Source organism: Phaethon aethereus, assembly GCF_964289735.1.
Source record: "Phaethon aethereus genome assembly, chromosome: 3".
Lineage (NCBI taxonomy): Eukaryota > Metazoa > Chordata > Aves > Phaethontiformes > Phaethontidae > Phaethon > Phaethon aethereus.
The window spans coordinates 1,398,892-1,525,697 of record NC_138576.1 but is presented as its reverse complement, the minus strand read 5'-3'; the positions used below and the strand labels follow the sequence as shown (position 1 = coordinate 1,525,697).

At 57.4% G+C, this 126,806-nt stretch overlaps 6 protein-coding genes across 7 annotated transcripts; 2 read left to right on the top strand and 4 right to left on the bottom strand.

Annotated features, from left to right (window-relative positions):
- Positions 1 to 5,188: 5,188 nt before the first annotated feature.
- On the top strand, positions 5,189 to 33,418 carry EFR3B (EFR3 homolog B; the record flags this gene model as incomplete). The annotated part of the gene is made up of 21 exons (XM_081997403.1): positions 5,189 to 5,310; positions 11,877 to 12,027; positions 17,800 to 17,921; positions 20,041 to 20,190; positions 21,254 to 21,388; positions 21,744 to 21,822; positions 23,196 to 23,331; positions 23,878 to 24,039; positions 24,646 to 24,757; positions 27,282 to 27,333; positions 27,547 to 27,719; positions 28,391 to 28,466; positions 29,319 to 29,480; positions 29,794 to 29,925; positions 30,032 to 30,099; positions 30,828 to 30,955; positions 31,346 to 31,437; positions 31,964 to 32,012; positions 32,374 to 32,480; positions 32,671 to 32,720; positions 33,313 to 33,418. Exons 1-21 carry the CDS (start codon positions 5,204 to 5,206, stop codon positions 33,416 to 33,418), a joined length of 2,349 nt encoding a protein of 782 aa, XP_081853529.1. The 5' UTR covers positions 5,189 to 5,203.
- A 4,101-nt stretch (positions 33,419 to 37,519) lies between these two features.
- Positions 37,520 to 39,370, bottom strand: POMC (proopiomelanocortin). Its single transcript, XM_081997535.1, has 2 exons — positions 39,199 to 39,370; positions 37,520 to 38,603 (listed from the first exon to the last, which is right to left on the bottom strand). Exons 1-2 carry the CDS (start codon positions 39,325 to 39,327, stop codon positions 37,956 to 37,958), a joined length of 777 nt encoding a protein of 258 aa, XP_081853661.1. The 5' UTR covers positions 39,328 to 39,370; the 3' UTR covers positions 37,520 to 37,955.
- Positions 39,371 to 52,975: 13,605 nt separating this feature from the next.
- On the top strand, positions 52,976 to 64,439 carry LOC309403731 (fibrinogen C domain-containing protein 1-B-like; the record flags this gene model as incomplete). The annotated part of the gene is made up of 6 exons (XM_081997978.1): positions 52,976 to 53,410; positions 57,475 to 57,697; positions 60,600 to 60,737; positions 62,180 to 62,396; positions 63,573 to 63,768; positions 64,293 to 64,439. The coding sequence occupies 6 exons, from the start codon at positions 52,976 to 52,978 to the stop codon at positions 64,437 to 64,439; spliced, it is 1,356 nt and encodes a 451-aa protein (XP_081854104.1).
- Positions 64,440 to 71,834: 7,395 nt separating this feature from the next.
- STMN4 (stathmin 4) lies at positions 71,835 to 74,193 on the bottom strand (the record flags this gene model as incomplete). Of its 2 annotated transcripts, none has more annotated exons than XM_081998646.1 (4): positions 74,103 to 74,193; positions 73,230 to 73,438; positions 72,845 to 73,036; positions 71,835 to 71,894 (listed from the first exon to the last, which is right to left on the bottom strand). In XM_081998646.1, the coding sequence occupies exons 1-4, from the start codon at positions 74,182 to 74,184 to the stop codon at positions 71,835 to 71,837; spliced, it is 543 nt and encodes a 180-aa protein (XP_081854772.1). In that variant the 5' UTR covers positions 74,185 to 74,193. The 2 variants fall into 2 exon arrangements, with proteins under 2 accessions (XP_081854772.1, XP_081854773.1); XM_081998647.1 differs by having other exon boundaries at positions 73,230 to 73,435.
- A 7,926-nt stretch (positions 74,194 to 82,119) lies between these two features.
- On the bottom strand, positions 82,120 to 86,216 carry TRIM35 (tripartite motif containing 35). The gene is made up of 6 exons (XM_081997534.1): positions 85,770 to 86,216; positions 84,629 to 84,724; positions 84,000 to 84,230; positions 83,801 to 83,823; positions 83,193 to 83,314; positions 82,120 to 82,849 (listed from the first exon to the last, which is right to left on the bottom strand). The coding sequence occupies exons 1-6, from the start codon at positions 86,211 to 86,213 to the stop codon at positions 82,284 to 82,286; spliced, it is 1,482 nt and encodes a 493-aa protein (XP_081853660.1). The 5' UTR covers positions 86,214 to 86,216; the 3' UTR covers positions 82,120 to 82,283.
- A 3,395-nt stretch (positions 86,217 to 89,611) lies between these two features.
- Positions 89,612 to 103,481, bottom strand: DRC1 (dynein regulatory complex subunit 1; the record flags this gene model as incomplete). The annotated part of the gene is made up of 17 exons (XM_081997235.1): positions 102,858 to 103,481; positions 101,281 to 101,371; positions 100,945 to 101,057; positions 99,099 to 99,282; positions 98,347 to 98,484; positions 97,902 to 97,988; positions 97,039 to 97,161; positions 93,665 to 93,804; positions 93,195 to 93,329; positions 92,840 to 93,069; positions 92,287 to 92,456; positions 91,630 to 91,719; positions 91,103 to 91,189; positions 90,568 to 90,749; positions 90,022 to 90,165; positions 89,807 to 89,909; positions 89,612 to 89,686 (listed from the first exon to the last, which is right to left on the bottom strand). Exons 1-17 carry the CDS (start codon positions 103,241 to 103,243, stop codon positions 89,612 to 89,614), a joined length of 2,478 nt encoding a protein of 825 aa, XP_081853361.1. The 5' UTR covers positions 103,244 to 103,481.
- Between the last annotated feature and the right edge of the window lie 23,325 nt (positions 103,482 to 126,806).

The following is a 126,806-nucleotide window of genomic DNA, read 5'->3' as shown; positions in this document are numbered from 1 at the left end:
AACCCGGTAAATGCACTGGGGTGCCCCAGGCGGGTGCGAGGTGGAGGTGACAGGCGTATCATGGTAGCTGTGGGAGCTGATGCTGCTCCTGGGTTTCCCACCTTATTCCTTCCATAAGGAGAGGGTCAAGTCATGTTTCTCCATGCCTTGATTTACCTGATCTTTAAGAAAATCCATGTCCTCGGTTCCCACAGCGGCGGGCTGCCAGCAGGAGGAGAGCTTGATGCATCGTGCTTGCGTGTCTGTCGCATCCCTGGGTGCTGTTTCGGGGTCAGCTCTGACCTGCTGAGCCTCCCCCCTTGTTAACACTGCCCACAAACAAGTGATGCTTCATGCGCCGAACGGGAGAGCTTTGGGCTCAAGGGACCTTGAAAAACCACCCCCGTCCCTCTCCTCGGGGCCCTCCGAAATGCCCAGCTCCCCGGCCGCCCCCGCATATCGGTGCAGACGCCGGCAAAGCAAAGCCAGCGCCGTTCCCAGCTGCCATCAGAGCCGCCTCGGTGACTCAGCAGCCGTGCTGAAAGCTCCCTTATTTATTTAAACGGCTGCTCCCGCTCGGCTGAGCATCTCCTGCAGCGATGCTGCTGCTGGGCCGGCCCCGGCTGCTGCTCAACGAGGAGGAGAGCAATACCCGGCACCCCAAACCCCCCGGTTTGCTCTGGACGCGATGGCTTTGACTACCTGGGCTCTGGGGCCCGCGCTGCGGCTCTGCGCCGCCGGCCCTGCCTGCTCCTGGGAGATGCTGCACGTGGCTGGAGCAGGTACCTTCCTCCCCCTGCTTTGCTTTTCCCCGGGGTTCTGGGTCAGATCTCCTGGGAGGGGGAAAGCTGCTCTGGCTGCCGGTGACCTTCAGTGTCATTTTTCTATTTTTTTTTAAAAACCTTCTGCCAGCCTGGGCTGGAGGAATGCATTGCGGCTGCGGGGTTCTGTCCTCGCGGGGAGATGCTGCCGATCCGTGCCTTGCTCAGGGCTGGAGCTGTGGCTGCAGTGCTGGGGATCATGTGTGGTGGGTGCTAAAGGAAACCGGTGTCTGGAAGAAGACATGTCTGTCAGAGACCCCTGTTGGGTAGCCTGGCTTGGGGGTTGTTGCTAGCCCCAGCGTTAGGGTTTGGTGCTGTGAGGGTCTGGGGGGTCCCGTATAGAGCAAGCACAGGGTTGGTTTCAGCCCTGACATCAAGACGAGTCTTGAGTTTGTTGTACTCTGGAGAGCCCTTAGGGGAGGGGAAATAAAACAAGGAAAAATAGTCCTCCTTCCTCAAGGTCTATGTCATTTTTACTCTGCTTTTTTAAGGATTTATAGTCTCCCTGTCTGTGCCTGTGTGTGTCCGGGCTGGGCAAAACTGACAGAAGGTGGGAGTTTGGGGCAGGAAAGTTTCTCGTGGTTTCATGCAAGCAGAGTAAGAGAGACCCTTTCAGTGCCCTGCTGCAGGGAGCTCAGCCCTCTTACTAGACATCAGAGAGTCTCACCTGGAGGCACTCCTCTGTTAGGAAGCCCTGTCCTTCTGCTGGGCCGTGGTGGGATCCTCCCCACCAGTGGCCTGACCTGGCTTTGACTTGAGCAACGTTCCTGCCTTTTCTGTCCAGACCACTCTTGTCCCCCCATCTCGTGGGACTGATGGGTCACACGGGTCCCCTCTCCTGGCAGGCGCTTTGGGTCTTTGTCTCTCTCCCGCTGCTGCTTCCTTTAGGTGAGGCCTTAAAAATTTCCTACTTCTGGAAGAAGGTTGTGTTAGGTGGGAGGGAAGGCATTAGATTTAATTACGCGATTATTATTGATGGGATCCATGCTGCGTCTGCTCTTCAGCTTCATTCACCACGGTGAGGGTGGTGGATTGGGAACGTGGCCGGGCTCCTTGCTGCTCTCCCAGGGCAAGGAATGTGCATTAATCCTGAAAATACTCTAAAGTCACATTTCTGGAGGTGAGATTATTACTGAGGAGGCTGCGGGAGGTGGAGGGGACCTGGCTCCTTAGCTGATGGGATCACTTACGGGGAAACTCTCCAGCTGTTTTGCAGGGAGAGCTGGTGGCCCATGCTGAGACGCCGGCAGGGACGTGTGGCCCGGCAAGGTGAGATAAGTCACACTGCCTCAGCCGTCCCGGGCGAAGGGAATTTATTAAGAGGATTCAGGGGATCATCAGACGCTCGTTTGTGTGAATGGCAAATGAGAATTTATTAAGAGGCCAGATTAAAAGTACTTTAGAAAAAGAGCAAAATCGATGGAAGGCAGCTGAGAAGGGAGGAGGGAGAGCAGCAGATACGAGACTTAGCAATAAAATATTGGCCAGCGGGAAGGTACGGAGGGGTTTGCAGAGAGAGCACGAGAGGTGGAAGGAGCATTTTTGCCACCACAGCATTGCTGGGAGTGCTGGCCCTAGGGACCCTGAAGGGGACCCCAAAGCAAGCGGCAGGTTTCGGGTGGGCTGCGGGCTCCCTCCCCATGGCCAGCGCCCGCCATCAGAGGCGACGCGCTCAGGAAGCGAGCGAGCACATTGCAGGAAGCGAGCGGTGCCAGTACCGGGAGCTGGCGCGAGCAGGCGTGAGCTCATGCGTTCCAGCGGGAGCGGTCGCCGGCTCCCGCCGGCGCAGCCTTTGTCCCCCCGGCTTCTGCTTCTTGGCAGCGGTTGCCAAAAAGCAGCCCCGAATTACTCGCGCTTCCCTGGGCTCGCAAAGGCTGGTGCTTTGGGGTGGCTGACGCCAGTCTCCTCTGCGGGGTGCAGCGTCCGAGTAACGCCAGGCCCCGGGGAAAAAATGCATTGTGCTGGAGCCGGGGGCTCCTGGTGTGCAAAGCCCTCGGAGCGGCGCTGGGGAGGGAAGTGTGTCCAGAAGTCTTTTTTTTTTTTCCCCCCTTTTTTTCAATAAATAAACTCTGCAGATATTCAGCAGCAGCCGGGAGGCAGGGCAGTGCTGGTGCAGCTTTATGCAGGGGGATGTATCATGGTGGAGGTGCCCATGGATGCTGAACTGTCTGGTGCTGCATCTGTCCCCATGCTCGGTGTGTGTGGGAGCACGACGGATGCTCGAGAGCCCACCTCGACCACCGGCCATCTCCAAGCCGAAGATGAGGGGATAGCTGGCTGCTGCGGAGGCTGTGCCATGGCCCTAAGATACAGGATATGGCATAGGGAGAAATATCCAGGTTGCAAACGATCCCTTCCTCCCTTGGCAGCTCCCCGAAAGCAGAGCAGGGGATTGCATCCACGTTTGGGATATTTGGCAGCTAGAGCTAATTGCTTTGCTCTGAGTTGGGATGAAGCTGATGCCCGCCATTCGCTGACCTGCGGAATCTCTGCTGAGAGGGGTTTTGGCTCTCGGAGAGGCTGTGTGGGGCACGGCTTGTGCGTCAGGGACAAGCTGCTGTCTTATCTGAGGCCCCTCAAAAAGAGAGGCTGGGTATGGTCGTGTCGGTGTCCTGCAAAATACCAGGTCACTTGATGCCCCCCTCAGGGGACGGGGACTGCAGTCTGGCAGCCCAAAGGGAGGGAGGCAGTTGAAGGTGCTCGGTGTTGCTTAACAGCTCAGCTTCGGGGCTCCAGACAGTAAAATGCATTTTCCTTTCATAGCTTTCCTAAGATGCTCTCTCTTCTTTTTCTGTCTTGCTGTCTCCAGCAGTCTGTGCTCTCTTTATCGCTGCTGGCTTCGTGGGGAGCACCGGGCAGAGTGTGAGTAGTGTGTCCTTGGGTGAGTGGGTAGAGGAAAGAGCTCCTGGTCTGAAGACCTGCAAAAGAGGATCTTGTGAGATACAGAAGCACAGATTTAGGGAAACTTTGGACATCTGAGGGCTGCTTTCTTGGGTGAGAAAAGCAGATAACCCTGCAGTCCTACGTCAAATGATGCTGGTCACCAGCCAATTCCCTGACTCTCAGCTGCGGTTTTCTTCCCTTGTTTTTTTTGGCTGCAAAACTCTGGGATGTTGTCAGCTTGCTGCCCTGTCCTCTTTCCAGGCTTCCCCACTGAATCCAAGGATATGTTTTCCACCAAAGGCACCTCCACATAGGGTTTTGCCCAGGAGCTGAGGATTTTGTCCCCGCTGACCAGCTCTGTCTCCTCTCTTCCAGGTGTGTGCGGCTGCTGTGGTGCCCTGCGTCCTCGCTACAAAAGGCTTGTCGACAACATCTTCCCGGAGGACCCAGAGGTAAACGAGGTGCTGCTTCACACACCAAAGCTCCCGGTGCTCAGGTTGCAGGGACGCAGCATCACCTGCCCAGAAACGGCTCCTGGGAGGCGGGCGATGCTTTGACTCCATACCACCGTGCCTGGAGGGTTGGATTTTCCTTTAAAGCCTGTTTGTGAGTGGACCTACAGAAGCAGCTCCTCCAGCCACCTCGGCCTGGAAGGACAGGCTTCCTTTCCCAAAGGTGCTGGGCAGAATGCTGAGGATGGATGGGGACTGGACCTGAAGGCATATGTCCTTCTCTTTGCAGGATAAGGAAAGCAGCTTTTAAGAGCGGGGGTCTCTTGGGGCCTCAGCCAGGCTTTTGAGCTCAAAAGCTGCTTATGCTTCCAGGATGCGGAGAAGCTGGTGCCCTGCTTGCCTTGCTGAATTGGAGATGAGGAATGCCCTGCTAGCTGTGCCTGGAGCATCCCACATCCAACCTCTTTGTCTCCTTTTCGCAGCTGAGATGCGAAGGCAGTGGAAGAGGGGGTCGCGGTTGTGGGTAGCGGGGCTGGGATTACCTGGGGAAGTGGTGAGCACCTGTTTTGTTTTGGTGCTGGCAGCAAAGCTGAACAAGAGAGGAGGTTGCTGCCGAGCCATGTGGAAAGGAGGAAGCACCGCAGTTTTCCATGCTACGGGGGATTGGGGCTGGCAGTTTGGCATGCCTGTGTTGTTTGGCCTCAGCAGCCTGGAGGTGTTCATGTCCCTGTCTGCCCCTGTCCCCCTTGGTGCTGGGGCATTGCTAGGGGCTGGCAAACGGTTCTCGTTGTATTTACAGTGTGGGGTGCTCAATGGAGGCGTGCACTGGGGTCACCCCTGGCTGTAGTGCATCAGAGAGCACCCTCAGCTGAAGCTAAATGCAATCCTCCTTTGCCTTCGCTGGCGTACAAGGTGTGGGGAAGTGCTGGGATGGGACTGATGTGCTCCAGACCTCTGGCATCGCTGCCAAGTTTTGCTGCAGAGATGCTCCTGATGTTTGCTGGGTCTGGGTGTGAGGCTGTGATGCCCTCTGCTGCTCTTTTTCAGGATGGGCTGGTGAAGACCAACATGGAGAAGCTGACATTCTATGCCCTGTCTGCCCCCGAGAAGCTGGATCGCATCGGTGCCTACCTCTCCGAGCGGCTCATCCGAGACGTGAGCCGGCACCGATATGGGTAAGGGCTGGGAGGCTGTTTCAGCCACCCCAGTGATTGGCATTACAGTGGATCACTAGATAGTAGAGGGGGCTCAGGCAAGGGGCAGGATGTGTGGGGTGCGTGGCTCCTGCATGCTCCAAGGTGTCCTGAAGCTAAGAGTGTGCTGCAGAGAGACCTGAGCATGTTCCGCTTCCAAAAGCGAGACATGGGAGCACACAAGGATGTGCAAACCCCTTGCAAAGTTGCAAGGGACCAGGCAAACTGGGAGCCATGTAGGTTCCCTGGCATCGTGCTGTCCATGCTTGAGAGGTCTGCATGTATCCCCCTGAGGGATGATGGCATGTGTACTGGAGCACACTGTACACATGCCATCATCCCTCAGGGACATCATCAGGAGCCTGTGGCACCCTCCTGGCCTTTAAAAAGCCCATGGCTTGAAGCAGAGAGGGGATAAAACCAGGCTCACTAGAGATGAGCCTAGGGGTAGCGTGCCAGAGTTGAAATCGATAGCCCAGCTCAGGTGCATCTACACCAATGCATGCAGCATGGGCACCAAACAGGTGGAGCTGGAAGCCATTGTGCAGCGGGACAGCTATGATGTAGTTGCCATCACAGAAACATGGTGGGATGCTTCTCATGACTGGAGTGCTGCAATGGATGGCTATAAGCTCTTCCAAAGGGATAGGCAGGGAAGGAGAGGCGATGGGGTGGCTCTGTATGTTAGGGAGTGTTTTGATTGTATAGAAATCAATGATTGTGAAGACCAAGTCGAGTGCTTATGGGCAAGGATGAGGGGGAAGGCCAATGAGGCAGACATCCTGCTGGGAGTCTGTTATAGACCACCCAACCAGGACGAAGAGACAGATGAGACATTCTATAAGCGACTGGCGGAAGTCTCACATTCGCTGGCCCTTGTTCTTGTGGGGGACTTCAACCTACCGGGCATCTGTTGGAAGTATAACGCAGCAGAGAGGAAACAATCTGGGAGGTTCCTGGAGTGTGTGGAGGATAACTTCCTGACAGAGCTGGTGAGTGAGCCCACCAGGGGAGGTGCCTTGCTCTTTACAAACAGAGAAGGACTGGTGAGAGATGTGGTGGTCGGAGGCCGTCTTGGGCTTAGCGACCATGGCGTGATAGAATTCTCAGTTGTGAGGGAAGTAAGGAGAGGGGTCAGCAAAACTGCTACCATGGACTTCCGGAGGGCAGACTTTGGCCTGTTCAGGTCACTGGTTGGGAGAGTCCCTTGGAGGACAATCCCGAAGGACAAAGGGGCCCAGAAAGGCTGGGCAGTCTTCAGGAAGGAAATCTTAAAGGCACAGGAGCAGATGGTCCCCATGTGCCATAAGAAGAGCTGGCGGGGAAAGCGACCGGCCTGGCTGAACAGGGGGATTTTGCTGGGACTCAGGGAAAAGAGGAGAGTTTATCACCTCTGGAAGAAGGGGCAGGCAACTCACGAAGAGTACAAGGATCTCGTTAGGTCAAGCAGGGACAAAATTAGAAAGGCAAAAGCCCAGCTAGAGCTCAGTCTGGCCACAGTTGCAAAGGATAATAAAAAATGCTTCTACAGATATATTAACAACAAAAAGAGAGGCAAGGAGAATCTCCATCCCTTACTGGATATGGCGGGGAACATTGTCTCCAAGGACGAGGACAAGGCTGAGGTACTTAATGCCTTCTTTGCCTCAGTCTTTAATAGCCAATCCAGGTATCCACAGGGTATTCAGCCCCCTGAGCTGGAAGATGGGGATGGAGAGCACAATAACTCTCCCATAATCCAGGAGGAAGCAGTTAAGGACATGTTAAACCACCTGGACACACAGAAGTCTATGGGGCCTGATGGGATCCACCCGAGAGTACTGAGAGAGCTGGTGGAGGAGCTTGCCAAGCCACTCTCCATCATTTATCAGCAGTCCTGGTTAACAGGGGAGGTCCCAGAAGACTGGAGGCTTGCCAATGTGATGCCCATCTACAAGAAAGGCCAGAAGGAGGATCCTGGGAACTACAGGCCTGTCAGCCTGACCTCCGTACTGGGGAAGATCATGGAGCGGTTGGTCTTGAGAGTGCTCACAGGGCATCTGCAGGACAACCAAGCGATCAGGCCCAGCCAGCATGGGTTCATGAAAGGCAGGTCCTGCTTGACCAACCTGATCTCCTTCTATGACCAGGTGACCCACCTAGTGGATGAGGGAGAGGCTGTGGATATTGTCTGCCTAGACTTTAGTAAAGCCTTTGACAACATCTCGCACAGCATTCTCCTGGAGAAACTGGCAGCTCGTGGCTTAGACAGGTTTACTCTTCGCTGGGTGAGGAACTGGCTGGATGGCCGAGCCCAGAGAGTCGTGGTGAACGGCATTAAATCCAGCTGATGGCCAGTCACAAGCGGTGTTCCCCAGGGCTCAGTTCTGGGGCCGGTCTTGTTCAATATCTTTATTGATGATCTGGATGAGGGGGTCGAGTGCTCCCTCAGTAAGTTTGCAGATGACACCAAGTTGGGTGGGCGTGTTGATCTGCTGGAGGGTAGGAGGGCTCTGCAGAGGGATCTGGACAGGCTGGATCGATGGGCAGAGGCCAACTGTATGAGGTTCAAAAAGGCCAAGTGCCGGGTCCTGCACTTGGGTTACAACAACCCCACACAACGCTCCAGGCCTGGGGAGGAGTGGCTGGAGAGCTGCCCAGTGGAAAAGGACCTGGGGGTGCTGGTTGACAGCCGGCTGAACATGAGCCAGCAGTGTGCCCAGGTGGCCAAGAAGGCCAACAGCGTCCTGGCCTGTATCAGCACTAGCGTGGCCAGCAGGAGCAGGGCAGGGATCGTGCCCCTGGACTCGGCACTGGTGAGGCCGCACCTTGAATCCTGTGTTCAGTGTTGGGCCCCTCACTACAAGAAGGACGCTGAGGTCCTGGAGCGTGTCCAGAGAAGGGCAACGGAGCTGGGGAAGGGTCTGGAGCACAAGTCTGATGAGGAGCGGCTGAGGGAACTGGGGGTGTTTAGTCTGGAGAGGAGGAGGCTGAGGGGAGACCTTATTGCTCTCTACAGCTGCCTGAAAGGAGGTTGTGGTGAGGTGGGGGTTGGTCTCTTCTCCCAAGTAACCAGCGATAGGATGAGAGGAAATGGCCTCAAGTTGTGCCAGGGGAGGTTTAGATTGGATATTAGGAAAAATGTCTTCACCGAGGGGGTGGTCAAGCATTGGAACAGGCTGCCCAGGGAGGTGGTGGAGTCACCATCTCTGGAAGTGTTCAAAAAATGTGTGGATGTGGTGCTTCAGGACATGGTTTAGGGATCATGGTGATGCTGGATTAATGGTTGAACTTGATGATCTCGAAGGTCCTTTCCAACCGTAGTGATTCTGTGATTCCAGAGCCAGATGGAAGTCTGGCTAGGTGCGGGTGAGCAGCTAAGCAGGGTGGCCCTGATTCCACCTTGCTGAGAGTTATTCAGGACCAGCTTGGTTGTGTTGCACCCCGTGCACGTCTCTGTTGAGCTACGGTGATGTGGCACAAGCTGGAGCAAGGATGAGGGGCAGTGTGCTGACGCTTTTCCAGAGAGCACGTGGTGGGAGTGCGTTGGGCTGGATGGGGATTGCTGTGTTTACTCTGTTGCTTACCTGTGTGGTCCTGGCCAGGCCCCATTCCCTTTGTCTTCCTTCCCTGCATCGCTTCCAGCAAAGCTTTGCTGTGTTTACTGCATGGAGAGCAGCGTCCTCCTGGAAATAGCTGACTGCCCTGATTAGAAACGCTGGGGGAACACGGGAGGGCTCCTTCCCTTTGAAACAGCTCCTGGATTGATTCTCGTTGTCTCCTGAACAAAGCCACGGCAGACAAACACGGCTCAGCTTTGCGGGGTGAACTTCAGCCTCCCTTTTATCCTGGGGGAAGAGAAGCCAGCAGCCTGCCTAAGAAGTGTTAAAGTTGGAAAACCTTCAAAGCCTCATCCGCATCACCCATCATCGGGAGTGACAGGACATTCAAAGCTCTGCCTGATGTTCTGCGGTTAAGCGGCTGTTAACAGGCCCTACTTGCTATGTTGGGAAAAGAAATGCTTTCAAAGATTTTTGACACCTAATGACAAGCTTCGGTGGGTGTGGGGGGAATATATTCCTTCCTCCGCTGCCTGTGCATATAGGCACGTAATTGGGTTGGAGCACTAGCTAGTTTTCAAAGTCTAACTTTGAAGTGCCTGAAACGGGTTTGGATCAACCTTTCATTTGTAGGTCGGTGTTGGCTGGAGCAGAAGGATTTGCCCTGCTGCAGACACACAGCCGGGCTTTGAAAGAGTGGCCGAGCACGTAGATACCTGTCTCCTGCGTGTAAGATGAAGACAGCCTTGATGTCAGGCCTGCTGAGTGTCCTCTTTTTGTTACCTTTATTGCTAAAAAGAGCAAGTGCTCTTGTTTGAGTTTGCAGCAATGCAACCCACCATCTGTAAGAGGGTGGTTGGGGTAGGTCGGAGGTGACAACTCCACAAGTGTTCCTTTTTCCTTGTGGTGGCCAGTTGTCCCCAAAACAGAAGCCATGCTGTTGCAATAATATTGGCACAGAATGTTGTTTTCAGCCTTGTTTCCTATGAGAAAGGAGCTTGATGCTTCATGCTGGTCACAGGTCACCTCTTTGTACCTTTTTTCCCTCTGGGCCAGTTTTAACCCAGTTTGACAGATGGATAGGAGCCACAGAGATCCAGGAATAGTTGGCTGCTTATTTTCACAGTATCTTGAAGAGCTGTAATAGTGTCTGAAGGACAGGCTGCAGTGTGAGCTCAAGCACGCTACAAGACACTGGAGACTCTACTCAAAACTGGAGCCAGGTTTCAACAGTTCTGGGGCCTCAGGAGATGGGATCAATTTTTCTGCGTTTTACCACCTGGAACTTGGAAATCCAGAGTTTATCAGACACCTCCTTTTCCCCGAGAGGGCAGTTGCCTCTCCAGCTGCCCTTTAATGCGCAGGCAGGGCTGGCGCAAGGAGATCGGCAGCTCCCGCCTGCCTCGCTGCTGGCGAGCTCCGTGTTTTTGAGTTTCCCTCTTGCAGCACAAGCTGGTGGCTGCTGCGTGCCACCCAGGCTGCAAATCCAGTCATACAAGGAGCTGGCTTGAAAAATGGAGGTTAAAGGAGGAATTGTGCTCGATATAAAGAGATCTGTGCTTGCCACCCTCCTGCTTTCGGCCACACCAGGAGATCTGGGCTTGATGTGAGCTGCTGTGGTACAAAGATTCACAGCTGCACAGAGAACAGGAGTCAAAGGGAGGTGGTTAAGGAGCTGTAAAGTTTGTTTTATTCCCAGTGTCCTGGTACTGGGCCCATGTCAGGTGTTTGGGGTACCTCAGAGGTCCTGCAAGAAGAGCTGGAGCTGTGAGACTCGGTGTAATAGCCGTTTGGGTTTTTTGTGTATTTTGGACGTCTTCAGCTGGAACAAATGTCTGCTCAGAGCAGTCAGAGGCTGAGGTTTGCTTCTCCGCTGGGCTTTGTGCACGCAGTGGGGGACCAGCAACTGGAGGTCAGCGCGGTCATTGCACAAATCAGCCCATCCAGGGGCTCCAGCCACGACGTTGTTAATGAAAGTGTCGCAGGACCAGCCTGCAAACAGACTTTGCCAGAGCCACCTGGGCAACTGGTCCAATTTGTCTTGGAAATATGATGCAACACCCAACAAATTCGGCAATTGCAGTGTAAGCATCTGGCCACCTCTGTAACGGGCACCCGATTGAGATGCATTGCTGGGCACAAGGTTTTCCAGCTTCCTCCCAGAGGCAGGAGCATTGCAGGACCGGTTAAATAAATAGCCTGGAAGATGCGCTGTGGCAGCTTGCAGCAAAGCCAGCTGCCAGAGGGTGGTCTGTGGGTGAGCTCAGCCTGGTTGGGAGAGATGGTGAAGGGATGTGCTCTGCTCAGGGAGGTCCCCTGCATGGCCCAGGGACCCATCACTGGTGTATCCTGTCTTGCTGCTGTCTTTGAACCATCTTCTGGGCTTCCCTTGTCCCTGTTCAGCACACAGAGCCAAGACTGAGTGACTGAGCCCTGTGCCTGGAGGAGGGATGGGGACCAAGGTAATCCTGGTGAGGGCAATGCTGCATCCTGGTCTCTGCGCTGCTGGAGGAAACCCTGCTCACCCCGGGAACTTTTAGGGTGATGTGAATATGTTTGTCAGGGTTGCTTTATTGTGTATTTAAGCACATCGTTTCTGGAGCACATCATCCTGTCCCTCCTCCCTGGGCAGGACCAGTTGGGTCTGCAAGAACAGTTGCCTGAGATGCTGAGCCCACCCTGTACGAAGCCCAGTGCTCCCTCACGGGATATAAAGACCAGTTCCGGGCAAGGGAAGCCCACAAGTGGTGCTGGGTGGGAGATGCAAGGTGTTGCTGACAGCCTTGGTCCCAGGGCAGCTGGGTCTTCACTAGGAGAGATGCTGGGAGCAGCCAACGATATCTAAAAATATCCCAAGGGTATTTTGGGTGTAAAATTTTTCTCCTTGGGTTCGCCAGAGCAGGAGGTTGGCGTTTTGCTGATGGGCGCCCATGCGGTTTGGGAGAGGGGAGAAGGAGGGATGGCCCATGCTGCTACTGGGGAGTGACCCTGGCCTCTGCCTGCTCCCAGATACGTGTGCATTGCCATGGAGGCCCTGGACCAGCTCCTCATGGCCTGCCACTGCCAGAGCATCAACCTCTTCGTGGAGAGCTTCCTGAAGATGGTGGCGAAGCTGCTGGAGTCAGAGAAGCCCAACCTGCAGATCCTGGGGACCAACTCAGTGAGTAGTGGTGCAGCGGGAGGTGGCAGCATCCTGCTGACCCTGTCCTCAGCTTTCCGCCCTGCCTGTCACTCCTGCATCTCTGCACAGTGGCAGGGCAGGAAACCTGGTTGGGAAAGGATGGGAGTGGCTGCAGGGGAGGATTTTTTGGTGTCCCCTCTTGTATGTCCAGCCATGCGTGAGGTTTCCGAGACCCTGGCTGTGCTGCCTGTGCACTGTCCCTGCTGTTTGCTGTCTGTGACCAGTTGCTGGTCTCTGACCTCTGCTGCTATGCCTTCCCTCTCTTGAATTCAGCTTTTCCTAAACGAGCCCGAGGACACAGGGGCTGTCAGTGGTTTTGGACAATAGATGAACTTAGGAGGTGATCCCCATGGATTTTGGGAGCTATTTGTGCTCAGAAAAGGGCTGGCTTAAACAGAGCTGCTGCTTGCAATAAATAGCTTAGCTGGACTGGGGGTGTGTCAGTCACAGACATAAATGAGGGGAAAGGAGAAGCATGGATGAACAAAGATGACGTCCTCCCAGCATCCAAACTGCTGATCCTGCCTAGCAGCCACTTGTGCATGGCCTTTCTGCTGTTTTTTACTGAGAACACTGGGTGTACCTAACACCCAGTCTTGCGAGGGCTCTGCCAGTGCCTGGTAGCTTGGCTTGGACAAGCAGCATATGTCCTTGCTGCTTTTTAAGAGGGGGTTTGGATGGAGCTGATCATCCCCTGGGCAGGAGGGTGGACTGGGTAGGTGGTCTCTCGAGTGCCTGGGAAAGGCACAGATAGCTCAGCCCTAAGCTTTAATTCTCTGCTGCGTGTGACAGGGAAAGGGAAGGTATTAAAGTTTCTGCTGATGCCTCCTGGTCGGGATAGCACTGCGTCCCGCAACGCTTCTCTCTTCCAGGAGCCGGCACGGTCCCGGACGCGGGGTTGTAAATGCCTCGGCTGAGGCATGGGCAGCCGAGTGGAGACCATTCGCACCCCGACCTCCCTCGCAGCTAATTGCTCCCAGCTGAAAGCGATGTGAGCTGCCCATCTGCAAACCTATTAATCCACAGCTCTTGGAGGAGTGGGAGGATTGATCCCTCGGCTGAAACTGCTGCTGGCAGCAGTTTACTGTGGCTTTTCGGTGCAGTGATGCTGCTGTAAGCTCTGGGCATGCTGCAGGGGCTGCCTAGGAAAGCCCCTTGCAATGGGAGCAGGGTCTCCGAGTAGCATGCACATCCTTCTGCCCAAGGGTGTCCCAGGCTCCATGGGAGACCAGAGAGGTCCCACTCGCTGTCCAAACCTCTTGAGGGGTGTGCTGGAGCAAGCTGTATAGCCCAGTGGCAAGCAGCTGGGTCTCTTGCTAAAACACCCTGTGTTGCAGCTCAGCCCTGCCTGCAAACGCATGCAATATCCCCTTGCCCAGCCCCTGAGCTGTTTGGGAAATGCAGGGGTTGTCCCAGGGCCCAGAGCATCCTGGGGTGGAGGTAGGGTTTAAAGCTCAACTCAGCCAGTGTCTCGCTATCTGTGGCCGCTCTTTGGACACTCCTCAGGTCCTTGGTGCCCCAGCAGAGCCCTGCATCGGAGGGGCCACCGGCACATGGCATGGGGCTGCACCTCAATGGGAGCTACCGGCATGGAGCCGGGGAGGGGACAGCCCTCACCGCAGGGGCCACGGCAGAGGCTTCAGCGAACCGGCCCCAACACAGACATCCTTGAGTGGGAGGCATTGGGACAAGGCAAGACGGAGCCCAGCCTCATGTTTCCTGCCCGTGCAGAGCAAACCTCCTGTGTTCAGGCACCCGTGGAGAGGAGAGGTGGTCCTGGGCCACGGATAGATGTTCCCTTAGTGCTGCTGTCGCTGCGGTCAGGAATCAGTAGTGCGTGTTTTAATGAGGAGTCCAGATCAGGAATGATGCTTTAGTGATGGGGTTTTTTTTTTCCTTCTCAAGCATAGCAGCATTCAGAGGGCAAATAGAACAGAAAACTTGTGGGCTTTTATAGAAAAGTGAGTAATGATAATGAGACCCTTCTTCCTATATCTGCTAATGAGGAATGTGCCTCAGGCTCGTGCTTAATTAGAGGGTGCTGTCTCAAGCAATCTTCACAATAAAGGAGCTGATGGCAAAGGCAGGAGGAGGTTGTTTATAGAAACCTGCTCCAAGTGAGTCATTCTCCGCGGCGTGAGATCTTGCCTGAAACACGTCTCCCTCCTCACGCAGAGCCAAGGTGTCGCGCTGCTGAGAGGCTGATCCCAGGGACCAGCCCACCGGGCTCCATGGCCGCAGCGCTGGAGGCGGCAGCGAAAATCCAGCGTCCTGTGATCGCTGTAAACCCCATCCTGTAATCCCCGGAGTGAACATATGGAGCTGTAGCTTAAATCCTCTTTGGTTTCTCATCCTTGTTAGGAGGCTGCTGGGCAACCTCCCCGCTTTGGGTAGGAACCTTCTAATTTCCAGCTCGATGTCATTCCCATTTTATTTTTCCTCGAACCAACATTGATCTTTCATTTAAACAGCTCTTCCCCCGCCTTAATCTTCCTCTTCTGATGTATTTATGTCTGATGTATTTATAGGTGGCAGCGTTATCCCTTCCCAGCCGTTGTTTTGCTTCTCTAAGGCATCCACGCTCCTCGCAGTCCCCCTGCGCTTGCTCCCTACTCGTCCTAGCTATGTTTCAGTTGGAGTTTGTTGGCTTCAAGCACGGAAGCCCCAAGCTTCCCCAGCCCGGCACCCCTTCAAACCACGGCAGAAATAGTGTTGCATTTCAATGTTTTAAATTGTTTTCTCAGCGGAAATATAATGTGAAGCTGCAGAGCAGCTTTTCAGCTGGGATGTGGTGCCCGTTAGTGAAAATAAGTCTCTTTCCCTGAAGATTTGATGCTTCTTTCTTGCTGGACCAGCTCTCACTGGGTCATTTCCGTGTGTTCTGGTGCTGCTTTTATCACTGGGCAGTGGGACCAGGGTGGGCATCTCCCGTAATTGCTGCATGGTACAGCACCCTTGTAGGGGCAGTCAAGTCTTGGAAAAATGCAATAGTCTATGAGCAAGTGGCAGAGTCCTAAAACTGCCCCGTTGACAGAGCAAGGAGGCTTCGAGGCTGATTTTATTCTGTTCTTAGCTGCTTTTTACAAGTTCTGGCCCTGCCAGGGGCTGCAGGCTGAAAATGGATGCAGAGGGGGCAGCTGCCTCCAGCTGTTGGCAGATGTGAACACCATGCTGCATCCAGTGGTGTTACCAGGCACAGTGGCACCATGCAGGGACGTCTGTTCCCTGAGGACAGAAGTGGGCAGGACTCGCTGTGCCTGACAGCTGGCCCGGGAAGCTGCCCTTGGGAGCAGGCAGCTGAACCACGGGCACTGCTGGTGTGGGTGGGTGGGCTGGCAACCCCTGGGGCTTTGACAGCTTCAGACTAAGGAGTGCTGATGAGGTGGTCCTGCCTAGTTGCTTGATGGCATGAAACGAGCTGCCATCCTCTGCGTGGCTGTGGGTTTGATACCTGCAGATACTGGCTGCAGACAAGCCGTTTCTTTCCTTTATTTCACGATGCTTCGTAGCCACAGGATGCTTGGGACAGCTCTCCCAGAGCTGCCCTGGGGAGCCCCCATTGCTGTTCTTCGCTCTCCGTCCTGCCCTCACCTCCGGTTGCACGTGGAATTGCCATGAGCTTAAAAAACCCCACTTTGTGTGCTGCCTGATGCAGAGGTTTCTTACATAACAGCCCTGCATTTTTTCTGGTGAGTAAGAGGAGTTTATCAGTTGGAGCTGGTCCCTGCACTCTGGGAACTGTTCCTGGCGGGGCTGAGCCGGCTCCTTCGCTTGCGCAGAGCCAGCTTTTGCAACTGACGTTATTAATAGCCCGGCGCAGCGGGTGCATGCTAATCAGCATAAAATCACATTTCTGTGCGATGCTCTGGGATGACCGGGCTGGCTTTGCCAGCGTGGAGGGGCACTGGTAGGCTATTTGCCTGCTGCTCTGCTGGATGCCAGCAAATGCAGAAAGCAAAAAGTGAGAAAAGCCTGCTGATAGAGTTGGGGTAACGAGGGAGCTCCCATGCAGCATGGCATCTCCAGAGGGTGCTGAGCACCCTAAGAAATGTTGAGTGGACAGGTAACCCCTTGGAAGTAGGTTAGATCTTCCCAGCTGGAAGAGGAACCCAACAGTCCTGGCTCAGGACAGCTTGCCCGAGTGACATGGGATAGCTCGGTGCCACCGCAGAGCTTCATGCCACACTGTCGTAAGCAATGGGGCTGCACCGGCATTGGCACCGCACCGCGGTGCAGCGTCTGTGTCTGGCAGAAGCACAACTTGCACACGGTGTGAGCGGGTGCCCGTAGCAGGAGATCACAGAATCACACAGAATCACTAGGTTGGAAAGGACCTTCAAGATTATCAAGGCCAACCATTAACCCAAAGCCACCGTGCCCCCTGAACACAGAGATGTCTCACTCGGAGGAGCGGTAGGGGTGTGCAGCTGAATCCTCTGCCTCTGCTGTTGGGTCAGGGCTGGGATCTTTCTCAAGGGCTCCTTTGTGTCTCTTGGATGATTTTTCGAGCCTGGAAGAGAATATTTCTAACGAGAGCTTCCAAGGCTGAGTGCATGGGCATCGTTGCTCTCCCAGTGCTGCTGGGTAGCAGTTAATAGCTGAGGTGGTTTGGGGGATTGCTTGGACAGGGAGCATCCTCTCCCTTCATCGCATGCCCTTGCAAATGTCCTCAGCTTTCCCAGCGTGCTGAAGCAGATGCAGCACGGGAGCACAAAAACAGCCAGCAGACTTCTCTACCTAAAATTGTGGCAAGCAGCTGCTTTCACCCTTGCTCCGAGTAGGAGGATAAAGCACGGGGACTTGGTGGCACGATGCTTGTCCCAGGCCAAGGATAAACCTCATCTGTTCACAACGCCAGGTGCTGTAGGATGGGTACAGGCTGGATGCTCTATATGTTCCAGCCAGGACCTGATGTCTTGAATTTTGTGGCAGCTCATGTGCTATTGAGGTTTTATTTACTTTTTCCTTTTTTAAAGCCGTCCCTGTCAGCATGATTGAATGAGTGGAGGTTCCCCCTTCCTGCCTGACCATTTGTTCTCATCTTTTTATGAATAAGTTTCGGAATTCAGAAGAAAGCTTGAAAAGATGTTTATCCTTTCTTCTTTCTTAATTCTCTCCCTGAAAGCTTAAAAGCCAGATCTGCTGGTCAGCTGGCATTTCTGGTAAGCCCCGCGCCTTGTTGGCGTGGCCATGCTGGAAGGGAGCAATGGGACCTTGTGCCACTGGGTGCTGCGGGCGAGATCTGGGATGTGGTTAAGAACCTGCTTGCAGTTGGTTTTTCCACTGGCATTTCCAAGGCTGTTTTCCCCGCCCTGCAGCAGCATTTGGGAAATGTTGGTCAGGTTTTGTGCCACCTGGGAGGATGGAAAGAAGCTGCGGGCAAATTTATCTCCTGTTACTAGCATGTGCTGCATATTAGGGATCCCTAACTCAGAGCGTTGTTGCACCCCCAAATGCCCTTTACAGGGACCATTGGGACTTGTGGTGAGGTTTGCAGCACCCACAGCGGGGCCTGGGTGCTGATGGAGCTCGATGGGACAGTATGATGGTACATTCCCACGTGGGGATCCCATGTCCTGGGTGCAGCTGGGCAGCCTGAGTTGTCATCCCGAGCGCACGCCAAGCTGCTGTAGTGAAAAGCCCTGTGTCACACTGCTGAAGCCCACAAATGCTTGCTGGTTTGGGTAGGAATTTTAAGAATATTTTTGTTGTCGTGCCTTCTGGGCTGACTCCCTCTTTCTTCTCTCCCAGTTCGTGAAGTTTGCCAACATCGAAGAGGACACTCCGTCTTATCACCGCAGCTATGACTTCTTTGTCTCCCGCTTCAGTGAGATGTGCCACTCCAGCCACGACGACCTGGACGTCCGGACAAAGTGAGTGCCATGAGTGGCGTGTCCCTGGCTCTGCCTGCTCTGTGACCGCATCCTGGGTGGGCTTCCCTGTGCCCCCAGCCCCTGCCTTTCCTGGACAAGTGCCTGCTTTTGGGGACAGGTTGGATGCAAGCCACACAGATTGACTGCTGTGTGCTGTGATGGAGATGCACAGTGATTCCCCAGAGCTGGGTGCACTCAGGCTGCTGTTCTTTACCCTCCCTTATTTTCCAAGCATTAAACCCTGTTGACTGCATGGGAGGATGAAAGAGGAGCCCAGAAAACACAGTGCAGCACATATCCCCCACAGCAACGGAGGCTGGATATCATGTGCAGTATTACATGGGTGTGAGAGAAGTTGATTTGCATTTGCTGGGCTGAGAACAGGGCAGCTGTGCTTGCTCTGACCACTGCTAATGCCAACACAAGGGACAAACGTGCCCTTGGGCTTCCAACTTTTTATCTTTGGGCAAAATGTGAGCGGGTAACACCTGCAGTCTGCTCATCGCACGGCTGCCTCAGTGCATCTTTAAACATTTATTGTCCAGGGCCACAGCCTGCAGACAGCTGGAGCTCAGAGCAGGAGGTAAGGAAGTTATCCTGGCCCCAAAAGGAAGGATAATGATGATGATGGGAAGACTCCCGCACTCTTAGCAAAATGAATGTTCACTCAAAAACTGCCTGCTGCAGCCATGTGGTCTGTTGTTTTTCACGTTTAAAGGCGGTGACATTTCTCTAGACAGCATCGAGGACTGACTTGCTTTGCTGTGATGAGAAATGTACCCTGGGGGGATTAATTACAACTAAAGCAGACAGATTAATGTTGTTTACCGCTGCCAAGTCCAGGCCTGTCAGTGGTGTATTTAAAAAGACCCGGCACTTGAAATGGCCCTGCGAGGCACGGATGGCATAGCACTTGTGGCTCTCACCAGGAAGCTCTGGGCAGGAGACAAGTTTTAAGGAAAGCCCAGATGTCAGCCAGCATTTTGGCACATCGTGTTGGTGCCGTTCCCGGAGCTGCTGTACCAGGGACCAGCTCCCTTGCAGAGGGGTGATCCCATGAGGATTGCCACTCCTCACAGAGGCTTGTCTCCGAGGCCCGGGCTTGCCTCCTTTTAATGCTACAGGCTCAGGTTTGGGGTTTTTCTTCCTTAATAAGGAAATAATGCAGAAGGCTCATTATTTCCACTTGACCTTCAGGGCACTGGTGACGCTGGCTAAATTGCATTGGAGACTGGAAGGGAGAGATTCTGCAGCTCCTGTAATTAAAACGGAGCGCATTGCTTTCCTGGGCCCTTGGTCCTGCTCAAAGCTCCTTCCTCAAGAATTGTGTCTCAGTCAGATTATTGCCTTGATTAGATGTGCAAAATGTGTTATGGAGCCCTCAGAGCAGGTTATTTAATGTATTTATTTCTGCAGATAAGCACGTGCTATCTTTCTCAGACATTAGCAGTGGGTGTTCAGGGGCTGGTTTCAGACCTGGGAACCCTGCTGTGTGGTGGGATTTTTATTGATGACTTTATTGACTAGAGCAGAGTAAGGATCTTTGAACCCAGAAAGGACACAGATGTCAAAAACCACCTACGTTTCCCTACCATCCAGCATCCCTGTGGGTGCAGCTCAACTCTACAGTTGCTGGGAGTGGGGGAAATGGGAAAACCCTCCATGCATACCACAGCCAGAGAATGGAGACCTCCCGGGCCCAAAAACAATCCTGCAGAGAGGCCAGGCTCACCAGTGCCGCCTCTCCATATTGGGTAGCATGTGCCATGGAGGTGGGTGGCTGCTGCTTGCCTGGGGGCTGCTTGGGAAAGACAGTGGATGGGAGCCGGCTGCTGCTGCCAGGATGATTTTAGCTGCTTCAGAGCCTTTCCTGCTCACGTCTGTTGGGCTACGGGAAGCCATGTCTCTCGGGAATGCGAGGCAGGAGGATTGCCCTGGGGTGCCCCAGGCCTGGAGCTGGGAAGTGGAGCATCGCCTGCACGAACCCCTCCAGCAGCACAGAAATCAGTGTCTTCTCTCCAATTTCTTGCAGTTTCACCCATGTGTATATGTGTATACACGTGTAAAATAACATAGGCTATACAGATATGTAGGGTTTTGGTGTCAATTTGTTCCCCAGGATCCGGATGTCTGGCATTAAAGGCCTGCAAGGGGTGGTGAGGAAGACGGTGAACGACGAACTCCAAGCCAACATCTGGGACCCACAGCACATGGACAAAATCGTGCCCTCGCTGCTCTTCAACTTACAGCACGTGGAGGAGGCTGAAAGGTGAGTGCTTGCTGCTGCCATGACCCACCTGCTCTGCCAGCCTCTTTGGGGCCCTGGAGCTGCTTTTGCCAAGGTTTTGCAGGGCAGAGGCATTGCAAGCTGTGTCTGCAGCTCGTGAAAAGTGCGGTGAGTGGCCAGAGGGGAAACCCTGCGAGTACCTCACTGAAGGATGCCGCACGTGGCAGGAGCTCTGCTTGTCACCTGGTGCCGTGAAGGTTATTGCTATCTTGGCCACTGCAGGGCATCGTGGCTCCCGTGGAGGAAAGAGCTCTCTGTGCTCTCCCTGCAGTTAAGGCATGCTGTTTGCAAAGACTCTGAGCTGCCCGTTCAGTGTGCTGACCTCTGGGAGGGATTCTTGCTTAAATGCTACCAAAGCAGTTATTTTAAAGCCAGGCAACAGGAATCTCAGGAACTGAAATGTGGCTTTGCTTGCTGTCCCTCCATTCTTCTGGCATAACCTCCCGCTGGCTGCGTGCTTGCCACCAGCTGGGTGTTTGAAAGGGATTTGCTTAGCTGAGAAGTGCAGAGCAGAGAAGCAGGTATGAATTCCTCCTGGGATTTTCCTTTTGAAGGTTAAGAGAGATGTATCAGCCCTGGGAAGTTGGCTTCTGGCCAGATGCCTTTCCCTTTTTTCTTGTAAACTGCAGCATCAAGGTGGAAAAAAGAATCCATGGTGTTTGTGTGATGCCAAACAAGCCTGACTGTGGAAAAAGGGGATGGATCTCCTCTGGGCTGTGCATGTTTAGGGTGATCGTGGCATGTCCCCCTCCTCTGTGACCCGTGCACCCGTGCTGCTTTCTGATGTGGCTCAAATCCAGCAGCACTTTATCATTGGGCCCTTCTGGAATGGAGCTGCCCCGTCTGCCTGGCAGGGTGACATTTGCCTGCTACGGGGTGGCTGGGGTCTGTGCGAGGGGTAGCCCACGGCCCTCTGCAGAACGGGGCATGGGCAGATGCCACCATCATTTTGCTCCAACCCTCCCTGGCCGGGTTTTGTGCCTCTTCTCCCCCACTGCTGCCACATACTCAGCGCCGCTCTCACCGCCCTCCTCTGCTTTTGCAGCCGCTCCCCCTCCCCGCTGCAAGCCACCGAGAAGGAGAAGGAGAGTCCTACGGAGCTGGCGGAGAGGTGTCTGCGGGAGCTGCTGGGCCGAGCGGCGTACGGCAACATCAAGAACGCCATCAAACCTGTCCTCATGTAAGTCGTGCATCCCTCTTTTTTGGCACAAGGGAAACTGAGGCATGGGGAAACAGCCAGTGTGGGCCAGAGATGGGGCAAAGGCATGGGCTCCTACGGCTCCCCTCAGCATTGGTACTGGAAATGGGGACTGGGTTTCAGGCCGAGTTCTCATTTTTGGATGCAATGAGGAAGATGGCATGGCATAGAGAGCTGTCGCTGAGCAAAGTCAGCCTTGGAGAGGAGTTTGTGTCCCTGCCCTCGCCTGCAGTGTTTTCTCCCTGCTGCTTCTGGCTGTCCCTGGTGCTGCTTTGCACCCCTGCAGGGTTTGGGGGACCGACAGTTACTTTCTCCTCCGTTTCCATGTCTTCCCCAGCCACTTGGATAACCACTCACTCTGGGAGCCCAAGATCTTTGCCACCTGCTGCTTCAGGATCATCATGTACTCGATCCAGGTGGGGAGCTGGTGGGACTCCGGCTGGCAGCACCGGCCGGGGACACACATGCATGCCTGGGAGCACCCCCATCCACCCCCACAGCCGGGCTGAATCAGAGCCGCCGCCACATTGTCGCATCCCGGCGGTGCCGAGTCCGAGCGCTCGCAATGAGCTCGGCTTCCAAGCGTGCTCCAAAGCAAGCTGGAAACAGGCACGGTCCGGGTGTACGGCAGCGTGGGCTGGGGGCCCCGCAGGTATGCGGGGAAATGGCTGGTAGGCGTTAGTCAGCCGGGCTGTGTGCCAGCCCTGCGTGTTTTAGGATGCTGCTCATGGAGCTTGTGTCTCAGTCCCGGTGGCGATTCCCTCCCTCTCAGCGGAAAGTGAAGCCCTGCTGAATCAGACGGGTTAACGGCGTGCTGTGAAACGCTCCAAGGGAAGCAGCTGTGCTCCAATGGAAAGCTGCCTCTTTCCAGATCGCTGCCATGTAAATCAACCCAAACTCCTCTTCCCTACAGAAAAGGAGAGGGGCTGTCTGGGGTGAAACGTGCCCTGGGCAAACCAGGCATCGCCACAGTGCCTGCAGCCCAGCATCCATGTCCTTAGACCTGGGGGTGGTCAGAGACAGACCCTGCCAGGCTCTTCCCTTCTCACTGGGGCCATGGAAATGCAGTTTAGATAAACCCCCAAGTGATGGGAAAAGGTCCATCCTTTCTTTTTCCATGTAAATCTCAATGAAACTCTTTGTGTGGTCCCTTGCATGCTGTCGGGCACAGTACTGCCTTCCCTCCCTGTTCCCACTCTGCTGGGGCTGTCTCAGACCTGCGGCCCCACTTCACTCCCCTTGGGAGTTTGCTTTGCTTTTGGATGTGACCAAGCCACGGCTCTGCTTGGAGAACTCTTACAGTGAAAAGCAGATCACCACCGCCTGCTCTCGTTTCTTGTTTTTAATCCTGTAAACTTCCTAAACCCCTTTACAGCACTACTAAATTTTATAAAATCCTGTTAATGCATATTGGAGGAGTAAGGTCACAATAACTCAGCAGGACCCTTTTGAAGTATAGATGTGTTTGGGAAACCCTGGCAAAAATCAAATCCCTTCCCCCTGAAATCCCCAGGATTAATTGTCACAATTTCCTTAGATCTGTACAGCTCTTTAGATTGTTTTTTCCTGTGCGAATTGGTCCAAGCTCTTGCTCAGTCATGTAAAGCAGGCTTCTTCCAGGTGCCTCCTCTCATTTTGCATCCAGAACTGTCTTGGAAAGAGCCAGGCAGAGACTCGGTGCAGCTGGGTGCCTGTGCATGATTCGTCCCTGGTAGCCACGTGGGTTACAGAAACGGGCTGTCACCTCGTGCATGCAGCACCCATGCTGACATTCATGCTCTCTTTCCAGCCGCAGCACTCGCATCTCGTGATCCAGCAGCTCCTGGGGCACCTGGATGCCAATAGCAAGAGTGCGGCCACCGTGCGCGCGGGCATCGTGGAGGTCCTCTCGGAGGCAGCGGTGATTGCAGCCTCTGGATCTGTTGGTAAGTGGATGAATTTATCATCTCCATCCATCTCTTCACCTTTTTGTTGCAGTGGGAGAGGTCCCAGAGGTTTGGGCTGGGCTCTGGTGTGCACCCAGGTGTGAGCTGGTGATGGGGGAATCCAGTCTGGAGCATCCAGGGGTGCTGGGGATCAGTTGGAGGCTGTTTCAGAGCTCCTGAGTGCAACGCTCACGTTCAGTGGCTGCAATGCCCACGTGCAGCCGCCTAAATCTGGAAGGTTGAATGCTGTGTTGGCCCTTGCCTTTCTGGCAGTGGGCAAAGGGATTTTCAGGGCTCCTTTTCTGGACCTTACTGTGAATATGCTGAGCTGATGTTGCTCCTGGAAGGACATTTCTCTCCCGTCTTGACTGGGGAAGCTGGTGTGGGAACTGTGGTTCTGGCCAAACTGATTTTTAATATGTTTATGGGGTAATGGAGTGCGTAAACCACGCTGTCCTGGGGGAAACTACAGCCTCCATCTCCATGGGGAAAATTGCTGCTCTCCTCTGGCGATGCTCCACCGTCTCTCCCCTCTCGCCACCCCAGGCCCCACGGTGCTGGAGGTGTTTAACACCCTGCTGAGGCAGCTGCGGCTCAGCATTGACTACGCGCTGACGGGGAGCTACGACTGTGCCGCTGGTGTCAGCACCAAGATCATCAAGGAGCACGAGGAGAGGATGTTCCAGGAGGCCGTCATTAAAACCATAGGTGGGGTGTCCTGCGGTGCCCGGCGCAGGTGCGGGCGGTGCTGGTGGGTGGCCCCCTGTGCGGTGGGTTTCTCCCTTTTTGCATCTGCAGGATTATCCAGAGTGAAACAAAGTCACCCTCACCCTAAAAGCAGTGGTGGGAAATGAGATTTATAGCGGTGGGTTATCAGCAGGTGGCATTGCAACCCCAGCCATCCCCAGCAGAGCTGCTGTGCACGGGCAGAGTCCTGTTTCTCCCTGGGTAGGAGACCCTGAGGAAGGGGGAGAGAGGGCAGGCACCAGCCTGCTGCAGCTGCTGGGCGTGGGCATGCACTAGCCCCAGAAAATGAAGGGGTAGAGACCGGGATTGGCAACTGTCAGCCTCACCCTGCCTGGGCCTGGGGCTGCCGCATCTGTGGCAAGACCCATCAAGACCTGATGGGTCTTGAACCACCCTGAAGGTAAAGCTGCCTGTGGGTACCGCATCCAGGCGAGCTTGGGGGTCTATGGCTATGGGAGTCCGGCAGCTGGCTTGGAGTGGGGCAGGTGGGGAGACCCCATGGCACAGGGTGCTTTGGGGGTGGTGGGCTGCACCTCGCATGCTGCCAGCTCGCTCTTGTCCCCGCAGGGTCCTTCGCCAGCACGCTGCCCACCTACCAGCAGTCTGAGGTGATGGTCTTCATCATGAACAAGGTGCCGTTACCCTCCTCACAGCCGTCCATTGAGGCTGGCAAAGCTGGGTAAGAATGGATGCCTTCCTCCCTCCTCGTTCTCCCCCCTGCCCTGCTCTCCCTGCCACTGTCCTGTCCGGGCAGGGTATAAGGGCTTTGAACACAGAGATGTAAGTGCTGGGGAGCTCCTGAAACCATTCCCACCTTCAGGTGGTTTTTGAGGACAGAGCTGGACATGGGCACATTATCGGAAAGGCTTAGTGTCGAGAGCTTCTGCCAAAGAGGAAAGGAAGCTGAGCAACATGCAATCCTTGTTTAAAATGCTTTGCTGTCTGCTGCAAATGTGATGACAAGGTCCCATTGAAACACTGGAGCATCAAGGGGGAAAGGTGTTTACAAGCAGTGGTGCTGCAGATGAAGGCTGCATTTCTTCCGGTACCTGCTGAGAGATTCAGCAGTCAGGAGCTCGGTCCTGGGGTGTCATCCAAAACTAGCCAGGAACTAAAAATATTAATGCGAGTGACTTCAGATGTCTCAGGGCAGCGAGGTGGCTGCTGGTGAGTGAGGGCTGCCTGTGGCTTTTGAGAATCATAGAATCATTTAGGTTGGAAAAGACCTTTAAGATCATCAAGGCCAACCGTTAACCCAGCACTGCCAAGCCCACCACTGAACCATGTCCCTGAGCACCACATCTACACGGCTTTTAAATCCCTCCAGGGATGGTGACTCCACCACGTCCCTGAGCAGCCTGTTGCAGTGCTTGACAACCCTTTGGGTGAAGATGTTTTTCCTAATATCCAATCTAAACCTCCCCTGGTGCAACTTGAGACCATTTCCTCTTGTCATACCACTGGTTACTTGGGAGAAGAGACCAACCCCACCTCACCACAACCTCCTTTCAGGCAGCTGTAGAGAGCGATGAGGGCTCCTCTCAGCCTCCTCCTCTCCAGACTAAACACCCCCAGTTCCCTCAGCCGCTCCTCATCAGACTTGTGCTCCAGACCCTTCCCCAGCTCCGTTGTCCTTCTCTGGACACACTCCAGCACCTCAATGTCCTTCTTGTCGTGAGGGGCCCAACACTGAACACAGGATTCAAGGTGCGGCCAAAACAAGAAGCTCATGTATGGCTTCATGAGACTGGCTGCTCATCGCTGCCTCCCACCGCTGGCACGTGGCCCCTCTGAGCTGCCTCCGATTAACACTGAGCAGGAGGTGGTATTTATACTCGGCAGTGGAGGAAGAGAAGGAAAGGAAAACACCCAAACAACATAATTGCTTGAGAAGTGTGGGAAGAGACCATGAGAGCTATTTGGAGCGAGGGTATCAGTGCTGAAAAATGTAGGTAAGGAGCAAACAGATTTTCATGCTATATTTATCTTCAAAGTACGGTCAGGCTCTTCCCACTTGTCTCTGACAGGAGAGAGACTTTGCCGGCTGATAGGAGACAGGCTCTGCTCCTCGCTTACATGGGGGTAATTCCCAATACCCGCATTCAAGCCCTGTTCACGCAGTGAGAGACACACTGGGTGCTGGGTGCCGTTCAGCCAAGGCAGCTTTCCTTGCTGCAGGAGCAGAATCGGGCTCATAGCCTCAGGATGGCGGTTGCTTCTTGGTGCTAGGCTGGCTGTGCCAGGCTGTTTGTCACTGCTCCTTTATCTCCTTCCTTAGATCTGTACAGCTCTTTAGATCATTTTTTCCTGTGCAAATTGGTCCAAGCTCTTGCTCAGTCATGTAAAACAGGCTTCTTCCAGGTGCCTCCTCTCATTTTGCATCCAGAGCTGTCTTGGAAAGAGACGAGCTCACGAGCTTCCTCCGGGAGAGTTTTTTAATCGCATCGGATGCTGTGTGAAGGATGGTGCTTGCTCTGGGTGTGTAGGTGAACCAGGAGTTTGCAGGGGAGCTGCAGCCTGCAGTTTGTCTTCCAGGGATGCTGTCATTTGCGGTGTAGCTCAGTCCCTGGGCAGACGTAGGCAGCACAGGCAGCGTGTCATGGGTGATGGGACAGCCTGGAAATCCTTGTGTCCCCCTTCCAGTACAGGGCTAGGAAAAACTGAGTTCAGACAGTAGAGAATTCAAGATTTCCTCTTTTTTGCGTAAAAAAATGCCTCACGTAGCTGAGGTGGAAGCGTGATTCATGGTGGCTTTGCAAGAAGCAAGATGGAAGTGAGGAGCAGGGGTGCCTTCACGGACAGGAGAGCTTGGACTTCATCTTGCCAGTGTTCAGCTGGTTAAAAGTGAAGAGCCCGTTCAGAGCTGGTGCCTGGTGTCCCTCGAGAGCTGCTGTGGGATGGGCACGTCCAGAGGGTGGTTCATTGTCCGGAGCTCAGCTTGTGCCTGCCTGGAGATGCGAGTGCTGCCCTGTTTCTGGTGCCTATGGCAGGATGTATACTTTGATATTCATCGTTCCTTTAGCAGCTTTTTTGCTGGCTGTTAAATCTGTTAAAAGAGACCTTTACAGCACAACTGTTTGTGGTGGTGATTCTTGGGAAACTGGTCCTGCCCTTTCTGAGACTTTTCCATCCTTTGGATATGGAAGGAGGGTTGTTTTGTTCTCACTTGGATTTTTACCATTTGTTTCTTCTCTCCATGACAGGGAGAACCGGAATCGACTGACACAGATAATGCTTCTGAAGTCCCTCCTGCAGGTATGAACATGTCACCATCCCCCATGAGACACGTGAGGTCCCTGGCTGCTGGCACAGGGGAGCTGAGCTTGGGGACCCTCTCCTTTGGGGTGGGTTAGGAAGAACTCAAGCTGTACTTAGTCTTTGTTGCTTGCATCCCCTCTTTCTTGGTGTGTTTTAACCCCCCTCAAGTGACACTGTCATGTTGCCTCCTTTTTTCTTTGATACTTGCAGGTCTCTATGGGCTTCCAGTGCAGTAACATGCTCACAGCACTTCCCAGTGCCTTCCTGGACAGGCTGCTCTCCGCAGCCCTCATGGAGGATGCAGAGATCCGCCTCTTTGTCCTGGAGATTCTCATCAGCTTCATCGATCGCCACGGGAACCGGCAAAAGTTCTCCACCATCAGGTATGTCCCGGGGGGTTGCAGGGACCTGCAGACCCTGCGGGGCAGGCTTGGGAGGGAGATCTGCTGGACTGAGAGCGCTGGCAGGGTTATTAATAAGCCTGGTACCAGTTCTGGGGTGGTTTGATGCTGCAGATCAGTGATCTGCTAAGAGCCAGATGGGTGGAGGGGGGGTCTCTGAGAGGCTGTACCCAGAGGTATGTGGGATCACGCTGCTGAACGTAACCGTGGTTAGACAGTGGTCCCAGGAGGATGTGCAGGAGCAATAACCTTCTCGAGTGGGTTCATCAATTGCATGGCATCCCCACAGATAGGCCTGCTGGGCACCTGTGTTGTCCGTGCTGCGTTACCTTGGAAGAAGGTGTCTGTAATCCCAGATGGAAACACCTCCATGGCTTTTTGCTGTGGTCCTGCTAATCCACTTTGCTTGCACGCTTCTTTGTCAACTTGCCTTTGTGTTCCTGAGTGCCACTGCTTTGAAAACCTGTAGTGACTTGGCTCAGTACTCTTGAGTATCTGAATTGCTCAGATGGGTTTTTAAAGCCACCTTTAGCTTCCCCGCTCAGTTCCTCCCAGACAGCTCGTTCCCAGCCGGCAGCTCTCCAGGCATGCGGGAATCGCGCCTCCTCCCTCCGGTGTCTGAGTTTTCCCTTCCCCTTGGCCTTTCCTTGCAGCACCATCAGCGACATCTCGGTTCTGAAGCTGAAAGTGGACAAATGCTCGCGCCAAGATACTGTCTTCATGAAGAAGGTAGTGTCAGGATCTGGGTCAAGCTGTCCTTGCACAGACCAGTGTGAGGACTGTGCCTCTGTTTCCCCAAGTACACTGAGTCTTGGAGTACCATGGTGCCTCTGAACTTGGGGGTGTCCCTGGGAAAAGCTGGTGGGATTCAACCTCCATCAGCGCTTCACGCATGGGCCTTTCTAGACTCCTAAATCTGCTATTTGGCCCAGGGAATGAGTACCCCAGGATGTGCTGGTATCCCAAAAGCTATTTATCAAGTGGCTTTTGAAGTTACCTGATCTTACTTATTTTTATCTCGCCCCTCCTCTCCCCTTTGAAACACTTCCAGGGTGGTGCAAAGCCCTCTGGAGCTAACTTGAGGCCAAGAGAGGATCAGTTTGTTACCTTACGCACACCAGGGAGCAGCAATGCAGGCCCTAAACCAAAAGCCTTCTCAGAGCTGAGTTTCCTTGCACCAGCATGTGCCCTGCTCTGTCCCATGCCTTGCTGTCAAGAAGTGTGTCTCAGGGCTTTACTGTTCTGCTGTGGTCTGAGCCGTGATTTCTAGAATGCTTCTGCAACAGAGGCATCCTTTCTCTGGGCTCGGTGCTGCGGGTGCTGTTTGCCTTCCCTGGGCTCTGTGCTTGGACCTGCTGGCACCTCTTCCCCATCAGGGTCCAGCATTGAATGGTGAAACACCACCCGATAGTCACAGCTCCCTCTCCCTTTGTTTGCTTGGTGACTGGAGGAGCTCTGCTCCCTCCCGCATGGATGGAGGCCCCTTTGCTGGGTCCTGCTGCTTTTCTTTCTCTCCATTGATGGCAGTGTCACTCACAGGAGATGATCAGGAGGTGACCACGTCCTTCTGTGTCCCTACAGCATGGCCAGCATCTCTACCGGCACATCTACCTGATATGCAAGGAGGAGAGCAACATGCAGGCTCACTACGAGGCTCTCTACAGCATGCTGATGCTCATCAGCATCGAGCTGGCTAACGAGGAGGTCATGGTGGACCTCATCCGCCTGGTGCTGGCAGTGCAGGTAGGCAGAGGGGGAGCCGGTTACGCTGCTGGTGCCCCGTGCGTGGGGTGGATGGGCTGAGATATGATGGGAAGGAGCCTCTGGAAAAGGGGTTGTTTTGGAGTTGGGGTCTCTGAGGAAGGGGGATGCAAGTGCCTCACCTGCTCTGATCAGACCAATACGCTGGGGAGAGATCCTAGACACCTTTCCAGCCTCTGAAATGCTGCAAACCCAAACTCCAAAAGTTGGGATGTTTGGAGGGCAGGCGAGGTAGATGGAGACCATGCTGGGGCCTTGTCCATCCTCATCTCCTGGGACTGTGTCTCTGTTGCAGGAGATTGCCCAGATCAATGAGGATAACTTGACAGCATACAACCGCTGCGCGCTCTTCGCCCTCGGTGCAGCTTACCTGAACCTCATCAGCCAGCTCACCACCGTGCCCACCTTCTGCCAGCACATCCATGAGGTGTGAGGGAGCCTCTGGGGATGGGGCTGCAGCCTTGTCTGCAGCAGCATCGACTCTCCTGGCCACCCACGGCGCTTGAGCTTGGCTCCTTGCTTGTCTTCTGCAGGTCATCCAGATGCGACAGAAGGAAGCTCCCTATCTGCTCCCTGAAGATGTGTTTGTGGAGAGGCCCAGGTAAGAGCCTGGAAAATACCTTCTTCCCAACTACTTGCTCCTGAGGGATTGGCATCCGTAAGATCGTGGACCGTAATGGGTTTATCAGTCCTTCACTTGCCTGTGCTTGTCTCCTTTCCCACCTGGGGATGGCACAGTGGGAAGGACAGTGGTTTTCAGCCTGTTCAGAATCTGAGGAGGATCCCATGCAGGCAGGGAAGGGGCTGACCACCACAGCTTGCGCTCACAGCCAGCCAAATGCCGGGATCAGCTCTGCAGGCTGATCCCTTCTCCGGCAGCAGGATGGGTGTGGATCTGGTATATGATGGCGCGGCTCTGCCGTGCCACCGACTCAAGGATGCCCGCTGTGTGCTGAGCATCCCCAGGCCAAGGCTGGCTGGGCTGTCCCGTTCCTGCTGGCACAGCCTTAGCACTGGTCACATTTGGTAGTGAGGTCCTTTACAGAGACACTGCCCCCAATGAGTGCCACTGCTCTTTAGAGCCATTCCCTAGGTCAGGGTGGTTCTCCTGAGTGCACCCGAACCCGTCGTGGTGGGTCAAGAGCCCTTCTGGGACTCTGGCTTTGTGCCAGTGCGCACAGAAACAACGTGCTGTATCCGGCTGTGCTGGAGTTAAGTGAAGCTATGAGGGCCTTTCTGACTCAAAGGGGCTGGAAACCCTGCTGGCACAGTTCCCCTAGCAGGAGAGGTGCTGCCATCTCTTGGGTTTTTTTTTCTCCATCTCCATAGGTTGAGCAAGAGCCTTGACCGCCTGGGCCCGGAGGTCTTCTTCTGGCAGAGCAAGATCAGCGAGGTGCTGGGCGGCAGCGGCTACAACTCAGACCGGCTCAGCACACCCTACATCCCCCAGCTGACTGGTACGCAACACCCTGGTACATCCCGGAGAACTGGGAGGGGAGGAAACTGGTCCCTTGCTCTACACAAGTTCTTGTGCTACACGTGGGCCTGTTGTTTTTCTGCTCTGTTAGAGGTGCAACCTTGGGGAAACTGAGGGACAAAGTGGTTAATTAGGAACTTCCTGGGGTTGCCACATGTATGGCTGGCTGGCTGGAAGGAGCCATGAAGCCTGCTGGGCTCGGCTCCTTCCTCAGTTCTGCTGGTTTGGATGAATTTGGGTGAATGGCTTAGATGGACTGTTACCCTGAGGATGTGACGTGAGGCCGTGTTCCCCGGGGGCTGCCTGTGCTCACCCCGCTGCCCCCGGGGTGGCTGTGATTAGCTCTTCTGCCCTTTCTCTTCCTCTCCAGATGAAGATCGCTTGTCCAAGAGGAAGAGCATTGGCGAGACCATTTCCCTACAGGTTGAGGTGGAGTCAAGAAACAGTCCTGAGCGAGAGCAGGTACCATGTTACACCAGAGCTGCAAAGGCTGCCTCATCCCTTCGGCACCGCATGCTTTTAGCAGCTTGACAGCATGCGGTTAAGCCCTTTCTAATTCTTCATTTGGCTGCACGCATAATTGCTCCGCTGGCTGCAAGCGTAGGGGCCCATAACTCAGCCCCAGCGTCTCTGGCAGCGAGCGGGGTCAGAAAAACCCCAACTCCCCCTGACGCTCTCCTCCAGGTGCTGACGGGTCCCAGCCTGCGAGGGGGGCCACGCGGCAGGAAGGGTCTCACACTGCTGTTTGCGTGGCAGATCTTTATTTTCCCAGTATGCATATTTCTTAGCTATGAGAGCCTTTGGGGAGATGTAAGGCCAGGCTAGTCCAGCCTGAAAATCACTTTAAAAGTGCAGGTTGCTAGGAAGGATATTGCTGATCTTTAAGGACAGGCTATGTTTTGGTGCAACAATACAGCCCGGGACACTGATCCCAGAACAGTGTCCTGTGCTGCGTGTTGAGCCTCATCTGCTTTTCCCCTTCCTTTAGCGAGCACCAGCGGAAGAGATCACGTATGAGACACTGAAGAAGGCGATAGGTAAGTGAGGGAGCCGACCGTGGTAGGAGGAGGTGGAGGCTGGCATGGGGTGTGTGTGCAGGTGACGTCTGGGCACTGTCACCCCTGCATCCGTGTGTGCATGCCACGGGTGGACGACTCCCCAGTGCCTCGCCATGGCAGCACTGCACCCGGGTCGCAGGGCGACCGGGCAGCTTTGCAGCTCTGCCTGGCCCTGCGGGTGTCCCTGGGGGTGCTGGTCCCAAAGCCAAACACTGGAGAGCCTCTCCTTGGCTTGCTAGTGATGCCCAGATCCACACAGTCTGCTGGGGAGGCGGGGATGTGGCGCAGGGTGGTCTCTGCGGGTGAGGAGCAGCTGAGAGCCATTTCCCCTCTGCTTCAGTAGACAGTGTCGCCGTGGAGGAGCAGGAGCGGGAACGGAGGCGGCAAGTGGTGGAGAAATTTCAGAAAGCCCCGTTTGAGGAGATCGCCGCCCACTGTGGCGCCCGGGTGAGTCGGGGCTGCGGCACTCTAAATCCCCGCGGTCGCTCTGCTGGGGAGAGGCGGACGGTGACAATGCGGCTCTGAATCTTGCCGGGCCACCCTCCCCCTGCTCTGCTGACTGGGGTGTTCGTCCCATTTGCGCGGCTGTGGTCCCCAGGGTACAGCCGCACTGATACAGCCTCTGTGTCTGTTACAGGCGACACTGCTGCAGAGCAAGCTCAACCAGATCTTTGAGATCACCATACGGTGAGTTGGGGCGACAGCTGAGCGCGCTGTGCCAAGCGCGGTTTGTTCAGCCACCCAAAAACCTGCTGCTGGAGTGTGGGGTGCCTGACCACAAGGCCAGTGCTGGCTGTGGGGCAATGGGAGCCACATGCGTCCCCCCTCAAGGAGGCTCATGTGATGGGATTGAGGCCTTTGCGATGACAGAGGGGACAAGCGTTGCTGGGAGCAACTTTTGCCCCAGTTCTCCTCTGCTATCGTGGTATCTGGCAGACCCGCAACAGTGCAGGAATGCACATTTTCTGCACCAGGCTTTGCTTTATAGAATCACAGCGGGGTTTGGGTGGGAAGGGGCCGTCAGAGGCCATCTAGTCCCACCCCTGCAGTGAGCAGGGACATCTTCACCCAGAGCAGGTTGCCCAGAGCCCCGTCCAGCCTGACCTGGGCTGTTTCCAGGGATGGGGCATCCACCACCTCTCTGGGCAACCTGGGCCAGGGCTTCACCACCCTCGTTGCCAAGAATTTCTTCCCTATATCTAGTCTAAATCTGCCCTCTTTTGTGGCTTCCTCACCAAACCTCTCTGTAAACCACTTCCCTCCATCTCTTGTGTTTCAGGCCACCACCAAGCCCCTCCGGCACCATCACAGCTGCCTATGGCCAGCCCCAAAACCACTCTATCCCAGTGTACGAGATGAAGTTCCCGGACCTGTGCGTGTACTGAGGGCAGCCGTGCTGGTGGGGCAGAGCCACCACTGCACAACTTGCACCAAAGGACCTCCTGGGGAGAGACTGCTGACCCTGCGGGGAGCGCGTCTTCATGCAGGATGGGTGGGGACATGGACACTGAGGCCACCCCAAGATTCCTTGGCACCACAAACCCGTCTCCCGTACTTTTATTTTGTGACCCTCTACCTCCACAGCCACGTTTTGCAGCGGTTGGTGGTGCAGGAGGCTCAGGGCACAGCGGCGCGGGGAGGTGGGTATTTGCCGTGACCTCCCTCTCTGGTTTCATTTTTCGGGGAGAGGAGATGCTCTTGGCTCCAGACAGAGCATGTTGGGCATGTACATCTTCCCAGCATAAAGCAAACCTGTTCCCTGGGGAATCCCTGCCCGCATCGTCGGTCGGCCGTGCTGAGCTCCTGGCAAGGAACAGGGCTGAAGCTGGAGAGTGTGAGACTGTAAAAGGCGGGAGGGGGTCTGAGGCGCGGGCGTGCCTGGGGCAGCCGCAAAACCAAAGCCTGCCCGAGCTGGTGCTTGAGGCGGGTTGCTAGAAGGGGTACGGTCCCCACGTCCAGCTCCTGGCCTGTGAGCCTGCATCTTCCCATAGCCCCATCGTCGCGTGGGCCAGTCCCCCCGGGCGCTTCAGGTGCCCCCATGCCCGGGACGGAGGGCTTGCTCGCTGCAGCACGAGGGTGGCGATCGTCCCATCCCGGTGTGGGGGCACACAGCAGCCTGGCTGGTTCCAGGTCACTTGAAAACACCGTTTGTTTGGGAAAACCCACTTTTTGGGGGATAATTCACAAAAGCCGTGCCTCTCGCCTGGGTCGTGAGCAGGCTGCTCGCGGGGGGCTGGTGCGACTGAGCCCACAGGCAGTGGGATGCCTGTAGCAGTGACACGAGGCATGAGCAACCACCATGCTGGGGAATATTAACACATTAACCTACTCTTCATATTTTTGGGTTGGGTTTTCACAGTTTTGGGGTTTCTGTCTCAAAGAAAGAATATATATATATTTTTTTTTAGCAGAATCGCTTTGACAAAGTCCAATCTTAAATCATCTGAGCTGTAACCCCAAAGAAAGCCCAGTGGTGTAGAAAATAGCTATGCTAAGGTGTTATACAGGGTCCATCCTGCAGCCCCTGCGCCTGGCGGGCCGTGGATTGTGCCTCTTCTTGTGCAATAGGGTAAAACTGGATTTGGGCTGGGGGGAGATGAGGCTATCGAGAGTTTTCCTTTAGACACACGTGGTGGAAAATTCTGGGTCCTGCCAAAGCAAAGCTGCAAGGTGAAGATGGTAGGGCTGGGGAGGAAAGGTCGCTTGGGGTTATTCAGTCGTTCACAGGGTCTCTCTTGCTCCCAAATGCCTTTCAAGTGTCGGCACGCTAAGGCTGGTCGCCAGGCGAGCTTGGGCGCGCTTCGCAGTCGGGTGGGCACTGCCTGCAGCTTCCCCAGCATCACCCTCTGAGTAGCCTGGGGGTCTCTCCTGTGAGCTCGGGCAGCCCCTTCCCCTCCGGCCGGACACGCTGCTTCTGTCGTTGCTGCACGAAGAGACAGAAAGGTCTAAAGCTGGAGACGTGGGAGCTGTTCCGCACATCGTGGGGGGACAACGGGTAAATGCAGCCGGCTCTGCCCGTGCCCCGCTGGGTTGCTTCAGCCACGACCCGATTCTCTGCCACCTGCAGATCTTCGGGCAGTTATTTTAAGCTGTAATTACACATTACACACACACCCCTTTTTTTTTTCCCCTCAGTGACGGATGCAGGTCGCAATTGCCCCGAGGTCACCGTTTGTGTGGTCGTGCTGTAATCCCAGCTTAGGAAATGATCTAGCTTAAGAGGACAGGAAAAACAAGGGTTTATTTCAGTCCCAGGGCTGGATCACAGCACTGCCCTGCTCCCCTGCTTGTGCCAGCCCTGCCCGGTGCCTGGGCTCTCCCCTTGCTGCTGCCTCTCCTCAGGGTCCCCGTGTGGCTCCGTTCCCTGTCCCCAAGCCTTTTTGGCTCCCTGGGTTGTGCCTGGTCCTGCTGGAGCCTGGATTTTGGCTGGGGTAGGTTTCGGGGTCAGCAGCGGGAACGCGAAGCGGGCTGCTCGGGGAAGAAGGGTTTGCTCCTGTGGCTGTTCTAATGAAAAGCACTAAAATTTTAACCAAAATGCTGTAGGAAAAGCAATTAACCCCCAAACTGTGTGTCTATGGGAAAAAAAGCCTCCAAAACTCTTCAAAACCACCAAGAAGGTGGGAAGACGAGCACAAGGGTTTGCTGGTGCTGAAGGAGGGGAGCCACGGGGACAGCACGGGGCACACCTCGGGGTGCCCATCACGCCTTTTGGGGCAGAAAATACTCCTGGGCTCTGCTCCTGGGAGCAGCCCCTGGTCCCTCCGGTCCCAACCTCCCGGCTGGCTGCATCCCCCAGCATGTCTCACCCCTGCCTGTCCTGTTCCCATCATTTCGGGACCCAAACTGCACCTGTAAATGTCCCCCCGCCCCAGACACACACACACATGGTGTAAGTGACCTGTTTGTACATCACCTTTAGTTTAGATACTTGTGTACGTATAGATGACAAAGTATATTTCTATGAAGTCGGCAGTTTAGGTGCATGTCTGCGTTTCCATCTCCGCATTTCGGAGCGCTGTGGCGTTTGCGTCTGTAGCCCAGGGCGGGCAGGGGGGGCTGTTAAAATGGCCAAGAAGCCGTTGATATTTTCAAATGCACCGTCTTAATGCCCTTTTCAAATAAATGTTGATGTTGCCACCTCAGGGGCTCTGCAGTCTTGGCGTGTTCACGGCACCCGGGCACCGACTCTCTGCCCTGGGAGAGGAAAAACGGGTGGTAGCAGCTGGGCTGGAGAAGGAAGGCGTGCAGTGAGGGGGAGGATGGCGTCGGCTGTGGACAGGCTTCTCTTCCCCCAGCTCTGTGCACGGGGACCAACCCAAACTGGGCTTCATCATCCTTTATAATTCAGCATTTCCTCCGTTTTTCCCCCATCCCGCAGAAGCTCCGCGCAGGGCCGTGGGGAAAGGCGCCGGGCTCCTGTTCACGGCGTGCTTCAGCGTGCACAAACCCACCTGCCAAGGGCGAAAGGGGAAATAAAACACCCCGACAGCCGAAACACAGGCGCTGCGCACCGCGCCGTGCGTGCTCCGGCCCCGCGCCAGCAGCCCCTCTGCTCCTCGCTGCTGGGGACTGATCTAGCTCATCTCACAGAATCATTACGGTTGGAAAAGACCTTTAAGATCATCAAGTCCAACCACCAACCCAACACCCCCACGCCCACTAAACCATGTCCCGAAGTGCCACATCCACACGTGTTTTGAACACTTCCAGGGACGGTGACCCCACCACCTCCCTGGGCAGCCTGTGCCGGTGCTTGGCCACTCTCTCCGTAAAGAAATTTTTCCCAATATCCAATCTAACCCTCCCCTGGCACAACTTGAGGCCATTTCCTCTCGTCCTGTCTCTTAGCTAAGGAGAGGGGGAAGCACTAATAGGACCCCTCTTTCGCTTTAACGATATTCCCACCGTGTTATCCCAAATAAACGGGCACGCACAACCCCGTGCTTCGCACTCCCAGTCCCCGAAGCCTCTCCTGTTTAGGGCCTGGATGGGGGTGGGCTCCGCACCTCTCCTGCGCGTGCTTTCCGCCCTTGGGTGGAGCGGGAGGCGGTGGGAAGCGCAGAGACCGGCATTACGATATTAACGCTGGTGTTTTGCTGCCTGGGAAGGACGTAAAAGGAATTTTTTCCCACACGAAACTGGTTTTAAACCTGGCCTCCTCCCCGGTGCACCCACCCAAGGCGCCGTCCCCAGCCTGCCCTCCTGCTGCTTTATGCTTCATCATGACGGAGCTTTCCCCGGTACACAGGCTCGTCAGCATTCGATGGGCAATTAATGAGTTTTTCTGGGAGGTGGGTGCTGGGGGAGCCTGGCTCAGCCCCTCTGCTCCTCGGAGCAGCACCCAGTGGGTGCTGCATTTCCCTGGAGCCGTTCCACGGCCAGCTCCGGTGAAGCTCCCGAGCCGGGAGTGCAAAATTGCCCTTTCTCCCCCCACCCCAAAACACGCTCCCCAGCACTTTCCCAGCCATGTTTGTTTACCACCCGGCTGCAGGATTTTACTTGCATCATTTTTCCTGCCCCTTTACAAACACCAGGCTCCCCCAGAGACATTGCAGACACCCGGTTAACTTGCAAAAGAATGTGTTTTTTGGGGTTTTGGTGGGTTTTTTTTTTTTAGAATTCTTTTAATCTATCATTTACAGTATTGTACAGCTCAGTGAAAATATGAAAATCACCCGGCATGCTCCGAACTGGGCATCATCCCCGCTCCCCGGGCGTGCCCGGTGGGTGCGGCGAAGCGGTTGACGTCTTTATCCCTAACCTGTTCCCACCCAGTGAAACCCGGGAAGCGGACCCCTTTGGAGTACTAATTAAGAACGACATAACGAGTGATCTCTACGTGAAACACATGCCAGCGGGACACTAAAGCTACGGGGTGGGCGGTGACGACGGGGGCGGGATGCCCCTCGGGCTCTCCCCCCGTCACTGCCCCTTCTTGTAGGCGCTTTTGACGATGGCGTTTTTGAAGAGAGTCACTAGAGGGGTCTGGCTGTGCTCCAAGGTCATGAAGCCCCCGTAGCGCTTGTCCTTCAAGGGCGTGTGCCAGCGGAAATGGCGCATGCGGTAGGAACCGCCGGCCGCCTTCTCTTCCTCCTGGCCTTCCTCCTCCTCCTCCTCTTCCTCCTCGGGCAGTGCCCCGGTGCCACCGAGCGCCAGCTCCCGCCTGAACTCCAGCGGGTAGCTCTCGGCTGACTCCTCCTCCACCCCGTTGGGGTAGACCTTGATGGGTCTCCTCTTGCGTCCCACCGGCTTCCCCCAGCGAAAATGCTCCATGGAGTAGGAGCGTTTGCCTTCCTCCCGCTCCAGCCCGGTTCCCTGCTCTTCCTCACGGCGGGATGGCGGGTCGGCGGGCAGCGATGCCGGCGGTGGGTTGCCCCCCGCCGCCTCCTCCCGTTTGTGCCCCCCGCCGCCGCCGCTGCCGCTGCTGCTGTTCCTCCGGCCAAACTTGTTCCAGCGAAAGTGGCTCATGACGTACTTGCGGATGCTCTCGGAGAGGGGCTGGAGGTGCCCGTTCCCCGGGTAGACGGGCGCCTCGGCCGACAGCTCGGCTCTGCACGCCGCAGCGCACGCCTGCACGGGGGGACGAGACGCGCGGGCGGGGTGAGCGGACGGCCGGGGGTCCCCGGGTGGGATGTTCCACAGGAGGGTTTCATGCCCGTGCCGCGCCGAGGTCCCCGGGCGGGTGCCACCCCCCCGGGCAAGGGCTGAGACTGGAGCATCGTGCCCAGGCACCAAACCAGCCCTGGGTGGCTGGAAACGGTGCTGGGGGGGGGGCACAGCCCCCACCGTGGGTCCCTGGAGCAAAGCCAGCCCCCGCACAAGGTGAGCTGTGCACCACCCTGTCCCCACCACCCTCTGCCAGCACCCCTGGGTGCGGGGCGAAGCCGATACCCAAATTGCTGGTTCATCCCGTGCAGGAGGGACGCTGCAGGCTGAAATGCTTCTTTTGGCATCATCCCCCAGCGTGAAGCCGGGAGGCAGGAGCCCACCGAAACCTGCGGGTCACCGGGTCCAAAGCATCACCCCACGTTGCCGCGGGTCACCCCACGGCGTCGGCATCCCCGTCACCTCCTCCCCCAGCCCACCGCGCCGGTCCCTGGGCCGGGGGGGGGTGTGCGGGCAGAAACCAAAGGAACTGGAGGGCAGTCCCCATCCCCAGGCTTACCAAAACGCCGGCCTCGCTGCTGAGGTCCTGGCACTTGCCGCTCTCCCAGCACAGCCCGCTGGCGCCGGCGGGGTGCCAGAGCAGCAGCCCCAGCACCACGGGCAGGCTGCTCCACAGCGCGCTCGGCATCCTGGCCGGGGGCACGGGGCCGGGGGCACGCGAGGGATGCGAGAGGCTGCGGGCCCAGAAACTGTGCGGGAACTGGGGGGAAAAGAGAGAAAACACCCTTCTTTTTTTCCTTCCGGAGATTCTTTCATGCTTTCTTTGATCTGCCTGCCTTAGCCTTTCCCTTTCGAAGTCGCCTCTTGCTGGGGTTTGCAGAAGCGGGGTCCCCTCCTGCGGCACCGACCTGCCTCCCCCAGCCCTGCCCCTTCCCACAGCTTTGCCTGTCCCCAGGGAGATGCGATAGCTCCTGCAAACCCCTCGTTCTGCAAAGCTTTCCTCCCGCGTCCAGCTGGCTGCAAAGGGATGCTCCGCGCTACGCCCCAGGAGCGTGGGAGAAACTGAGGCACAGAAGAGGGAAGGCAACACCCGGAGCTGCCTCCCTGCCTGCACCCGCATCGCTCTGCTCCTGCTCAGCCGCTCAAAAAAATGGGCAACACTTCCCCCCCCGCCTCTTCCTTTTGCCTTCTGAACCGAAAGGCATCTCTCCGGAGCTCAGCTCTTTTGTCACCGCTACCGCAGGTGACAACCGCTGTCGGCAGGGATTGCTGCTGCCTCCTAAGAACCCCGTAAAGATGAGTGATGCTGCGAGGGGAAAGTGTTAGGGAGCTGTCTTCAGGTTTCATCCTTTGCCAGCCACCCGCGGCTTGCACGCCGATTCCTCGAAAAAAATACGTGCTGCCTCCCAACCTGTCCTGCGATGCCCCTCGAGCGGCTGCAAAACTGCTGCGCGGTGGGAGACACAGCTGTAAATAACATTAAATTAGGATTAGATGAGCCAGATATGAATATTTTGCATTAAATAATATTGAAGTCGGTTGCTCGGCTTTTGGGAAGGGCTATGGCAAGCGCTGGTGCTGTCTGGGAGGCAACGTGCCCTGGGGGCTGCCAGAATTAATCCAGGATCTGGCCGAAACCTGGGGGCTGAAGCGGCTGTTGCTGCTGTACGGTCAAGGATGAGATTTGGGGTCGGTTCCTGGACGCCCACGGGACCCGGCTCCACGGTCCCCGAGGATGCCGGGGTTGCTTTTCCTCTGCGAACCCCAACTTTCGCCCAGGCAGCTGTATTTAACTCGGCGGGAACTCACATGTCTCACCTTCCCCTGTGCTGCGGGAGCTCTACGGGAGGAAACCCCCATCCCACATTGAAAGAAAACAGAAGAAAAATCTCATTTTGGCCCAAAATGTGTAGCTGGAGTGGCGAGCTGACCCTTCCCTCGGTGCCAGGGCCACCAGGTCGAGCCTGGTTGGAGAGGAATTTCTTTGGCAGAGAGGAAAAAACCCCTGGATTTATGACAGCAAATAGCAGTTTGGAAAGGGAAATAAAACAGTGAGACAGACCAAATTTGAACATAAAGGTTGTCTTTCTGTCTTCTGCCCCAATTTGTGGCTGTCGCTGCTGGGGACCCCCCGGCGCAGCGGCACCGAGGGTCCGGCGCGGCGGCGGGCAGCCCCGCCGTAACACATTAACACCCGATAATGCGAAACCCCCCGATGGACGGAGGCGGGAGGGGAAGCCGCATTTTATTGCCCACCTCCCGCCGGGAAACCCCTGCCCGGCAGGAGCCGTCGCGGCGTGTCCCCCCCCGCAGCGCCCGGTCCCCACCATCCACCGAGCCGATATATTTTTGCAAAGTTTCTTCCTCCCCGCCGTCCCCGCACCCCAAAACACATCAGGGAGACCCACAGAACTGGGTCATTTGGGGGGGAGGGATTACCTGTGGTCGGGGTGGGAGCCCGACCGCCGCCGTGTGCCCTCCGGCCCCCTCTCCCGCGCCTTCCCGGAGAGCGTCTGCCACTTGGCCGCTGGTCCCTGTGGCTTTTTATATCCCCCCCCCGACGATTGCATCCGCTGCCTCTGCCGGAGGGAAGGGGGGGAGAGGGGGGGGCGAGAGGGATCGTTCCAGGTACCGAACAAAAGACGAGCAAGCGACGGGCGTTCGCCGGATCCGGCCCCGCGGCGGATGGAGGGATTAGCATCTCTCGGCGAACCGCAGCCGGCAAAGTTTTCCGGGCGATGTTGCTAATTGCGTTTGCAGCTTTGGAGCTCGGAGGGCGGGGGGGGGGGCGGGGGGTGCTGGATGGAAAGTCCTTCGCCGGGTACCAGCCGACGCCGGCGGCGGTGGCTTTGGCGCGACAGGAGCCTCCGTCACTCTTTGGGCTCAGGCGTGGGAGGGCTTCGTGCTCCGATGGGTGCTGAGGAATTGGGCTTGTCTTTCCGCGGGATAAAAGGGGATTTGGTGAAAAACAAACCTGTCGGGACAGCAGAGGCTTCTCAGCCCAGGCAGGGCGGGCGCAGGCGTCGGCATCTCTGCCTGATGTGCTGGGGAGTCCTGCGGCCGCCGGCTTTGGGTGCAAGAGCAGCAGGAGAGCGTTTTCCAGCCTGGGGGCGGCTTTTCTAGAGCGTGGACAGGTTTTCGGGGTACGGGGAGAGGCGAGGTGAGGCTTGGCCAGGTTCACTGCTCCCTTTCTGCACCCGTCAAAGCCCAGCCTCTCCGCTCCCCTCGAGCCGGACCAGCTTTGGGCTGCGGACGCTTTCCCTATTGCACCGCGGCGCGAAGGTCAGCGGGACTCACGTTTTCTATAGGGTTGGCCTTGGCTAATCTATATGTCAGAACCATGGTGGCTCCCAGAAGGCTCCTTCGTGCACCTTGGCCAAGCCTCGCGCGGGCGAGCGAGGGGGATGCTCCATCCTCCACGACGCGTGCGGCGCAGGGTAGCACCTTGGGGCAAGCCTGGAAGGGGGCTGGGGGTGATGGGGGATCCGAGGGGGTTGGAGCAATGGGGAAGCTCATCTGGTGCCAAGTTTCCAGCACCCCCAAACGTCTGGCTCGTGCCTGAAGTCCTCAACTCTCTTTTTCCACCCTTGTGCAAGCTGCCCCTGCGGATGGCTCCGGCTTTGCTAGCTGCTGACTCTGCTCTGGGGTGGTTTGGGGTAAAACTACGTCCCAAAACGCCGCCAGGCCCCGTGCTGGAGGTTTAACAGCAGCAGGATGGTGCTCAGAGCTGCTTTACCAGAGTTTAAAGGCCTTTTACGCCCCATGTCTCAAGTGCTTGAGGCAGATATGCCTCTAACCTTGCTCATCACCTCCGCTGGCTGCTCTCCACAAGCATCCCAGGGGTGATGGCACCAGTCCTCAGCTGTACACGAGCATCGGGGGATGATTTTCAGATTTTAAAGTCTTTTTTCCCAGCTCTGGGCTTACCCAAGTGGAGAAACGCATCTGCATCGGGTTTTCCCATCCCCGGGATGGAAAGGTGGCCCCTGAAGGTTGGACCATCCTCCCGGAGCACCTAACAGTGATTTTTGTCAGGCCTGGGCTCAAGCAAGAGCTAGACATGGGCTGTCAGCGTCCCTCCCGCCAGCCCGTGTGAAGCACAGTTGCTGTTTTACATGCTTATGAGACCAACTGCAGGGCACGGCGAAGCCACACACGGAGGTTTGGCCGTGGTCTTACCAGTGGGGAGGAGATGTGGTCTTGCCTTGGGTGGGCGAAAGGATTTGCTCCGATTTCACTCAACACGGTGTTCTGTAGGGAAAGGAGCCACCCCAAAGGCAACCTCCCAGGGAGAGCAGCCCATAGACAGGACACTGGGGCTGGAGGGACCCGCAGCGTGGTTGAGCCACTTCATCCAGACATCTGCCTCAGGGTGGAGATGTTCCATCCTGGAGACGTCTCCTCTGGAGATCCTCCTCTCACCCCAACAGCCAGAGAAGAGGCTGAAAAGCAAAAAAAAGGAGGTGGATTGTCCTTCAGCGGGCTGCAGACACATACACCTCCTTGCCAAAGGATATTGGGGTGCAACAGATTCACCCAAGTACCCCGGGACCCGATGAAGTCCTTCATAGCAGGTTACTAGAGAGGCAAAACACCATAGGTTCAAGGCATATCCTCTGTAGCATTTCAGGCTGGTTCATACCTCCTCCGGACCCCCATCCTCCCTAAATCTATCCCCGAACCATCCACATCTTGCTGCAGCGCCCGCAACTGCGTCAGCTGCCCCCGTCCTCCCTGACAGATCTCCCGATCTGCAACGTTTTTCCGTGACGGAGAGCTATTCTGAGATATTTTATGGCCCAAACTGGGGCTATGATTCCCACTTTAAAGGCTCTTTCGTCTTCATTAGGCCAATCTGAGCAGTTTATGTTTATAAGGAAGATGCGAAATCTGTTTAGGAAACCTCGTTGAGCGGAGCGGCTGCAGGTGAGGGGCTGAGATGAAGCATCCTCTGCCACGGCTTCGGCAGCCCATGCCGGATGCCTCCGCGCTCGCTGGCCTCGCAGCCGTCAGACCTCTCTCCTGGAGACAACTGCAGCCGGAGCTCAGCTTCCCCACTCCTGCTGCCGGGGAGCACGGCACCTCCCAAGGACATCAGTGCCCCAGCATCTCTGGAGGATGCAGGAGTGCCACCTCCGCCCTTGGGGTGCTGGAGTGACCAGCTCCCGCTCACAGCACTTGGCTGCTCTGGGTGTAACAGCAGGATGCTCATTTTTTATTACAGAGCTTATTTATCTTTTTTTTCCCAAAGAGAACCCAGTGTGTGATTAGTGGATGCAGCCGGCTCCCAGGCAGATGAACAGGAGCGGTGGGAAGCCGAGACAACAAGAAAAGAACCCTCCAGCGGGGCAAAAATCCCATTAGGAGGAACCTCCTCTTTCTGATCCCTGAGCAGGGGATTGCTGAAGACCATCCAGGACCGTATAATTACACCGCAAGAGCAGCATCCTCCAGCCCCTGCTCCAGCAAACTGCCCAGCTCTGGAGACCTCACCTTAGGGATGCTCTGAGTGAGATCCGGTGGTTTCGTCACGATCTTGTCCCCGTACGAGCCACACACTCAGGACGTGCAGCTCTTTCCCGGCAGGGGTGGGTGCGGGGGTGAGACGTCCATGGGTGAACGGGCTCGTTAGCCGCGTGATTTCTGGCCTTTCCGTTTTAATTTGGAGAACAGGTCGCACCTGGGTGTGAATGAGCTCCAGGGCCAGGTGCGAATGTCACGGCCGTGCTCAAATCCCGTGGGATGCGGGGCAGCCACCCCACCGGGCTGTCAACACCAACGTCACGGGGGCAAGAGGTGCTCCGGGGCTTGGAAAAACCTTGTGACACCCACGTTGGTCTGTCCGAGGACCTACGCGTCCCTCCGGCGCAGCCACGTGCCGTTGGGAGCTGAAGCAGTCCCCTTCCCCAGCGCTTCGCAGGCGGTTGACCTGTCCTCTGTCCGAGCAGGTCTCTTGGGCTCAGCACCCACCCCTGCTCCTACCCGGGTGCCACCGGTGGGGTGGGGAGTGGTGCTGAGGACCCTGCTCCAGCCGGATCATCTTCATGAACGATGTCGCTCCGATGTTTTTGTTTGTAGTTTTTTTTCTGGCATTATTTTTTCTTCCTGATACTTGCAAAGAGCTTGAGTCCCCTCACCCCACTGGGTAGATCACACACTGACTATAATTGCAGGATCCGGGCAAGGCTGCAGCAAACCCTTTCCCCGAGCAAGCTCCTACAGGGGCGAGAGCCTTCACAGCTTGAACAGCTGTTTCTGCTGCTCTCCCAGTTCGTGGTGAAGGACTCACCTTCCCTGCTGCAGCTTCTGCTTGTTAGGAGGAGAGGCTGCATGCCCAGAGCAACCTGTGGGTCACGGTGTTTAATAGCTCTTCATGGATTCCTTTTTCACAATCTTTGCCAGTGTCCACTTCAAGCCAAGCGACTTTCAGCACCTACAGCATCCCCCGGCTGGGAGCTGCACAGCCCGTCTCCCTGCTCTGTGAAGAAATGTTCCACCTTTGGTGATAGGAGCCACTTTTCCAATGGCACAAGTCTTTGAAGCGATGCTTGCCTTGATTAGCAGCTCCTGGTCATCCTTCATGACCCTCATCTCCCTGAGAAGTGATGCTCTGGTGGGTACCAGCTGCCCATCTTGTGCCAGGACAGGCTGTGTGGCACCGGTTTTGCACCGAGCAGAGCGTGATGAGGAGACCTGGAGCCTCGGGGAGCTTGGCTGGAGTGAAAGGGCTTTGAGTGGCCCTGGGGATGCTCCCAGGCAGCATCTGGTCTTGGGGCAGATGTAGCTTGGTAAGCAGAGCCGACGCCAGGGAGAGGAAGGCTGTCTGCACCTGGGAAGCGGTGTGCATGACCCCAAAAGATGCTGCAGCAAGGCAGGTGAGGGAAGAAGAGCACTTGGTCTTTCAAAGTCTCCTTCAAAAACCAGCTTGTGTCATTTGGGATTTGCAGCTGGGGCCGCAGTTTTCTCTCTCGGGAAGGTGTTGGCTTGCACATCACTCTTTGAGCACCTTTTGGCGTATTTATCCCCAGTTGTGGCCGAATGTCTTCAAATATTGATAGGCTGGAAAATGTCAACATGTTCTGGCACCTCCAGAATTTCCTTGTCTTTCTCACCTTGATTTTTCCAGCCAGCAAATTCATCCCAACTGGCCAAATCCTTTCAGGGAAGCCCTGTCCTGAAGTTCTTTCTTGATCCCTTTAGAAGTTATGACAGGGGTCTGCAGCTTGATTTTCCATGGCTTTGGAAAGCTGGACTCAGGCTCATCTTGGCCGTCACAACTGAGCTGGCTCGAGCTCCTCTGAAGGGCTGAGGCTTTATTCCTGTTACTTCGGTCTTTCCCCTGGAGCCCTCCAAGGTGGTGGCATTCCCTCATGAGGACCAAGCTGGCCCAGAAGAGGCTCTCGGCTGCCAGAATAGTTGCTGATCTTCTGGCAGATGAGCCCAGCACATCACAGTTTTTGTTTGTCCTGGTTTTGCCCCCCAACACCAATCTCCTTGGACAGCAGTGAATGGACAAATACCACCGCGACTTTTCTGCGGTGCACCTGGTTTTCTCACATGTGCCAAATGTGAGAAGTAAGCACCACCAGGCATCACCAGGGTATCACCAAGCATGACCAAGCATCAGCAGGGCATCACCAGGCTATCACCAGGGCATAATCTGGGCATCACCAAGGATCACCAGGCATCATCAGGGCATCACCAAACATCACCAGGTGTCACCAGGGCATCACCAAGCATCATCAGGGCATCACCAAACATCATCAGGGCATCACCAAACATCACCAGGCATCACCAGGGCATCACGAGAGCTCTCAACCCCATCCATGCCCCCATTGAGCATTCCTGCAAGCACAGAGCTGCAAAGCAGAAACTAATGGTCCGGACCCCCATCCACTGCACTTTATATCCCCTTCATTAAGAGTTTTTGAGGGAAATACAGTTGACTCTTTTTCTTGGAAATGCAGGGGATCAAAAATATCCCTGGGCATCCCCAGTACAGGAAAGACATGGATGTCCCAGTGCGAGTGTGCAGCAGCAAGGTGGTCACAGGGCTTTGGGGCTGCAACCCCCAGCGGGGAATTATGGCTCAGGTAGGAATAAGTCCATTTTCTCTGCGAAGGCTCAGCTCTCCTGGTCGCTGACTGCTTTGAAACCGCTCAGAGCAGCCAGGGAGGGCAGGAGGAGGGCAGCTACCCCTCCGGCTGGGGATGCAAGCAGCTCTCAGGAGCGAGACAGTGTGCTGCATGGGAAACCCTCCCCGAGGTGCACCTCTTTCTCCATTCCAGCTGCTGGTGATAAAAAAAAAACCCCAAACAAAACAATAGGTAAATATTCCACCTTGCTTTTAAACTGAAATAATCTCATTTCAACTCCTGGGTTTGGAAATTGTCCTGTTTTCTGGGCTGGAAGGACAGGGTCAGCAAATCCCTGGCTGGGGTAGGGGCAGAGCTCTGACCCTCTCCAGGGGGGTCCTGTCCCCACAGAGGGACACCCCTTCTGCCCAGAGCAGCTCCTCGGGTCCCTGCCACCCATGCGAGGGTGCGGCGGTGCCCCTGGGATGTGGCTCCTTCTCCGGTGACAGTAGAGCCAGCCCGGACCATGGGCTGGGAGGAGCTGCCTGACTTTCAGCTGGCTAAAAGTGGGGATAAATCCTGCCCTCCCTCCGGGACCGGGTCACCCCCTCCCGCCTGGCATGGCTGCGCACCAGCCCTGGGAGTTGCTCCAGGGCAGGGGCATCCCCACGGGAATAGGAGAGGTGGGGTCGGGAACTTGAAATTGTCCGAATCAGCATTTTTTTCCCCATTCACGCTGCCTTTCTTTTCTTGTTGAGCCAGTCGTGTACACGCAGAAACACGCACACGCGTTTGCACACCCAGAGCCAAATCCCCGATTACTGCCCGTGCCCCTAAGAGGGATTAAGGCTTCTTAGAGGGGGGAGCTGGCTTTCGGCAGGGTTTAGGAGCCCAGCAGGGACTTCACTCCCGCAACCCAGAGCTCAGGCTGCGTTTCGGAGTCCGCATCGGAGGAGAACTGCAGCCAGCCCCTTCTCCAGCCCCAGTGACACGCAGCCGTGTCCCGTTTTCCTCCTTTCTGCAACTTCAACCCTCGTTAAATCACACACTGGGGTTGCAGGAGAGAAGAGAGGATGGGAGAGGGATCTGGGAGGCTGCAGGGAGCCCAGAGAGGAGCAGCCCCAAGGGGCATGAGCGGCCTCGTTTGTCCCTTCCAGACGCTGCCCCTGCCCAGAGCTGGTGCTCTCGGGGAGGATTAAGGGCGAAGACGTTAGCAAAGCCTCCGGGCTTTGCTGCAGGATCCCAAAGCATTTCCAAGACCTGCGGTGCCTTCCTGAGCACAAGCAGCTCCCCAGTTCCAGCTGGACCCTAAATCTCTATCCGATGCGCCCAGCCACCCCGGCTGGGCTTACTCAGGGCAGTTTTGGAGCCAGGGCTTGGGGCTGGTGGAGGGCATGAGCCCTGGAAGCCCATGGCCCCTCTACATCAGGGTTCAGCTTTTGCTGATATTCGTGGAGTGTGACCGTGGGCGATGGAGCAGGACTAAAGTTTACTCTGATTTTGGATCTCCCTGGTCTTCAGGAGCCTCTGAACTGCCGCTTACCGCTGATAATTTTCCAGCAAATTACTCATAATTGGTGTTAGTGGTGGGAGTTAATTTGGGTCCTTGCAATCCTTAGAGGTTGGGGTAGTTAGTGCTGGGTTAGTTTGTCCTTTCCTCCAGGAGAACAAGGCGGGGTCAATGTTGGAGAGTCATCCAGGGATACCTGGGGGTGTCTTCACTCCATTGGGCAGGAACAAGAAATGTAGAAGTATTGCAGTTTTTGACATTTCTCCCTCAAAGAGAGACCACAGAATCACAGAATCATTAAGGTTGGAAAGGGCTTTTAAGATCAAGTCCAACCATCAACCCAACACCACCACGCCCACTAAACCATGTTCTGAAATGTAGATGTAGCACATGAGAGCCCGTGGGTTGTTTGCACACCGAGGGCGCGTGAGCTGCTGAAGGTTGGCCACAGGTTCATCGAGCAGAGGAGAAGCTGCGGCACCTGGGCGATGGTGGTGAGGATCTCATCTCCTCCAGAAACTACAGTGGGGAGCAGGTGGAGTGGGATTTGGGATGGAGTGGGAAGAGCATGGCCGTGGAAATGTTGTGCATTCCTGCATTTGGGAGGAAGCAGAAGACGACGTGCTGGTGGCAGGGGAGCATGTTGGTGACACAGGCTTCGTGGTGCTGCTCTTCGCAGCACGTTGGGGAGATGGATGCTCAACAACAGCAACTCCCCAGCAGGGTGGTGTAATCCGCACCTATGACTTTTGGAAGGAGTTGGCCAAGGGGTACCTGGGGCTCTTGGTGTTGGCTTCAATTAATCCCGGGCTGCTGGAAGGGTCGTAGCTGATGTCCCTCCAAACAGCGGGGAAGGATGCCGAAGACCGGCAGACCAAACGCCGAGCACTCAACCTTGAGCCTTTCAGAGCCGTTATCTCTATTAGCGTCGTCCAGGCTCTCTCATTGAATTCCCCCCCCACCCCCCTTGCTAAATGCTCCCCAAACAACTCAGACATCAATCGAAGGCGAAGAAATGGCCGCGCTTTGTCTCCCTGAAGCAGCAGCTTTGCATCGAGCCCTGTCGGGGCGGCTGGTGATGAGCCGCCAGCCAGGACCATTTTCACGTCTCCCTTTGTGAAGGAGCAGCCTTGAGCGAAACGCCACTCGAGGGGCATTGAACGAAATGTACGTTCACCTCTTCCATGTGGCACTCGGCGCCCGTCTCTGCCTCTGACGCTAATGATCCGGATGAGGGTTGTTGTTTTTTTCCAAGAATAATGAGGAAAAGAAAATGAAAGGGAAAGGGGCTGGAGGAGGGGAGGTCAGATCCATTTAGGAGCCCAAACATTTATGGGGAGAGTGCCTCCTGAGTGGCCGCACAAAGGGCCTGGCTGTACCTGGCTCCATCCCTCCTCCACCTCCTCTCCCCCGCCAGCTCCAGCCATGAAAAGGGGGAACCAGAACTGTAGGGCCTCCGTGAAAGATGAGGATAATGGATTTCATTATAGAGAAGCACGTTAAATGTCTATCCACTCGTGTGCAATAAAGGAAAGCTGATCTTTAGCTAATCGCACTGGAGGAGCTCTTGGACGGGATTCAAAAGCGAGATGTTCCCCTTGGTCCCCTGCCCTGATTCCCCCCATACCACCCCATGAAGAGCTGGCTATGGGGTACAATTAATCTTACAGCCATGGCGGTGTCTACCGCCGCACCCTTTTTCTCTCCACTGGCCATGGAGTGGTTCAGAACAAGCCTGGAAGGTAAAAGTCTACATCTGGCCAGAGGAACAACTCTTGTGGTGGTGCAGTAGGGTTTGCCGCTGCAGTGGTGGTATCCAGCCCAAAGGGAAGTGTCAGCACTGGAAGGTCTTAACGTCCATCACGTCCAGATGGACCAACACTCCTTCCTTCCCTGTAATGACCTTTTTCTGGCTCCCTCTGCCCCCAGCCCCATTTTCCCATCCTCTGCCCATGCCATCCCTTCACACAGCACTTTTCTTGGTGTCCCTCAGAGCTTTGCCAGATGATCTCAGGGTCCCTCGCCCCACTGTGCCTCTGCTTTACCCAGCACTGCTGCCCATGCTGGCTGCCCGCTGGGCTGGCACAGCTCCTGCCAGCTCCAGGGAGGATGCTTCAGCCTTACTTTTCTCTCCCACAAGTGTCTGTTGAAGCAAAGCACAGCCACGCTTGAAAAAGAGCAGGGGGTGGCTTGGCAGGAGGCAGCACGTGGGAAGAGGTGTGATTTTCGGAGCAAGCCGGGTCCCTGCCCCAGCAAGACGAGGTGTCCTCGGGAGGTCCTCCTGGCTGGGGGGAGCTGGGGTGACCTGCTCCCTGCCTGGGCTGGTTGCTCTCCATTCATTAGTGTGCGTGAGCTTGGCACCGTCTCTGCTCGCACGGAGGGACTTGTTGCTGGGATCTCTTCTTCTCCAAGCCACCCTGGGTGGTGGATACGGACACAGAGATGCCTGCTGTGCCAGAGATGCAGAAACCAGCCCAGAGGCACAGCACCGTGTCCTGAGCTGGCAGGACTCAGAGGCAGCACATCCCCCTGCTGTGCCCTGACCAACTCCCCGCAAAGACAAAGAAAACTAATAAAAACGCTTCGCTTGACGTTTTTACAAGCTGAAAGCAAAGCCGGGAGCCGGCTGTGGGCTGGCGATCAGCTGGGCTTTTAGTTTTTCTGCCTAACCCTAGAGCCAGACTCAGATTTCATCCTTCCCAGGGGAAGAGAGACTGGATCTCAGCGGGCCGGATCCAGCTGTGGGGACATCAGGGCAAGACATGGCCCCGCCATGGCATGTAGGGTCGGGATGCTCGGGTGTCATCCAAGCTGTGTCCTCCCCTTCTCTCACGCGGACACACAGCCTTGCTGGGGGCTAGCTGTGGTGCAGGAGGGTCCTGTCCGTGGAGGTGGCAGGTCCTCCAAAGGACACTCATGTGGCCATCTGGGAGAGCTGCCGGGGGACCGGTGAGGTTCAGCCCCTCTCCAAACGACCCAAGCAGAAGTCTGCTAACGAAGCTCCCCTTCTCCAGGCAGTTCATCTGTTTTTGGAGGCCATCTGATCTGGTTTCAGTATCATCTGCTTTGTGGGAATCAGTCTGGGAACATCATCTGGAAACTCTTTATATTGAGGGAAGAAAACCCAACAGCCAACACTTGTGTCCAATACGAACTCTGGTTTCAGCTTGCATTCCAACGGATGAATGATTAGCATTTTTAATTAAGCAAGCCTGTTGACAGTACTCCCCTGCAAGAGCAAAGAGGAAGCCCTGGACTAGCGAATAAAATAAATGATGGTCATTCCCTGCCCCGAGCCCCCATCCATGGCCAGGTTGGGAAGCTCTCCCTCCAAAACTGCTGGGATGGTGCAGGTCACCGCACGCTGGATGAACCTGCCCTCTCCCCAAAACTCAGCCCCGGGGTGGGACAGGGGGTTCCCAGGCGAGGGGGAGCCATGGCCTCCTGCCAAGGCACCGGCTTAATCCGCTGCACACTGATAAGGTCACACCAGGACCCGCGCTCTCCTCTCCCATGCGTCGTCTGAGACCAGCAGCTCTCTTGGCCCTATTTATAGAGCGGTGATAGGATCAGGGGGAATAAGCATTTAGCGTCCCCTAAATCACACCCTGCTCCCCATGGCCAGCCGGTGCTCGCTGCGCTCTGCTCTTGCCACCGGAGAGCCTGGCCAGGACGTTTAAAGGTATGTTGGGAGCTGGGGTGCTGCTTGCTGGGAGCTGGGGTGCTGCTGGGGAGCCGTGGCATCCCTCCCAGTTCCCTGTCCTCACCGGAGTGGGACAGGGATGGGTTTTGGTTGGGATAAACCTTGGGAGAAGACCCAGAGTGTGATGCCGTGGCTGGGAGCCCCGGCGTCAGGCAGGGATCGGGGGGCAGCTCTGGCTGAAGAGGACCCCGATTTCTCTGGATAAAGGGGACCAAGTTCTGTATTCGTCTCACTTGGGTGGTGTGCAGGCCACCATCCCTCCACCCCCATTGGACCTGAGCCCACGTAGGGCAACCAGCCCATGGCCGGGGTCCATCCAGACTGCCCCTGGGATAGGGTGGAGGTCTAACGCCGCCCAAGGGTGGGCTTCTGCTCTGGCCTGCCCACGTAGGTGGACACCGTTCACTTGATAACTCCATTTATAGTTACATATGCCAAGAAAAACTCACACACAGGGACATGGAGGGAGCCCCAAATCCATGCCCTGCATCCCTGGGCCATGGGGATGGCTGGAGAGGGCTGGGGAAGGTGGGGGGACCTGTCGGTTTGCTGGGGGTGGGCAGCATGGTGGGGAAGGTTGGTTGCTCACCTTTCCTCTCCATCACCTGTTTCCTTGCTCTGGTTCCCATTTCAGGGAGCGACGGCGTAGCGGGATGCCCTGTCTGGGGGAGCCAGCTCCTTCCCACTCATGGTCCTGCGTGGGCAGAAAGCTCTGCCCGAGGGGCTGACCACCCACCTCGGCGCCCTCCAAGCCAACCGGTGGCTCTGCAGGAGGGGAAACGCAGCCCGCGAAGCCGGTGGAGCCTGGCCAGGAGAAGGGAGGAGCTCCCGCCAGAGCTGGTCCCAGCTTGGTGGCCGCGGGGTGACACCGGGGAGGATGCTCTATAGGGACAGGCGGGTCCCTTGCCTGCAGTGACCCCCCGGGCGGGAGCGCCGGCATCCCTACTGATGCTCTCTTCCCATATAGCTGCAACCTCACCCGCTCGCTCTCGGGAGAAGACCTGGTCTGATGCCCAGGGACTGCCACCTTTCTCCTTGACGGTGCGTGATGGTGAGACACGTGGTGCCATCCCTGGGGACCGTCCTCACCTGCCTGATGGAGGTCCGCCCCGGCGCCGGCTCTGCCGGGGCGGGTTTGCTGTCCCTCATCCTCGTGGCCGCACTGAGCAGCCCCTCGCTGCAGAAATCCCTGCCAGCGGCGTACAGAGACCACGAGGGTCCCCAGGAGGGCACGGGCCTGATCCAGTGCGGGGAGTACAGCAACCAGGTGCTGCCCAACGGCCGCTGTAAGATCGTGGCCACGCTGCCGCAGGGGGACGAGCAGCGGTGCCCGGACATGTTTCGTTGCACCGACGAAGTGTCCTACTGGCTTCACGAGAATGAGGAGCGCAAGCAGCAGGTCCTGGAGCTACGGGAGCTGATTTCAGAGCTACAGGAGGAGCTGAGGAACCACCGGCACCGCATCAAAGTCCTCGAGCTCCAGGTAAAGGGCTGCCCTTTGCAGACCCCCTCCGTGTGGGTGCCCATGACCCCCGCCCACGGTCCCTTCCAGCTCCCAGCAGTTGCAGTGGGAGGACAGCCGGTGAAGCATACGGGGTGTTGTCCTGACCACAGGCTGGGGTATCCATTAAACCCCGGCTGCTCCTACTGTGATGGTTCCGCAGCCTTCCAGTGCTGATCTTCCTTAACATTAGCCACAAACCCTTCGGTGTTTTGTCTCTGCCATCTCCTCCACCTTCAAGCCTGCCCAGGAGAGGTTGGGGTTGCTGATCCATCCCATTGCCCGTAACAAGGTCCCAGACTAGACCTGGAGGTTTTGGGTGGCGGGTGAAGGACCACATCTCTGATGTCCATGGCTGAGCAGGAAAAGCCCTGTCCATGGAGGACCTGACCTCCTGACCTCCAGCCCACGGCACCCTTCCTGCGGTCTCCTTTCTGGTGCTCATCCCATCCCGGCTCCATTCACCAGCCCTGCAGCCTGAAGCTTCATGTCAATACATTTTTTCCAACCCTGTTTGGCACCTCTGAAGCTCTCCGGTGTTTGGCACTGCCCCATGGTTTTTCTCTGCCAACACTCGGCATGGCTGCCGGCAGCAGCAAGCAGCAGCTTGCTCGGGGCTGTAACCAGGAACGGGGACAGATCAGGGTGTGTTTTTGCTGGCCATAGGAGTTGTTTCCCAGCTAAGATGTCTCACTGGGCTCCCGTGTTGGCCCCTGTCCCCCATCCTGCCTTCTCATCTGCTTTCCACTGCTCCTCTCCCATTTTTTCCTTGCACTTGGCACTCCAAGCTGGTGCAATACGTATCCGGTCTCCCGACTTCGCACATTCATCCCCTGGTGACATTTTGTCCCTTAGGACAGTTTAATCTGTCCAACCTCAATCCCAGTTGCCGGCACTGGCCCCATAACACGACTGTGCTACCTGGAGCTGCAGCTCTTTCACTGACCTCTCCAGCTCAGAGCCAAGGAGGGAGGTGGATAGTAATGCACTAAATATTTTCCCTGCAGTGTTCACGCTCTTAATCCATTCTTCATTTCCAGGCTCTGAAATGGCCCATCTAAAGGCAAGGGTCTCTTCAGAGTCAGAGAGAAGAGGGAGGAGAACCGATCTCCCTCCGGAGGTGCTGGTTGCTTGGTGGTGGCTGTCAAGGGAGCTGAGCTGATGGCCTTGAGCAGGGTGCTCTGTGTTCAGGCAAGGGAAATGGGTCGGGGCAACCCCAAGCACAGATACAGGCTGGGTGGAGAATGGATGGAGAGCAGCCCCATGGAGAAGGACTTGGGGGTCCTGGTGGGTGCAAAGCTGGACAGGAGCCGGCAACGTGCGCTCGCAGCCCAGAAGCCACCCGTGTCCTGGGCTGCCCCCAAAGCCGCGTGGCCAGCAGGGCGAGGGAGGGGGTTCTGCCCCTCTGCCCCGCTCCGGGGAGACCCCCCTGCAGGGCTGCGTCCAGCTCTGGAGCCCTCGGCACAGGAGAGACATGGACCTGTTGGAGCGGGGCCAGAGGAGGCCCCAGCGACGCTCCGAGGGCTGGAACAGCTCTGCTGGGAGGACAGGCTGGGAGAGCTGGGGGGGCTCAGCCTGGAGCAGAGAAGGCTCCGGGGAGACCTTAGTGCAGCTGCCAGGGCTTGGAGGGGCTGAGGAGAAAGATGGGGACAGACTGTTCAGCAGGGCCTGGAGCCACAGGACAAGGGGTGACGGTTTTAAACTAAAAGAGGGGAGATTCAGACTAGATGTAAGGAAGACATTTTTGGCAAGGAGGCTGGTGAAGCCCTGGCCCAGGTTGCCCAGAGAGGTGGTGGATGCCCCATCCCTGGAAACAGCCCAGGTCAGGCTGGACGGGGCTCTGAGCAACCTGCTCTGGGTGAAGATGTCCCTGCTCACTGCAGGGGTGGGACTAGATGGCCTCTGACGGCTCCTTCCCACCCCAACTGTGGGAATGCTGTGACGCTGTGACGCTATGAAAAGCAAGAAGCAAAGCTGATCGCTGCATGGGCAGTTACAGCTGAACGGAGGAAACCTGAGGCAGCGGCTGCTGAGCTGCTCCCCTCCGCTCCCCAGCAGCTTCGGGACTCTCCCGTAAGGAGTTTTCCCGCTGCGCTGGTCTGGCCACATCCCAGCGCCTGTGCCCAGCCTGGGAAGCTGCTTTCCTCCAGCATCCCCTGGCTGAATTCCCCACTGTGTCAGCCTGGGTAGGTCTCCTCCGCCTCCGTTCCTCCCACCAAGGAGCTGTTGCTCCCTTAATCCGTCTTCATAAATCAGCCTCTGGCTGCTGCTGGTTGGTCTCCCCGGGTTTTGCTGTCAGTTATTTCTCTGGGAGCTCAGCGTGGGCTTGTCTGTCCGAGCAGAGGCATCTTTCTGAGCTCAGCATCCCTTCCCGAGCCGGGTGAGAGCAACAGGCTCTTCCTGGTCACAGCTCCTCTCGAGCTAATGGGGACACCCAAACTGGGTCAGACGAGTTTGCCCCATCTATGTCCTCTCTTCCCTCCCCACCTCCCTCTTTCCAGAACGATTTAGGGGGCAGAATGAGCCCCCTTGCCCAGCCCTCCCTGTGCATTTCCAGTCCTATTGCATTTAATACGGCCCCGCTCCCACGGCAGCAGGGGGATGCGGTGAAGGGAGCAGCACCAGGGCAGCGTCGCGGTGGTCCGGCTGCGCTGTTTTTAATCGGCAGCAGGAAAAAAAGGTATCAACTGTGGAGGAGGGGACTGTCTGGGAGAAAGCATCATGGGGTTTACTCGGAGAGCTGACGCGTGGGTGCAGGTAGCTGGAAGAAGCCTGTATCAGTCACAGCTCACAGAGCCGGGGGGGAGCGGCTGATTTACGGTAGAGCCAGAGACGCTGCGGGCCTGGGAAGGAAAGCACCGTGTCGTTGCACGCCATAATTCCCGTTTTGTTGCCCCAGCCCATCTAGCTGCTCTGGATTTGGGGATAGAGGCTTGGTGGGCATTTAGCAGGGGCGTGCCGGCAATGCTAAAGCAGCATTGGGAAGGGTATTGTAGAGCTGCCGTTAGTTATTGGTACAATGACCCAGCAGTGGTGATGCCACCTCTGGGAACAGCAAGCCGAGACGTGTCCCGGCAGGAATGGGGACCGAGGTGTGATCCGGGTCCTGGGAGCAGCTGGGAGGGAACAAAACATACTCTGGGCTTGCAGACCCCTTCCAGCCAGAGGAAATCCCTGGCCCTCAGCAGCACCACTGACGTTTTGCAGGTAGTGACGACTCAAGTGCCCGATCTCTGTGTCCCCAGGGATATTTAATAAACCGCACGCTTGCACGGACACCTAAAAACCCAGATTTGCCCCTGGTGCTAGGGGCAGGGAGGTGGGAAAATAAACTCATTTGTTTTCAGGGTCTTGGCGTGGCTTGCGAGCCCAAGGCAGTGACGCTGAGTGGGTGATGGAGGGAGAGATGTCCCCATCAGGGGACATCTAAGGGCAGTGCTGGTGGAGAACCAGCATCCCTCCGCCGCAGGTGGGGGTATGGGCTTGCCGGACGCAGGGAGGGTGCTGGGGAGCACGGTGTAGGGTTGCTGCATCGCCCAGGGGCGGGAGAGGGGGTTCCCAGGCTGCTGTGGGGTTTTGGAGGTGCTGGTTAAGGCTTGCTCTGCCATCTAATGGACGGGGAGCACCGAACAAGAGAGGCGGGCGCGTCTGCAGCGACTGCGTCTGGGGCACGTTCAGCCCGTGCCGGTGGGGCTCGGGGTGCCCGTGTCCCGCTCAGGAGCCGCGGGCGCCTCCAGCCAGCTTGCACCTACATTTCACATAGGATCAGAGACCGGTTGTCCTGAAAACAAGCAGTAAAAGGGTCGTGAGAGGGTGTCACACCCGCTCCTTGCCCAGCACGGACGCGGTCATTGCCGTTTGCGGGACGCCAGCCGCCGCCCCGGGTGAGGGTGAGGGCGCAGGAACCGTCCTCGGGGTCCTCGGTCTCTGTCGCTGCGCGCAGCGAGCGCTCCTCTGCCCGCTCGCTCCCCCGCCTGCCCCCCCCGGGGGTCCCGGGGCCGCGCCCCCGGCACCCCCCTCCATGCCAGCTGTCTCCCTGCCCGCAGCACGAGGAGGCGGCCGGCCGGAACCACAGCCTGGCCCAGCGGGTGCAGGACCTGGAGCATCGGTACAGCGAGGCCAGCACCCTGCAGCACATCCAGGCCACGCTGCTCTACGACATGCAGGCGCAGATAAACAACATCTCCGTCCTGACCGACTGGGCCTGGCGCAACCCCACCTGCCTCAGCCCCGCCGAGATGAGGCTGCAGGAGGAGATGCACCATCCAGGTGACGGGGGGCTGCTGGAGCAGGGTGGGAGGGGATGCTTCACCCTCAGGACCTCTCTCAAGGCGGGGTGTGGGGAAAGGGCGTGGGAAAAGTGCTTTACATCGCCTTTGCGTTGGCCAGGAGCCTGACCTCACCCAACCTGCCCTTCCAAGGCAGCCAGGAGGGCTCCTCAGAGCAATGAGCACCTCTGGGGATGGTTTCCGTGCCGTCTAGGAAAGGGGTCCTGGCCCTCGACGGCTCGTTTTTCTCTCTATAGATGGTGTGAGATGCTCTCAGGGACCAGCTCAGGCTCTGACAACCCGGTTGGCACTGCTCTCACCATCACCCCACCTGCAGTCAGCTGCACGAACCTTCCTCCCAGCTCCAGGGGCTGTTTTTTCCATCCAAAAAAAAATCCACCGAAAAATATCAAGATTTTTTTTTTTCTTCAAAAATTCACAGCATGAAATTAGGGCTTTGGTGAAACTCTTCAACTTTGAAAAACAACTATTTTCTGCTATTTCTCACATGGTCTTTTTTAATTAATGCATTTAAATTTTTGCCAGGTGTTTGGTTTTTTTCCTTCTTAATCCTTGAAATGTTTTCTTTGTTTTTTAGCAAATACGGGAACTTTCAATTAAAAAATTCAAGGTTCAGTTTGACTAAAACCCCATTTTCTTCCAAAGAAACCACCACCATGAAAACCTTTTGACCAGGGCCTACCATAGCCAGGATTTGCAAAGCTCAGCCCTGAGGTGCTGGAAGGGAAACCTTTTGAGCCCCTTTTGAGTCTCTGGGTCCGTGGCAAGAGGGTGGTGGTGTTTGAGAAGACAGGATGAAATGTGCCAGTCTTGTCCCCGTGCCCCAGATCCCATCTGCCACAGCAGATATCCAGAAGGAGCACTGGAGAAGGATGAAGTGATACTTCTCCTGAATAGTCTTCCAGCCTTCCATTGAACTGTGGTTGAGGTTCTTGTAGAGACAGCGTCCGTCTTCTCCGTTGAGGAGCGGGCTGGATGGCATGACTCAGCTGGCATGCAGAGCTGAACTGCTAATGGCTTTCACCTACCAAGCTTGATCTGATCTGGTGATATCTGAGATGGGGGAAGTCATGTTACTTCTCCCTGAGCCAACTAGTCTAAGTCTTTTCCATTGCTCTCGTTTAAAACTCTTTCGGTCATCCATGTCGTGGTGGAGGTAGCATAAACAGCTCCACTCTTACCTGCTTCCAGATACCTCTGAACCTTGAGCAAGAAGTGCTCTCTGCAAAACCAGGACATCAGAGTTGATGTCTAGCTCCATGACCACCACCTGCAAGCCAGAACTGGGTATCGTCTCAATAACTTGATGTGACAGGAGTGGTGACTTCTCTGGCCTGGAGAACGCCAGCCCAAGTGCAGCCAGTTAATGCAGCACTTGTAGCTGATTAACTTTAGGTGGGATCGGTCTCTGCCTGCTGTCCTAGATGCTTGCTGGGTCTAGATTGCCTCTCCCTGTCCTCTGCTTGCTGCACACAACTGATTTCTCCCACACTCTCCCCTGCAGCATCACTGGCGGTTGGTGCCCACCTCAAAGGATGTCCCCAATCTGTCACCAGCCTGCAGCCTGCAGAGGACCTCCCAGCCACCATGCTCTCCAGTTGGTGGGCTGGGGTGTTGCAACTATTCACCCATCATCCCCCCACCCCGGACTTACTTTCCCACCCACAAGGAGCTTTCATCATCTGCCAGTCCCATGGTCTCATCCTTTCTGTGTGCCTCATGGAAGGGCAATCTCCCATGCATGCTTTCTGCCCTCCCTCAGGCTCCTGGTTCTCCCAGTGATCCCAGTCTGGTATTCAGGCCATGCCATGCTTCAGGCTGGTCTAGCTGAGTGCGTAAAAGTAAGGGGAGCTGCCTGTGTGAGCTGCCTTTGTGCCTTTTTTTCTGGAGATGGGATTCATCCCACCAAGGAGGCTCAGCTCACAGATGAGGATGCTTCATGTTGGGTGTCTACATACACATCTTCCCTTGTGAACTGGATATTTAAGATAACAAGGCAAACTGTGTGGACCGAGAGCAGTTCAGTGTGCTCTTCCCACTGCTATGGCTAACGTCTCAGCCGAGCTGACACCTAGTGCCACCCGAAAGACCCTGGAGCATCCGAGAGGTCCGCATAAGCCGGCCAGATAGAAGACAGGACCTACACGGGAGAGCTGAAAGCCAGCCCCAGGGCGTCTCGGAGGTCACTGTGCACCTCTGTGCAGACAACTCAGCTGAGCTCCTTCGGTGGGTGATGGAGGGAGACGGGGAGAGCGGCTCTTCTCCTCTCCCACCTAAATCCAGGGTGAATTCACGCCCTCTGCACAAGCCTGTCTCTAAGGACCAGCGAAGACCTCCTGCTTGAAGTGTAGATGGTTGGTGCAAGGCAAAATAAATCCCGGCTGACGTATCCCAGTTAAAAACACCTTTAGGTTCTCCAGAATGATTTTGATCCCCTTCCATTGTAAGACAAAACCCACAGCAGCAGTTTGAGAGAAGAAAAAGCTTCCGCTATTATCCACACCGACCATCGCTGGAAAGCCAGCTTATTCTATACCAATGTATAGGATGATTTTAGTGTGAGATAGGATCTAATTTGAGCCTGGCGAAATGCACATAATTTCTGTGTCGCCATTAAAAAAACAGTTGAACTGAAGACCATTCCTCAGCCGCATCGTCCTTCAGTGCAGATCTTTGCTAACGAACCTTATCGCTAATAAGCCGCTGCACTCAGGTGTGAAGCCAGCATGCTGCAGAGGTTTGCAGCTTCAGAAGCAGCTCAGGATCCGGGTTTATTTGTCCGGTTCTGGATTGCAGTTGCACGAAATCTTGGGGGTGTTGGTTGCGTGGCCCTTTCTCCACGCTGTGCACTAAACGCCGCGTTTCTCTGCTTTCTCGCTCAGAGGTGAAGCATGCCAGGAGCTGCCCCATCGACTGTGCTTCTGTTTACTACAACGGGCTCCGACGGTCTGGTGTCTACAGCATCATGCCCTCGGTCGGAGGGATGCCTATCGAAGTGCTGTGTGAGATGGACACCGAAGGTACTGCAGGAGGCACCTACAACATCTTCCAGCAGAGCTTTGGGTGGGATTTGTCTAACCTGAGAGTTGTGTCTCATCTGAGCTATTTCGAAGTTACTTTATAGTCAGGGAGAGCAGCATCTCCAGAAGGACGCTTCTCCGGGGACAGAGGACGAGTCCTCTCTGCTGGCTGTAGAAGGGGTTTGGGTGGGTAGTTTAAACCAGAGATTACGTCTGGGATTCAGTGGCCTAAATACAGGTGTTTAGTGCTCTTTGAGATGTTCTCGTGCATCCAAGGTATTTGCACATGCTGGTGGGTATGACACAGGACTTAAGGAAGGAGAAGCCCTTCTGGAGTAGCCGCTGATCACTGGGGGGTACCTGGAGCATCTCCAGGTAGTAGAGGGCTATATGTGGGCAACTACTAATTGTAGCTGTGCTGAAGTGAGGAGCGGGGAGGTAAATCCTCTCCCACAGATATTTCGGAGTGTAAATGAGGGAGCAGGTGACCTCCCACACCCTTGTCGTCTAAATACCTGTACGGAGCACACTACTGTCATCCCAAGGCACAAACTTGCTAACAAAATCAGTTTGCGACACTTGAGTGTTGGAAGAATAATGACAATCGTCTGGGAAATGGGGTGGTGGATTGTCAGTCCCTTGCCCCATGGATCTGCTCCAGCCCCAGACGGATGTGTCACCTCAACCTGTCCCATGCTGGAGGTAGGCATTCAGCTCCCTACACGTAGTCATCTCCCCTGTTGTAGTATCTACAGGTGATTGCGGCTTTGGGATGCACGTGCTCATTAAGAAACAGGCTGTTCAGACAATGTGGTCTCTGTTATGTCATTACTATTATTTGCACGACCATCAACATAATCTTGGACACTGTAGAGTGACCGGCTGTACAAACAGCAAATAAAAAGATGGCCCCAGTCCCGTCCCCTGCCCCGCCTCCCCCCTGCCCCAGCTTACAATATTGGAATAAAATGAGAGAGAAGAGAGGGATTTGGACAGATGGGAGAGCAGATGGAGACAATGAGACAATACTAGGAGAGCTCGTGTGCCTCTGTGGTGCTGCAGGAACAGTACATAATAATCTCCAAACTCCAGGAGCTGTAGTTAGTTCCAGCCCCAAAACATTTGCCGCCTGAAAACTAGCATCTCTCATTTAAAACCACCCTAAGGTGTGGAATGACCCTCTGACAACCGAAGGGGGAACAACATCATGAACCGACACGGGAGAGGTTGGAGCCTCTTTCCATGAGCTATGGTGGGCTGTGGGTTTTATCCCTGTGCAGCAACCAACACTGTGTTTTGCCAGTTGGTGGAAGGACACATGACAAGAAGACACCTTGCTGGGCTGCAGATGGATCCTCAGAGCTGACACCAGTAAGGGGTCTGTCTGGGACCCTTGGATGCTCCCTGGAGACTCCTGTTTTACGTTAGTTCTCTCCTGGCAGGTGGGGGATGGACAGTCATCCAGAGGCGTCAGGATGGCTCAGTTGACTTCAACCGGACCTGGAACGAGTACAAGGAGGGCTTTGGGGAACTCAATGGTGAGTTCTGGCTGGGCAATGAGAACATCCACAAGATGACCAGCCAAGGAGACTACTCTCTGCGCATTGACCTGGAGGACTGGAACAACAAGCACAAGCATGCCTTCTACCAGGTCTTCAGGTAGAAAGTGGGATGGCCTTCCCTGGTTCGCATAGACATAACTGGTTCAATGCCAGGAGACCTTCAGGTGTGGGAACTGCATTGAGCTCAGAGTGACTCTGTCTAGAGAGCTTTTCAGACTGGGTCCAGGCTGTCTATCTGTCTATCCTTTCTTCCCCACCTGGATTTCACCACCAATTTTTGCTCTGGGTTGAAGCCTGGATGTGAGCTAGCGAATGTGCGGTGCTGTTTGACCACGGCCAACATCCACAGCCACAGGTGAAGGGAGCTGTAGGACCCAGTGGACTGTCCCCAGCTGCTTAGGGGTATTTTTTCTGCCAAAAATATTAATCTCTGTGTCAAAAATAGGGTTTTGAATCCCATGGTCTTGCTGGGTAGATCCTCCAGCATCTCCCTGGTTTAGAGTCGTGTTTTGATTTTTACCCTCTTTACTCATGGCTTTTACTTGCTGGGCCTGATGTAATGTCCTTCAGTGTCTATAGCTCATACCGTCCTCAGGTGCTTTATTTATCCATGCCACATCAGCCACATCCTTTCTTAATCAGGAGTGACCAAGTCTGTCCAGACTGTCCCAGATGAACTCCTTCCCTGTCTCTTCTGGAAATGCTTGTGGGTGACTGTGGAGTAATCCACCACGGGAGGATGCCCAAGGGAGTACTGCACCTTATGGACGCTTGAAGCTTCAGGGCTTTGAGTAGACCCCAAAACTGCTGGGAAAAAAAACCCCACTGCCTGAATGTGCCGTGGAGCATCCTCCACTAGCAAATGTGTGCCATCAGTCGTCATGTGTAATGGCGGTGATGTTCAGCCTTTGCTAGCCCCGATGCTGGCTCAGTCTAGGTGAAGAGTGGGATGCTTGTTATGTGGAGGAGGCGGTGCTGTGTAATTAGAGGGACTGTCTTGCCAAAGCCGCCGCAGCCCTTTATTGTGGTTTTAGAGTCACGGTCTGCCCAGTTCAGCCCTATAACAAGTGCCCTGAGTCATGATAAAGTCATGCACATCCCAGAGAAGGGAGACATACAACATCTTTGGCTTCTAGAGGTGATGAATCATAGCAGGGAGACTTGCCAGAGCATCTTGATGATTGCTGGGTGTCCACACCAGGAATGCAGTATCCAGGTTGGAAAGGAGACTCACACACTCCCCATTAAATAGTCCCACCTTTGTTGCTTGCAGCATTGAGGATGAGGCAAACTATTACCGCCTGCACGTGGATGGGTTCAGTGGGACGGTGGAGGATTCCTTTGCTTGGTACCACAACAAGAGGAGCTTCAGCACACCCGACTCGGGGAACATCTGTGCCGAGATTTCCCACGGAGGCTGGTGGTACCACCAGTGCTTTTTCTCCAACCTCAATGGGGTGTACTACAAGGTAAGATGGAGGGATGAGGACACAAGGTGCTTTTTCTCCAACCGGTGCTTTTTCTCCAGCCTCCACGGGGTGTATTACAAGCTATAACGGAGGGATGAGGATGCAGACGTTAGCACATGAGGTCCAGGGCTGGGAGGAAGCTGCTGGTCCTCACGTCATAGCAGTCCTTCCTGGCTTGACCAGCCTCTGCTCTCCAGGGAGGGAACAGAATGGGTGCTGGGCACCAAGGCAGTCCAGCCTTTTCAGTGCCATGGGCTAGACATGAGTGTTGAGACACCTCTGCACGCTGGGGTTTGCGATGCCGGCAATGTGTGGTATGGGTGACTCACGCAGCCTGAGACGGATAGATGGCAGCTCCATAGGGACCGTTTGGAACACGTTGGGGTTTACATGCTCTTTTCACTACATTGTCATCAAGCTCTTGGCTCCAGTGTTTCGGAGCAATTGATTTTCTGATGTTCCCATCCAGATGACACTTCCGTGCGTTCCCCATGCCTGACCATCCTTCTTTCTCTGCATCACAGGGCGGCCGATACTCCATTAAAAACCGCAAGATCCTGGGACCGGACGGTATTGTGTGGTACTCATGGAAGGACACAGACTACTACTCCCTGAGGAAGGTGGTCATGATGATTCGACCACGCACTTTCCGGCCCCATGTCTCCCCATGAAGGAGCCTGGGACATTCTTCATTTTGCCTCATGGTGAACGTTGAGAACAGCGGCCTGGAAATAGTTTTCTGTGAGCAAAACCTCATGCTGGAGATCCCTGAGGAACCGAGCACCATGCCTGTTGCTGCCTGTTTGCTTTCAAGAGAATCGAACTGACAGCAGAGGTGTTAAGACCTTCAACAAGTATTTGGGTGGTGAAAGCTCTCCTAAAAATGTGGAGGTGATTGCTGAGAAGGGCTTTGGAAAGAGAAGCATGTGGCTTGCCTTTTCACTGGGTAGCAGCAGTCCTTGGTGGGCTTGGGCATCCCCAAGGCTTGAGACTAAAACCAGGCTTTGACTGGGTGATGCGAGTCAGCCACACGCTGAGGTTGGAGCTTACATCGAATGGAGATGTTGAGTGCTCTGGCTACCAACCCAATGGTATTGTAGAAGGAAGCAAACAAAATCAATCCTGTATATGTTTTCCATATGGGATGTGATGGACCAATTCTTGTGCCGAAAGATGAGCATCTCTCCGCTCTCGGCAGAGTTTCTCTGTTCACATCACTGCATATGTATTTGATACTGAAGGTCCACCAGCCCAGGGATGTGCTAGGGTGGCTCCAAGGTGCCGAGATGGCCCTGAGGGAAGCCAGGAGAGCCAGCGTGCATCGCCCACGGACGGCGCCATGGGCAAAAATGGAGGAAGGTCTGCAGTGGCCCTCACCTCCTTTGGCAGGGACCATGTTAAACATGTGGACATTAGCAAGCTGTGATAATAATACTCCAAAAGAAAATATTTTAAAATAAAAAATGCAGAAAGTTTTCCATTTTTCCATTCTATTTTCACCTCTCTGTCCTTTCTCCAGCAAAGAACTTCTGATGAATTTTCTATCTACCCTAAAAGTGGTCTGCAGGAATGATCAGACATGATTTTAATTCTTTTCTTACTGCCTTACTCCAGATAAAGAAGATTCGCTGTTGCTGTCTTTTAATTTTCCATTCGTAGCTGCAGCAAGAGAGTGAGAGACCCTCCTTTTTTCCGGACTTTGCCTCCTCACAGAATCAAGAGATGGAGGCTGGGACTTGGCCTCAGCCCTTATTGTGTTTGGTGATGAATAGCTAATTAGATTACCCTTTTCCTGTTTCATGCGCGCAGATGAGTTCAAAGAGGGTTCAGCGAAGGGGAAAGGCAGGTGCGTTAGAGACAAAGCACTCTTCCTCCCAACTACTTGTCTCCTGCTTGATGCTCTGCTGGCTCCCTGATGGTTTCCGTAGCTTTTACACTGTTCTGGACTATATTTTGCGTGGAACCTCATTTTTCATGGGCAAATCAAGCAGAAAAGTTACCTTCCAAGCATCCTCCAAACTAATATCCCCAAGATTACAAAACAGTGTTGTTTGTCTTTCTCTCTGCTGGGTTTGCCTTGGTAGTCTTCCTTGAGTAGCGTTCCCAAGACATATGGGATAGTGTTTGGGCGTTGCAATGGGCCGGTCTACGCTGCTGATGTACCATCACTTGCCGTGAACATCTGGGCACTGCCAGTGGTGGCAGGAGAGCTTTCTTGGCACATGCGTCTCAGATATAACAGTGTTCCTTCAGGGTCCGACCTTCCCTCTTTGGACTGCAGATGCTCAAAAGGTCATGATGTCCCCTGGTTAAGCAACACCCTTCTAAAAGACTAATAAATCACTTGAATAAGCAACAACATAATTAACTAATGTTCACATTATCATTATTAATCTATGATCTGATTTTGCACATTCTTAAACACAGCGATAAAGGTATGACTCTTAAATCTTATGAATCACATACTACTACTGCTGAGTTAGTTTTACCATCCTTCCCTCCTCACAGCTCTTCATACCAGGGTACAAGTGTCTCCCTTTTTACCCTCTTGCAGTAAGACTTTTGGACATCGACCTGATGGAGAGTCCAGCAAGTTGTCCAAGGACATCCCATGTGGTTGGGTCCCCAGGTCAGCATCACCACTGTCCGTAGGCATTCATCCTCTGATCATGGAAAGATACCATCCTCCTGTGTTCCTTACCTGCTTTCATACCTTATTCCCCCCCTGTTTTTTTTTATTTCTGCCTTAGCAGCCTCTTTTTCTCAACCCAAACAATCTTCCTCTCATTACTTTTTTTTTTCCTTACTGGTCCCAACTCTGCTACATCCATACTTAAATTTGTTATATCTGATGTCATTATCGAGGCAGTCTTGGCCTTCCATGGCATTACTGATGTGGTTTCTTGTGTACAGATGACTTTGCAAGACTATACCCCAAAACTCCCCTACAGTCACAGGGTTCATGCTGGAGACACGCTGGGTGCCTTGTCCACTCTCTGAGATGAATCGTTCTGCTTCAGACGTGACTCCTCCACCTTGGCCAAACAGCTTCTCACGCACAGATAATCTGCACACTGGAGGAGCTGACAAAATAACGTGGTTTTCATACCATTTTGGAGTTCACACAGCTTCCTTGCCCTTGAACAGTTTTAATCACTCCCCCAGTTCCCCGCAGAAGCCCTGTGCAGTGTCGATGACACATGAGCCAGGAAAACCTCCTGGAGCCCAGCAGCGGGTTGGTGGCAGGAAGATTCACCTCTTTGCTTGGCGTCCTGGAGGCACTTCCAGGATGCTGTTTCTGTACCTGCTTTGATCTGTTATGTGTCTCTTTGCAGTGATGGGCACATGTTTCCCCGCATGCGGGTCAGCAACTGAGTGGCACCAGTCATAGCTGCTCTGAAGGACACCCAAGCATCCTCTGATGTTCAAGAGGTGCAACTCATAGCACAGGTCTTGCTTGGGCTGGTGTTTAGAATCAATCATAGAATCATAGGATCATAGAATCATAGAATCACAGAATAGTTTGGGTTGGAAGGGACCTCTAGAGGTCATCTAGTCCAACCCCTCTGCAATGAGCAGGAACATCTTTTACTTTGCTCAGAGCCTGAGCCTGAGCAACTTAGGGATGGGGTTGCCTCTGGCTTTTCAAACAGGAAAGGTGGGATCAGGTGCAGAAGGTCTGTCCAAATCTCAGCCATGGAATGTCTCCTTGGAAGGTTTCTTGAAGGCACCAAACCTTTGTTTTGCGCATTCCCCTTGTATGTGCTGGCTATGCCTGCGGTATGGTGCTTCAGGAGAGGACTCCATCATGTAGCCAAGGACCTGGTCTCCATCACCTCTGCTCTGGTGCTTGGAGCAGGATACCCAGGTGTGACCATCTGAGCTCCAACCCCTCACCTAAATGTCTTCTGCCATTTGAGACTCGTTGGCTACCAGAAGCTGGCACATGGGGTGGGCAGAGGTGGCACGGGGTCCACAGGACACAGGGCCCTTTGGACCCAGCTGGGAAACTCTGGGAGCATCTCGAACAGCTCTGCACGGTGAGATGAAGGCATTTGGTACCCCAGCAAGGCTCAGAGTGGCCCGAGTCTCATCACTACAAGCCCCAAATCCAGCCTGAGCTCCTCCCAGGGAGGGGCAAGGAGAGGTGCGGGCAGCGCCTGCCCAAGCAGCTCTGCTGCAGAAAGGGAAGGCTAAGCCTGGGCTCCGGGCTGCCCGCGTCCCGCAGCGTACAGCAGGTGGGACAGGGGGGTACCTCCCCCGTCGTCCCCGCGTGGGGCTGGCAGCCCTGCTGGCTTCCCCTGCAGGAAGGTGACGGCCCTGGTCTAGGCTCCTGTTGGGTGCCAGGCTTTGGGCAAGGCGCGGCGGTCTGGCGAAGCCAGGATCTAAACAGACCCCAGCGAACGACTCCGCACGCCCGGCCCCGCGCTGGGGGAGGAAAGCGCGTCTGCCTGCCCCCGGGAGCGGGCTCCCGCCTGCGAGCCTGGCTCCGTCTTCCGCTCTTCCCCTTCGCACGCAAGCTAAGCTCTGCCGCGCTAATTTGGCTGACCCCATTATAGCCTCATGGAGTGCAGCCACGAGGCAGACACCCTGCCGCGTCCCGTGCGTTGCTGCGCTAAGCAGGCAGCCCGGCAGACCCCCGTGCACGCGGCCGTGCGGCGTTCCTGCTGCTGGCTCTGTGTGCGTCTTGCTGGGGGAACAGCTACGTGACCTGGCGATGTTTTGGCTCACAGCCACCCAAGACAGTGGCAGGTCCGAGGGCTGTTTCCATCCGACATGTTAGGTCAATGCAAGTTTTTCTATATCTGTGTGATAATCAAGACTCAGTGTATCTACTGGAGACGGAGAAGGTTTATGAGGGTCACCAGCCCATGCTCCACAGGTCTCTAGTCCCATGTCTTGGAAAGGCATCTGAACTGACACTGGAGGAAATGCAGGAAAGGGCCACTGGGGTGATGGTCATCAAAAAATCCTTGGTGAGGGGTCCACGGACAGAGGGCTGGACCTTCAAACACTTTAGGGATGGAGAGGAAGAGCCAGGAAGGGAGAAGAACATGAAAATGCTGGAAAGGAGATCAAAACTTGATCAGTTTAGGGAGGGGATTATCTGAGGTGGACCTCTGTGATGGACAAAAAGCTGGATGCAGGAAGAAGATCCAGCTCACCTCTCTCTTTAGTCTAAGCCATCATCATCTCTTCCCCTTGGCAGCAAGGGGAGAGAAATGAGTCCCCAAAGCCTTGCTGGAGCATTGACCATCAGGACTCAGGCCATGGAGCAGGATCATCTGAGATGCAGGTGGTTATGGATGGGGTGGGTTTCTGCTCCAGGTGCCTGGAGAAAGTCAAGAGTTTTTAGGGTGCGCATCCTGATACTGTCAGCATCGCGCTTTGCCTGGCTTTGACTCACCTGATACTCTTTGGATGGCCTCCTCCAAACAGCCTCCTCCTGATGGTCTTGGTGCCATCTTCTTACCCCGGTGCCCCATTTTTCCCACTGACACCCCTTGGCTTGTCCCCAGGGAGAGCTGTGCTCTCCTGGCTCTGCTCCGCATTTCTCTTCAACTCTACTCAAAGCTTTTGGGTGCTTTTTAAGGCTCTTTGGGAGGAAAGTCTTTTTAGTCCCTCCATATTTTCTTCATCCTCAGCCCAGCTTGGGTGCCCCTTTCCATTTTGTGCATGGTTTCTGCATCTTTTCATGCCCGTCAACACACATGCTGTTGTGGGCTATGGCACAGAGTCCTAGGGCAGAACAATACACTTCATTATTCTTGGTTTCTTCAAATACAATATTCCTAACAGACCAGTATTTAATTTTCTGCAGGTTTACCCAGCTCCTACAAGTCTGCTGATGGCCAGATTCAAGAATCCTGTTGCCGTCATCTGTACTAGATGTGTGCATCTTGCCTTCTTCTTGAGCCTGTGGCTTCTTCTCCCTTCTTGGGTGTAGCAAGTTCTTCTGCTCTGCCCAGGTCCTCTCCCACAGGGCTTTTGGGGGTTCCTAACTCACGCTCCACCAGATCGTATGACCGTGGTGGACTCTGCCACCTCAACACTGACTCCATGCCCCTTTTTGCATGGTCCCTTTTGATATGGCCCCCTCACTGGTGCACCTGAGCATCATGGGAACCCCTGAGCTTGGATGCTGTGTTCACAGGGAGGTCTGAATCCCCTCCTGGGATTGGCACCAAATTCCACAACCGGGACCACTAGCTCCTCGGTTGGACACCCATCTCCCAAGGCTTCTCAGGTTCAGGGAGGACCTCCTTCACGCAGATTGGAGAGGACCAAGTCAGGGAGGGCCTCCTTGGCCCAGGAGGAACGTATGGAGGAATGGACACTTGGCCCCTCTGGGAGGCTGGTCCTAAAGTTTGGTGCCGTCACCTCTCTCAGGCTGAGCAAAGACAGGAGAGGAATCGGTACCATTTTCTTGTTAGGGCTGGAGGAGAATAAACACCCCAGCTCCTCTCCTGGCACTGAGGACATGACGTTTTGCTTTTTTCTACCCCGTGCATAGATCAACGCCAGACATCGCACAGGTCGTGAGAAAGCAGAAGAAATGCCAAGGCAGTTTATTTACAACAGTTGTATACAAAAAAAGGACAGCTCGTGCCACAGCTAGGACAGCCCCCCGCCCCGTCTCCTTCACCCACCGCCCTCTCCCACCTCCCCCGCCCCGGGGGGCCGGGGTCCGTGCGAGCATCTCGCGGCGCGGGTGAGGAGACGCGGTTCCCTCCAGACCCCCATCAGCGCCTGGGAAGCCGTGCCTGGCCACGGCGGCCATCAACCCCTGGGCTAGCGTCAGGGCTGGAGGTGCCAGGGCATCGCGGCACTGGGACCACTGCCTGCTGGTAACTGGGAGAGGAGGGGCCATCCCCACATCCCTGGAGAAAGACTCTCCACCTTCTCCCACCGGGAAGGATCTCACGACAAGCCCTCTGCTGCCCTGGCCCTCCCTGGGGGCAAAATGTCACCCGGGGGTTGCACACAGCTCCCACAAAGCAGCTCCCGGGCTGGTCACGAGCTGTCGGTGGGGTCCCAAACTGGCCTTCCTCCTGCCTTGGTGTCACCAGGAGGTGCCTCCAGGGGCTCCCTGTGGCCATCGTCTTCTCCTGTTCTGCAGAGAGGCATCTCCGTCCCACCTCTGGCTCTCCAGCTCCTCTTTCCCTCTTGTTTTTCCCCACCCCTTCTGTCACACTTTCCACAGCCCTTCCCTGTTTTCCTCCCCTGCTTTTGCTCTCCATGGGCGTGATCTCCCTTTTCAGACAACCACCTCTAAAAGGCGACGGCTTTCCAGCTGCTCTACAGCAAAAAAGGGGATTTCATCCAAGAGTTCCCACAAAGACCATTCTCAGGAGGTTCTTACAAAAAAAGCAGCTCCTTGGGAAGTCCCGGGCTTTTCAGTTTCGACCTTGAAAAAGATCGTCAAGGTCTCCTACAGCTGGATAAAGCCTTTGGAGCAAGCAAGCCTCACTTCCTGGCCACCTCCAACGGGGGAATCTCTTCTCCCCCTTCCCCAAAATGGTTCCGTAAGGTCTACGGCAAATAACGCCTTCTCCGGGCAAGAGGCCCTGGATCCAGACGGGAAAAAGGGAGGGAGGGACACCAAGAGATGCCACTGGCCATTGGTGAGGTGGGGTGGAGAAGAAAGAAGTCGGAGGGACGCCCGCCTGCCCGCCCTGCCTGCCCAGCACTAAATTAAAGTCACACACGACGCACATTTCCCCCCCTTCCCTCCCCACCTGCTCCGTGTCCCCCCCTGCTTTTCCCCAGGGGGGTCACCTCCTCCACTTCGCCAGCCCTCGGCTGTCTCCTCCGGACCTGGTTGACGGGCGGCGCGTGAGACCCACCAAGGAGGTGGGCATCCCGAAGCCGGCACCCTCCCGCCCGCCCTCCCTCCTTTCTCCTCCCTCCCCACCCTCCCCGAAACGAATAGGATGGCTTCACTGGTCAACTCTTTACATTCACGAACAAAGAAAGCAGAGGAACGTCCACCCTTCCGCCATCCGACCGTGCGCTGCGGCAGCCTCCGCCACCTCCCCGGAGCTGTCAGTCCAACCATCGCCTCTTTACCTGGAGGCTTCTTCCTTGAGCTCCTTGTTTTTCCTCACTTCTTCCGCGTGTTTGTCCTGTGGGGGGGGGGTAGGAGGGAAGGAGGAGGGGGGACACGCGTTAGCTCGACGGGCTTCGGGGTCCCCACGGGCAGGCCAGCGGTTTCGGAGGGGTTCGAAGGCATGAGGGCGTTTGCGAGGTCCTTCCCCGTAGGGACACCACCGATGGGTCAACAGCGTCCTCTCCTCCCTGGGGTGTTTTTAAGGACTGTGGAGGCACTCGGGGACAGACTGTCCTCACCCTCTAGCTAGGAGGTAGACGTCAACCAGACGGGATGGACCGGGAGCCCCAAGGAGATGGGGTTAGCTCGGGCTGTCCTTCATTATCTCGTGCTCTCTGCCTCTGACCCAAGGCTAGCTGAGGCGTTTGGAGAAGGGCACTGGGCGAGCTCCTTGCAGAAGGGATGTTTTGGAGGGAGCTGGAGGTGGTGAGGGTGGGACCTTCCGTGCTGAGGTTGGGAACAGACCTGCTTCGGGGAGAGAGAAGAGGTCTGCACAGGCTGGCAGGGTGGAAGCATCTCCTAGCATGGCAGCACGGACCCCTCCAGCTCCGCCGGGGAGCTGACAGCTCCACGGCCTCTGGGGAAGGGACCGGGGGAAGATCTGCCACCCGGGAGGTGGAAAAATCGCAAGCAGTGGGTCAAGGCCATCACGGTGGGACATGGAGAAAGCAATGGCTTTGCATGCCTGCGGACAAGATACAGGTCCCAGCTCTCCACCCGCCGACCGCTCGTGAGCCCGTGGGCACCTCAGGCCCGGTGGGTCCCCGGGCAGGACCCCCCACCCAGGCGGGATGTGGCATTTGGGTATTGCTGCACGGTGGGAAGGGGAGAGGGAGCCCCCACTTCGGTGGTGTCCCCAGGGGGTAGTGCCACCCCAGGAGCCATGCAGAGTGCCCGGGCGTCCTGTGACACCCTCCTGGACCTGTGTCCCAGCGCATACCCCCTCCCTCCTCGCCGGGCTCTCACCTTCTCCTGCAGGCGCTCCAGCATGGCCGCTAAATGGGCCTCGCGGTTCTCCTTGTTGGACTCCATCTTCTGCGCCAGCTTCTCTTTGGCCATTTTGATGAAGTTGTTGTTCTCCTCGATGGCCTTCTGGATGACCTCCCGCTCGTGCTCCCGCTTCTCCGCCAGATGCTTCAGCAGCTCAGCCTCCTGGTACTGCGTGGGCAAAGCGGACACGATGGCCATGTGGACCACGGGTTCCCTACCCTCCCAGCCAGAACCATGCCCTCCAAACTCAGCCACGTCCCCAAAGGTGGGTGCGCTTTGCTGAGCGCCCCAAGTACGAGGTTGCGCGTCCCCGTGGCACGTCCCCATGCTGCAGTGCCCCGCACGGAGCCGCCGGACCTACCTTCCTCCTCTCCTCCGCCGCCTCCAGCTTCTTCTGGATCTCCTCCAGGGACGGGTCGCGCCGCCGGGGCAGGGAGGCATTGAACTCGGGGATGCCGTCGAACGACGGGGGCTTCAGGATGACCTCAAAGGACTGCCCCGAAGTGCGCTTGTTGAGCTCGATGACTTCCATGTCGGAGATGACGCACCAAGTGAGGTCTACCGTGTCTGCTGGGAGAGGGGCGCGGGCTGATTGCCGGCGCAGGCGCAGCCCACCCCTTTGGGCAAACCGTCCTGGGGTCCCACACCTGCGGCCCACCCGATGTGCCACCACCTGCCCCGATCTCCGTGGGTTTCACCCAAATCCCTGCACCCCGAATGCACCCCGGTGCCGTGGGTTGGGGTAGGGACCCTGAGACAGCCATCAAGGGGGCCGAGCTGGGAATATTTGGGCGAGCTGAGGGGCTGGGCGTGCCCCGCCGGGGAGAGGCGAGCAAGCAGGGCAGCATTCCGCCCTGCTTCAGGGCACGGGAGTGGTACCACGAGACCCCTTTCCGGCTGCAGATCCCCCCGCAGCGAGCCAGGAGAAGCCCCCCAAGGGCATCCCCCGCCTCTGGACCCGCTGACACGAATCGGTCTGAATCACCCGGCGCCGTCTGCCTAAAAATACCGAGCCCACGCCCGGCGCGTCCTGCAGCGGAGCCGTGGCGGAGGGGGGCTGTGGGGCTGCCCCAGCTCCCCCCCCAAACCCCAACCCCCTCCCCTGCTTCCAGCCGGTGCCAGCAAAACCGTGGAGCTGCCCCGCTTGGTTTGAGGGTGACCCCGCTCACACCGGGGGTCTGCAGCCCCCGCCGCTCCCGCACCCTGCGGCCGTGGGTGGGCAGCAGGCTCCTACCTTCATACGTGTACGCCGGCTTGTTCAGGGGGTCCGAGAGGAAGCAGGAGCAAAAGAGGGAGACGAGAGGCAGCTCCTTCATCTTCTCTTTGTAAGCTGGGGAGAGATGGGGGGATTGGGGTCAGAGCGGCGGGGGGGTCTTGGGGGTCCCAAGGGCTGGGACGGGGACGGCGGCTGGCACCAAAATTTGCCCAGATATTGCAAAGAGGGTGATCCGGGCGGGGGAAGCGGGGTGTGCAAAGGAGAAACCGAGTCCGGGTCACGCTTACTCGTGGCCGCGCGGGCTACGTCTGCCCCGGCGTGTTAAGCCCGTGCGCGACCCCTCGCCTGTCACCCCTGGGATGCCACGAGCGCCCAGGGCAGGGCCATCCCCGGGGCGGTTTGGATGGGTCCCCACTCAAACCAGGGGTGCCCCAGCGTGGGGTAGGTGCCAGGGCTGGGCGAGCTGCGCTGTCCCCCGTCCCCACGCGCGGCCCCGTGACGGTGCCGTACCAGCCAGAGTCATGGCGCGGAGATCCTCGGGCGTCTGCGGCAAGAGCGTTCCTGGGGCCTGGGGGCGGGAAGAGCCGACATCAGTGCGGGGTGTCCCGGGGGCCGGGGGCATCGCCCAGCCCTGCCTGGCCCCCGCGGGCAGCGGGGCAGCTGCCCACACGCGGCCTTGTGCGCACGCCGGGGGTGCCGTGGTGGGCGCGCGCTGGGGGGGTGGGCGCCCACCGGCGCGACGCGGCGGGCACCCGCAGGTGTGACGACAGCAGCCCTGCCCCGCTCCGGGCTGCACAACCCCCACGTGTGCACACACGTGCCGGGAGCAGCATGCACACGCACACACACACGCATGTACACACGCACACACCCCCCACACGGACAAGTCTGACCCCTTTGCACAGCCTCTGCTGTGACCCAAGGCCACCCCTGCTGCCGCCCTCACTCGTGTCTCGAGAGCCCCAGTCCTCAGCTCGCCCCTCACCAGACCACATGAAGGGCTGACGTGCTGGGATCTTCTCCCGCATCCAACTGGGACCCTCTCCGGGGGTCTCAGTGGCTGCGGGTCAGGCGCGGGGGCATCTCTGGGACCCCCACTCGCATCCCCGGCGTGGGGAGCCCCTGGGTGAGCGCAGGCCCTGGCATGGGGCAGCAACACCCAGAGACTCTTCGGAATAGGGACCCGTCAATCCTTGCAGCCACCCAGGGAAGGGGCGAGCCCCCGCCGTGGGCATCCCAGAGCCGTCAGGGCGCTGCCAGCTCCCACAGCCGCACCATGCCCCCACCCACCTCAGCCTGAGGGGTCCCTGAGAAATCCCGACCCCTCATCCCCCGTCCTGCTGGGATCTGACACAGGGATCACACAAATAACCTGCCCGCAGCTGGCAGGGGGGGAACAGGGACAAAATGTGGGGACACCCTGCAGGGGACACCTTCCCCGGTGATGCTCCCCAATTTTAGGTGACCCCCAGTGCCAGAGCTGGTGGGGTTTGGGGGTTACCCAGGGGTGTACCCCACCCCAGGGATGTGGGTACAACCCTCATGCCTGGTGGAAGCCCTTCGCTCTAGGCACAAAGTGCCAAGCACAGTGCCGAGGCAGGGTGGGGATTCTCTGATGGCTTGTGTGCCAACAGGAGGCTGTGCCTGGAGCTCTGATAGCTGGGCTGGAAGCTGCCTACATGCAAGCATTGCCTTGCTTGTGCCTACAAGCCTCTCCCCCGCTCCTTGCGTTACCACCCCAAATCCTTATTTTCCCTGGGCTTGCCGGGGGGGTCTGGATGAATTTCACTCTACAGGAACCCTCCTTCCAGCCCTCGCGTGGTGTTCATGCCCTGGCTGGAGGAGAGAACGCAGAGATTGCCCACTAAAACGAGGAGGAGGATGGGGTCCACTCCCAGGGGTGGGTGGGCTGCCCCCCCCACTCCTCCTCGCCGGATGAAGATGCTGTTCAAGGTGTTTGGAGGCTCCTTCAGAGAGGAAAACCCCTCCCTGCTGAGCCCCCTTCCCTCTCTGCTTCCCAGCCCCGCTGCCCCCCAACCAGCACACCCAGCCCAAAGGGAGCGAGCAGGGTGTGGCTGGGGCCCTGCCGCTGCTGTCACCCCCGGGATGAAAATTGTCACCCCCGGGATGAAAATCGTTACCCCCGGGCTGAAATCTGTCACCCCCGGGCTGAAATCTGTCACCCCCGGGCTGAAACCTCGCTCAAACCCCCGGCGCAGAGGGGCTGCGGGAGCGATCCCACTCCCAGCCAGGCGCACGTGGCGGCGGGGAGGTGGGGGGGGGCGATCCGACCCCAAAGGGCTGCAACGTGGTTTTACACCCTGATCTCCAGCCAGTGCGCACCCCCCCCCCGCCCCCATCTCCCATCCCCTTCCCTGGAAGAAGCTGCCGGCGATGGAGGGAGGGGATGGAGGAGCGGAGGGGGCTCCCCACTGCCTCCCTTGAAGCTTGCGAAGCGATGGATGCTCCCCCCCTCTCTCCGGGGGGGAGGCAGGATGGCAGCCGCCTCCTCCCTTCCCCCCCCCCTTTTCCCCCTCCCTGGAATAAATATTCCAGCGCCTGCTGAGCGCAGGTCACCTCCGCCAGCATCCTGCCACCATCACTAATTCAGGCGGGTCCTGCCCTCCGGGGGGGCTCCGCACCCCTGCGCCCATATTTTTGGGGGAGGGCTCCGGGTGAGGCGACGGACCCCCCTGGGGGTGCCGAGGATGCTGGGGGTGCGGCCCCCCCGGCGATGCTGGGGCGAGGCGGAGGATGCTGAGCCCCATTCCTGCATCCTCTCCCCGTGGGCGTGGGGCCGCACCACGCGTGGCGGGGCAGGGTGAGGTCCGCCGCGATACGGAGCGAGGGAGGTAGAAGGGGGCGTGGGGGGGGTCTCCGGCAGCCCGAGCTCGGCTGTCGTGGCGGGGGGACACACCAGACCCCCGGCTAATTCCTGCTCTCCAGGAGGGTGGAAAACACCCCCGGGGGGGGTTCCATGCGTGCTCGGGGAGGGGGGGGTACAACCCCAAAAGGGGCGGGGGTGGGCTGGGGGCTGCCCCGGCACGGCGAGGAGGTTGCTGGAGGGATGGGGAGGGGGACAAAGAGGGGCCAGAGAGCGACATCCAGGGACCCCCTGGAAAAATCCGCACACACCCCCAAAGCCCTCCCCAAAAACTTTTCAGCCCTTCACCTTCCCAAAAACACCCCCCTCCCCCCAAGTAACCGACTCCCCGCCCCCCCCCAGGTACTCACCCCACCGCCGGCGCTTGGGCTGCTCCTCCGCGCTCTCCGGGCTCATTTAACGCGGGCGTGGGGGTCTGCGTGGAGCATCCCACCCGTGGGGCCCCCCGCGCCCCCCCATGACATCACCTCCCCGGCCGGCCATTGGCGCAGCCGCTCCGCCACCGCTGATTGGCCCGGGGACTCTACGAACCGGGTACCAGCCCGGTGACATCACGCCGAGCTGCTATTTTTGGGCTGGGCCTGGGAAAAAGAAAAAAAAGAAGGGGGGGGGGTAAAAAAAAAAAATTTAAAAAGAGAAAAAAAATATAAAAGGGGTGGGGGGTGGAGGCGAACGTGAGTGGGGGCGAGCGGCCGGATTCGGCCCGAAAAGGGTTTTTTTTGAGGGGGGTCGGGGGGTGATGGAATGAAAGCGCATGGTGGAACGCAAGCTTCGGCTCTCTGCCGGAGCAGGACAAAGCTGGAGAGTGACAAAGTGACAAAGAAGGGGACTTTGTGGAGTCCTGGCGGCACCTCCGACGGGGCCAAAGTGCCCCGCTCCGCTCCCCTAAACCCCACGGCGATGTGGGCTATGGGGTGTCCCCCCCACGCTGGGGAGCAACGGGGTTACTCTCTCTGTCCTCCCGGGGCCGGGAGGTGGCACGGGCCCGGCGTGACCCATTCCCGGCCCCAAAGGCACGTGAGGACTCGTTAGCCTCCTTCCAGAAACTGGGCAACGGGAGCTCGGAGAGGCCGAGTCCCAGATCCCGAAACTATTTTGGTGCGATGCCGCCGGGGATGCCGGGGCGAGCGGAACTCCCCGGGGAGCGCCGGCAGAGCTGGGACATCTCTTAGGGCTGTGCCCTGCCCACAAACCGCCTCTCCTTCCCCCAAATCTGCTTCACCCTGGCCCATTTACCACCGGCGGCTCCGGCTGACGGTGATCACAAGCCGGCGCCTCCGGGGAACCGTGCGGGGGGTATATTTAGGCACCGCTCTCCATCATTACGCAATGAGCATCAGGGCGGCTGTGGGGAGGTGGTTCCCCCCTTAGAAAACGAATTTAGGGTGACTTTGCAAAGTCCACAGCCTCAGGACGTGGGGAAGGACAGGGTGACCCAGCTGGAAATGGGGTGACCTCACGTGCGTGACATCGCAGCTCGGCCATTTAGCTCACGGAGGGGCATTTTTAACGTGTCCCGCTGAAACTCAACGGCGCATCGCTTCCCTCCAAAAGGATCCTCTAACGCTCGGGTGACGAGCGAGCTCCTCACCGGAGACCCCACCCCGGCTCGGCAGGGTCGGGGTGCCCACGCAGGCGTGGCTGCTGTGGGTAGGACGCCCATGGGACGTGCGAGGAGCTGCAGGGGAACGGAGCACAGCCCTGGGATGGAGGAGCCAAGGGGAGGAAAGAGTCGAGACGCGGCGGCCAGCGGCGGGACAAACAGCCATTGTGGGGACCCACGTGGCTGCGGGACGGTCCCGGCCACGGCTGGCACCGGGGTACGTGGCACCCCGCGGCAGGGGTGCAGGGGCCTCTGCTCAAATGCTCCTTTGAGCTCCCCGCGGGTCCAGGCTCAGGGCACGAACCCCTCCCTGCCGCCCCGCGTTGGTGGCCACAGCTCAGCTGCAGGGCTGGCTGTGGTTACCAGAGCCGGGGGAGATGCTGGGAGCTCTTGGGGATGGGGGTCACATTTTGAGGTGCCTCCTTGTCCCCCAGCTCCACAGGACCAGTGTTGGTGGGGGGACGGAGCTTGGTTTCAGCTCCTGGGAGGCTCCGGGATGCTCAGTGGCCACCATCCCTCCACGCCACAAACCCTCCTGGCTGTTCCAACGCCGGGAACTGCGTCGTTCCAGCAGCACGTGCTGGTCTAAATTAAACGAGGCACAGAAAAAAGGAGGCCAAGGAGATTTGGGTGTACCCAGAGCGATGGAGACCGCGGGCTGCCATGGGCCACCCCTTTCCCACCCACACTGTCCCCACCAAACCCTCCCCGGGGTGTCAGCTCCGGGGGAGGACACAGCAGGGGAGGTTGGCTGTGGAGCCAGGCTGATACCGGGGAGGGAAAGAGCCCCAGGAGCGAGAGGCGGCCGTGGGAGGCGAAGGATTTGCCTCTTCCCATGGCTGCAGGCTGCTGGCTTAGGGAAGCTCGCTCAGCAGCCCAGTGCCAGCATCCAAACCCTTCCCAGGTGCCTCTCGCCGTGGGCACGGGGCGCATGGGACCCACTGCAGCCTGCGGTCCGTCTGGGCTGGGCCGTGCGGGAAGGTCCGCGTGTCCCGGGATGCCCTCAACTGAGAGCAGGGATCCAGGGGAGACCCTCGGGATGAGGCGAGCGTATCCAGTGTTTCTCCCGAGCTCTTTCCCAGCCTCCAGCCGTGCTCGGGAAGGTTGCAGGCTTGGAGGTGGGCTCTGTTTCCCTCCCTCCCTCAATTCCTCTCCCAGACGTCTCCATCCTCCCCCCCAAAAAAAGGTTCAGTATCCACAGATCCTTCAGCAAGAAGACCCACAGGTTTGGATCCTCCTTGTCCCGGAGGATTCCCGGCTCTGGGAAGAGCCTCCAGCAGACCTTGGGCCCAGGCTTAGCCCCCGCCCGCCTGCCCCAGCGCTGAGCACCCGTGTGCAGGATATGTCCTCGGGACCCTGCATCCTCCTGTGCACCCCCCGGAGGACCCCCTTTTTTGGGGGGCTCCCCACTTGCCCCCACCCCTCCGGGATGCACCGGCCCCAGCGCTGGCTGGTACCCGGGGCGAGGGAGGGCTGGGAGGGGCAGGGAAAAGGCGCTGTCCTCCCCCGGATTGGGCAGAAATGACATCATCGCCCGGCTGGGAGCCAATGGGAGAGCCGCCTGCTTCTCCGAAATATCGCCCGTCCCTATAAATTGGGGGGGGGGATGCTGCGCGGGGAGGGCGTCAGTACAGCTGGTGGGGTGGGGTGGGGTGGGGTGGGGGACTTCACTGCGGCAATCCCAGCCCTCTCCCGGCTGGATTCGCAGCCCCTTTCCCCACCCAGATAGCGGGGAGCCCCACTCGTTCCCCACGCCCACCCGTGGATCAGAGGGGCCCACCCACCCCTCGCAGGGGAGCAGCACCGGCATGGATGGGGATGGGGATCCCGGGAACCCCGCAGGCTGGAGGGGGGCCCAGGGCTCCCCCTCCTCGGCATGAGCAACCGAAAGTGGTGATATTATAATAATAATAGTAATAGTAATAGTAATAGTAATAATAAATTACACCCTTCTAATTGCTGCGAGGAGGAAGGCTGGACCCCAGAAAGGGTCCTGCAAGTAACCCACGTGTCGCAGGCGGGATCTCAAGCGTGGGAGAAGGATGCGATGGCTGCAGAGGACGATCCCACGGAAAACCCACCTGCCCCTTACCAGAGCTTTACCCGCATTTGTCCTCCAACGGCGGATGTGCGAGCGAACGCTCAGTCCCCGGGAGACATCACCCACGGCTGCAGGCTGGGTGCCGTCTCCCGGGCCAGCTCCAGAGAGGTCCCTGTCTTGGTTTCCACTTAAAGCCATTTCTCTGCCTCTGTGAGAATGAAATTAAGCTCAGGGGAAGATGCAGGTACTTATTACACCAAAAAACTCAGAGTCTTAGGGAGCCAACCAGTTCATTAATTCATACTGTTTCCTGCAAACTAATTTTTCACCAGATGATTTGGAAAAAAAAAGTCAAAACGGTTCAGTTTCGCCAGCTGAAACGATGCCTCATTTCACCCTTTATTGCCTTTTTTACGCCAGGCACCTGCTCTGGCAGTGGCAGCCGCGGGAGGGAAATGTTCCCTTCGGACTTGACAAAGAGAAATGCCTTGTCCTGCTCCAGCCCCGACAACTCATAGAGCTTCCCCGGCTTTTTATTGCTGCCAAATAACACCTTGCTTGGGCCTAAATTGGCCGCGCGATGCCCAAATTTCCAGGCAGTGCCAATTTTTCGGGAGGTGATGGGCGGCATCGGGATACAGCGCGGGGAGGGAGACGCGATGCTGGCACCTATTTTCTTCCTTTCCCCGTATCCAGGGACGCTCGGTTGGAAGTAGAGAACGTCAGCCGACGTAAGGAAGGCGGAGGACCCCCGGGGTTGCCCCCGCACCGCACGCCTCCGACGGCTCCCTTTTGTTTTTCCGCCACCAGCTCTTGTTCCGAAGGAGCATCCTGTGCAAATGGTGAGAAACCATGGAAACCACCCGTTAAGATCAGCATCCTGCCAGCGAGGTCCTGGCCGGCCGGGCTGCGCCAGGCAGCGAGGGCAGCGCAGGCAGCACGGCCCACCGGGCACCCTCCCTTCCCCCAGGGCTTCACCTTTAAACCCCACGTGCTCAGCAGGATGGAGGAAAAAGCCTTTTTGGCAGGATTAATATCGACCCGACCCAGCACGGGGTTGGGGAGGGTGTTTTTTTGTCTGCCCCCATCCCACTTCTGAGCCTCCTCCACCTCCAAATACCAACCGCACATCATCACCTGACTCCCAGAGCTGGGGATTTATGGAAAAGCCCCTCAGAGGGGTAAAAGTCATGGGGAGAGGGGGCAGAGGAGATGGGTTCTTACTCTGAGGAATGTCCCCCTTCATGGTTTTTCTTGTAGAGGGGAAACACACGCTTCTGCCTGCATCTCTCGGGCCACACGGGACTTTCCCCTCCCCGCGGTGGGTGGGCAAATGCCACCGTCCCCTGCTTGGTAAGCCCCCAGAGGATTTATTTTACTATTTCCAGCCCCTGGCAGGGAGACACCTTCTCCCCAAAACTTCCCCAGCTTTGATCCACATCGGAAAGGGGTAGGAAAGGACCTGGGGTGACTTAGGCAGAGGGGTGCAGAGCCACGCTAGAAGTGCAAAGCCTTTATTAAGGTTTTTAAAAAAAAAAAAAAAAAAAAAAAGAGGCAGTACATATATAAATTCTTTTTCTTTTTCCTTTTTTTTTCTCCTCTGAGGAGTGCTGAACAAGCAGCTGGAGAGCCCCAAATGCAGGCAAAGGTGGTGGCTGGAGATGGTGGCCGTTAGACAGGGACATCCTCGTGGATACGGACACGGAGGGGACAGATGCGGAGGGCCTCGGGCAGCGTGCCCACCGATGTGCCTCCCATGTAGAAGTAGGGGAAGACGGTGCTGCCAAACTTCTCGTGGAAGGTGTAGATGTGGGTCTTATGGTCGGCGTCGTAGAAGGAGAGCTCCCCTTCGTCGCAGTCCAGCTCCACCCGGATCCGTTTCAGGTCGCCCAGCGTCGCCTCCGAACGCGCCGTGTTGGATGCTCGGCACATCTCGCCATCCTTCCCGGGCAGGCGGTAGATGTACCAGAAGCCGGAGCGAGCATCGTGGTGGAAGGTCCAGTGGGTGCCACCGCATGGCCGAGCCACCCCCACCCGCCAGTTCATGATGCCGCCGAGGTCTACCTCCCAGGTGTGGAAGCCGGTGGAGAAGCCGCGGGAACCCAGGATGCAGGGGGCTGAGGTGAAGCGCTCGGGGGTCTCCACCAGCAGCTTGTACGCCCCGCTGGTGACGCTGGTGAGGTCCTCGGACACCGCGAGCCAGCCCGCCGCAGAGTTGGGGTCAAAGCTAAAGGGGACTGTGGTGGGGACATACGTGTGAGGAGCCCGGTTTGCTGCAGGGATGAGCTTATGGGGGGACCACAGCCCTGCAGGTACCCATCCACCCACCCATCCCTAACCCGGCTCACCATGGAGAAATGCACCCTCCAGGGCTTCCCTTTTGGGGTGCAAGTGCCCCAGAGCACCCTTTGTGCTCCCTAACCCCCTTCCCCAGGGCCATCAGCCGTGGGCATGGGTGCTCCACGCTCCTGTCCAGCGCCCACCACCCCGGGGCTGCCCCACGCAAAGGCTGCTTTAGCCCTGGGACAACCGCCCCTTGGCGGGGGACACCCACACGTCCCCCCAGGCCCGGCACCTCACCTACGGTGATGATGTTCAGCATCTTCTTCCACACGTTGTACTGCAGCGAGCCCAGGTACTTGGCAACGTCGAGGAGCATCCCTGAGGGCACGGCCTCCGGCTCCTCAGCCGTGCAGGCAATCCTGGGGCAGGGGCAAAGGATGGAGAGGGGTCGAGGATGGAGGAAGGGGCCGGGCTGGGTCTCCTGGCACCCTGTGTTTTGGCAGGGGCTTTCCCACCAGCACCCCACATCTCCCAAACCTTGCTCTCACCCTGGGAGGGTGGAGTAATCGTGCCGGGAGGGTCCCAGCACCAAATCCCTCCACCATCAGGGCTCTTAAAGCTTCTCCCAAGACCTGCAATGCTGCTTTGTGTCTGCGTGTGTGCCCCCACACTGCCTGCAGGCACCCAGGGGTGCTGCCTGTCCTCGGGGACCCTCAGCACCTCCTTCTGCTGGAGCACCCAGACCCGGAGGGGACATGTGTGTACAGGAACTCGCTTGGGGCAGAGACCTCACACTGCAGCCAGGCAGGTGACCCCGTTCAGCCCCAGGGAGGGGGTGCGGAGGCTCAGCCACCCCGAGCACCCTGTGTCACCGGGCAGGGGACGTGGCGGGGGCCGGGACTTACCTGCGCTTGCGGTTCTTGTGGGTCTGCAAGAAAAGGAGACACCGGGCATCAAACCTCAGCTTGTAAGGGGTGACAGGGGCTTGCAAACACCCAGAGGGTCGCCCAGCACCCTGCTCGCACCCCTGGCAGAGGCAGGAGGGTGCCACGGCGAGGGTGACTCCCCGCAGGGCAACGGGGCAGCACCCCGGCAGAGCTTTACCATGAGGAAGGTGTAGTCATCCTCCTTGAGGTCCACCTGGAGCTGGCGGACTTCGTTGAGCAGCGCCCGGCTCTCCTCCGCCAGCCCCTTCATCTTGCCCTCGATGAGGCTGTGCTTGCGCCGCATCTCCTCCTGCAGCTGGGCCAGCAGCGCCTTCTCCTCGCCCCGCAGGAACTCGTGCAGCTTCTCAAACTCCCTCCTGATCTGCTCCTCCAGCCGCGCCGCTTCCACCTGCCCCGTGTGGGGACGTCACCACCTCCCTTCGGAACCCCCAACTCCCCTGGGATCCCCCCATCCTCCCCCTAAACGCTCCTCCGGAGCCCTCCGACCAGCTCCAGCACTGAGCGACTCGCTGAGCTCCTGCCAGGACCCCGCCGCCCTCCCAAAAACCGCTGTCCCCACACCACGGCAGGCACAGCCCCACCACCCCGGTCCCCAATTCCCCATCCAAGTCCTTCCTCCCCGCAGCATCGCTCTCCTCACCCAAGGATGCAGCAGCCCAGGCTGGGTGCAGCTCCACCCCAGAGCCAGTTGCATTCCTGCCCGGGGCGTGTGCACGCGTGTGCACGCGTGTGCACACGTGTTTGAGGATCAGGCCCCTCGCCTCCCTGCCAGGAGGGACCGCGCACCTGGTTGTGTTTGAAGATGGACTCGTAGGAGCGATGCACGGCTCCGAAATCCTTCGCCTTATCCCGCAGGGAAGTCTCCATGTTCTTCAGCTTGGCCTGCGGGGAGGAGATGCCTTCAGGACCCCCGCAAGCCTACGCCCAGGGCTTCCAGCGCGGAAAGACAAGAGCCCCAAACCCAGCAGGAGGCGGTTAAGCAGGACCCTCGCTCAAGCCACCCTCTCCCCTCCTGCGGCCGAGGTCTGCCAGCGCTGCGCGGGGTCAGCTCCGCACGGGGCCGCGCAGAAACGCCGCTCCTAAGCGGTGAGGCGGAGGAGCTTCGCTGCGTGGTGAATCCTCCCCCTTGTTTTTAAGCCCTTCTACTGACGCACCCTCAAGTCCCTGCCTGTCCCGGTGCGGCAGGCAGCCGCGGCCCGGCTCCCAGGGAGGTTCGGTGCCACGGGCGGCCCGCCAAGCCTTGCGAAACAGCCACCCCACGGCCGTCCCGCGACATTTGAAATCTGGCTCGTCCCCCGTGCGCAGAGTCAGGGCGGCAGCGGCTGCTTTCCCAGCCGGGAAACACGGCAGGTCCTGGCCCAATTCCCAGCTGCCGGACGGAGCCTGTCTCCTCCTCTTCCTCCTCCCGGTGCAGCCATGGCCCGTCCTGCCCCACAGGGCTCAGGGCTGCCTCCCCATCCCACATCCCTCCCCAGCTGGGGGAATTGTGCAACCCCCATCCCAAATAGGCTCCCAACCCCGAGGAGCTGCGGCAATAACCAGCGTGGCCGGATCCAGCCCAGGCCAGCAGAGGTTAAACGAGCCGAGGAAACATGGGGACTGGGCCAAAGCCCTCGGAGTATCACCCTGCTCCCCCTTCCCGGAGGGCAAATGGCCGTGTCCCAGGGGACGGGGTGGCACTGGGTCATTATTAGGCAGGGAGGGCGTCAGGCAGCGATGGGGCAGGGGCACTCCTGGCAGGGACCCACCCTCGCAGCGTTGGCTGCTTCATCTCGTCCCGGCACGCCGGCGGGTGCAACCACGCCGTGCACGAGCCAAAGCCGTGCGCTGGCAGGTCTGTGCCGGAGCGTGCACGGGTTGCACGCCTCCAGACACCGGGGTGCCTCTCCGTGCCGTCAGTCCCCCCTTGCTCGGAACATCCCCTCACCCTGAAATCTGCCGCCGTCTCCTGCACTGGCCGCATCTTGTGCCCTTCGTGTTGCTTGGAGCTCTGGCAGACAAAGCACGCCAACTCCTTATCATCCAGGCAGAAGAGTTTGGCTTCTTCATGATGCAGGGGGCAAAGGGTGGACACCTGGCCCTGCCGCTGCCCTTCCTCCTTGAGGATCATCTCCACCAGGTTGTTGAGCGTGTGGTTGACATGAAGGTCTTCAAATGAGGAGGGCTCCTTGCAGACGGGGCACACGTGAGGCCGGTGCTCCCAGGAGCGGTTCACGCAAACCTTGCAGAAGTTGTGGCCGCAGTACAGTGTCACGGCTTCCTGGAAAGGCTCGTAGCAGATGGGGCACAGCAACTCCTCCTTGAAGGTGGCTGTGGAGGACGAGGCCAAGGCCACTGAGCTACTGGTCGAAGGGCTGTCTTCCTTCTCCATGGCACTGGGGAGAAAGGGGATGGCGAGAGGGGGAGAGGGGATGGAGAGAGGGAGAGAGGGAGGCGGGAGCGGGGAGAACAGCCCGCTCCCTGATGCAATCTGCTTCCTGCCCGTGACTCAGCCCGCAGCTCCCTCCCGGAGTGACACGGCCCCGGGCCACGGGCAGCCGCCAAGGGCAGGCAGGCCCCGGGGGTCCGCGGGGAGGGGTCGGCCAGAGCGTGCGCCGAGCTTCTCCTGGTCCTGGACCCCAGCCCCGGGACTGCCCCCGGACCCAGACACCGGATCCCAGGGCTGCTCCGGTGCCAGGATCCCCAGATCCAGGACAGCCCCCGTCCTCAGACATGGGCCCCAAACCCCAGGGCTCCTCCGCTGCTGGGACCGGGATCCGCAGCCCCGGGCTGCTCCGCTTGCCCGACACCGACCCCCAGCCTCCGGGGCAGCATGCTTGCCCCAGCCTCAGTGCTTCTCTGCTGCCCGGGACCACAGCCCCCAGGGCTGCTGCAGTGACTGGAGCCCGACCCCAGACCCGGGGGCTGCTCCGCTGCCCGGACCAGGACCACCAGCCCCGGGCTGCTCCGGTGCTGTGACCGGGACCCCCAGAGCCCCCGGGGGGCTCCTCTGCCCGAACCGAGACCCCCAACTCCGGGAGAGCCCACTTGCCCGGACCGGGACCCCCAGCCCTGGGGCTGCTCCGGTGCCGGGACCCGGACCCCCAAGCCCGGGACTGCTCCGCTGCCCAGACCCGGGATCCACGGACCCGGGACTGCTCCGCTGCCCGGACCCGTGAGCCCCAGCCCCGGAACAGCCCTGCTTCCCGGACCCCTAGCCCCAGCCTCCGGGGCAGCCCCGGTGCCCCAACCTTGGTGACTCTCCACTGCCCGGACCCCCAACTCCGGGGCAGCACCCGTGCCCAGACCCGGACCCCCAACTCCGGGGCTGCCTCTGTGCCCAGACCCGGACCCCCAACTCCGGGGCTGCCTCTGTGCCCAGACCCGGACCATCAGCCCCGCAGGAGCCCCGCGTGCTCGGACACCAGCCCCGCGGCAGCCCCGGTGCCCGGACGCCGGCCCCGCGGCAGCCCCGGTGCCCGGACGCCGGCGCTCCCCGGTGTCCGTGCGTGGGGTGCCCAGCGCCGTGCACCCGGTCCCCAGGGGAGGCCGTACCTTGCCGAGGACGGGTGGGAGCTCTCGCAGCGGCCCCTCCGCCGAGAAGAATGGCGAGGAGCCCGGGCTGGCGCCGGCACCATCCTGGGACCGGGGCTCGTCCGGAGGGGCGGAGCGGGGGCCGGGCCGCCGCCGCCGGGGCGGGCCCTCGGCCGGGCACGGCTCCGCGGCCCCACCGCCCCCGCTCCGGAGTCTCTCCCGGCCCGGCCTCTCCGGCCTTCAACCCTCCTGCTGCTGCTGGGGGGCATCTTCACCGGTTCATGACCACCCGTGCTTGTCCCGTATGGGGTGGGGTGTTTAAGGCTCTCCTGATCACACCCCCCCCCCCCCGCCCGGGGCTGGGACCGCTGACATCCACTTGATCAGAGCCTGAGGCTGCTCAGTCCCTTCTGTTGGGAATGGGGTTCCCGAACATCCCCTGACTCCAGGACCTGGCACCTCGGTGGTCCAGGGAGCCCGGTGGAGTGAGCCGAGGAGTAACACGGTCTCTCACAACATCCTTCTCTCTAAATTTGAAACAGATGGACTTGATGGGTGGACAAGGAATTGGTTGGATGGTCTCATTGAGAGGGTCAATGACTCAATGTCCAGATGGAGACTGGTGATGAGCGGTGTCCCTCAGGGGTCCATACTAGTACCAGTACTCTTTAATATGTCATCAATGACACAGACAGTGGGATCAAGGGCACCCTCAGCCAGTTTGCAGATGACACCAAGCTGAGTGGTGCGGCTGACACGCCTGAGGGACGCAATGCCATCCAGAGGGACCTGGACAAGCTCGAGGAATGGGCCTGTGTGAACCTCATGAGGTTCGACAAGGCCAAGTGCAGGGTCCCCCACCTGGGTCAGGGCAACCCCTGGTATCAGCACAGGCTGGGGGTGAAGGGATGGAGAGCAGCCCCATGGAGAAGCACTTGGGGGTCCTGGTGGGTGGAAAGCTGGACAGGAGCCGGCAACGTGCGCTCGCAGCCCAGAAGCCACCCGTGTCCTGGGCTGCCCCCAAAGCCGCGTGGCCAGCAGGGCGAGGGAGGGGATTCTGCCCCTCTGCCCTGCTCTGGGGAGACCCCCCTGCAGTGCTGCGTCCAGCTCTGGAGCCCTCGGCACAGGAGAGACACGGACCTGCTGGAGCGGGGCCAGAGGAGGCCCCAGCAATGCTCCGAGGGCTGGAACAGCTCTGCTGGGAGGACAGGCTGGGAGAGCTGGGGGGGCTCAGCCTGGAGCAGAGAAGGCTCCGGGGAGACCTTAGTGCAGCTGCCAGGGCTTGGAGGGGCTGAGGAGAAAGATGGGGACAGACTGTTCAGCAGGGCCTGTAGCCACAGGACAAGGGGTGACGGTTTTAAACTAAAAGAGGGGAGATTCAGGGGCTTTCTGTTTGCATTTCTGCCCTGTGGATCCCACTGTACCCGGGGGGTGCAGCAAGCAAGCTGTCCCACAGGATCCCCAGCGCTCAGAGCTGGCCGGATTCCCTGACGGGGACCAGAAGAACATGTGAAAACTATTCAAGGGCACAGATAGCCAGTGAGCAAAAAAATAAAAGGTGTTATTCTGCTCTGGTATGAGAAACTGCTCATGCTATGTTGGTGTTAGGCAGGGGAGTCAAGGCTAAAGACAAAGCTGGCCAGGAAGCCTGTACGGGGAATGAGATATAACTTGTGTGAATCAGAGGGGTGGAAGGGAGTCGTGGATGCAATGTGACCCTCATGGAGATAACTCTGCTGGTAGCACCACTTTAGCTATCGCCCTGGGAATGCAGAATTTTGGTACAGATGTAGCAGCACTGGAACCAATGAGGGAAAAGTAATTGGGGGTGGGTTGTCTGGGAGGATTCCAGGGGGAGAAAAGGTCTTGGGGCAGCAAAAGGAAAAGTAGGGAAGAAGGTGTAAAATCAGGTAAAGAAAGGTGGGCTCTGCCGAAGCCAGGACGTGTAGGGATGGCAGGAGGTGGAGGGTCCTGCCTGGCTTTGGCTCTGTGGAGGGAAGGGAGGACACAGAGCGCACAGCTTTGTGGTGGGAGTGGGGAAATGCTCCCCCCCAGCGCTGTGAGGCCCCTGGGTCGGGGGGATGCTTGGCTGCGGCTGCCCAGCATCTTCAGAGGCGAGAGGGGTGCTCCTCACAGGCCGCAAGCACACTCATGGCCCAGGTTTAGGAAGGGTTTATTAGCCCCTGCCAGGAAGCCCTGGCTCCAGACACAGTTTCAGCTCGGGGCAGAGAAAAGTTGTGCCCTGACCCTGGGCACTCACTGCGCTTCCCCGGGACAGGACAGGTTCAGGTCCATCCACTGCGTGGGAGGGGAGAGCAGCTTGCTGTTCACCTGCGGGGAGAAGCACCCTGAGCCTGACAGCGATGGCCTCCAGGCAGTGGCCCCCTGTGTCCGGGACCTCTGCGTGGTGGGATGTCCCCAGGCTGCCGGGGAGGCGGATGCCGCGCTCACCCCGGAGCTGACGTACTCCTCCAGCAACCGGCACAGCTCCGAGTTCTGCTGCTGCAGGACGGCTGCTTCGGCGAGCAGGCTGGCCCTGCGCGTCAGGACCTCGCTGGGCAAGGAGGGCAGAGGGTTGATGTGGCCAGCGGGTGCCAGCTCCGCTGCAGTTCCCCCAGCCACCCCGCCAGCCTACCCTGTCCCCAGCAGCACTGCCAGGCACTCACTAATATTCCTCCAGGGCCACAGCCAGTGCATCCCACAGCTTCAACGTCGGCTCGGGGATAACGTGTGCCAGGGCTTCCCAGTACTCTCCGTCCTTTGAGCTGTCCCGTACCTGTAGCACCTCCTTTGCTGATCTGTCCGTCTCCCTGGGGGACAGAGAACAAAACCCTGGGTCTCAGCTCTTCATGGGTGAGGAACAGCACCGTACCCCTCAGCTGCACTGAGCACCATCACCATTGTCACACGAATGAGCACGATCTCATTGCTGGCACCTGCCTGCCCCATGGTTTGCTTCCCTCCCCGGGCTGCTGGTCATCTCCTGCCTTGTTGTTCCCAGCCATCCCTCACTCAGGCACTGTCTGTACCCCCTTGCCCTGGCGGGACCCTGCCCACCACTCTGTAAACTTGCAGGGCAGGCAGGGCAAGTGCTGGCTCCAGCCAGGGCGATAAAGTCAGCGCCAGTCCTGCCTGCATACCTCCATAGCCCCTCTGCACCCCAGTCTGGCTCCCTTCCCGTGATGACAGCCCCGTTCTGCCCCTAGTCCTACCTCAGTTTGTCAAAATCCCGCACAAATGCTTTCAGGATCTTTAGGACATCATCAGTGTGGATGTACACAGGTGGAAGGGAGCCCAGCGAGATCCGAGGGGGTTTGAGCTGGTCCCTCTGGGCACCGGAGCCACTGTCCTCAGCTGGATCCATGACACCTTCTCCACCTGGGCTCTCCTGGCTCTGGAGGGAAGGCCAGCAAGCTGGTCACTGTGCCTTCCACCATCTCCTCCTCCTCAAGAGCCACCTCCCCGCTGGGAGCTTCCAGCTGCCCGCAGCCTCGTCCCTTGGAAAATTTAGGGAGCTGAGGCAAAAATTCACGTGCAAGAGGCTCTATTCAGCCACAGCAGAAGAAGATTACAACCCCTCAGCCCTGGCATGTTCACCTCCCTTGTCTGGTCACAGGGAAACATTTCAGGTTCAAAACACTAGTACCCCTCTATGCCTTCCCAGATGTTCAGGAGATGTTCTGCTCCCCCTTTCCTGGACCCCTGGCTCTGCTGGGCTCTCCCCACTGCTGTTCCTGGTGGTCCCACCTGGCTGACAACCACCTCCTGGGCTTTGTACTTGACGAAAAAATCCACCAGCTGGTACAGGTCATCCTCGCTGTCGATCCTGAGGGCCTGAGGGGCAGAGGAATCGGGTTAGCATCCCTCAGAGATGTGACGGGAGAGGGAGTGAAACAAAAGAGCATTTCCCAGAGCAGAGGGTGCCCCTCTGGCAATGCCATGCAAGGCAGGAGCAGGTGGTAAGAAGTGGTTAGTGTGGGCCAGCCAGGGGTATCTGTGGATGGGAGAGTCTGAGAACAGGCTGGAGGGGCCCTGGAGATGTTGTTTAATTTATCATCAGGACGGCTTTGAGCTGAGAAGTGTCTGGCCACAGTGCTTCACACCTTCTCGCAGTGCTCCTCTCCCCTTGCTGCCCCGGAGTCCCCCCGGTAGCCCAGCCGGACCTGCCTGGGGCGGCTCAGTCCTGCACCACGTGGACACGGGGCAGAGAGCTTTCCCTGGTGACCACCAGCCCTGATGACCTGCAGCCCCTGATGGGCCAAGCCACGACTCACCGCAAAGATGGAGTCAAGCTTCATGAGGGTGCGCTCAGGTCTCCTCAGCGCTTGTAGGGGCCTCAGCAGCTTGCTCTCGATGAGGAAACCCTTGGGAGACACACAGAGAAGAAGGTGCAGAGAAATTGTGAGCATCTCCGTCCCTGCCCAGAAGCCAGCCCGTGCCGTGCTACGGGCCGTGCCATCCTGTGATGGCAGGCTGAGCGGGGAGGGTGGGCAGTGGTCAGGTAGCGTGGGGCTGGCAGGGCCAGGAGGTTCTGGAATAGTCACCCAGCAGACAGGGAAGAAAGAGAGTCATCAGCACAGTGATGCCAGAAGGACCTCATGATCTGAAGCTCTTGCTGACTGTCCCCAGCAACGGGGAACAGCCTTGGAGCATCAGATGCAGCAGGTTTGCCTGTGCTTATTCATGGGGCTGTGCCTGCCAATACCTTCTAGTAGCATCATATATGTGCCACACACAGTGAAAAGTCCTGGAGATCCTCTCCTGGGTCCTGGGGAAGCTCTGACAACAGGCTGCTTGGCATAGCAAGGCAGAGCCATGCAGAATCTTTCACCCCAAGATGTGGAGCTCAGAAGAGATCTACTACAAGCTGGAGAAACCAGGGGACAGCATGCCTGCTCCCTGATCGAGGCGTGTGCTACATCATCACGCACCGACTCATCGCTCACGAGCTCCAAGATCCTCTTGGCAGTCTTCTTGGAGATATTTCGCAGAGGTGTGACTCTATCCTCAACCTTCACTGTGTTTTCTTTTCTTCCTTCTCCACTACCCACTTCTTCCTTCTTCTCTCTCCCTTCTTCCTCCTGTCCCCCAGAACTGGTCTCTGAAACATGGAAAGAGAAGGGTGAGCGAAAACCTTTGTGCTTTGACTATGCTTCCCAATCACATCACTGCAGGAGTCATCAGGGAAATCACAATAGTTCCCTGCAACCTGGAAAGCACCCCAAACATCTTGGGACACAAGCCGGCTCTTGGTCAGCTTGTAAGGAACTGGGAGTACTGGTCAAAGTACAGGGCAAAGATCCCTGAGCTGACCTGGCATGAGCCAGCTCAGGGCTGGGGAGAGCCCCTGCCTGGGCTCGCAGTGTCACCCCTGTAAGATCCCACCTTGCAATGGCAAGGACAGGAGTGACAGAAGAGGCCATCATGGAGGAAGCTGAGGGTCTCCCAGTGCCACAGTTGTGACAAGGGCACTGTGCATCCCACCTGTCAGGACCTCTGCAGCCAGCTCGGTTGCCATCCTCTTCGCCTTGTAATGCCCGAGGGGGCCGACGTTGTTCAGGAACCAGTAACGAGGTTCTTCCCAGGGCAGCCCCAGTTGCTGGGTGTGAATGATACGATCTGCATCGAGGGCTTTCCGCATCAGCCCTTTGGCTTCTTCCTCGTTCATGAGCCAGACCTCCGTGAACTTCTCAGCGTCGCTGACAGCAAAGTGCCTGTGCAGAAGGGAGATGGCCCATGGAAGGAGGCTCCGTGCCCCGAAATGACTAGTCAGTTCCCCCTGCACCTCATTTAGGTGCTCTGAGGCCCCATCATGGGTGGATGCCCACGCACATCCCACCTCATCCTCCTCTGCACCTCCTTGCACTGCCCTGTGATGCGCTCGCAGTCGGCTGCCAGGGTCTGGTTCTCTTCTCTGAACTGCTTCTCTTGTTTGGCCAGTTTTGTTCTCAGGTTATTGAGCAAGCTGTGGAGCCTGGGGAGGGACAGCAAAGCTGGACATCCCTGGAGAGGCACCTTTGGGCACCCCCAGATTGTATGAAGGTCTTGGGACTTGGTGCTGCCTACCTGCTAGTGACTGCTCAGTGCCAAGGCCTGACTGACCCTGATGTAGCTGGCACAGGTTGGCCATGGCCAGCCTATTCAAAGCGCTCTGGGGATGGCCCTGCCCTGGGCTAACCCCTGCCCCTGCCCAGGGGTGGGTTGGGACAGAGCTCGTTGGCCTGCGCTAGGTGACGGGCTCCACAAGAAATGGTGTATGGGAGGTGATGGCAGGTAAGGCAGAACCCATCTTCCAGGATGGGTTTTTACCGGTTGAGCTTCCTCTTCTGCTGGGATCTGATGATGGTGTTCTCCTCATCCCGCTTCTTAAGCACCTGAAGGTTGTACTCCAGCTTCTCCTGGTTCAGTAGATAGACAGCTTTCATATGCTGGAGCTGCCTCTCCAGGTTCTGGCATTTCAAAAAACACAAAAACAAGCCGTGCCATGAGCAAAGGTCACACTGAAGCCTGGATCCTCATGATCCTGCATCTCCAAACGCCATCTTCCCATGCACATTTCCCCAGCTAACCCTTGGCCACATGACATCACTCATGGCTGAGTGATGGAGATGCTGGTTGTCCATAAGCACATGCCACAGGGCCATGTTTGGGGAAGGGAGAACGGACTGAAGTTGTATCACACTTTCACTCAGTGGGGCACTAATCTGGACCTCTCTCCTCAACCTAGCTGCTGGTGTTCATGTCTGTTTTAGGAATTCCATGTCTCTGAATTAACCAAGAGGCTCAGAAGTTACTTGGTGAGCTGGAGGAAGGACACACAGGACGAGCGACCACACAAACTCCAGATCTTAAGGAAACCAGAACAAAAATAACTGATGCATTTGTGACGGCAGCATCTCGCTGCATAGCCTGGGGGACAGGACAGAGGCAGCAAATTGTCCCCTTTGCTCCACAGCTGCAATGGAGGAGACATCTGCAATGGAGACATCTCTGAGCTTCCCAGCACCCTGTTTGCTCGACAGCTGATGGAAAGGAAGAGCCACTACCCAGTCTCCTGGGGCTGCTGCTCTGGGCTGGGAGGCATCACACCCTACAGATGATCGCTGCTCTCTGCCAGCCCTATGGCTCATTTGGAAGCGAGCTCAGGGGGACACAGTGGCATGGAAACTCCAGGAGCAGACAGCATGACTGCAGGGATGGATGAGAGGCAGTGTCTGGGCCTGGCATGGTTTAATTCATTGGTAATTAAGTGTCTTCCATGTGCAAAAGGAGGCAGAAATCCAATACTGAAAAAATCTCAAAATACGGTGCTTTACTGGGGAGGCCTATAAAGTCTTCTTCCATGATAGGAAGTGATTGGAATTAAGCTGCTACATGGCCCCAAGTTACAGCATCATCTCCAGGCTCGCTTGTGCACAGCAATCTGCACAGCAGAGAGACCCAGCGGGGTCTCCATCAGGGCTCATGCTTGCTCTTGGCCCATGGGGATCTCTTGGGGCACGTAGGGAATCCTGAGCTGTAGGCTAGAAGCAGGGAAGACACTCGAGTTAGCTGGCCCAGAGTTCTCCTGGGTAGCCCTAAATAAAACAGAGAGTGTACAAACAACCTGGGAAGGCACCAGAAGCAGTCCCACCTGGCTAGGATCAAAGCTTGACTGAAGAAAAGGTGGAGATAAATCCCAGCAGGGCCAAGGGACCTCCACCTTGCAGCAGATGGAGGAAGACCGTGGCCCAAACCCTATATTTAAAATGCTGATTTCCATCTAGTGAAATTGGGAGTACTCAATAACACCCAAACCATAGACTTCGTCTTTAGGTCTCGGCTAAGCTCCTGTTTCAGAGATACCTCAGGACAACAATATCACAGGTTAATCAGGAAAATAGGTGTTTCCAATTTCTCTTTTCTTATTCTCCCCAAACTGGAAAGGTGAAGTCTGTGCTATACAGAGTTACACAACTGCAGTGCTAAAGGGAACCAGGAGGACATCTACTTCATCCCTCTGCCCCACAACAGGAAAACTTCACCAAATCAGTCCCAGCAGAAGTTGATTTAAGCCGTTCCTAAAACCCTGTGTCAAAGAGCAGCAAATTAATGGCACAGTCACTCTAGCTAACCATCAGACAAGTCCTTGCCAATTCTAGGCTTTCCTAGCTTGAAATCTCAACCCTAAATCTGAATACCAATTTAAATCTTCCCTACCAAAACTCAACCGCATGATTTTTTCTTGCATCTACACTGGACACAGAGAAGTCATTCTCCTCCTCCATCGTACAGAACTGTGCGTATTTGTAGACTTATCACCTCTCTACAGAAATCTCTTCCCTGGTCTGAGCAGCCCGGCCTTTCAACCTTTTCTTAGGGGTCATTTGTCTGCTTGGTCTGTTCTAGACTCTCTCCCCTGTTCCCAAGTGTGTTGCCAAACCAGGACAAGGACATGTAGGCATAAAGTAGAGAGGAACAATTACCTCTCTTGCCTTATGTATAAACGCTCCCACAACTACAGCTAAAGGCAGCGGGTGCATTTTTACAACAGCCCCACATCACCGTCCATGAACCTTGATCTCCAGCATGTCGCTGCGTCCCTCCCCAAATGGCTCAGAGCCATCTGCCAACGTTGCACGCTCTGTGTCACCTTCCAGGTTATCAATATGAAGGTATGCAAAGAAACCACAAAGTCAGGACTGCCCTCCCTGGACATGCCCTTTCAGGCTGACAGGGACCTTGCAAACAGTAATATTTCACCTGAAGTTGTGCAAAACCTTCTAGACATCGGCCTTAGCCTATATTTCCCTGGGCTTCCTAGGAGGACGTCCCATGGGACAAACAACAAGCCTTTCTAAAGTCCAAATGCAAAGTGTCCCATTTCTACTGTGCAGCCCAGGAAACAACACACGACAACTAGCAGGGATGGTGTCAGCGGTGGCAAAGGCTCTCTGCTGAGGAGGCTGAATAGTGCTGGGCAAAGCCAAAGCCATCCAGCAGACCAGCAGGATCGCAGAGAGCCACAGATGCACTGCTTTGTTGACACCGCTGCTTGCAGAAAATGCAGTGGATTAAAAGGTACCTGTATCTCGGGGAAGCCATGGCTGCAAGGTTTCGATCTGCAGTGAGAGCCCCTGGTGCTTGTTCAGCCAGTGGTGTGCCAGGGCTGTGCTCTTCCACTGCGTGCCCTCCTGCCTAAGTAAGGGCAAAGTCATGATAGTCCACACCAACTGGACTTCATGGGTATTTGACAAATCATTAGTCTATGGCTAGATGTCAGAGGAAAAAGCTCACACCTCCTAGGACAAGGACCCAGTCAAAGGAAGAAATTAGGTTGATCTGCAATGATCTGGTGTCAGGACACTCACACTATTTGATCCTCCTAATAATCATGATGTCAGAACTAGCAAACCCCTCAACCTTCCCAGGTGCTTCGTATGCCCTAGAGCTACACTTCATGTGCTACAGACCGCTGAGAGCCAAGGGCACTGTGGTGTAGGACCATGGAGAGGAGAAAACAACGGCTCCATCACCATGTTGACACAGGGATGGACTGTACATGCTGAAGAGCTGAGGTGATCAGATACCAGCTGCAGCTTTCACACCATCTCGCTGCCCCACAGACCCAGTTGCACACAGAAAAGCCCAGGGAGATCTGCTCCACTGCCTCCCCACATAGCACATGCCAGCCTTTTCTGTACCTGCACATCGCTCTCCAGCTGGATCTTCATGCTGTTATACTCCTCCTCATCCTGCACCCGCAGCTGATTCAGCTCTTTTTCAAACTCTTCCACCTTCCTCAGACGGACATGCAGGTATTCCAGCTACAGACAAAAGGAGAACGTCATCCATCAATGGTGATATCTTCCCCCCGTGATCAGAGCTCCTTTGGCCAGCCCAAAGCATGACCATGCATGGATAATTCCCCTGCAGAGCAGGCTGAAAAACTGCCCCTTTGCTCCCCACACTCCTGAAGAACCAGCTGTCTGCGTGCACATGGGTCTTTCAAGGCAGCCCAGTGCTGGAGAGCTGCACAGGTCCTGGCAGCCTTTGTCCCCTCCCTACAAGAAGACACTGAAGTGCTGGAGTGTGTCCAGAGAAGGGCAACGGAGCTGGGGAGGGGGCTGGAGCACAAGTCTGATGAGGAGCGGCTGAGGGAACTGGGGGTGTTCAGTCTGGAGAAGAGGAGGCTGAGGGGAGCCCTCATCGCTCTCTACAACTGCCTGAAAGGGGGTTGTGGTGAGGTGGGGTTGGTCTCTTCTCCCAAGTAACCAGCGATAGGACAAGAGGAAATGGCCTCAAGTTGTGCCAGGGGAGGTTTAGATTGGATATCAGGAAAAATTTCTTCTTCACCCAAAGGGTTGTCAAGCATTGGCACAGGCTGCCCAGGGACGTGGTGGAGTCACCATCCCTGGAGGGATTTAAAAGCCGTGTAGATGTGGTGCTCAGGGACAAGGTTTAGTGGTGGGCTTGGCAGCATTGGGTTAATGGTTGTGCTTGATGAACTTAAAAGTCTTTTCCAACCTGAATGATTCTATGACTCTAAATCCCACATGGAACTTACCTCCTGTGCATTGTGGGCCTGGATGGCTTCCTCCCACTTCTTCCTGTTGTTGTCCAGCAGCTCTCGCCGTTCGAGCTCAAAAGTTTTCTGTGAAGGAGACAGAGGCCTTCACCATCATGTTGGCACCACTCTTTGCTAACCTTACAAAGCCCTTCTGCCTTTCAGAGACATGAGTAATCGGCCATCAAGCAGCAACAGCTTTCACATGTCACTGAGTTGCTCTGCACTGTACCACAGCCATTCACAGCACAGTATAAGCCAGCCCCTCAGCACTCAGCACCATTCAGTGCTCTTGCTTGGCTGGATTTCAGCCTCGTTCACCAAGACATCAGCTCAGGACAGTAGTCAACCCAGCCAGTACAATGAGCCTGATGCCTTGATAGGGAGAAGCAAGCAGCTGCAGGTTTTCTCACTGGACTCTTCCTCCACCATATGAACTGGCTACCTCAATCTGTAGCAGTTTGTGACGGTAAGTTTTCAGCATGATCCTGATCTGTTCCTCCATTCTCTCCAAAAGCAGGTGGATATCATCTGACTGCTTCTTAATGGCCTGCACGTATTGCTCGTCCTTGTTTTTCAGCTCCTGGAGGAGGAGAGCAGATGCTGAAATAGCAAAGAAGTATTTGACCAGGAACCTTCAGGGGCTAACTGAAAGGGTGAGACCCAGATGCTGCTTTTTCCAAAGGAGAAGGGGTGATGAGAGCAAAGAGCAAGAAAGTCAAGAGGTAGTTAGGAGGGAAGATAGGAGGAGAGACAGATCATCACTGCCAAAAGGTCCGGGTGAGATGGAGCGGGAGGTGACATGCCTGCAGACACACCGCTCCCTCTCCGGGGGCCAGGGAACCTGCTGTGGGGAAGGCTTTCTTCCCTCTACAAAAACACTCCCCCTCTCTGCTCATTGCCTTTTCTTTTACCGTGCAATCTGGGACCTGCCAGTTTGTCTTACTGCTACCGGCGTCATGTGTGTCTTGTACACCGAACAGTGACGGGGCCCCTGATCTCACCTTCCACACTGGGACGCTGGCACTGCAGCTCATGTGACAGTTCTGACCCGGACCGACTGACACTACACAGATCCCTGCCATGTACTGGAGCACTGAAGAGCCAGACAGGCATGGCTGTTGCTTTAGAACAGCATCCTCAAGAGCTTGAACCACCCCGGCCTTCCCGGTTGTCCCTGCCTGGTCCCCATGCTACCTGCTGCAGTTCACCGATGAGCCTGTTCTTCTCCTCCAGAAGCAGCGCGCACTGCTGCTGCTGTTGGTTCAGCAGCTGCCACAGTTCCTGCGGGATCGTCATCTCCTTGGCCAAGGCCCACTTGGAGGTGATCTCCTCGAACTTGTATGTGCTAGACTCAGCTTCGTTCTCCAGCTTCTCCACCCTGCAGGCAGTAAGGAGCACACGGCAAACGGGGAGCTGGGGCAAGGGCCGTAAGTGCTTCAGACGTGGTTCTGTGGCCCACGCTGAAACCAGGACACCTGCATAACCCAGCTTGGATTCAAAGTGGCATCAAGATATCAGTGGAGCAGCAGCTTTCTTGCAAGTGCTTTTTAGAGCATCACACAAGGGCAGAGCTGGCACCCTGCAGGCCCTTCTCTTCAGACAGGCATTTCCCCAGCTCTGCCCTTGCCCAGTGCTCCAACAACCGCTTACCTGGAGCAAAAAAGACTAAAGGACTCAGCTCAAGCCACAGTCACCTTTGCAAGGAGCACTAGTCCTTCTGCTGAGCAGGCTGTCTCTGGGCAAGAGGTGATGGATAAGCAGTGCCAAACAGCCTCCTGGGTACATCTAGATTTGGGAATCAAACTGGTCAGAGACCATACTCCAGCTAAAGCCAAAGGGCACTGAACAGCCTACGTCCATATTACAAAACCCTTTCCTCTTCCAGAGGCACCATCCACCGTGCTCTGGGGGTGGCCCTTGGCTCAGGCTGAACAGCAACCACCACCTTTGCCACACCAAACCTGCTCTACAGGCAGTTCCTGGACAAAGCACCTGGTTCTTTAATGAGATTCCCACTGGGAAACCATCTGAGCAAGGGACACAGGTCTTGCTACAGCCAGCCTCCCATAAAATGTTCCTATAGTGCCTTCCAAAGGCAGTAGGAACAAGGACGCAGTGTTTCCTAGCTGATCTCCAAGTCCTGGGGACAGGACTGAAAGAGCCAGTCCCTTGGAGACTGCCCAGCTCCACTGGTGAAGCAGGACAGGTTCGGTTTGCCCACAAGGGCACACAGAGAAGATCAGAGAATAACCGAGGCTAGAAGGGCTTTGGGGGATCATCAGCTCCAGGTCACAGCAGGATTAACTTCAATGTCAGAGCAGCTTGTGCAGGGCCTCGTCCAGGCATGTGCTGAGTATCTCCAAGGAGGAAGACCTCTACAACGCCAAGGGCCCCTGACCCAGCATCTGACCACTCGCACTGCAAAGACCTCAATATCCAGTTTTCAAATTAGGATAGCCTCATGTTCTTCCCACTCCTCAAAGAGAGCCTGATGTGGCTGTCCCAGCGTATTTCCATGGTATGGCTAATAACTACCCCTACCTCCATGACTGGAGGGCAACCTCTGGAAACAGGCCATTTATTGAGCGACCTCTTAGCACAAGGTGGCACCTCCAGCCTCAGGAGAGCTGCCTTGGTAAGCCAGACGTGAGAGCAGCTGTGCCTTATGCTTCTGGAGGCAAGCAGACCACAAATATATGTGGTACAGGCTCCTGGTGAAGAGCTGAGAACCAGCTGCGTTTCTCACACTCTGGAGCTGAAGATGTGATGGGTCTGGAGCAGATCGGTAACGAGACATCCATAGTACTGCAGTGCCACCTCAGGAAGCCACCAGCCTTGTCCCGCAGCACTCTGTAAAGATCCAGCTGCAGCAGGTGGGACCTGGAGACTGTGTGCCTAAATTTTCCTTTTGAACATAAATTCGGTGTTGCTCTAACTGCTAAGCGTTCCTGGATGACCAGGATTAGGATGTCCTCTGAAAGCTGCACCAACATCTGCGCTGCCCCTCCCAGCAGCGCAGACCCCCCGCACAGCCTCTTACCTCTGCAGCTTCAGCTCTGCCGCCTCTGCCCTCCTCTGCATTTCCCTCAAGTCAGCAGCTACCTGGATGTTTGTCACCATCTGTGTGCCATCAAAGAGCAGCTTGGCCAGCCTCTGTGAAGTAAGTGGTACGCATCTTACACCCGGAGACCTGAGCTCTGGAGAGAGGGATACTGGAAGAGCTCTTGTTGCCCAGGGTCTGGCGAGGTTTTATCCCCGCTTCTTCTCACATAAATGCTGCTGTGTGACACTAAGCACTGCACAAAGCTAAAAGGAGGGTAAAGCCAAATGTCTAGAGGTCGGGACCCAAGAGGACCTTCCTCTCCTACTGCCACACCTGCCTGCTCTCCTCAATCTGCTTATGGCTCCTTCTCTGCTCTTCCTCCTCCTCAGCCACCTCTGGCTCTGCATCTTCTCCAAGGGCCTCCCTGGGCAGGAAAGAGGAAAAGACAGAATGTTTTGCACCACACCATCTTCCCAATGCTCAGAGATGGCATTGGATCTGGGATCCCAGCCCAGACTGCGCAGTTCCGCACTTCGCTCTCTCTTCCCCTCGGCAGGTTTAGTCCCAGGCCAGGAGGTCCCCGCAGATGCAGAAAAGAGGCAGGAAAGGGTGGGACAGCCTCCCTGCGAGAAAATGGGGTTCAGGGTTCCCTTTCTGGAGCTGGGAGTGCAGCCCAGGGCTGGTTACTCCTGCAGCACAGGGCTGGGGGGCTCAGCCACTTTTTGCTTCCCAAAGGGAGGAGGGCAGGGGGGCAGAGGCTGCCTGGGGGCAGCCCTTAGGTGGCTGTGGGGAGACCCTTGCTCGGCCATGAAGACAGCCAACTTCTGTCTGGAACCATTTCAGGGTTGGCACCGATCCCATGCTAGATCCTTGGGACCTAAAGGGAAGGCTTTGGCATTGGGAAGGAGAAAACAAGCCTGGTTTTGGGTGGGAGTGGGTGTTACTGACCTAGGTACGGTTTGGCCCCATGGCTTGGTTACAGGGTCTACAGGCACCTTGTTGTGGTTTATTGTCGGTGTGGGGAGGGGATGCTGGTTATTGCCACAGGTTTCCTCACGCTGAGAGAAGATGGGGATCCTGACCCAGCCCAGCTCAGGAGAGGGTGGCAGGGTACTGCCACTTCATGGTGTGATCCCACCCAGCCCAGAGGGGCCTCTAAGGCTTGGGGGAAGAACCCAGTTCAGTCCTGGTTTGGGGAAAGGTGTCCCTCATTGCTGGTGAGTCCCAGTTTTGGGAACAACATCACCCTGATCCAGGAGGCCACTGGCCTGGTGCTGATTTGTCCAGGGGGGCAGAGGGTCCATGGCAGGACAATCTCTTGGGGAAGGAGGTGTCGCTGCCACAGTGCTGGACTGGGGACAGGGCAGGAATGTCCTTGACTTTGGGCTGAGCTGGGATTGGGAGGGGTGATCCCTGACCTCCCATGATTTGGCAGGGGGCGGGGACATCTTTGACTGGTTCAGGATACAGGGTAGTCCCTGACCCAAAGCCGGTTTCGGGAGAGGTCTGGGGTCCCATGAAGGCTGACAAGGCCATGTCGGGCCCCTGCCCCCTGCCAGTTCATGGTAGGGGCTCTGGCCCCAGTGCCGGTGTGGGGCAGAGGTTGTTCTGAGCTCCGGGGACAGTCTCTGAGCCTCTGCTGCTCCTGGGTGGGGGGTTCGGGACTGGGTTCCAGTTTGGAGTGAGGGATCTGGAACTGGCACTGGTTTGGTAGTGGGGACATCAATCCCAGGGTCAGTTTGGGGAAGAGGAGATCATCTGTGACTAGACATCAGGTCTGGGGAGAAGGTGCGGGACTCGATGCCGGTTTGGGACAGGGAGGGGCCTGGACCCGGCTCTGCTTTAGGGGGAGCCGTCTGGAGCTACAGGCCGCTGCAACTGGGGCGGTGGGGACGAGCCCCGTTTCTCACCGGCGCCTGGCATCGAGGCGTGCGGCGATACGGCGGCGGCGACCGGCGATGCGCTCCTCGGGGCCGGGGCCGAGGTCGCCGAGGGCCGGGGCCGAGGTCCGCCGGGCCGGGGCCCGCCAGCCCGCCGCCTCCGCGCCCGCTCCCCGGCTCATGGAGCCCCGTCCGGCCCGGCGAGAGGCAGTTACCGCGCATGCGCGCCGCGGCTGGAGCGTCCGGTGTCGCCTAGCAACGCCGACACAGCGCATGCGCCCCGCAGGCATCGTCCCCGTGCCCCCCGCCTGCGCGGCCTTGCGGCTCCGGCACCGGCACGACCGCGCATGCGCGCTGCACTTTCCCGCTTCCGAGCGGCGCGCGGCGCGCCCCTCACAGCGGCCGTTGCTGCGCATGCGCCGCGCCGCGGCTGCTGTGAGGCGAGGGCGGCCGCGGGCCAGACCCCAAGGGGGAGGCGCGAGAAAGGGGCCGTTAACGACACGTTACTGGCGCTGCAAAATGGTGCTGGAGGCACTGTGAGATCTTGCCGGGGTCCTGTGTCCTCTGCACTGCACTGCTGGTCTTGGCGGGGCCTTCCCTTTTGCATTCCTTCTCTGTGGGGCCCGTTCATGCCTTTAGTCCCAGAGAAATGGGGCTGGAGGTTGGTGTCGATCCCGAGGCTGCGCATCCCTCACCGGGGCTGGTAGAAGTGCCCGGGTGGCTACTGCAGGGCACCCGGGCTGGGGTTCTCAGAGCGCTTTGCCCTCTGGGGCCATGGTGGGTGCCCTCCTGGGGACCTCAGCCCCCGGCCCCAGGGGAAGGGGAGCGAGGACTGAGGTGGCATCGCTGGAGTGGCAGGAGCGCTCCCGAAAGGCTCGTTGGAGAGAGACATTGGGAAACCAGGATGAAGCAGGGACCTGGGATGGAGCAGCTGGGGACACACCAGCCCCTCCAGGCTAGTGGCCTCCTTGTCCCCCCTGCCAGCATTGTCCTGACACCCTGGTAGCCCTGGAGGTCACAGTCCTCCCATTCATTCAAAAAACGAAGAGCTCTCGGGGATGCTTTAAGGATGCTGCTGTTTTATTCTGATGAAGGCTTAGTTTCGCTGCCGAGTTCTCCACTAAGGCCTTGCGATCCAGGGGAGAGCGCTCACAGCTGCTTCTCTGTGGCTTCTCTGCTGCTGGCAGCCTCCTGAGATGACATGGATCTTTGCCCCATCCCAGCAGAGCACGAGGCACTTGAGGGCTCCTCTTGTCCTTGGTCCCGCAGCTGCACAGGGAGCAAGCCAGTTGGGGCTCTGCCTTCCCCTCCGGGCAGGATGGAGGCAGGCAGACATCGACGTCCTGGGGACGCCAGTGACCGAGCAGGACTGCTGCTGGGCGGGGAAGCCACAGTCCCTTCTCGTTCTCATCTGCCGGCTGCGCTGGGGGGGCTGCCCCGCGGGTGGTCTCATCTTGCCTGTCCTAGGAGGGAGAGAGGGGGTGAGGAGGGACCCCAGGGCTCCATTTGTCCCCGAGCAGGAACCTCCTGAACAGCACAGCTTGGAAGGCTGCGCAAGGCAGGCCAGTCCCGTCCCCGTCCTCCCGTGCTGCGCTCGCCCTGCCCACGCTCCTCCCGGTCCCACCTTTTCTTGCCGGTGCTCCTTATGCCTCTGTCACCATGGTGTGGAAGAAGGCGTCGACCTTATGCCGCAGATCGAATGGCAGCTCCTGGTCCCCTTCCATGGTGCCGTTGGGTGCCGAGCTCCCGACTAGCCGCAACCAGCCCCACACGGCCGCCACGCTGCTCCGCACGCTGCTCTTCAGCTTGAACCAGGACTGACGGATGCGCTGCAGGCTGATGCCCTGCCCCAGGCCCTTGTACCCCACCCAGGGCAGGGACTCCGTCCCCGCTCCGCGCAGCTGGTCCGGGGCCTCAGGGGAGGGCGGCTGTTCCCACGGGGCCAGGGTCCCTGTGGGGGCCAGGCTGGGGAGAGACTCGTCCTGTCCAGCCGGCTGCAGCTCTGCGCTGCTGCTGGAGCTGCGTTTTGTCCATGACCGCCTCACGTCCTGTCTGGCCAGCCTCACTTGTCCCTTTGGTGTTCCCCGGGCCCTGGGGACAGTGAACGATGCCTGCGAGCACTCGCTGTCCCTGCAGCCCCTGGGCAGAGGTGCGCTGCACTCCTCGCAGCATCTCTCAGCTGGTATTTCGGGGAGCCGCTGGCTTATCTCCCACACGTAGACAGGCTCCCCACCGATGGCCAGCTCAAAGCCCAGCCCCAGTTCCAGCTGGATGTCCTCCTCGTGCACCAGGATGTCCATGGTGTAGAGGACGGTGGCCAGCGTGGGCAGGACCTGTTCTGCTGTGGACTCGCTGCAGTGCGGGCAGCTGCTGGTGAGGCATTGATGGCACTGCAGGCAGATGAGATACTCTTCCCTCAAGGCTCCACGACGGGTTGGAGCGCCGCAGTGCTGCATTTCCTTCAGCTTTCCCAGCAGGCCAAGGCAGATTTGGGTTATGTCCAGGGACTCCATCAGGGATGTGGCGAGCTCCTCCATGTCAGCAATGGAGGGCTGGTTCCTGAGGAGCTCTGAGGTGGTGTCAGCACTGACATGGCCGCCTTGTCCCATGTCTCCTGTGTCCTGGGAGAGCTTCCGTGCAGAGGCTCCTTCCCCACCGCAGTCACTTCCCCAGCCTTCTGCTGCATGGTGCTTCCCTTGCCTGTGAGGGGAAATACCAGCTGGACTGTGGGGGCTGCTGTGGGACAGGAGGGTCCCAGCACCCTCTCTCTGCCTTCTCCTGAGCGACTGCGTGTCCCCCAAGCCACCCCCAGCCTCCCCTCGCCCCCCAGCCCCAGCCCTTCCTTGGGGGATCCGGGCTGACCCCGGGGCCTGGCTGTGTGCTGGACCCTGCTTTCACCCACCTGCAGCCTCCCCGGAGCAAGGGGGCAGCTGCACAGGGCAGAGATACCCACGAGTGGGGCTCCCGGAGGGGGCTGCCCCCCTGCAGGGCTGGGCTCTGCTTACCTTGCCTTCAGGCTCTCTGTAGACCCCTCCATGCCTTCCCAGGGGACGCAGGCTCCTGGCGGAGGAAGCAGAGGGAGAGTGAACAAGGGCCACTGTCACGGGCGCTCCAGCTGCAGTGGCGTCCCTCGGCCGGGAGCCGCTGCGGAGCCCGGCGCAGCTCTGGGACGGGGCTGCTCACCGATCGGGTCCTTCCTCCTGCTCCTCCAACGGCTCTCCCCCACCGGGGTGCCCTGCGCCCAGAAAGCGAGCCCCGGGTTAGCGCGGGGTGTCTGCCCTCGGCCAGGAGGGCCCCTTGCCGGGGAGACGAGGGCCCAGGGAAGGGCACTGGGAGTTGCGGGGACAGGAGCGTCCCCGGCCCCCAGCCCGGTGCCCGCGCGCAGGCGGCTCGGTGGCTGCGGGGCAGGGGCCTGGCTGGCTGGGCAGCGGCTGCTGTTCGCCGCTCCCTTCCATGGCAGGGGCCCTCCCCAGCGCCCCGGGGGTGGGGTCTGCCCCGGGTAACCCCTGCCCAGGGAGCGTGAGGGGCGATGCTGAACCCCACACCTACCTTGTCCTTGCTCTTGGGACACCAGATCAGGAAGATGCCCAGGGTCAGGATGGCCAACAAGCTGGGGGCACAGGGCAGCACGAGCATGCAGAGCCCCCAGAGGCTCAGGCTGGAGATGAAGAGCAGCACCGTCAGCTTCCACTCCTCCATCCGGCGCAGGAAGCGCCGGCATCTGCTCCAGAAGTTCTGCATGAAGAGGGGATGCGCAGAGGGGTCAGCTGGGCCAGCCCAGGGCCCCGGCGAGGTGCCACGACGGGAGGGGAGCGCAGGGTGACACCCAAGCACCCCGCTCCTACCCGCTTGTTCGCGCGTCCTTCCATCTCCGACGGTTTTCTCGGGGCCATCTGCTCGCTGGCTCGCGCACAGTCAAGTGACGCCCGAAGCCCGCCCGAAGCCCGCCCGAAGCCCGCTAAAATAAGGGCCACGCCTGTGATGCAATGGTGACATCGCGCCGACACACAATGGTTGCCATGGCGGCCCAGGGCTGAGCTGGCACGGCGATTGCGAGGGCATCGGGGAGCAGCCGCCCCAGAGAGCCCCGCATCGGGGTTTGAGGGGCAGCACGCCCCAGGACGTAGCCCAGGGCCTGCGGGAGAGCAGGCAGGGAAGATCCCCCTGGGAAACAGCCCTCAGGGATAAAGGAGCAGAAGAGACCTGGCAGCTCTTTAAATCCATCTTGAGCGTATCCAGAGAACGGCAGCGGAGCTGGGGAGGGGTCTGGAGCACAAGTGTGATGAGGAGCAGCTGAGGGAACTGGGGGTGTTCAGTCTGGAGAAGAGGAGGCTGAGGGGAGCCCTCATCGCTCTCTACAACTGCCTGAAAGGGGGTTGTGGTGAGGTGGGTGTTGGTCTCTTCTCCCAAGGAACTAGCAATAGAATGAGAATTTTATCAACGGCTCTGTTGATGTTCAAGTCCCCAGAAGATATAGCCCCTGACACCCATAATCTTCTTTGAACATTTTCTATATCCTGTCCCCGCTTCTTCTGAACATGTCCCCTCTTGTTACAGTAGTAACAGACGGGAATTGTAAATCTTTCTCCATCTTTTGCTTTTTGTTTCTCTTCGTCCCTCCTAAACATAGACTTTCTGGGCTTCTCCAAGTAACTCCTCTAATCCTCTTTCTGGCCAGTCTTCCAATTTTTCTAATTTCCTTCTTATATCCCCCCCAGGATTTAGCTACAAATTGTGTTCTAAGGAGTGCAGTCCCAGCCACTGTATTCGGCCTCAACCTCTCCAACCATTCTGTTGGGAGATTCATCTTTAGTTAAATGTTTTGCCCTCGGGGAACCGCTTCCCTTATTCCCTGTATGATTAACGTTCTCAAATCCCTCATATTTTGTCTTCCTTGGGGTTGTTGATGATCCCAGTGGGGATCCGCATTTGGCCATTTCTGATCTGCTGGGGGTCCTGCCCGATTCTGTCTTTCCCAAATTCTCATTCCAGCTTGTCTAATCCTTCCCCTTTCCTCAACAGTGAATAGGATCCCTAAAATGGACTGTATTTCTTCCCAGGTGTAAGTATTGGGGCCTAGGAATTGGGCCAGTTTTTCAGCTACTCCGAGGGGATCATCTAATAGGGTCCCCATTTCTTTCTTGAAATTTCTTACATCTGTGGTATTTAATGGGACTGCCACAAACCCGATGCCTCCCTGATTGCCTCCGAGGGGTACTTCTCGTAAGGGATATAGAGAAGCTCCCTCAGATACAGCAGTCCTACTTCTCGTACATGCAGCCGGAGGTCGATCTAATTCCGGTGCTATTGGTGGTGGAGATAGGGGCAACGGTGGTACAGGTAGAGGTACTACGGCCACCGGAGGGGGAGCCGCCGCCGGAGATGGATTATTAGAATATGGAGGCGGTAGGTTATCCAGTGGCTCCCATTTACCATCTTTTTCCTTTTCACTTTTCTCCTCTTCTTCTTCCTCAAACTTTTCATCTGTTTTTAATGTAAGTATTGAGGCTGGAAAAGGACGTAAAGTTCTGTCCCATAATTCTGCATAATCACTTTCCTCCCGACTAAAACGTTCCTTTGAATTAACATACATATTTAAGGCCTGGCAGACCCAGTCTGCAAAAGATCCAAAAACGGGCCAGAAGACATGTGGTCTCAAAGGTTCTTTTGGCCATTCTACCATACAATACTGAACTAATTTTCATTTATTTTTTCCTTTTCTGGGGCCCCTATCATTCCAATTTTTAATTATTATTCCTAATGGACTCTCCGGAGGTATTTTTAGTAATTTGCTCCCTTTCTTCTGGTCCTGGGTTCTCAATTTCGTCTGACCCATCTAGGAATTTTTACTGTGGCAATTCCTACAGCCCTTGGCTACCAGTAACAGTGTCTTGCAGGGGGTTTAGCACCTATCACCCACCCACGAATCCCATAGGAATCGCTTCGGTCCTTCACCAGCCAAGTCCCTCGCGGGAGATTGGAACCGTGGTTAGAAGACCTCCACAATCGCTTCGGAACTAGCTTCCGTCTCAGTCACACTCTTACGCACACAGGCAACCGAATCCCACCCAACCGAACGGTATACACCTTAAATACTTACGAGTCCATCGTCTTCATTCGGATCTTCGCGCGCAGAATTACGGGCAAAATAAACTGCTGCAGCCGGCAAGGGAGCTCATAAAAAATCAAACTCTTTGCTTGCCCCTATTCAGGTTCAGGATGGCGTTAGTCCCGACCCGACCCGAGCAGGAGCCACCAAAAGGTGGGGCACCCCTCCTAGATCAAGTCAGAATTCAGGAACCAAGACCATCCCGGACGAGCCCCCAGTTGTGATAAATGATTTAGTCCCAAACAGGACTCCAATTCAAATTTACAATTTATTAAGCGAATAGAGGCAAGCAAACAGCGCTGGGTGCGCCGGGAGCCTCCGCTCCACCAAGACGCACGCGGTACTGCGCCTCTTCCTGGTTTATATCCTGTCTGCTAATACATATTCATGAACAAGCGTGTCTTCCTCGGCGCATGCCCTCTTCTCCTTCTACAGTCTTCTCGAATCTTCCTCGGCATGATTGTTCACTAATGCATATTCATGAAGGGGCGTGTCTTCTAATACATATTAATGAATAGGCGTGTCTTCTTCGGCACATGCCCTCTTCGCCTTCTACAGTCTTCTCGAATCTTCCTCGGCATGCCCCCAGGATGACCCCAAACCTTATGCATGCACTTTACAAGTTTCTCTTTACACAATACTATGCGGTCAGTGGTCAAACTGGTTTGAGCTGATATACCAGCAAAGTGGTTTACTCGAATCTCCTGTAAAATACCCCTTTTTATGGTGCAGGAGAAATCCATAAAAGTACAGAAGGTTACACTTCATCACACGAATCAGATGAACATATTTCACACAGTGGAAGCAGGGACACACAGCGTAGTAAGTGTGCAGGGATACTGCCCGGCAGTGTAGGGATGGGATCAGGAAGCCTCTGGCACAGCTGGAGCTAAATTTGGCAAGCGATGTGAAGAATAATAAGAAAGGCTTCTGTGGGTATGTTAGGCAGAAAATGAAAACAAAAGAAATGGTACCCCCCCAATAAATGAGACAGGAGATCTGGTGACAACTGACCTGGAGCCAGCTGAGGTCCTCAACAACTTTTTTGCCTCAGTTTTCAATGGCAATTGCTCTTCCCACATCTCTCAATTCCCTGAATCCCAAGGCAAGGACTGAAGGAATGAAGACCCACCCATCAGAGGAGTTTGAGACCATCTGAGGAACCTGAACATACACGAGTCCATGGGACCTGAAGGCATGTACCCCAAGGATGCTGAGGCAACTGGCAGATGTAGTCGCAAAGCCATTCTTCATCATCTTTGAAAAGTCCTGGCAGTCAGGCAAAGCCCCCAGTGACTAGAAAAGAGGAAACATTGCACCCATTTTTAAAAAGGGTTGAAAGGAGGACCCTGGGAACTACTGGCCCATCAGCCTCACCTCTGTGCCTGGGAAGATCATAGAACAGATCCTCGTGGAAAATATGTTAAGGCATATGGAAGACAGGGAGTGATCAGAGACAACCAACATGGCTTCACCAAAGGCAAATTGTGCCCAACTAATCTGTTGGCCTTTTACAATGGAGTGACTGGATCAATAAAGGAAGAGCAACTGATATAATTTCTTTTGACTTCTGCACTCTGGATCGAGCGCACCCTCAGAGGGCACGTTTGCAGGTGACACCAAGCTGAGTGGTGCGGCTGACACGCCTGAGGGACGCGATGCCATCCGGAGAGACCTGGACAAGCTCGAGGAATGGGCCCATGTGAAACTCGTGAGGTTCCACAAGGCCAAGTGCAGGGTCCCCCACCTGGGTCAGGACAACCCCTGGTACCAGCACAGGCTGGGGGTGAAGGGATGGAGAGCAGCCCCATGGAGAAGCACTTGGGGGTCCTGGTGGGTGCAAAGCTGTGGACAGGAGCCGGCAACGTGCGCTCGCAGCCCAGAAGCCACCCGTGTCCTGGGCTGCCCCCAAAGCCGCGTGGCCAGCAGGGCGAGGGAGGGGATTCTGCCCCTCTGCCCTGCTCTGGGGAGACCCCCCTGCAGTGCTGCGTCCAGCTCTGGAGCCCTCGGCACAGGAGAAACACGGACCTGCTGGAGCGGGGCCAGAGGAGGCCCCAGCGATGCTCCGAGGGCTGGAACAGCTCTGCTGGGAGGACAGGCTGGGAGAGCTGGGGGGGCTCAGCCTGGAGCAGAGAAGGCTCCGGGGAGACCTTAGTGCAGCTGCCAGGGCTTGGAGGGGCTGAGGAGAAAGATGGGGACAGACTGTTCAGCAGGGCCTGGAGCCACAGGACAAGGGGTGACGGTTTTAAACTAAAAGAGGGGAGATGCAGACTGGATCTAAGGAAGACATTTTTGGCAAGGAGGCTGGTGAAGCCCTGGCCCAAGTTGCCCAGAGAGGTGGTGGATGCCCCATCCCTGGAAACAGCCCAGGTCAGGCTGGACGGGGCTCTGGGCAACCTGCTCTGGGTGAAGATGTCCCTGCTCACTGCAGGGGTGGGACTAGATGGTCTTTAATGGTCCCTTCCCACCCAAACCCTTCTGTGATTCTGTGAGTCTATCTGTTAACAGTTGCGGGTCATGATATTAGGGTTTTTTATTTGCATCATGGTCTTGTCTTTGCTGTACAAGACTTTGTGCTGTCTTTGTTAAAGATTGGTGTTGGATTTTGCAGGCTGCTGTACTTTGCAATGATTAGTAGTGTTTTGTCTGGGAGATTTGTTTTTAGGACACTGACCTTGAGCTTAATGTGGTATCTGAGCTTTGTACTAAAGCCATTACTGTATTTCAGATACCATCTCATGGAGACAGTTAGCAATTATACTTCTTCCTCTGAGAGGGTTTTTATGGAGGAAATAGAGAATGGAACCTTCGCTGTCTTCTACCATGACGTTTCCTCCTTCATTACAATCACTTTTCCGTATCTTGAACATCCTTGGGTAGTTAAAATACTTCTGTTGGTACTTCTTGGGGATATTGTTTTGGTTTTGTCTAAGGTTAGCAAGCGATTTAAGAATATCATCCAGAGATCTGCCCCAAGGCTGGATAGTTATGAGTGGCAGGGTGAGTGGAACAGCATGGGCAAATGCCTAGGATGGTGGGCACCTCAGTGTTTTGGAACTTTACCCTTGAACAAGTGCAGAATCCTGAAAAACAAGTAGAATATTTGGAAGTATGCTGTCACCCTGGCAGCTCCAAGGAGACACAAGTCCTTGCAATGTGCTGGGGCCTGGCCCATGCCTACCGAGCCCTGTTCAACGCTATTCGGCACCTTCAAAGGGAGGAGAGGGTCCCTGGGACTGACGACAACGTGACAGGCACCAGAGCTACTCCAACCTCTGCGACAGGCTGAACCAGAGGACCAACCCATGCCGCTATCAGTCGCCCTTGTACAGAAGAAGAAATCTGTGAAGCCGGAGTCAGCTCTTTTAGTAAGGGATGAAGAAGCTTCTTCTAAGAGAGAGCAGGAGGAAGAGATGGAGGAGGCAGACTACGAAGCAGGACCATCACGAGAACAGAAGAGGGAAGAGAGGCGGCCGCTGTTTGGGGAAGAGGAAGAGGAAGGACTCATAAACGAGGCAGTAAACACTCGATCCCCATCCCTGAGTGAGCTGTGAGATATGCGAAAGGATTTCAGCCCTCATCCAGGTGAGCACGTTGTCACCTGGCCGCTCCAATGCTGGGATAATGGGGCCAGCAGTCTGGAATTAGAGCATAAGGAAGCCAAGCAGCTGGGATCCCTGTCTAGGGAAGGGGGCATTGACAACGTTATTGGAAAAAGGGCACAAGTCCTCAGCCTCTGGGGACGACTGCTGTCAGGTGTGAAGGAAAGGTATCCCTTCCAGGAAGATGTTCTATGGCACCCAGGCAAGTGGACCACCATGGAGAAAGGTATCCAGTACCTGAGGGAATTAGCCGTGCTAGAGGTGATTTATGATGACCCGAACAACGAGCAGTTATCCAAAGATCCAGATGAAGTCAAGTGCACCCAACCCATGTGGTGGAGGTTTGTATGGAGCGCACCATCGTATGGTATGCCAACTCATTGGCAATAATGACCTGGAAAGACTGGGAGGGACAAATGGTGGATGAATTGGCTGATCAGCTTCAGCAGTAAGAATAGAGTCTCTCCTCCTCCCTATGGGCCTGTGTCTTGGCTGTAGAGTAACTGCCGGTGATGCCATCCGAGAAACTATCTGAGAAACCGTCCGAGAAACTATCCTGGAAGTTCCAGTGATTCAAAGAGGATATGTTCTGTTCCCCACCCATACCAACCAGTATCTCAGCTATGAGGAGTAAATGTTCCTCTGCTCAAGAGAGAGGATATAGAGGGTACAGACCACGGGCCACCCTGTGGTTTTACCTGTGTGACCACAGAGAGGACATGAGGAGATGGGATGGAAAACGTACCTCGACCCTAGAGGCACGAGTTGCAAGGAAAAGCAATCACAAAGTTTTTGAATCGGGGAAGGCAGGGGCCGCGCGAAGGGCAGCACTGTGGCCTTCCGATTTCTACGGGGGTTGGGATCGGTGTTCGAGCCGAAGGACCACACAGGGCCATTTGGCAGGTTCCAGGCTCCTCTGTTTAAAACATTGAAATCTAAAATATTTTCATGATAATCTTCAATTGTAAAGCGAGCGGTCAACAGGCGCTTCTTACCTGGGAACCATAAATTGACCTTGGCAGTTTGACACTCGACACTTGCTCTGTTCACACTGGTAATCTTAATGTTTTGCTATCGTCTGGAACTCAAGCCCAGCTTCAAGGCATCTTGTTGTGTTAGTAGTGAAATTTTTGCTCCTGTATCTATTAAAAAATTCACCAATTGTCCTTGAGGACCAACTGGAATGAAAATGTCTGGGGCATCATCACTTATCCACTGATAAGCCTCCACTTTCTGGACAGGCAAGCCCAATTGCTTTCTGGACATCACTCATTTTTTTACTTCATGTCCCGTGATTCCTCCCTATAAGGGGGAGGGATTATCTCCCTTTGTGGGAACTGTTGGAGTCAAAATATGCTCCTTCCTTTGACCGTTATCTCCTCTCTGGAATGCTTCAACCAGACTCAACATAATGCCAGTAGGCTGGCCTTGAAGCGGGGCTCTGGGAATGCCCAGGGCTAACACATTCCTCCAGTGCTCTTTAAGGGCTTCCCAATTATGCCAGCTGTCAGGAGTCCATTCTTCTGAGAAGTTGGGCTTCTGAGATTCACTCCATGCCTCTGTAAAAGATCAGTGACACTACTTGCCATCCTGCTGACTACACCAATTTGTCACGGATGGAGCGATGTACTTCACTCGTAAGAGAGAAGCAGTAATATGTCTATTGATATAAAACAGCGGTTTAACAAAGTTTGATAGCAAATGTGACAGTGGTTTAAGAAGATTCGACAGCAAGGTACACTTATTTACTGCATAGAGGACAGGGTAACTCAGACAAAACTGTCAGGGAGACCCTCCCATTGAGTCATGAGGTTCCGAGAGGAGCTCCTTGCTTTCTGATCTCCTACTCAGAGGAGTCTAGGTGCGGCTGGATCCACTCCTAGTCCCAGACTCGGTCAACGGTTTATATCTAAAGGATTATATGTGCATAATCAATCCAAGATACAATCTTAGCGAAGCTTACAAAGTTTAGCAAGCTGTCTCAGTCACTTAATGAGGATCTGTCGTGGCAATGAATCTCTCAATATGGAGAAGTAAGGGATCTCTGCAACAGGCATAATCTTCAAGCATCCCTACTCAAGGGGAGACCCCGTCACACAGCCCACTGTCGTGCAGGAGAGCTCAAAGGGCTCTTGAGCTGCTCACTTTTTATGGGGCCAAGATGATTGACTCATACTCATATTTGCATACCAACCACAGGTTTTCGTTTCATTGACCAGAACTGTGGTTAGGTGGGCGCATTGCTCAAATTAGCCCTTGGCTATTGTGTTTTTTATCTCCCAAATCCACTTTGAGCTGGATGCAGCCATCACGACCAGACCCATTAAAACCCATTACAACCACCCCAGGTGGTTATCACTTGAGCAGGGTTATGGGAAATAAAGGTCATGTTGCGAGGAGGGAAGCACACTGCCACAACTGTGTGGATTCGATGGCCTGGCACATCAAACTCACAGGAGTATAAGGCACTGGTGCACAGTATACCCTAATGCCATCAAGCCATGAAGGGGCAGAACCCATCTGTATTTCTGGAGTGACCGGGGGATCCCAACCACTGACTGTATGGGAGGCTGAGGTGGTATTGCAAGGACCCAAAAGGGTACTGCTGGGCTTTTGGTAGAGCTGCCTTGAGGACGGAGGAGATCAAGTAGCTGTCTACCTTGTCCGGTCTCTTGGAGGACCCTTCTGAGGCTGCTGAGGGTTGGAGAGCAACCGGTGCCGATCGCTACCACAACGGTGCATCGGTGGCAATACTGCGCCAACCGAGACTCCCTGATCCCCATCCATAGGCTGATTCGTCGGCTGGAGAGCCAAGGAGTCACCAGCAAGACTCGCTCACCCTTAAACAGCCCCATATGGCCAGTCTGAAAGTCTAATGGGGAGTGGAGACTGACAGTAGACTATCGTGGCCTGAAAGAATCACGCTGCCGCTGAGTGCTGCTGTGCCGGACATGCTAGAACTTCGATACGAACTGGAGTCAAAGGCAGCCACGACTGATGTCACTAATGTGTTTTTCTCGATCCCTTTGGCGGCAGAGTGCAGGCCACGGGTTGCTTTCACCTGGAGGGGCTGCCAGTACGCCTGGAACCGACTGCCCCAGGGGTGGAAACACAGCCATAGCATTTGCCATGGGCTGATCCGGACTGCACTGGAACAGGGTGAAGCTCTGGAGCACCTGCAATACATTGATGACATCATGGTATGGGAAAACACAGCAGAAGAAGTTTTTGAGAAAGGGAAGAAAATAATCCAAATCCTTCTTAAAGCTGGTTTTGCCATAAAACAAAGATCAAGGGGCCCACACAGGACATGCAGTTTTTAGGAATAAGATGGCGAGATGGACGTTGTCAGATCCCAATGGATGTGATATATGTGATAACAAAATAACAGCTATGTCTCCACCAACCAGCAAAAAAGAAACGCAGGCTTTCCTAGGTGTTGTGGGCTTTTGGAGAAAGCATATTCCAAATTACAGTCTGATTGTATGCCCTCTGAAAGGGGCTCCCTGGGGTCCAGGTTGGCCGTGAAGCAGCTGATGCAGACCTGGAGAGGCAGGACTTGCTCCCCCAGCCCTGGGATGATGGTGATGGATGAGTCTGACCACGTCTGGCCACCTCGGGGCAGCAGGACAACCCCTTCTCCTCCAGCCGGAGCTGCTGGCGGTCACCACTGCAGGGTTGGAAGGGCGGTGGCCATGAACTGCAGAGGAAGAGATCTCCAGCTTCAGGACGCCGGGGCACTCGCCCGCCTCCGGGCTGTGGGAACTGGTGGCATTGCCTGTGCTGTTGCCATGGGGTTGCCATGGTATTTGTATCTGCGGTTGCCATGGAGACAGGAGGAGGCTGCGAGGAGGGGGGACTGCTGCCAGGGCTGCTAGGATGTCCCCCGGGCCCCAGATGGAGGGGTTACAGGCCTGACCGACCTGTGGTTCCTCAGGTCTTCCTTCTTGCCCTTCTGGAAGAGAAGAGTGGCGTTACCTTTCGAGGGAAGTGAATGGACCTCCCTGCCGGAGTCTGCTCCACGCGGCTCTGCTGGCTGCGTGTCCTCTGGGGGGGTACAGGAGCCAGGCAGAACCGAAAGGCATCCCCCAAAGGGGGTGTCGGGGAAGGGCTTTGGGGTCGCTCCAAGCCCCTGGCAGGATCTCAGCTCTGCTGGGCTGAGTGAAGCTGTCGTGGACCAAGGCTGGACCAAGGCATCAGGAGGGTGATGGCGGGGCTGGGCAAGGGAGGACAGTGCAGAGGCTGTGGACACGGGAGGCGGGGGTCAGTGAGCAGGGATATGTCAGTAGATAATTTGTGGAGGACCCTTTTGGCTTCTAGGATAGCCCAGCCGGCCCTGCCTGCTGCTGGCTTGGTCCCTTTGGAGGTGTCATGGGTGGAAGAGCTCCAGGACCCATCAAGCCAAGCAGCCAGGACAGTGACAGCAGCAGTGAGGACACCAGGGACTGTCAGATGGCCAAAGAAGAGCAGATCCAGCCCCATACTGGGTGGTTTTCTGCTAATCCTCAGGGCCTGACCCCACCCCCACCCCCTTCCAACCCTCAGGGCCTGACCCTACGGATCCCGAGGTCTGAGGGGAGATGGGGTGCTGGTGGGGAGCACCCACGCTGGGGACCCCCCAGTGCTCACACGGGCGGTGATGTTCCTATCGGGGTGCACCGCATCGCTAGCACTTGTCCCGGCTCCTGCTGAGAGCTCCCGAAAACATCAGAGCATCACGAATCTTGCTGTGGCATCCCACCCCCACCTTGGCACCCGTCGCTGCCCGCGGCAGACACCCACCCACCCGCCCTTAGCCCTGCTGTTTGCAGGGGTTTGGAGCCTGAGCCACTTGGGAAAAGGGATTTTTATCCCCTAAAAGTGAAAACTAGATTGATTGACAAAGTAAATAATAAAAATAACCTGCTTTGCTGCAACTTGCTATAGGTTGTGGGGGCCAGGGGCAGCCCCAGACTCCTCGGGGTGCTGTGGGGGGCCGGAGGGTATTTCTCCAGCTCAGGTTGGCCGGCCTCAAGATGGCAGCAATAACATGCAGCATCCCTCTACCTGCTTCGAGTGAGTGGGGACCGCTCCATCCAACCCTCCTGGCTCGAAGGACACCCCCAGCCGCCTCTCCTGCCATCGTCTCCCCGCTTCTTCTGCGCGACTCCGGCGCCACGCAACTTCTTCTGCTCCTTCTTGGTGACCCCAAACATCTGCTGGTGGCTCTGGAGCTGCAACCGCTGTCCTCCTCCATCACCCCAACCCTCCGGCCCCGGCCCTGCTCCCTGGCAAAAGTAAGTCGGTGCCTTTCTCCCTCGAGCAAGCCCCGCGTTGGGGTGCTCGAAGCCGTTTCCGAAGCACCGCTCCCTAGTGATGGGAGAGGTGCTATTAATAAATCCCGTCAGATTTTATCGCTTCTCTCTGTGCCAATGAAGAGGGTGGTTTGGGGAAGGGGGAAGGCGGGGGGGAAACCTGTTTCTCTGGAGCGTTTCGTAGCTACGAGCTCACCCTCGGTGCAGGAGCATGGGATGGCTCAGCAGGCTGTTCAGCCAGCTTTCCTGTAAGTCATGGGGCTGAATCCGCTGGGGGCTCGGGGAGGGGGGTGTTAATTTTTGGCAGGGATTAGCAGGGGGAAAGGGTTGTCCAGCTCCCCGGGGGCTGCGCTGGCCAGGGCATGGGAGCAGCATGCCGGGGTTTCTCCCAAACTTGTGTGGAGCCCAGGCACCTCCTTGGGAGAGTGTGGGTGAGATGGGACTGGGGTGAGGGGATGGAGAGGGGTGCGGAGGAAAGGGGCGCGCAAGACTGGTGCCCCTCCCCAGCTCCATGGAGCCGCGGCAGCGAGCAGAGGGGTCCCCGGAGCCGGTGGTCCCTGTCCCCGCTGCCCGCCATGCTTCCCCGTGCCCCTTGCCGGGAGCTGCCGGCCCAGCCGGGGCATGCGGAGGTCGCTCCATCCCTTTGACGGTGTTCAGGCGTTTCAATAGCTTGACTGGCTTCGGGCAGGAGGGTGGGCGCAGGCTGCCGGCGCGGCTCTCCGCGCATGGGAGTGCTGCTGCCGGAGCTCTGGGCACTGCCGGCGGCTGGGCTGGGCTGGGAGGAAGGTGACGGTGGTTGACCTGTGTCCATCTGAAGCTCTCCTGGCCCCTGAGAGGGTCTTGCTCATCTTGCCCAGGAGGTTTTTGGTCTCTGTGCCTCTTCCCCCCCCCATCTCTTGGGGTTCAGGAAGGTCCTGCTGCCCCTCCGTGCCCGGCTGTCAGAGCGTGCTGCCGGGATGCTCTGGCTGTTTTCCAGCAGCTGTAGCGGGAAGGGGCCGTGTCCAGGTTGTGCCTGGTGTGGCACCAGTCGCTCCCAGGCGTCACACCTTGGGGGGGCAGGTTGTTAATTTGGGGGCAACAGGGGAGGAGAAGGAGCTGAGCAGAGGAGGAAGGGATGGGAAGGAGAGGGGGTGAGACCTGCCCCCAAACGCCTCTCCCAGGCGGGGGATGCCACGCAGGGACGGAGCCTGCTGTGCCGGTGCTGGGGCTGTGTGACAGGGTGCAGCCACTGATGGGGTGACCCGGCAGGGACCTGCTGAGCAATGGTGGGGGGGATCCCGGGGGGCTGCAGCTCCCTGGGACCCTGCAAGCTCCTGCCCATGTTTTGGGGAACTGCCCGACCAGCTTCGCCCCACTACTTCCCCATTCCTGCTTGGCACGGGGGGGTGTGTGTGTGTCCCCAACGGATTTGTGACCACCATGGGGCGGGGGGCACCCCATTGCTCCCCTCCTCCTCCAGCTCTTCCTCAGCCCCTCGGCATCCTCAGCGCTGCCCAAACCATTTTGGCAGAGCCCTGGGGTCAGGTCTTCTGGGGGCCTGGGTGGGCGGCCTCGATGTCCAGCCACGGAGGGGGTCCTCAGAGGAGAGTTAAAGCAAGCGTTAAAGGGGGGCCTGGTGCACCCCAGAAGTCGGGAGGTGTTGCTGTGGCCCGGGGGTGTGGCGCTGCCGGACGGCCGCCCCGTGACTGCGAACGTCGGCCCCGGTGGCTCTTGCACCATACTCCTCCTTCCTGCTTTGGGTTCTTCCGCGGTGCTGGGCCGTCCCCCGGACCCGTGGTTTCGGGGGGGGACCCCTGCGGCGGGGGCTCGCCCTGGGCAGCCTGCCAGCTTCTCCCAGGTACGAGCAGGACCAGCCCGAACGCCGGCTGCCTCGGGCTCCCTGCCCAAATTCCCCACTGATCCCAAGACCTGCCCCAACCCGCCTGCGGGACCGAGGTGGGGAGGGCTGGGTGGGCAGGTGAGGGGTCCCGGGCCTTCCTCGCCTCCTGCCTCCTCTTCCTCCCCGGCGTTGGCAGCACCCGTCAGCCCGGGCGAGCCCTTGCCGGAAGCGGGCGGCGGGGAGGAGTGGTTTCTCCACCAGTACCAGCCCGCGGGACACGCACCCACCGGGCCAACCCTCCTCGCCGGCGACGCCACCGCCTGCCCCCGCCGCCGCCGGGGCGAGGAGCGGGCCCGGCCGGGGGGCGAAGGCAGCTCCCGCCGAGGTGAGAGTCTCTGCCCGCTCTCGGGGGGACCCTTGGGTGCCAGGGGGGACAGGGCAGAGCCGAGGGAGGGCAGGCAGCGGGAGACGGGGTGGGTGCAGGAGAGGGGCACCCCTGCCCGTGGCGGGGGTCCCCTCCCCAACGCGCCCTGCCGGCCGCCCGCCTGCGGGTGGGTGGACGGGCAGGGCTTCCTTCGTCCTGGCCGCACGGGCGACGCACACACGCGCGCGTGGCGGCGGTGCTGGGGTGCTCGGGGGCACGAGGGCAGGGTGCGGCGCTCCCCCGGCGCTCCCCGCCCTGCAGCGGGCGATCGGGAGGTGCCCGGGCTCTGCAATCTCCGGCCGGCGTCAATGTTTGCCCAACGCCGGGGCGGTTCCTGCCGGGGGAAGGTGCCTGCCTGCGCTCACCGGCCCGGCGCGGCGCCCGGGAGGACACGGGGCAGGAAACGCGGAGACGGCAGCGTTGCAGTCCGGGGGGGGCTGATGCAACACCCCTGTGCGCTTCCCGACGGCGTTCGATGCGGCCAAGGGCGCGTGGTGCCAGCGGAGCATTCCCCCGGGACGTGCTGCTCCCCCTAACCCAGCCCTGGCCGGGTAAATCTGCCCCGCGGCCCCCGGCTGGAAAGAGCGGCCCCACCGCTGGATCCCCCCGGGACAGCGACACCCAGGGGATGTCCGACTGCTCGGCCGGGGGTCCGAAAGGACTGTCCCGAGGGGGTGGCAGGGAGCCGGTGACGCGCAGCAGCCGGGGAGGGCCGGGTGCGCGGCAGTGGGACCGCGCCGGACGCGGCGCCGGCGTTGGGGCGGGGAGGCGGAGAGCCGGCGGCTGGGCCTGAACCTGGTGTGTCCTGCGGGCTTCGTGGGCGAGGTGGTGCTGCAGGGGTCCTCCACCCCCGTCGTGGCCCGAAACTGTGCCCAGCACAGGGGTACTTCCAGGACGAGGTGGCCATCGGGGCCCCGAGGTCTGTCGGGGAGGGGACGGCCGGCTGCGGTGTCCCTGTGCATCCGTCACGCACCGCTCCTCGCTGTCTTCGTGCTGGAGGAAGCCCTTGGGGAAGGGGTGACAGGGGGGCTTGCTGGGGTGCAGGAACACCCCGGGAACGGCCCCATTCCCACCCGTCGCTCCTGCAGGTGGAATGGCCTCCGAGCGCTCCGCGTGCCGAAGGCAGGGGGGATGCTGCGAGTTCAGGTCTGCGCGCCTGCGGGTGACAGATCCTCGGTAGCAGGAGCCGAAACCGGGCGTGCGGGAGCTTTCCGGCGCCGGGCAGGGCAGGGCGGCATCAGGATGCGGATCACCCTTGGGATTCGGGTCCGCAGCCCTGATTTACCGCTCCCGGCCCTGCCTGCGAGGCCGTAGGTGAGAGTGGGAGCGAGGAGAGCGGCGGGTGTTAGGGAACAGGGGGAGCGGAGGGCGGCCCGGGGCAGCGGTGCCGCCGATCCCGGCTCTGCGTTTCCATGCCTTCACGCGCAGCTATTATTAATATTCAGCATAAAGGCTCTTCCAGGCACTGGGGGCTGGGAAAGCAGCGTCTGAATCATTTTGCTTTTTCCCCGGCGGTCTTATTACTCATGAGGGGTAGACGGAGCTGGGAATCTTTCATGCAAAGCCTTGCTTGTGTTTCGGATTCCAATGACGGCAAACCCCGTGTGATACCCACGTCTCCTGCACTGCGGCATCCCAGCGTGCCGGAGGGGTAAAACCTACGATGCTCGACACAAAAATCCCTTTCCCTGGGGAACCACAGGGGAAAAATTAAATTTTTCCCTTGGAAAATCCTCCCGAGGGATGGCAATCCCTCCGGCTTGGCTGTGTTTTCCCCTGGGATGGGGCTGGCCGGCCGGCCCGCAGCTCCCGTGGGGCAGGGAGGGACAGTGCCGGTGGCCGTGGTGGCACCGCAGGGAGGCCACCCAACTGCGTTTGGGGAAGTGGCTTCAAAGAGGGAACAGGAACATGACGCGTTGGAGATGTGGCTCCCGTCAGCCCCCGGGGAAACCTCACAGGACTCAGCTGGGCTTTTCGTTTTGGGGCAGTTTGCCATGTTCCATGTTAAAAAATGGCTAAAAAAATAATTTCAGCAGAACTCCGGTTCCCGGAAGGAAGAACCCAGTAACCACCAGTAAGGTGGGTTAGCTGGTGCCCTGGGCTGAACTGGGATGGCCCCGCTGTGCGGAGAAAGGCGCTGCGGAGGGAAGGAAGTGCTGCAGGTTCGGGGGCGGGCAGCGTGGCCGTGCGCGGCCGCGCCGGAGGCCACGGCTTGTCTGAGCAAAGAGCCCCCTGAAGGCGCGAGCAGGGCTCCCCTCGGGGGAAAAACCTGGACGTTTTTAGGGTGCGAGTTATTTCCCGCAGGGAGAACTGGCAAACACTGGCCTAAAAGTGTCCGCCGCGCTGCTTTAGACTGGGAAGTTGCGGGGTGATGCCCGGCTCCACGGACGTGATTTCCACGGAGGTTTTCGGCACCTTGGCCCTGTTGACCGCTGCAGGAGAGCCCGTCCCGCATCCCGCGCCCGCCCCACTCGGCTGCCGGCGCTGCCCAGCCAGCCTCAGCACGACGCGGTTACTGGCACAGGCTCAGCAGACTTCCATCTCGCAGCCATGCCGCCACGGGCAAGAGCTTGCCACGGGCAACCTGGCCGGGGTCTTGCATCCTAAGCTGGCTCCAGCACCCACCCACGCCACGCACCCACCCACGCCGCGCACCCACCCACGCCGCACACCCACCCACGCCGCACACCCATCCACGCCGCACACCCATCCACGCTGCACACCCACCTACGTCGCGCACCCATCCACACTGCACACCCATCCATGCTGCACACCCGTCCACGCCGTGCACCCGGCCGCGCCACACACTGGGCTACGCCGTGCACCCCTTCACGCTGTGCACCCGGCCACACCGCACACCCATCCACACCACACACCCGGCCACACTGCACACTGGGCTACGACATGCACCCATCCACGCTGCACACCCATCCACACTGCACACCCATCCACGCTGCACACCCGTCCACGCCGTGCACCCAGCCATGCAGCGCACTGCTTCACACAGCACACCCGGCCACGCTGCACACCCGTCCACACTGCACAGGCATCCACACAGCACACCCATCCACACCGCACACCCATCCACGCTGCACACCCGTCCACACAGCACACCCATCCACGCTGCACAGGCATCCACACAGCACACCCGTCCACACAGCACACCCATCCACACCGCACACCCATCCACACAGCACACCCGTCCACACAGCACACCCATCCACACCGCACACCCATCCACGCTGCACACCCGTCCACACAGCACACCCATCCACGCCGCACACCCATCCACGCTGCACACCCGTCCACACAGCACACCCATCCACACCGCACACCCATCCACGCTGCACACCCGTCCACACCGTACACCCACCCATACCGCACACCCATCCACGCTGCACACCCGTCCACGCCGTGCACCCAGCCATGCAGCGCACCGCTTCACACAGCACACCCGGCCACGCCGCGCACCCGGCCACACCGCGCACCCCGCTCCTGCGCCCAGCCAGGCCCCACGCAGCCCTGCACGAAGGACATCGTCTCCTCCCTTCCCCGGCCCCGCGGCTCCGGCCGGGGAGTTAGAGCCGGGGAAGGCTGGGTGCCGGGGGGGAGCGGGCTGGGGGCTGAGGAGGAAGAAGAGGAGGAGGAGGAACGGGGGTTGCCTTCGCCTCTCTCTGCCACTACAGCCAGCGGCAAAATACCTGCCCGTGCTGCCAGGATCTGGCCGTCCCCCATGGGGCCGTGCCGGGGCCGCTGCCGGCCAGCGGGGAATTTCCTCCTGGCAGACAGCGGGGCATTTTGCCGCCTGGTTTTCTCTCCAAAGGCTGAAGCATGGAGGGATTTCAGACGGGAAGTCCCCCCGCCACGCCCAAAGCCTTCCCCGTGCCGAGGCAGCACGGGACGCTCGGCCGGCTTGCTCCGTAGGCGAGAGCGTTGCTGCCCCGACGCTCCGCAGAGACCGGCTGCCGGGAAATGAAGCTGCCTTTCCCTGGGACCTGCACTCCCGGCCCCAAATCAAAAGGAAACCTCGGGGTCAGAAACGAGGAACCTCGTACTGGGGGGAAAAAAAAAAAAAAAAAAAGTTTAGAAATCGGTTTGGGGCAGTTCAAGGGGAATAAACGTCGTGTTCTGGCTGGAGCTGGTGCGTCTGCAGCTCAGGCCAGGCGGGCAGAGAGTTGAAGGCACCTCAGAGGGTGATTTGGCTTAATTCCTTTTTTAAAACGATATTTAAAATGGTTTCTCTTCCCGAGAAAAAGGCCGAAAACTTTGCAGAGGGTAAAAAACTTTCTAGTTTGGTGGCGAGCCGGTCTCGCGCAAGCCTGTGCAGCAGCCTGATAGCTCGCGCTAGAAATGATTGATGAGCCAGAAACCCAAATGCTTAATTCAATGACAGCAATTAATTTCCCCCCAACTCAGCTGAATTCCCCTGGAAAATGCAAACTTCCCCCATTTTTCAAACCCAGCTGAGTGCGCTGGGACTGCGCAGCTCTAGCGCAGCCCGACCGGAGGGGCGGCTGTAAAGCCGAGCTGCAGCCGTCGAGGACAGTATAGATCATATAATGGGTGGCGTGGGACCTGCTAACGAACCAAGGATATTGAGAGGGCTCAGCGGTGGAGCCTGGCTTTGGAAAGGGAAATGAGTTTCGAAGCAGGGCTCAGGGGTGCCTTCCGAGATGGTGCTCGGCGTGTTTTGCCCGGGGAAGTCGTCACCGGGCAGTGTGACCGCGGCCAAGGGCTTTTCCAGGCTGTGGACATGCAGCTGGAGCTTGGAATTCCCGGCTGGTGCAGGGAAAGGGCTCGGATGGGCGCTGGAGGAGCTGCAGCTTGGCACCCTCCTGGGAAATTTCTGCCAAAATAAGCCACGACCTCCTCACCAGGAGTTTTGGAGGAGCAGAGTTTCCTTCGGAAAGCTGAGAGGAATATAACAAGCGGCGTGAGAGTAAGCAGCCAGGAACGGGTGCCCTGCTAGCTGCAGGGACCCTGACGGGCATCTCGGTGCAGTGATGCCAGCCGCATCCCATGGCCGATGCCTGGTGCCACCTCGCTCCCAGCCTCACGCACAGTGGGGGGTTTCTAATCCCAGACCCTCTCTTTTCCATTCCTTCCCCCTTCCCGAAAGGATGCGGGAGCAGCATCTCCCGTGATTCCCATGGGTTGCCTGGCGACCGGGATGCTTAGCGACCAGGACCCTCCGGCACACTTCCCGCTGTGCCAAAAACGATGCTGCCAGCCCTCGCCCGCTCCGCTTCCTTCTCCCGCAGAAAGGTTACCAGGAAAAACGCCCACCCTGTTCCTGGGAAGCTGCTTCTCCTCCCCGAGGGGAGGCTTTGAGTGCCGCTCACGGGTTATTTTTAGCGTGACGCCGTTGCGTGAGCTTGGGTGGTTTGGTTTGGTGGGGAAGGTTGAGCCCTGCCAGCCCCCTCTAGCCCCGTGGCCTGGGGATGCTGGCTCAGCCCTGTCCTCCTGCATCATCCCGGAGCCAGAAGCACCTCCCGCATCCCCCCTACAACTGCCCTCAGGGGCTTTCGCAGCCCCCGAGGCCTGTATTTTGGCAGCTCTTCCAGGCTGTTGGCACCTTTTCCATGCACCACAGTCACATCGTTCTTGGCTGGCGCCGTGATGGACCCATCTGCGGTTGCGAAGGTACAAGAAAAAACACGGACCAAGTGATAATCCCATTATTAATTGTAAGAACGAGCGGGAGCCCCGGGACGACCCCCGTCATACAGGACTGTAGCACGTCTGCGGGGTCCTGGGACCTCGGTCCCTCGGTAGGGTGGGCTGGAAGCCAGATCTCAGAACCTGCCCGCGATCCTTTTTGTGTCTGGCAGCTGCAGGCAGCAGGCAGGGGAGTATAAAAACACAGTTTTGCTGGCTCAGGTGTGAGTTGTTTCTCTCCTGGCATAAAAAATGAGGGATTCAGGGTGGACCCCTCTTCCTGCAAAGCCTGGGGCTGCTCAGGGGATGACTTTTCCCCCGGCAGCCGTGGGGTTGCTCCTAACCGGAGCAGCGTGGAGAAGCTGATGGCTCTGGCATGGCCAAGGGGCAATACTCAGGCAGTTCTGGCACAAGATCTCTGTCGGAGTGGAGACCAGAAGGGACCTTGGTAGCAAGCTTTGCACCTGAAACCCAGGTGGTCTGCCCTGGGGGGAGGATGCTGTGGCCCCCCTGCAGCCATGGGGCCCACGGAAATACTTGGGGAGTGGGGAGGAGGTGGCCAGGAGCAGTTAGCAGGGGTCCAGGCGGGACATCTTGTCTTCAGGACCAGGCACCGCGTTGGCCGTGGCCCAAAAAAATGGGGCTGGGGGTGGGGGGGATGTCCCTGAGCCCCTCACCCCGCTGCACCCTCGCGGGGAGCCTTGCACCGTCATCCCGGCACCTCGGGGACCGGCATGCCAGCAACCTGCCGTCTCCTCCCCGAAAAGACCCCAGCAGCGCCGCCGTCTCCATCTCCTGGTGAGCCGTTCCTCCCCAGATGGTCCTGCCTCGTCCCGTCCCCGGCTCCAGACGAGCGGCGCTGCTCCGCGCCGGGAACACGGAGATCTTTCCCCCGTGCCTGAGTCACCCCCTCCAGCCGAGCTGCCGCGCGTGGGCTTTGACAGCAGCTCTCCGGGCGTTATTTCTAATTCCCCGAGAGCGCGGCGCCGGTACCGGCCGTCTCACCGGCTGTTCGGGTGCAGGTCGCAGTCACGGCGTCGGGATGGGAGATGGGATGTGGGGGGAGATGGGAT

Bases quoted from the DNA above. Each gene is read 5' to 3' on its own strand.
- POMC (XM_081997535.1), bottom strand. From the start codon at position 39,327: ATGCCGAGCGCGCTGTGGAGCAGCCTGCCCGTGGTGCTGGGGCTGCTG. The intron at 38,604-39,198 runs GTAAGCCTGGGG...CCCCCCGTGCAG, and splicing joins GCAGCGAGGCCGGCGTTTTG to GCGTGCGCTGCGGCGTGCAG.
- TRIM35 (XM_081997534.1), bottom strand. From the start codon at position 86,213: ATGGAGAAGGAAGACAGCCCTTCGACCAGTAGCTCAGTGGCCTTGGCC. The intron at 84,231-84,628 runs GTGCGCGGTCCC...CACACGGGGCAG, and splicing joins CCATCTTCAAACACAACCAG to GTGGAAGCGGCGCGGCTGGA. The intron at 83,315-83,800 runs GTAAGTCCCGGC...CCCCTGCCCCAG, and splicing joins CACAAGAACCGCAAGCGCAG to GATTGCCTGCACGGCTGAGG.